At 45.0% G+C, this 144,179-nt stretch overlaps 1 protein-coding gene across 2 annotated transcripts; it reads right to left on the bottom strand.

Annotated features, from left to right (window-relative positions):
* Positions 1-55,635: 55,635 nt before the first annotated feature.
* On the bottom strand, positions 55,636-130,449 carry SH3BP5L (SH3 binding domain protein 5 like). Of its 2 annotated transcripts, none has more exons than XM_086924384.1 (7): positions 130,334-130,449; positions 127,710-128,400; positions 91,862-91,924; positions 86,475-86,603; positions 85,755-85,916; positions 73,155-73,328; positions 55,636-57,696 (listed from the first exon to the last, which is right to left on the bottom strand). In XM_086924384.1, the coding sequence occupies exons 2-7, from the start codon at positions 127,887-127,889 to the stop codon at positions 57,298-57,300; spliced, it is 1,107 nt and encodes a 368-aa protein (XP_086780510.1). In that variant the 5' UTR covers positions 127,890-128,400; positions 130,334-130,449; the 3' UTR covers positions 55,636-57,297. The 2 variants fall into 2 exon arrangements, with proteins under 2 accessions (XP_086780510.1, XP_086780511.1); XM_086924385.1 differs by lacking the exon at positions 130,334-130,449 and adding an exon at positions 129,991-130,131.
* Positions 130,450-144,179: the final 13,730 nt, after the last annotated feature.

Genomic DNA, 144,179 nt, shown 5'->3' with positions numbered 1-144,179 from the left:
GACAAAGACATTATTGAGCCAATAGAATCGTCACCTTGGGTTTCTCCGATTGTGATTTCGGTTAAATCCAACGGGGAATTGAGGCTATGTGTAGATCTTCGCAGTCTCAAAAATTCCATTTGGGTTGATGCGCATACTTTGTCAAACCTTCATGAGATGGTTACAACGTTGGGTGGTGCAGAAGTATTCTCGTGTACTTATTTAGTTAGGGCGTATCATCAAGTAGTTTTGGATGACGAATCTAAGAATTTCACAGCCTTTATCACGCCTGAAGGCTTTTTTAGAAACAAACGTATGCCTTTTGGGTTAGCGAGTGCCGCTTCAGTTTTTGAAAGGCTTATGAAAGAGACACTTGAGGGTTTAACAGGTGCAGTCGCTTTTCAGGATGATATACTTGTGTATGGGAAAAATGTTGAGGAGCATGATGAAAATTTTAAAAAAGTAATAGCGGCATTATCTGTTAAGGGGCTCACTTTACGTCTTGATAAATGCAAAATTAGAGAAAAAGAAGTAGAATACATAGGGCATACTATCAGTGGCGCTGGGATTAAACCCAAGCAGAAACATGTTGAAAGCATTATCAATGCACCCATACCGACTTCTAAGGAACAATTGGTTGCATTTTTAGGATAGAATTTTATGCAAAATCTATACCCAATTTTTCATCAAAGGTAGATCCTTTTAGATCTCTTTTTAAAAAAATGCAAAGTTTATATGGTCGTGCGAAATGACTGAAGCATTTCAAAATCTTAAAACCTTTATTGTGAATCCACCTTGTTTGAAACCTTTCGTTGTTGGGAAAAAATGTACTGTTATGGTTGATGCAAGCAACACAGGTCTAGGCGCTGTTCTCATGCAAAGTGATTGTGGAAAGGAATGGATAATTGCATATGCTTCGAGAGCATTACAGGATGCTGAGAAGCATTATTCATTTATCGAAAGGGAATTATTAGCATCTGTTTGGGGGGGCGGAACATTTCAAAAATGTTTTATGGGGAACGAAGTTCACAAAAAAAACGATCATAAACCCCTTATCTACATGATGGCACCGGATGGGGGACGAACAGTGTCTGCTCGTTTTGCTAGACTTACATCCAGACTACAATCTTTTCAGTATGAAATGGTGCACGTAAAAGGGAAGGTTAACATTCATGCAGATTGTATGTCCAGGTTGCATTCTTCCCTTGGAGATTCCATAGATGATGATGAATGTGAAGTTGCATTTACTTCTCAAGACGTTATGTTAATTTATGGGGAAAATTTTGATTTGAGCAAGGAATCTTGGTCAAGAGAAATGCAAAAAAGTGTAGAACTAACAAATGTTAAGAATTATATTTTGCAAGGCTGGCCAGAACAAAGGAAACTTTCAGATGATATGATGAGCTATGCTAAGGTGCAAGATGAATTAGCTGTTGAGAACGGTTTACTTATGAGGGGTGACAAATTTATTCCTTCCCATTCATTGAGGAATGCTATCATTAGCATTGCTCACGAAGGACATTTAGGGATTTCTTTTACCAGAAGGCGGATAAAGGATTTTTTTGGGTGACCTGGAGTTGATAGTTGTGTGGAACATTTTGTTCAGAGTTGCTCAAATTGTGCCAATAGTGATAAATCTGCTGTAGCTTTGCGGTCTGAACCTTGTCCTGTGGAATGTCCTCCTGCTCCATGGCGAAAATTAGGTCTTGATATCATTGGGCCATTCAGTGTTTTACCCGAGTAAGAAAGATTTTGAATTATCTTGATAGACTATTTTTCAAAATGGCCTGAAGTTAAAATGGTAAGGGACATCACATGCAAAAATGTAATAGAATTCTTGGATGAGGTATTTTGCAGAGAAGGAATTCCAGAAGAAGTGATAACTGATAATGGGCCACAATTTATCAGTAAGGAATTTGAGCGTTTTGTTACTAAGTGTGGCATTATACATAAGAAAATTGCTGTTTTCCACCCAGAGGCCAATGGGCAAGTTGAACGATTTAACAAAGTGATTAAGGAAGCTATTCAACTTTCTGTCAAGGGTAATTTGAATTGGCGTAATGCTCTCCAGTCTATATTGTTATCTTATAGAACATCACCTAATTCTGTCACTTTAGTCAGTCCATTTAAACTTTTAAGGGGTCGGAAGCCCAGTACTAGACTTACTCCATGGTGGTTGAAAAAAATCTCAATGATCATTGTGGTTTCTCCAAGGTAGATTATGATTTGGTTCGTAGTAGAGTAGGTGCATATAAGGGTGAGATGAAGAGAAAGATGGAGAAGAAGCAAGGGTCTGTAAGTAAGCAAGTAATTTCAATCGGTGATCTTGTTCGAATAAAAAAAAAAAGAAGTGGTTTTGAAAGGAGCTCCAATTTGATCACATCCTAAGAAAGTTATAGAAGATTTTAAACATGCAGTTAGAATTGAAGGGGGAAGCGTATGGAATTTGAATAGAGTTTCTATATTTAGAGGAAAGGAAGTTGTTGGATATGATGGTGACAGCGGGAAAAAAGTTTTTGGATCTGATGGTGGCGGCAATGTGTTTTTAGATGTTAAATTTGACAATGAGGAAAATCTTGCACCTACTGTTGCTCCTGTTCTTTAAAAAAAAAGTGCCAGAGTCCATCGCCTTCCTGTAAGGTACAAAGATTTTGTCATGAATTGAATTACAATAATAATGTACTATTCTGTAAGGAATAAAAGGTTTTGTCATGATTTGAATTATCAAAAAAAACGTTTCTTTTTCTATGAATATAGGTTGTATTTTTCAATTGTTATCATTCATTATATTTATATGTACTTTGTTTTTTTTTACAAAGGGGGAAGATATGTTACATTAGGGGCATGTTATTACGGGCATGTCATTACGCGGACACGAGATGACATGAGATAGTAAGTTATGGTCTCGTGTCTATCTCGTGTTTTTGTGTTATGTAATATTATGCACGGGTCCGGAGTGTGCATCTTTTGAGTTGATTGAGGTGGTTGGTGGATTGGAATGATGCTGGCATTAAGAGAATGACCGGGTTTGAAAGAAGACATGAAACATAATAAACCTGCAAGAAAACGCCATCCTGTTTCCTGGGATCTTTTCTTCACCGACCATGTTTGCTCTGTCTTCTGGCGCCCCCTGCCTCTTCCTCCAGAGACACCCCCTATGTTGGCTCTCTGATTCTGACCTAAAAAAGTCCTCAGTTAAGCCCCTAGATCTTCGTTGGTTCTATTCTGGGGATTAAATCTCACTTGATTTTGATTCGATGTAGAGGGTTGTGCACTAGCCTCTTCTTCCTCACTACTTGTGTTGTCACATGTCCAGTTGTTTGGAGTTCTTCTAGTTTGATGATGACCCCCCCTCTTTGATAGTTTGTTTGGTAAACGTTTTCTGTCCCCTGCTGATAATATTTATCTTCCACATAGGAGAAAGCCCACTCGTGAGAGAACCGATCCAAGTTGCGTTTCAGACCCTTGATTTTTTAGTTGACCATATAATTTATATAATCAGGAAGATTACTTTGGATCTGTGTTACCTGTTCCTTGGTGTCTGTGATGACTGTGCACCCCTTAAAAGCCTCTTCAAGGTCAACTATCTCTTTTTACAACTATTCGCTGAGTCTCTTCTCTGTTTTGATAATAAGCATCAGCCAGTCCAGGTTACACTTATTTGCAATGTAACTCCAGTCCACCTGGAACTGTTTATCCTCCAAAAATATTTTGGGCTCTATCCTTACTATCAAGCTTGCAGAGGCAGCACCTACATAGAGATAGTCGGACATTAACGTCCCATGCAGGATAACCCGGATCTTGCGTTTTTTTGTGTTCATCAATTTCTCCCACTCCTCTCTCGCTGATCTGGTGCTAGTTAAAGTGGCGTCTGGTAATAAAGAGGGGCCTGACAATATTAAAGCTATTTGCTCATCCGAAAAGGCTAGGCAATTCCTATCCATAATGGTCTCAATAGTATCACAAAAAACCTATAGGCAAAGGATGTTCAGGAGAACACTGCAAGACCACTAAAGGTTCACCACTGTTAGTAAAGTCTGTCTAAAATGTTTTTTAAAAGGTCTCATGGCTGAGCCGCCGTCCATATATCATCAACAAAAACGAGCATAAGAGGGAGTAATCAATCAGGTGGCCCTCCACTCATAGTATCACTATATCAACAATGACCTGATTGTTCTCGAATTCTTGATTTCAGAGAGTGCTATAGGCCAGGTAATAATATCTCTGCCTCACAAAAACTGGCATCCAAAGAGTAACAATAACAGCCGGACGACAGTTTCCAAATTTCAATGTTTGTCAATTTACCAACTTAGTACCCCCACTAATTGGTGTGTACAATATAAAGAAAGAAAAAATATGTGAAAGATCAGAAGGTACCTCACCTAAGCATCACCATGCGAGCTGCTGGTAGGTACTCATGAGTTTGCTCACGTTTTTATCATCATTGGTGACTTTCCTCGACCATGAACAGTAAAATATGTGTCAAATGTGAATCTAGAAAGTGAGGAAAACAGATAAAAAAGGGAGATGTGCACAGATGCACAAACAATGCTTATTTTGTGCTGTCCCTCTGAGACCCCATAGTGAAAAAAAAGGAATAAACTTGCTCCTCCAAGCTAAAATGAGTTGGGACGCACTGGCAAATAAGCCTACTTTATTGGATGCCGTGAACCCAACCAAGGTTATAAAGGAAACAAAATGTTGCTGACCACTTCGGTTATGGACAGGCAACATGTTTAATTGCCAAAATACCTTGTGGTAATATCATTAGGGCTCGGGCCGGTCCTCCCCTCACTGTAATTTCACTCTGAGCCTGGATTGATTGACAAACAGGGAAAGAAAACAATAACAATACCAAAACAGTGAGGAAACCTTAAAAATATCAAATTGTCACCATGCAACTTTTGCCCTGACGGTAACACATGATACTGAGCAGTCATGTTATAATTTTTTATTTATTTACCGGGTAGTTGCCATTATCGTTCATACTGGTAAACCACTGGAGGGGTATTCTCCAACAGTAAATCACACCCCTGCATTTGCAATGCAAGAAACCTGTGGGTATATGCATAATAGTAATTGTAAGCCACTATGCGTCTTAGCCTTGTGACATAATTCGCCTTGATTCTTATTCATAATCTGTACCCCTTTCGTGCCTCGCTGCTACGTTCATGAAAAAATGAGTGTGCCCATATAGCACTGCCATATCTAAAGTAATGTCCACCCACTTGGAGGTGATATCATCCACCCTCGGCGCCTTTTAACCGCATCTACACCCCGTTTCCGGTGATTAATTACACCCAAATAACAGGTTTTATACCCCGGCACACTAACGTGAGTCCGGCTTCGCTCCACTCATGCTCCCACACCGGTCGAGGTTTGCTTAATTCTGTGGCAGGACCGGAGGCTTCTGATTATGTTTTCTCATTTCTTTACTGCACAAACAGCAGCCAATGAAAGTAAAACTACAATGGTAAAAAACAACATTTCCCATGAGGCTTTGAACCACGCCTCCAAAACAGTAAACCAATCACAGTAGTAACAAGCATATAAAGTATAGAGACACTAATCTGGCCTCCTCTTTCTTTGCTGCTCCGCAGCCCAGATAAGTGCTCCTTACTTTATATGCTTGTATGACTTTAGATTATAAGACTTCGCCCCAGGCGCATGTTTTTCATGATCGGATCGTGCTATTTATATCACTGCTATTACGATGTACCGTTTATTGTGATGCTTATGTTGATGCTTCTGCCTGTTAGAGTTGCCGCGCTTTGGCGCCTCGTTTGTTAACGCCGCGGTCGGCGTCCCTTCCTTCCCGATCTCGGAGCGGTGCTGCTCTTGCCCGCTCCGTGTCCCAGTGTATTTAGGTGGAGCGCGTGTAGCGCCCGTAGGCTTTCCCTGTGCCCCTAATCGCTGCTCACGGCTGTGGCCGCTGTTGATCGCGTTCGCGATCCAGAGGGACTTAGCCCCCCCACCCCCCTCGGGGAAGGAGGCGCATGTAGGCGCCCGGCTGAGGCCCGGCGTGCGTCTTCAGGGTCTCGCGCACGCCTGTGTGCGCGTGCAGCCCCTAATTGGTGCCGAACGGACGCACTAGCCCCGGCTGAAAGGAGACTCCACGCAGTTTGGCCAGGAGCCGAGGGGCCGTTATTTGATCTTAAAAAAGCAGCATTTTCACCCCTTTGGCAATTGGAGGTCTGGTACTTTAACCCCTAGCTTCCCAGTGACAGAGGAAGTGGGGTAATTTTTGGCAACCCTTTTCTTCCTGATTTGGGTTGGTTTTCCTTCCATTAGTCCTGGAATTGGACTTTATACTTTGATATTTCTTGGTATTTCCGGCTCCTGCGCCTGGCACTTCCCCAGATCGACGCCCCGGACTGATCTGGCAATTCTGCTTCCCTTTGGGGATTTATAGTGGGATTAAGAGGTCCCTTGTGAATATGGCAGATACTGAGTACTGCGAAGAGGAGGGCACTGCGTGCGATTACCAGTGCAATGACGAATATTACGAGGAGGAGTCTATGGAGGATATAATTGACAAGAAGCTGGACGTTAAGCTTGGTAAGGCCCTCTCCTCAGCCCTGCTTCCATTAGCCAAAAAATTGGAACTGCTGGTCCCTGGTAAGCCACTCCCTCTTCCTGGCCAAGATCACTCACGTCCCCCTCCCCCTAAGAAGGTGGCTCTTGACCCGTCCTGGCCCCACGCCCAGTCCTATGATAAAAATTTATAACTCCAAGGAGTCTTCCGCTGGCTACAAGTCCTTTCCATCCCCCCCCCCCCCCCCCCCCCCCTCCTAAAGACACCACCACTGACACGGATACGGACACAGATTCCTCAGATGCTGCGCCCCGCAAGCGCTCTAAGAAACGCAAGCATGCCTCCCCTTCTGTCACTCCCTCACCTTTCTCCTTTGACCCAACGGACATTATACATCCTAGGTCCTCTGATTGGGTTCCCCCCCAGCTGTGGCGGAATACCTGGAGTCGCACCTCCGTAAAGGTTTTGCTAAAGAGGTGGGAGCTCGCCTTAAGTCCGAATGCCCCGTCCCGACTTGGCCCATAAGGTGGCCGTTACCCCAGACATCGACCCTTCTATGACTACTTTCCTCAAAAAATACAAGAAAGACCCCAAAAAAGGAATTGATCGCGTGCTCAGAGCGTGCCAGGATAAGGTCCTTGACCTTTCGGGGCCTTTGGCCAAGATACTGGAGCTGGCCCTCCAGGCTCAAGAGACGGGTGATGCCATCCACCCTGAAGTCCTTGCGGGTTGGGCGCAGCGGGCCCTTTGCATGTTGGGTAACGCCAACTGCGCTCTAGCTTCTGAGAGACGGAAGTCTGTCTTACTCCGGATTGATCCCCAATTGGTTGAATTGGCTTCGTCGGAGCCGGGTCCTTTGGCGGAAGGACAGTTGTTTGGGGACAACTTTGTAAAAGACATTGCTAAATTTGTCAATACCTTTGCATCCTTGGATAAGTCTCAAGCCTCCTTGAAGAGGGTGTTGCACCAGGTCTCTAATAGGGCCGGCCGTGGCAGAGGACGCTCGACCGGCCACTACTCGAATACCAGTCCTCAACAAGGTTACGCCCCTAGACGGGGCAGAGGGTATACACAGGAACCAGACCAGGCTGGCTTCTACCCGTCGAGATCCCGCGGCTTCAGAGGTCGCTATAATTGAGGGGTCAACAGAGGCTACAAAAATTTCAACAATCAGTCCTCCGGTAAGTCAAATGTGCCCCTTGGTCCCTTTAGGAGGCAGATTGCGTCATTTTGTAAGGAATTGGACGTGTCTCACTTCAGATGCTTGGTTACTGCAGACCGTCCAGGGCTATCGCATAGAGATGTTGGAATGTCCCCTTCAACCCTTCCCCCCTCAGCCTCTCCTTTTTTCCCATCTAGAACAGAGTTTTATCGACTCAGAACTGGAAGAATTGTTACAAAAGGGGCTATTGCTGTCGGACCCTTCATCCCCGAAGGATTCTGCAGCAACGTCTTCCTGGTACAGAAGAAGGGTGGCGGCCAACGCTTGGTTTTAAACTTAAGAGACTTCAATCCCTATGTCACTTATCGCCACTTCAAGATGGAGGGTATCCATCTTTTACGAGACCTCCTGTTGGAGAACGACTGGATGGTCCGCTTAGACCTAAAAGATGCCTATCTGACAGTCCCCATCTGCCCCTCTCATCAAAAATTCTTACAGTTTCCTTGGAGAGGGCGATGGTATTGTTACAGGGTGCTTCCCTTCGTCCTGTCTTCAGCCCCTTGGGTATTCACCAAGATTCTCAAACCTGTGGTCTCGCGTCTGCGAGAGATGGGAGTGCGCCTCATTGTGTACTTGGACGACATGCTCATCCTAGCCCAAGATCGGTCCCTTCTTCTCACTCACTTGGAGTGGACGATGTCCCTGCTACAAAATCTGGGGTTCGTCATCAACACCAAGAAATCGGTGATGATACCGAATCAGCAGATGGAATTCCTAGGTTTCCTGATAGACTCTGTTGCGGCTCAACTGCTCCTTCCCCTTCACACGATCAGGTCCATCAAAAGGGAAATAACATCCCCTTTGACCAAGGAGAAGATTTCCTTGCGTGTGTTAGCGAGGATTGTGGGCCTCCTGGCCTCGTCAATCCAAGCCATTTTCCCAGGTCCCTTACACTACAGGGCCCTTCAGAGACTGAAAATCTTTTATCTGCAGAGGAAATTTCCCTACGATCACCTAATTCCTCTTTCCCCAGAGGCCCGGGAGGAACTCCAGTGGTGGCTGGAACACATGTCGGCCTGGAATGGCCGAGCCATCTTCAGCGCAGCCCCGGATGTGGTAGTCAAATCGGACGCCAGTCAATGGGGCTGGGACGCTCGCTGTGGAGATTATACCACAGGAGGACGGTGGTCAGCAGACGAACTTACACTACACATAAACTGTCTAGAGTTGTTGGCAGGGTCCTTTGCCATCAGGTCTGTCTCACCGCTGAAGAGCAATTGTTGTATTCTCCTTCGAATGGACAATGTCTCAGCGGTGAGATACATCAACCGATTAGGGGGGACGAAGTCCCGAATGCTGGTCCACATTGCAAAGGAGTTTTGACATTTCTGCCTGGATCGCAAGATCTCTGTGGTGGCGGAATACCTTCCGGGGAAATTCAATCAGGTGGCGGATTGGAATTCCCGATTTCTCAGAGATTTCAGCGATTGGAGACTTCACCCATCACTGTTTTCTCAGATCATGACTATGCGAGGCCCCTGTCAAGTCGACCTGTTTGCCTCTCGCCTCAATGCCCATCTCCCCCAGTTTTACAGCTGGAGACCGGATCCGATGGCGATGGGAACGGACGCGTTCCTTCACCATCGGGGGCAACGGAGGAATTATGCCTTTCCCCCGTTTGCGCTGATCCGGAGAGTGGCGGCGTTGGTGCGCCGGCAGAGGGCGACAATAGTGTTGGTGACTCCGTTCTGGTCGGCTCAGTCGTGGTTTCCCACACTGTTGGAGTTGTCGTGGATCTTCCATACCGGCTCCCAGTCTTCCCGACGCTTCCGCAGGACCCAGTAGGAGCTTGTCATCCGTTGGTCCTGCAGAACCACTTGACCTTAATGGTGTGGACGCTCTCCGGAGACACGAATGCCTTGCAGGTCTTTCACGAGAAGCTTCCGGCTTTATGCAACAAGCGTGGGCTCCTTCCACCCGGAAACGATACTCTGCATCTTGGAAGAAGTGGGTGGGCTGGTGTCTTTCGAAACAGGTGGATCCCGTGGGATCAAATGTGACTGAGGTATTGAATTTTTTGTCTGAACGTGCAGCTTCAGGCCTGACTTACAGGTCGGTTAATAATTTTAGGTCTGCAATTTCTGCTGGTCACGACCACATCGAGGGTAAGCCTGTGGGGATGCACCCCTTGGTTTGCAAGTTGCTTAAAGGTGTGCATGTGGCCAATCCTCCTCGGCACAGGTATTCCACAATGTGGGATGTTACAAAGGTGCTTAATTTGTTGGAATCCTGGCCCAATAATGGTGATTTGTCTTTAAAACAGCTCTCTGCCAAGCTCACTATGCTATTGTGTCTCATTTCATGTCGCAGAGTTTCAGATGTTAGAGCTTTAGATTTAGCTGGTAGGATGTTTTCTCCTCAGGGTGTCTCCTTTGTTATCACACGACGAACTAAGACCATGTCACGCTCAGTGGAGTACCCCGCCTTTCCACATAACAGCAAGCTATGTGTGTTACAGTGTCTCAAATTGCACACAGGGTTGATCGTTTAGGTCAGTTGCTAATCAGTGTTCAAAAACCCTTCAAACCAGTCGCTGCGGCTACTTTAGCCAGATGGGTTAGATGGATCATGTCGGAGGCGGGCATTGATATATCTGCTTATGGTGCTCATTCAGCTAGAAGTGCGATGGCTTCAAAAGCCTATTTATTAGGCTCCCGCTTGGAGGATATCCTCAAAGCAGCGGATTGGTCTTCGGATTCAATGTTTAAAGTGTTTTATTATAAACCTATTCCTCATGTTTCTGATGCTGTGATTGATGAGCTTGATTGAAGAGCTTTGAACCAGCATAATCAGAAGCCTCCGGTCCTGCCATAGAATAAAAAAAATTCTAGCTATCGCGACAAGAGTTTTAGATTCTATTAAGGACACGGAGGCGAGGATTATCCCACCCGTTGGGACAGTTATAACTGTAAAGTTGTTTGAAATGATGTTGTTTAACAACTTTGTACCCACCCTATGAGAAATGTAGTTTGTGGGCTTCTTTTCTCAAACCTTCTTTTTCTGTTGCAGGAAATGACTCCAACAAAAGTTAATTGCCTTCTGTAGATTGTGCTGCTGTACCTTCCTGGTGGAAGATGATTCTTCATGGTTTTTAATCTTTTCTCCGTTGAGAATTCCTAAGGAACTGTTCTCTCCGTTGAGAGTTAAAGACTTTGTTCATTATGACAAGACTGTTCGCGCAAAGAAAGAGGAGGCCAGATTAGTGTCTCTATACTTTATATGCTTGTTACTACTGTGATTGGTTTACTGTTTTGGAGGCGTGGTTCAAAGCCTCATGGGAAATGTTGTTTTTTACCATTGTAGTTTTACTTTCATTGGCTGCTGTTTGTGCAGTAAAGAAATGAGAAAGCATAATCCTCGCCTCCGTTTCCTTAATAAAATCTAAAATTCTTGTCGCGATAGCTAGAAAATTTTGTACTACCGGCTTGCAGAAAGACCCATTAAGGCCCTGGACTGGACATGTTTGATGTCATATCCGGGTGGCGATTATCAGCGCCATCTTTAAATGGTATGACGGAACCTATTAGTTATGGATGGAAATTTTTGCCACACCAGGTTATTTCTGCATTAAAGTTCAAGTGTCAAAAAAAATTGAAGCATTTTACTGGAGATGTCTCAGAATGGATGACACATTGGGTTAAAAGAACGTTTTGAAACACACAAACCTTTGGGCATTTATCATTGATTGATACAATTGCAGGCATAGGAAAAACACAGTTAAATATTTATCTTCGATGAGTGAGCAAAGAGGATTTAAAATGGATTTGTAGCAGACTATTAGTAATAGACAAACGTCCCGCAAAGTATATCTGGCATAGTCCAGCAATCCCCTAGCTGTACACCCTCCTTACACCAGCCAAGTACCATTACACAATTGGTTGCCTTATTAGCAATGGCTGCAACTATTCAACCAAACCACCCCCAATATTACTGTATTTTAAATATAGGGGATGTATTTGAGTGGACTATTCTCACATATATATCACCACCGCCATCAATGAAATCGCAAAGTGTTGCTGTTTGGTGCAATAACCTAGTTCTGTCTTAATGAACTAGATATGCTTGACTCATTTTCTGGTCCACACTAAGCTACCTGCCCACTTTGTTCCACTCAATGTAATCATTCAGACCAACTTGGTCCTCCTGCTCCGAAAAAATAAATTGCGCATCTTTTCTAACCAAAGTGGCTTCAACATTGTATGTATCTCTGACTACTTTTTCTAGCACTGTCCACCTCATGTCCCTGTGGTTGTGTCTTTGTTCATGAAAATGTCGGACCAGGCGTGTGGTCAATTTCCCTGCCTTCAGTGTGCTAATATGCTCCTGAATTCTGACTTTGATTTTGCTTGTTGTTAAATCAATGTAATGCAGCCCGCAGGTTAGTCTGTATATCACATTGGTGGTGTTGCAATTGCTAATCTTATTTAGATACCATGGGGCACATTATGATGACGGGCGGACTTTGTCCGCCCGTCATCATAGTGGAAAACGGGACCGCCCGCCATAAGGGCGGGGGTCCCGCGGGGGGAATTAGGATGTGCCCGCCACAGTGGCGGGCACATACTATATGTTTAACAATGAATGAGGTGGAGTGCACACCTGCATTTGTCAGCATATTCCATTGAAGTCCATCACTTTCCAAGCATTAACAATTGCGTGCGAACTGGGTTACGCAATGCCCTCTTGCAACATAAACATATAAACAAGTGGGGAGCGTGAAAAACGCGCTCCACACCCAGACGCACTGCAGTTAGAGGATACTAGATCCAACTCATTGTGATCCATTTGTCCTTATTTTATATTCATCCAATTATTTTCAAAAGTTTGTCATCTTTTTCTTCTTTTCTTTAGATTTAATCCACATATTCAACATATTGCGTTTAAGGAAACTTGACGTATTAACTTGTGCCCATCCAGGCTTCTTCGTACATACGAATCCAACGCAAAAAGTAGTTCAAAGCAGTATATCTTTATTCATGACCCAATGCATTTCGGGCAATTCTTTTGCCCTTCGTCAGGGGTAACTGTGAATCAATGATTATAAACATTCCATTAATAATCTTTTGAACAAGCTTAATTTCGCATTTCACAAATCATGAATGTTGTACATTTCTTACACACACGTTTATGACCCCGCTGTCTGAATAATTTGGTAATCCTACCAAAATACCATATGTCTTTTGCTAAATCTGCCAGATGCCTTGACTTGGAACCACCCAGGTGATTGATGTAAGAAACTACATTGTCATACAAATCAGGACCACACTGTTTGCCAGCAAGTGTCTGAAACTCTTTAGACTATTCAGCCCAGCCATTAACTCTAGACAATTTACGTGAAGAGAGGTTTCTTGACCTAAACAATGTCTCCCGTCTCCAAGTTGTTCAAGTGAGCTCTCTAGCCTAGAGTCCTGGCATCTGTTTCTAAGGTAAACTCTGGCACATTCCCAAAAATTGCTCTGCCGTTCCAAGACTCCAGACCATTCAGCTACCACTCAAGGTCCGAACAAGCCTCTGGGGGATAAACTTATCGAGTCTGCATACCAAAGACCTCTGCGTAACCCAACCGTTTTTAACCTCTGGAGGGCCCTGTAATGTAGGGGACCTGATTAAATAAATAAACAAATAGAATCCACTCCTTGAGTCTTAGGTGTATCCTCCACAGTGGGGAACACCCTTCTTGTTTTTAGGTCCCCTCACACACCAACAGGCCCGTTGGTGTCATGCTTCATCATCGGGGTCATCGTACCCCTCTACGGGGTACGGCGTGCTGCGACCTACGGATACGTGGGAGCACTCGGTAGACTATGTGTGGTGTGGATGAGGGTTTTTTTTGTATGTGAGTGTTTAGTGGGGTTTAAGAAAATAGTGAAGGTTAAAAAGAACCTGGCCCGTGGGGTGACTAAAGAATATTTAATAAGCCCCCGGGCTGGTGCTATTAAAATAAAAGGGGGAAGGTTGCTACGCTGACAATGTGCGTTACCTCCTCTCTGTGTGCGTCGACATGTTTCGGTGCAAAAAACACCTTCTTCAGGACGGGGTACACAAATCCCCACCGTACTCACGTTTCTCTAATTCATACCAGAATTTCTAATAAAAGTGAGAAAAATTACAGTGCAGGTAAAAACAATGTACCTAGCAAAAAAACGTCTGTTGATCAACTGTTTTGGAGTTGAAGAAAATGCCTCATGAGCCAAGCGTCAGGATCTGGTGTGCTAACTAGCATGATTTCTGCAAGGAAATACCTCCCGATCGATCCCTTTGTGGCTCATCATCGTTAAAATGACCTGATTAAATAGCCTGAATTGAAGAGAATAATAGACCATTGGTCCTTTCTAAGTCTCTCTGAGTCACAGCCTCTTTTCCTAAGATATAACTCACCTATTTCCTTATTTTATCTTTTTCTGAGGTAAAAGGAGCTGGGCTTGTAGAGTAGCTACCTGAAAACCTAGAAACGCCAAGGATTGACTGGGTATCAAGACTGATTTCTCCACATTCACTATGAAACCTACACTCTCCAAGAGATCCTTTGTCATATCTAGCTGAACTAATAACACTTATTTGTTCTGGCTCACCAACAAAATGTCATTCAGATATACTACTAACCGAATTTCTCTCTCCCTCAAGAAGGCTACCACGGGTCTAAGAACCTTGGTAAAGCACTATGGTGTGGATGATGACCAAAAGGCAAGACAACAAAACTGATATGTTACTCCCCTCTACCTGAAACGGAGATACTTCTGGAAACTTTCTGCCATGAGAATCTTGAAATACGAACCCTTCAGATATAGTTTCACCAACCAGTCTCCCTCCTGAAGGATATCGTGAAGAAGATGGATTCCCTCCATCTTGAAATGGCGATAGACCAAAAACTTGTTGGTGTCTCACATTTATAACTGGGCACCATCCCTTGTCCTTTTTCTTACTAGAAAAATTGTGCTCATAAAACCATCTTGATCACCCACTACCTCTATTATTGCACGTTTTTGTAACATTTGGGCAAGCTATGCATAGACTAAAGGAATATGACACATTACAATACGCACTAATACCCCGCATGTCATTACACCACGGGTATTACTAAGCGTAGTCATTCACCACAACCTACCATTACAACGCATACTTTTACCACGAATATGCCTTTACCACGCATGCCATTACAACGCAATGGCATGTGTGGTAAAGGTATACACTTGGTAAAAGTATCTAAGGTAAGTTACACCTCCCTGCCCTACCCTAAACCCTAATTTAGTACCACTGCACGACCCCCCCCCCCAGTCCCAATCCCAATCCTTTCCCTACTCTAAAACACCACCCCTGCATGACCCCCCGACCCCACCCTTAACCTTACAACACTACCCCTATACGATCCTTCTGTGTCCAGGCATTTGCATAAATCTACATGTGTGGAGATTTCCTTACTTCCTCAGGGTGATATATGTTTCTATCAATCTAAAGAGCTGCTCTGAAAAATGATATCAAAATTTTGGAGCCACTATCCAAATATACATACATTGGGTCCAGGTCTAAATCGATCTTGTTTAGTAATTATGCAAACTTTTTTCGGGTGCATTCTGGGATAGAAATGTAATGGTTTCGTGTAGTGATACTATTAAATTTCACTAATTTAACACGCCCCAGGGTTCTGTACCATTACATTTATTTTGCAAATCAGTGAAGAAACTAAGCTGTGCTGCTGCACTAATTTCGATTGTTATGCATACAAATGAGAGGCTTGGAAGTAAAAATAAAAGGATTAAGGGGCGGAAATATTTTCATCCTACATAACACAGTACTTGAGTTTCACTGTTCTCAAATGAGAAACCAGAAGCACACAGTATCTTTAGCAAATACTGCCATCTAGCGTTCATTGTACGTATTTAACTTATTTACTTTCCTATTTCAAATTATTATTACTGTACTATATATGCATAATGATACATCATGTACTTAATGCGTTGTGCTTGAACCATGCTTGGTTTAGTCAGTCAGTCAGTCAAAAACTTTATTTCGATGTATACAATCACAAAAGTTAATACATTGTACATAGAGGTAAGAATTTATAAAAATATAGCCAAATTAAACATACAGGTGTGTTACATAAATTTCAATCACTCCTTCCTTTAAAAATACATACTTGTAGAATAAAAATTTAAAAAACAGCTAAAACAAACCAGCTAAGAGGTTCGACCCTGCAATAGTACCTCCTAGGGTAACCATTTTTCCTTATTTCGTAAACAATCAGATTAGGTTCATTAGAAAATCATACTAAAAGTGCATGGTACATAAGCAATCATCAGAAGTGAAACTATAGAGCATAAAACAGCTCCTCTTCTTTGAACGAATCACCCAAACCCAGCCCAAGAACTTAGCGACAGCAATCACAATATGGTCTTTAAAATCCTTAATGCCTCGCTACTTGACCTAGTCCCCAGGTTTAAACATACAGGTTTCAACCATCTAGGCCTGGGTTTTCTATAGGCAAAAAGAATATGTGCCAGTGATTCGTAAGGGTTAGGACAGAATAGACAATTGCTACCACGCGAGCTACACCAACTGCTGGTAAATACATTAGTTGGAGTGAACCCACCCTAAACTGATGATACAGTTTCCTGTCTTTAGGGGTAGTTATCAGATCCCAATACCCCTCATATTTCACTTTGTGCTTAAAATCGAGGAAGTCTCTAGACAAGGAGGGGTCCATTAGAGCAGCAAATCGCCTCATAGCTAGCATATTCCAACATGCTGCCTTAAATTCATTTTTTGACGGAAATACATTATCAGCTGGGGAAGCCCATAGACTAATCATCCCCATATCACAACGAGTGGCCTTTACTCGTTTTACCCCCATGATTTTGTTCATACCAACAGCCTCCCTAACTTCCATTAAGGCTTGGGCATAATGCGCGAGCTCCGGTGTAACCCATGGCCTTCTCCAGTAGGCCACAGGCCTATAATGTGCCACATCCTCAATCAAATAGCAGCCCAGATCTAAAAAATAAGGAGTGGATTGCGGGAGGCCAATCAATGACCTTAAGAATTTATTTTGTGCTGTTACCAATGAGTCTATGTTGGCGTGACCCCACAATTCAGCCCCATACAGTATCGAAGCGCTAATTTTTGAGGTATAAATTTTGAATGCCGAAGCAATGTGTTTAGTATGGGATAGTCTCTGCTGCTTTAGCAAGGCTCCTGAAAGTTGGGCATGCTTGACGGAGAGCAAGTCTATTTGAGGCTTCCAACCTAATTTATTACCAATGGTTACCCCTAAATAAGTAAAAACCTGGGTTTGTTCCAGAGTACGTTCCCTCATCTCGACTCTACCCTTGATATTCCTGTGTTTTTGCAGGACCATATATTTTGTTTTGTCAACATGACTACAAGATCATGGTCCTGACAGAACTCATCAAATCTTGAGAGGCCACGCTGAAGGCCCTTTCGTGTCTTGGAAATTATAAGGGTATCGTCTGCAAACCTAAGCAAAGGGATCTTAAACCCAGCTAAAGATGGTGCATCCATGGGATAATTGTGGAAATATTGCACTACCCCGTTAATATATAGTGAGAAGAGGGTTGGTGCTAAAACGCACCCCTGTCTAACACCCTTCTCTACAGGGAACTATTTGGTAATACTCCCCTGCGCATCCCATCTCACCTGCGCATAGTTGGCAACATGTAGCTTAACCAAAAATGCCAGAAGATCTCGTGGCATTCCCAGTGCCAAAAAGATTTGCCACATCTTGGTACGGGGGACAAGGTCAAAAGCTGACTTAAGGTCGACAAATGCTGCATAAATTGTACCTTCCCCTAGTACTACAACACGCCAGTATATCAGGATGAACCTGTACACCTGATCAATAGTGCTAGTACAAGCACGAAACCCCGCCTGAAGAGGAGACAGAATATTACATTTCTCAATCCAAGCCTGGATTCTGTTCAGTACCAACCTAGCCGCCACCTTTTGTATGCAGTCTATAAGGCTTATCGGCCTATAATTACCAGGTTGTAAACGGTCCCCTTTCTTATAAATGGTGAGTAATTCCGCTCCTGCCCAAGTACTGGGCACAGTTGCTCCACTTGCAATAGCATTCACAAGTAACTGAATATAATGTGCCCAGTTTGAAATATCATAAAGGAACAGGTCTGCGGGAATACAATCGGGCCAGTCGCCCTCCCTCTGGGCACTAAGAGTAAAGCATTTTTCTTGGTGAAGTGCAATGTAGAAGTGGCGATAGCATATCAAAGCAATCTTGCTCGTCCCCATTACATGCAAACTGAGCTTTGAAATGCAATACCCACTGATCTGGACCTACAAAGTTTGAAGGTACCTTACTGGGTGCCACACTCCCCCATTTCTCCAAGTGCCAGAAGGTAGTCATATTTCTCCCTGAGCAGGCTTTATGCAATTCTGACCAGTGTTGTTCATCCCAATCCCTTTTGGCACGATATTGGGCTGCCTTGCATTCAGCACTAGCCCTACGTATGTTGTCCCTGTTTTTTGACCTGATTGCCCTAGCTAGGGTTCTATAGGTCATACGACATGATGCAGCCTTAAACCCCGAATCAATCAGAGTTTTTTTAGCTTTAGAAGTAAAAAAAACCTTTAAGCTTATTAAATAATTCCTTGTGGACCTGTAAAACAACGGTGTTAAGATCCTCCCGTGAAGCACATGACTGAAGAATACCTAGGGCATTAACCATCATACCACTCATTGCTTCAAGCACTCCTCTATTTTAATCACATTTGCCCATTTGACTCGTCTGGTGTCATTTGTCAGTAGGGCCTCCACATAATCTTTCCCTAGATCCTTACCAATTTCATTAGGGGACCATGCGGGTTGAAGGGAGAGCACTAACGGATTGTGGTCACTCTCTATGCGTTCACAGACCGCTATATCAATTAAATTCCTTGTTAAGCAGGAGAAAATTAATGCAACTACTACTTAAACCAGAGCTATAGGTATGCAAACCCTGCTTATCTGAGGAGGATCTCCCATTAACAGCTCGGACTCCCTGTTCCAAACAGAGCACTTTTAACTGTAACGCTTCTCTTGTCCCTTTTTTAATTGGGGGAAGATCCAACGATGGAATAGACCACTGGACTTCCTCCTCTGCACTGAGGTTTACATCATAAAGGTCCAGGGGTTCAAACGTGCAATTAAAATCACCAGCTATTATCAAATTATTGTCACCTCTATGTTCTGTTAAAAACCTATCTAAAATATCAATGGTGGGAGAGGCTTTCCCACCTTGCAGACCCCTTGAGTAGACATTAATAAGAAGCAGGCCAGGTACGTTTGCCTGCTGTATCCTAATTATGAGGCTATCCCTAGAGTTAATATAAATCTCCTCCACCCAATAGTGGTTTGATTGTCTAACCCAGGTTGTACGCCCCCCTTGGTCTACCACACTGCCCACCTTCCGCAACCTTAGGAAGATTTAAGTAGCCCTGTCGAAATAAATGCTCCAATGCCCAGGTCTCTTGAAAAAATAATATATCGTGGCCCTCGATGATGGCGGACCACTCCACTGAAACAGTTTTTTGTTGGAGACCAGCTACATTCTATGAGGCTAATGTGCGACCTACATTAGCATCTTGATTACAGCTAGGACTCAGCAAGTTAGATGAACCACCTGTCTCTACTGGGCCACTTACACCTACGTTCAAATAATTACCAGTAGGTTGGATGCTACAATCCCCTGCCTTGCCCGCCAAGGATACAACGAGGGTACTGACACTGTTTTGACCATTATGTATTGGTGGGGATAGACCTCCTACGTTGTTAAAACCTAAATCCCAATCTCCCTCACCCAACTCATGGGGGGCAAAGTCTTATTAATACCCTTACATGAACCTAGTCAGTCAATATCCTCCAAGTTGGAGAAAAGCTCAAATCTATCGTGTGTGGGAACCGTGTAATCGTAGCGTCCTGGGGGTGGCGCTGCATTCCTATGGTCATCTCTTTGTTTTACATTGAGTGGAATATTCCGATAGAAGAAGACTAACTGCAAAATATTAATATTATCGCTGCTTAAGTGTCCCGCCCCAGCCCTGTCTAAAATTGTTCTGACTAAGCTCTGGGACCCAAAGCTCAGGACCACGCAGTCACCTCTAAAGGTTTTGGGAGTTTTCCCTACCCATGGAATTCTACGTATCATTTTGAATTCTGTAAATAAGTGGTTACCCAACCCAGTTCTGGCATTCAATAGATGATGGGCCTTGTTCTTAAGTGATGACCAGTGTTCGTCACCACTTGGAGAAAGTACTGGCACATTCGATAAAATAATAGTGTATGGTGTAGCTTCAGGTGGAAGATGGAGAGATTTATTAGGACTCACTACACCTGCTGGTAGCTGCCTAAAAACTTGACACTCTACTCGTTCACTATGTAGAACCGGCTTTTTGGAGACCCCTCCCCACTGGAGGGTCAAAACCAGCGGTGCAGGGGACACCTAGAATCGACGGGTACTCCTCCTTAATTGTGCATTACCAAAGAGACCAGGACAACTTAGCTGTGGAGGGAAGTAAGTTATTTTATCAGCCCGAGCCAAGGAGAGGGTCCCAGAATGGCACAAAGACAATTCTACGGAGACTGCTGCTTCACTCTGCAGCGCACACATAATTATAATAATAGCCACACCCTTTTACACAGTACAAGTTCCTCATCAGACAAGTTCCTCATCAGTCTCTGTGGCGCAATCGTGGCCATGGAACATCTGCCTCTGGTTGCGCAATGTACATCGGGTGGCGTGATCGTGGCCAGGGAGCATCTGCCTCTGGTCGTGCAATGTACATCGGCTCTGACTTCTGTGCCCAGATGGCTTGGTCACAGAGCATCTGTTTCCGATTGCACAATGCACACAGCCTCTGACTTCCTTGCCCAGATGGCCTGGTCACAGAGCACAGTCGTTGGTTGTGGGAGGCTGAATTACCAACAGTGGACAGGATGCGGCTGAGTCTCTGGCGCAACCGGGAGCGAGATACACAGACAGCTTCTCGGAATCGGTTCAACCACAAGGAGCGTGGAGGGTTAAGCAAGTTCCAACAGAGAAACAGAAGGCAATTCTTTACTAGGTACTGAGAGCATGGCAACACAAAATGGAGTCTTGGCGGTCATTTTAAGCACTGTTCAACAACTACGAGGGGTAACATTGGTTGTAGGTGCATGAATGCTCTATGAATTTACTGTGGGGGCCTTCACTTTAGTGAGGGTAGGGCGACCAACCACATCAGTGGGAATACTAAGTTCAGGCATACTTGGTAATCTGTATCCAACCGATCTGTTAGACACACCCTCACTCACAATAGGGGTTGTGGGAAGAACATATTGCTCAATCTTTGCTAATCTTAAATCTATGCTGGACAGTTTTATCAGCGGGTCGAGCATAGCCGTAATTTTCTCTTCCAGTTTAGCTAGGATGACATCCTCAGAATCATTAGGTACCTGACTTTCAGTAGCCCTAGTTCTTACAGTGGTAGAACCACCCTCGCTTCCTAAGATAGTTGCTTTTGTTTTTGCTATATTGCATACCTGGTGCATGGTTTTGGGCAGGCCACGTACCTTCCTTTTTTTATTTATACCCTCTCACCTGTGTGTTGTAAAGACTTTTGATGGCGAGTAAGTGTCTTTGTGGGGGTGTGGGTGAGAGAGAGGGGATACTAACTGCCACAGACAACTCGTTGGGTAGGGGCACGTGGGATGGGGAGTTTACCATGGGCATGCAGACGGTTACTATGACTGGCTCCGGGATGAGTAATGGTGTGGCTGGAAAAGCCTCAAGGGAGGCTCTACGTGGATCTAATGAGAGTCTCCTTTCTGTTAACTCAATTTTGTGTATTAGAACAGACTCTGCCCGTGTCAAAAAAGGACCCAGCGTGTCCGCCACCCCTGGCCCTCCCGCCCCGTTACGTTTAGCCTTACTCATAATACTGGTAACAGATACTCAAAGCACTTCAAATGAATAGTTTATAACAGAAATGCTGACCAGTATAACAGGAGTTCAATGAAAGGGGGTGGCCCAGCCCAGTCTCCTCCTGGCTCTGATGGGCTCAGACGGGCCCGCCCTTGGTCCTGGCTTCGTCCCGCACCGCGGTCGGAGAGGCAGCGCTTTAAGTGCGATAGACCATGCCTCCCCCCTCACTCGCGGCAGCTGAGTGCGGTCTGGTGCACCCTGGGGACTGGAGTCCTCGCCCCGGGTGAAGCGCTGGGCTATGGGGAGTGAATACAGCAAAGCGTCCCTGGTACTTAATGCAGCAAGGCGACCTCGATTCCCCGACCTCAGGCCTCTCACGCAGGGCTCAAAAGAGCAGGTATGACTCCCCTGCCATCTAGCGTTCATTGTACATATTTAATGAACACTTATTTACCTTCCTATTTCAAATTAATATTACTGTAATATATATGCATAATGATACATCATGTACTTACTGTACTTAATGCATTGTGCTTAAACCATGTTTGGTTTACACTTTCGCGTGGTTGAACTATGGTCTTAAGATAATCTGTGCTTCTGACTTCGTTGTTCAGGCTGTTTCCCATGTCAAACACATCCAGGAATCGAGAGCCCTGGTCTCTTGCAGGGCTTAGTCTATCACACATGGAGGACTGGGTGTCATCCCTTAACATTCTTGACTCTGTGGTCCTGGGTCTATCTAATGTCTTGAATTAAAAAAAGGGGGTTACCGCTCCTCTGGGGGTTCATGGGGCTATCATCTTCTGAAATTGAAAGATCCTCCCCCTTAAAGGCTGAACCTCTCTTCCGCTTCCTTAATGGCAGTTTTTAGGCCTTCCTCAAAATATTTCTTAACATGTCTTCACCTATCTCCAACTGAGGTAATTCCTTGATCTCAGACATGTTATTTTGTGACTACATTAACAAACTAATAATATCCACTAAAGTAATATTATCAAAATATGGAAAATATGGTCCATTAGGCATGCAAACATTAGACCCTTAGGATAGAACAGTCTCGCACTTTTTATTACAATAAGCTGAGAAGCATGGACAAGTAGCTGTTCGCAAGAGAAAAGAGAGGCTGGAAAAGGTTACAACAACCAGCACGTTGGTGTTTAAACAAGCATTGCTGTGCAATACTTATTGCCCAATAAAAGACAGTGGCCCAATTGAAAGTCCGCTTTCTATTTTTTTTTAAAGGAGTGCCCAATTATTGGAGGTGTCGTAATATTAGAGAACATCGAGAACAAGTCGGATCTGGGTTTGAGTCGAATCGGACATTTAATGTGCAATATTTAATGACAAATTGTGAATGTGTTTGTTTTGTTTCTCTCCCCCTAACATCTTTTCTTTATGTCTTTATTGAACTTGAGTAGGTCTTCCTTTTGATTAATTGTTCAATTAATGCTGTACATACATGTTTCATTCATGTTTTTTAATACAATTATGTGGTGATGTTTTTATAATTTACGCATAGAGTCCTCTTCAACTCTATTTTTGTGAAGTGTTTTGTCCATATGGTCCGGTATTGACAATTGTTTTAATAAAACATTTTATATATTTTCATACAAAGAATGCTGCCATGTTTATGATTTAACTTCTAGTTGCTTGTGTCCAAGACGAGTATTTGGGTTTCAGTAGCTATTGAACTAAGCCAAGGGAAAACACCGTCGTAATATTAGAGACAGCTCCAGTCACTGCCACGATCCGTGGATGGGACTTTCCCGTGCACGCTAGACGGCACCAGTCAATGCTGGGCCTGTGGTAGGAACTTGCCTGTGACCGCTACAAAGTGCTTTAAACCACAGCGCTAAGCGGCTAATCAGGCAGGCGACAGAATACGCGGCAGAGCAGTATTTTTGGTAGATGCAACCAAAATGCTGAGGTATGTGAAGCAGAAGCTGCGTGTAACACGACTCATGCTCTGGGGGGCATATTAACAAGGGCTTTATCTCTGCTTTTTTGGCTTTAAAAGCCAAAAAAGCAGAGATGAAACTAGCGCCCTATCAGCAACAGGGTGCTAACACGCAAATTCGCAGGCCAGCACCCTTTTACTCTACGGTTCCCCTTGCATCTCTAATGAGATGCAAAGGGGGCCTTCCAGAGTAAAATAATAGGAGAAATGTCGCTAAGTGACATTTCTCCTATTATCAAGGATATCGCTAACCCTGTTAGCGATAAAAAAAATATTGCTAACTGCGGTTAACGCTGCTTTTTTACATCTGGTATTTTTCTGACTTAGCCATGATATCCTACGTAAGGTGGATATCATGGCTACGTATGTCTATCCCTATCATCAAGCTATCGCCAAACCTTGTGGGATTATCGCTGTATTTCCAGCAATAAACTCACAATTGGCAGCTTGCGCTCTGAATTTTATCGCTTTGGAGATAAGCGTTGCTGAAAGCAGCTATCTCCGCGATAAAATTCAGAGTTGGCCGGCGATAATTATCCTAGCGCTAAGTACACTTAGCGATAATTATCGCCTGGCCTTGTTAATATGCCCATACATGCGGCTTCTACTTTTTCCCTCTCTTGGCCGAAACTCAAACACCAGCATACGCTGTGAGTCAGCCGAGAATGGGGGACAAAAATTTGGCAGTTAAATGCGTGAATTGAACGTCTCCGCGCAGCTCTTCAATTCAAGTGCTGATATCGAAAGCATACCTGTACAAAATAAATACATACCAAAAAATACTTATCAGATCCACTGGGTAAAAACACGACTAATTAACAAAGATGGGCTACCTTTCTGTTGTAAGATTTGTGGTTTGGAGACTAGACCCACTGGGTCCACTATTAAGCTGTCCCTCCTGGCCACAGAATATAAACATTTAAGTTTAAACTGCAGCGCCTTGGTCAAACACCATGCTGAGGTGTTTGATCTGATTCAAGATCATATCCCACATATTGTGTTTTTGACAGTGACCTGGGTGACCCAGGACTCCGTGGTGGAACCAGCTCTTGCACTTCCTCCAGGCTAACATCTGAAGAACTTTAACACAGTTAACAATAGAGATGGGGGCTTTTTATTTTATTTATTTATTTCAATTTATATAGCGCATTATCACCCGGGGTCTCTAAGCGCTTGTACCAGGCAAACAGACAACTCCATAGAACAGACAGCACCCCTACAACTTTCCCCAAGCTTCTTGAAACAGTATTGTTTTTAGCATCCGACGGAATGGCAGCAGCTTTGGTTCCTTACGGAGATCTGGTGGAAGTTTATTCCATGCTGCCGGGAGCAAAGTAGAGAAAGCTCGACCGCCCTGAGTTGACAGACGATAGCGAGGTTTAGTCAGAAGCGTAGCCTCTGAAGACCTCAGTGCTCTACCTGGAGTGTAATTCAATAATCTACTTTTAATGTAGTTCGGTGCATTGCCATAGATAGCCTTGTGGGAGATGCACAGGCCTTTGAACAATGCCGTCTGTCTAACAGGGAGCTAATGCAGCTGGCGCAGGAGCGGAGAAGCATGTGACTTGAAGGGATTTACAGAGAGACCTATGCTTGTAGTATGTCACCTGGTACCTTTCTAAACTGTGAAAGTGCCCTCTTTAAAACTGCATTGAATAGTAATTTTGCTTTATCTGGGGTGTTAATATATTGCCCTCCAGGTCCGTCCAAATCTTTTAGGAAAGCACTAAGCAACTTGACTGCTCGCTGACCAGTAAGTCAGCCAACTTTATTATTGTGGGTGATCTTAACCTCCATTTGGATGCTAGCCAAGATGGTGACATCGCCAATTTTTTAGATGATCTTGCTGCATGTCAGCTGACACAACAAGTTTCTGGTGCCACACATTCAGCTGGGAACCTGCTCACCCTGTTTTTCTAATTTTCATCTTTTGAAGGTTCTCAACCCTCTTCCTATGACATGGACAGTCCATTTTTTGATTACTATGTTCATTTGCTTAGAAGACCATAAACAGTCTCCCTGCCTGGACCCTATCCTTAAACACACATGGCACAACACCCAGCACCCCTCAGTTGGCCTCCAATGTTGCGGCAGCGAATAGTATCTTCCATGGCTGACTTAACTATGCTCTCGATACTTGTATCCCTGTCAGACCGAACTGTTAAAAAAAAAAAGCATGCCAGTCCCTCGTTTAATGAAACCTTGATTTCAGTTAGGAAGAACTGTTAGTTCCTTAAACGTTCTTGGAGGCACTCTTATGACCCTTAAAAAAAAGCAATACAGAGCAGCCATTAAGACAACCACAAATGTATTCGGAAATCCAGGGCTGAATATTTTGCAAACAAACCAAGAATAGCAGTAATCCTGCAAAAGTCATCTTCTCCCTTCTTAATTGTCTTATGAAACCTGCACTTGCTGTGGAGTCCAATGTAACATCTAATGACCGCTGCGATAAACTGGCAAAGTATTTTATTGGTAAGGTAGAAAACTTCTATTCCAAATTCGCCCTTGAGGCTATTGACTTCAGTCCAGAGGGTCATGTCAATAGTACCCCTCCTCAGCTCCACCTTCTACCTTTGCTGTCTCTTGAAGAGCTACGGATTCTATGTAACAAAGTCAAATCAGGCTCACCAGTTGAGCCACTTAAGCCACATGTGTTTCTTAAACTTGTCTTCTTCCACCGTGCATTGAGTTGATCAATATTTCCTTGGCATCGGCATCTGTACCGGCTTCATGGAAACCTGCCAAAGTTATCCCCCTTCTGAAAAAAATCTGCTTTGGAAGCCTCCAAAAAAGAATAATTTTGTCCTATTTCTTTATTGCTGTTTCTTGCCAAAGTTACAGAGACACATGTTAATACCATCTTAACTAAGTTTTTAGAGGAAAACCAAATCCTGGATATCTCCCACAACAGCTACAGACTACTATACAGCACAGAGTCAGCCCTCCTTGCAGGCACTGAGCATCTCTGCAGTGCTTAAGATGAAAACAGATCCTCTGTTTTGATCTTGCTTGACTTTAGTGCCGCATTCAACAGTGTCTCACCATAGCCTGCTCCAGCACCTACAGGAAATTGGTATAGGCGGGCTGCTTTAACCTGATTTGCCTGCTTCCTTTTGTTTTTTTCCAGGTTATTTCCCTCTGCATAGTTCTGTTGCAGGGATTCTGCTCATGCACAGAACTATGAGCAGGAAACCAGGACCTCAGTGTATTGTGGTGTACCAAAAACCCACCTCAGTGCCCAGGACCCCAATCCGACTAGCAACAGTGTCTCATTCGTTCTCCGTACTACAGCAAAGCTACCAATGATTAGATAACCCAGAACAAGCAACTTAGAAAGCTCTCAGGAATAGTGGGAATCAAGAACACTCTTTCGTTTTTATTCTCATAACTGTCCACAACGTGAGTAATCTGAGACACAGTATAGTTTAACATGTTTATTTCAACTATGTGCTCTAAGACGCAGTATCTTTGCCAACATGAGTAAAAAGATGCATAAAATCAATACAATAGTGTTGTTACAATTCCATAAAATACAAAGGGAGAAATCATATTATAATGATAGTGGAACCAGGTCTATAGTACCTTGTGTACAGCCCTCCCTTGGTTAGGAGCTATGTATTATAATAATAGAAGATCTCCAAGTTAAAACGGGGAACCCCATACCGTAAAGTCAGGTGAAGTGAATAACATCCCAGATCAGCACAGCTCTTTGCCAATGGAAAGGTTTTTTCCCAGTGCCTGTTTCTTGCAATATTAAAAGCACCCGAGTTTCAGAAATGAGCAGGTGTGTTAGTGTTGTGTCTAGAGCATGGGCCGATCAACCTGCATCAACAGCATACATTGTTATTTTAACCTTGAACACTTTGTGCAGACCTGAGGTCATAGTGTGAGTCTAGAGAGGTGAAAAACAGACTGTTCTCAAGTGAAGAAAAGCAAGCAGTTTATCTTTATAAAAACTGAGACATGTAGTGCTGTGTGTAAAAGCAGCGAAATGGTGTTTGAGCAACTAACTCACTTATGCTAACATAGCAATGTGTGCAGGCAGAACCGTATCCTCACTATACCCTCCCTTGATCGGGCCAATGCACGAAAAGAAACATAAGAAGAATGCAGAGTTCAAGTTCGTGGGAGACAGAAATAATTTCATTCTTGTCAAAAACGGGCCACGATGAAATGAAAAGGGCAAAAACGAAAAGAATGTCTTTAAAAAAGAAAAAATGAATGAGTGATGCAAGCATCACATGCTGGATCGTTGCCAATTTAATCCATCAGCGTGTATGCACAGTATGTCGCGACAGAATCCAAAAGGAAGTCATTGTTATTGTCAGCAATGAGTTCCGCTGTTCAATTTAGTAACGGAAATGAACATACATGTTCTTCAATTGCAGGAGCCTCTAGCACGATGAGAGGACAACTTGCGTTTACTTCAAGATAACTTCGTTCCAGGAAGTCATGCGCAGCTGTATATATGTCCCAATTCGCCAAAACTCAGTGCGCCACTGCACAGGCCATAGTCCCGAAACCAGAATAGGCCAACTCATGAGCCACTAAGGGACTTCTTAGATGATCAAAATCTGGAGCAGGAGACACCATATTTGAGAGACAGAGTTCCAATGCCCGTTCTAATTGGCAATCCAGGCGATGGAACTCGGGCTGAACGCAAGTAAAATATGAAAAGCGCAAGGATAATCCGTATGCCACGCTCCATGTGGCCAATGGCAGTACTCCATAGTGTTCAAGCATTCGATCACAAAGCAGGGTCAGCCGGGGTTGGCTGACTCTTGACACAGACAGTGCAGCCATTTCGGAGCAAGCAAATCAACAGCAGCAAACCGGCAACCAAGGCGAGAATTAGAAGGAAACCGCCAAAGATGCTGCAAAAAATAAAACAAAAAAATGCCGGTATCACACCAAATATAGTTTGGAATGAGGTCACAAGGCCGGAGCTAACAATTTCAAAAAAGTGGGCACGGCCTGTAGTGGTCGAGGCATTAAAGATAGTGTGGATCAAAGCGCCAAAATGAAGTGGGAGATCCATATTTAAAAGCATGTGTACAGCAATGTGAAGGACAAATGTTTCACGAGAGGAAGTGAGAGCGACTTCTTTTTGGGCCAATAAAGCCCTTGTTCTGTTTAACTTGTTGAACTCTACTTTCAGGGTCGGCATGGAAGACCAAATAGAGATATCAAGCCTCCATACGCCGGTTAGAAAAGCACATTTTTACAGCAGACTATACGCTACAGACTATGTACGGAATTCCAGCCAACATCCCGCAGCAAGCTTAATTATTTAAAAGTAAATAGCTACTGTTAGCTAATAGTGTGAATTTTGGTAAGATAGCTGGCACAGGAATTCCCTTCACAATGCTAGCTAAATTTGGAGTCTGAAAGTTACACACACCGTGCAATTGAACAATCTTGCATACGAGTGAATGATCAGGTGTGGAAGTGCACTCCTCCCCCTTTAAGTAAACCTCTCTGCCATCCCTCAGACATCCGTATGAGAAGGGCAGAGACCAAACTTCATGGAGAAAAGCGGTAGCAAGTGGTTCATATTTACCCAGGGCATAATGTTTCAAACAAGAACTAAACTTAAACAGCGGAAAAGGCAATGTTATTAAACCATGGATGAGCCACACAGCTGAATTAGATTTGGCCACAGAAAAAGGTAATGGTTCCATTTTTTCAATATGCAATAGAGAATATGACGCATCCTTCATGGACATGAATTGTTGTTTTTCTGTTAAATTAAAAGGCAAAAACACTGACGAAATATTCATGTAGTCCCAAGGCACTTTCCCAGATTTCAAAGTTTGTAAGGTCCATGCAAACTGTATTATGGACCGCAATTGATTTTGACTATGGAACAAAACAGAAAGATCATCTTGTACAATATCCACAACAGAGGAAACAATAATATCCAAGGTGTACATCCTGGAGGAGAGTGTTTTAATGCTATTATCAATGACAGCAAGCACTTTTTCCAAATTAACTTGGTCTATTGCTCTTAAAAGGGAAGCAGCCTCAACCTGCGACAGTTTCCAAACGTCATTGTAAATAGCATATATAAATCTTTCAGATCTTTTTTTTTTTGGTGTAAGACGTTTATTAAGTACTGTCAGGTGTACACAGTGTCACGCCAACAACCCTGAGGCCGGCCGCTATTCGTATACATTATCAGGTAATTACAATGCATCAAATATATCTATATACATGCAGACTCACAGTTGGAAATGAAACATCATGACAGTACGCTCATGTAGTAATCAAATCTATGCGTCTCACTTTTTGTAGTTTTTTGGTGTGTTAACCTTTAACCCGTGCGGTATCTGAACTGCATATGGGGTGTTTGTCCATCTATCAGTGTTGAGCCTATATCAAGCTTGGTACGCTCCACATAACACACTGCAGAGTTGCTTAGCTGAAGTGGAACAAGCCATGGTGTCTTGAAGTGGTAACAGTCTGGCCCAGCATACACCCAGTCTCCCACAAGCAGCCATATAGTGCCATCAAAGTCTCACGTTGATGGCTAGGGCGGTCCACATTAGGACAAAAGGGGGACATCAATACCAGCAACTGAGGCCACATCTATTCACCACCCTCCCTTGACCCGTGGACACAAGAACTTGCATTAGTACAACAGCAATGTAAAGTGTATACCGTTAATCACAGGGCTCTTCTGCGGATATCTCTAGCAGATAACACTGCAGTGGAGCCCAGATATCAGTAGGTCTGTAGGCGACATGCAAAAGCTCCGAGTAGGTATGCAATTGTTCCTGACAGTAAACCAAATCATTCACCCAATCCTTGAATTTGGGGGCTCTCCCTCTCCCCCATCTGCATGCCACTCTTCGCTTAGCCAACAACATAGCTAGTGCTACATATTTGCGATGGGCTGCCTGAAGCGGTTCCACATAACCCAGCAGTGCCAGTACCGGAGACGGTTCAACCAGTGTATGTATCATTTTGGAAATGGCTGTAAAAACCTGCATCCAATAGCGTTGAACTTGGTCACATCCCCATGCAAGGTGTAAGAAATCCGCCTCCGGGGCCCCACATCTGTCACAATTAGCAGTAGCTCTCAATTGGAATCTGTGCAGCCGTGCAGGTGTGTGATAAAGTCTGTGTATAAATTTGTAGTGAATGATCCTGTATCTACTACTAGATGATATGTGTTCTGTCTGCTGCAAACAGAAATTCCACTGTCTGTCTGTGAGGGTCGTGGCCAACAACTGGTCCCACTTCTCCCTGGCAGGTAAGTCTGTATATTCTATATTGGCACGGACCAATTTGTATAGCGTGGATACTAATTTGCTGGGATTGTCATTTAGGAGAATGTGTTGTAGCGGGGCAAGGGCAGGCGGTTCGTGTGGAAAGTCAGGTGTAATCGCATGCAGACCGTGCCGGAGCCTGATATAATAAAAGACATCTAATGGCGTGGGCTGGAGTCCATCGTAGAGCTGTTCCCTTGAGCGGAATGTGCCATTATGGTACAGATCCCCCCATTTACCAACATGTATTCTTTTTATCAGTTTCTGAAAGCCTGGTTCTTGTAAAAGCAGCATTTGTGGGTGATAAACCAACGGCAACAGTGGGGCATACAGCAACTTCAGGTCTAGTAGCAGTAACAGTGCTTAACACAGTGTTGGGAGTTTTATCTCTACCTTCCACAGCGGAGTAAAGTGCACACTCAATCGGAGTAGGATGTGCTAGCCAGTGTTCAGCCGCCAATTGGGGCATATATCTGGGCTGCCGTATCCAAAAATAAGCAAAATGGGCCTGGGCTGCGCGGTAATAAAGCTCAAAATCTGGGATTCCAAAGCCCCCCTGCGAGTAGGGTCGAATAAGCACTTCCCATTTGAGTCTCGGTGATTTCTCGCCCCACAATAGTCGTAGTAATTCAGTACGCAACAGTCGAAAAAAAAAACTCCCTGGGTGGAACGGTATGTTTAAAAAGAGATATAGTAATTGAGGGAGTATCACCATCTTAATAAGCGACGCCCTGCCAGCCATGGACAGCGGAAGGGTAATCCATCTGGAGATGTTATCACTTATCTTATCCATGACAGTGCCATAATTGGCACGAATCAGCGCCTCTCTGTCCTTCTCAATTCGTATCCCCAGGTATTTGAAATCTCCCTCACACCAGGCAAGCGGGTAGTCCAATGCAAACCTATGCGTTGAAGCTGTAAGTGGGAATATGGATGACTTGCTCCAGTTAACCTGGACACCGGAGAGGACCCCAAATCGCATAAACTCTCTAAGAATAGGATTCAAGTTCTCACAAGGGTGATGAACATAGAGCGTGATATCGTCGGCATACTTTGAGATTAGTATCTGTCTTTGAAAGCACCGTAATGCACTATCTCGGTGATGTTGGCGCAGTTTGGCTGCTAGGGGTTCGGTGGCTATGGCAAATAGTAGCGGGGAAAGGGGGCAGCCTTGCCTAGTCCCTCTGGAGATAGAAAATTCCGAGGACAGTTTGCCGTTAATGAGGACCCTGGCCACCGGGTCCGTATACAGTAATCTAATCCAGGATATGAAGATTAATGGAAACCCCATACGTCCAAGCACCCGGAAGACATAATCCCACTCCAATGAATCAAACGCCTTTGTGGCATCCAAAAAAATGGCCGCCATTGGCAAGTCTTCATGAACCGAATCATAGATTGAAAAAAAGGTGCAGAGGTTATGCGATGTTGCCCTACCCGGGACAAATCCAGCCTGATCCGGGAGTATCAAAGCAGGCAACAGGAGACTAATGCGCGTAGCTATCAGTTTGGCGAGAATTTTCACGTCACAATTCAATAGTGACAGGGGTCTATACGAATCACATCGGGTAGCAGGTTTCCCGGGCTTGAGAAGGGACGTTATTAGAGCGATCCTCATGGATGCGGGCAGGTGGCCTACCTCCAGAGCATCCTCATACACTTCGCGCAAAACCGGCGCCATGAAGTCTATATATGTCTTGTAGAATTCAATGGGAATGCCATCCAGTCCAGTGGCCTTCCCAGAGCTCATGTGCATGATAGCCTCCCGCACTTCGTCGAGTTCAAATGGGGCACTAAGAAAGGCACGCTGCGAATCACTCAGCCATCCCAACGACACATCCGCCAGGTAGTCATCTAGCGACAGTTCTCCCGACCGGGTTGAGGAGTACAAAGTACTATAATGCCCTACGAATTCATCTAATATGTGTGTGGTGTCCCTGAGGAGAACTCCCTCTGCCGTTTCTAATTCAAGAATGATAGTGGGCGAGCGCATAAATTTAATCGTCGCAGCTAAGGCCTTCCTAGGTCTTTCGCCCTCCCCATATCTCCTGGCCACCCAGTGTTTGTTCCTGAATTTCACCTCCCGTGTAGCTTCATCAGTGTATTCCGACAGTTTATCTCGTATTGCAGCCAGTGTGTCGCTCCCAGGTCTAACACGAAGAGTAGCCTCTGCCTCTCTAAGTTCTGACTCTAGAGTTTTTAATCTGTTCCGTATAGCCTTAAGTACCCCTGATCCTTTCAAGATGCAAAGTCCCCTGAGTGTGACTTTAAACGCATCCCAAATGGTTTCAACATCATTTACAGAGTCTTTATTGCGCAGAAAAAAATCCAGACATTCATTTCGAAGCTCCTCCTGAAATTCAGTGTCTAGCAGCATCGTGGGTTGCATACGCCATGCCGTGACAGGGGGACCCAATTCAGCACCTCGCAACGTGATGAGGACAGGGGAGTGGTCTGAATACGTTCTGGGGAGATGCGCTGAGTGTAGCAGGGATGTATAAAGCTGTGGCGTTAAGAGAATGTAATCCAATCTGGCCCATGACCTCGCCTGAGCAGTAAAGTGTGTACCTTCCCCCGTCGACCCATGCATGGCCCTTCATGCGTCTAAGAGGTTATTGTCTTCGATCCTTGCACAGAGAAACTCCCTCCCAGTAGTATAGTGGTGGGGGGCCGGATGCGATCTATCCAAAGCGGGATTTAGGGTAATGTTGAAATCTCCCCCCCAAATAAGGTGTTGTGGCCCTGTTTCTACAATTGCCGCCCATAGATCAGTGAAGTATTGCAGATCATCCACATTAGGCCTGTAGCAACAGGCTAGCGTTACAGCCATGCGTCCCATTCTACCCCACATTAAGCAAAATCTCCCCTGTGTGTCTGCCTTCGTGCCTGCCAAATGAAAGGGTGTGTTTCTCTTTACTAAAATAGCTGTACCCCCGTGCATATGACGAGTATGAGGAGAAGACTGCATGCGAGGCCCATTTCTTACCAAAGGAGTGCAACCCATGCGGCTTGAAATGTGTCTCCTGGAGTAAGGCAATATGTATTTTATGGAGGTCAAGGTAGCCCAGAATCTGCCTCCTTTTCCTAGGATCGCCCAGCCCTCTCACGTTCCACGTGAGTATATTCAAGTCAGTGTCCCCCATACATGCAGCTGGAAATATGAACTAGAGGCCGCGGCCCAGGTCTCGGCAATGCTGACACCAATAAGCAGCAGATTATGTTTGTGTTGCGGATATACCATTTCCCCCAGGGAGAACAAAGGATCAGACTCATGGAAAGCGTTGCCGCCCCCTTTAGCAAACTGCTGCAAAGTAGAGCTATCAAAGCGCACCACAGGCTCATTCACATACCCGGCGTAGTCCAAAACACCCATATCAAAGCGTAAACGTAGCTCGTCGATACCTATTGCACATGTAATAAACATAAACCAAACAATTCCCCAAAGTATGCATCCATCCCACCCATCCCAAAGAGCCCACAGCAGGTACATAGTGTGCACAAAAGCAACTGCAAAAAACACCCTCCATCCCTCCATTAGAGCTCCAAACAAATCCTCAAAAAGGGTCCATGTCCTGCTAACTGCATACATCCCATACCTTACAACTCCCCCCCACCCCCCACCCACTGAAGCATCCCTAACTTGCCAGCACCATGAGCCCTCCCCCTCCCAAAGTTCTACCCAAACATTCAAACATGAATAGAAATGGTACCAAGTCACGTGGGGTACACCCATTAGGGGACATCTGAGGTGCACTATCGACCACCCCCATTCCTCCCGCTCCGTGCAAGCACGCCCCTTATGTCTCTGTCCGGAAGGGAAGGGGAAGAGAGGGGTGGGTGCCTGGCATACGTTACCACCTGTAGTCCGTACCCGTCCGTGGTACCCTTTGGAATCGTTGAAGTTTCCATAGTGAGTAGTGACACCGAGTCTGGCCTCGAGGCAGGGACAGTGACGCAGAGGCACGTATAGATCCATTTAGTAAAGAGCAGTTGTCCATCTAGTCGGAGCTTGAGTCGTGCTGGTTCTCAGCGCCTGAAGCTGGTCTTCCTCGGTTCGGCAATGTTTTAATGTAATCCTCGACCTGTTGCGGGTTGACAAAAAAATGTTGTGTACCTTGGTGGGTCACGCGCAGTTTGGCCGGGTACAAAAGGGCATAGTCAATTTGCAGGTCTCTACGTTTCTTCTTTACCACCAGGAATTTCCGTCTTTGTTCCTGCACCACTGGGGTGAAGTCAGGATAAATAGAAAACGTCACTCCATCATGCGTGAGGTTCTGATTTGCCCGGGCCGCTCGCAAGGCCGCATCGCGATCTCTATAGCTGAGTAAGCGTGCTATGATGGGTCGTGGCGTGGCTCCAGGTTTGGGCCGAGGCCCAAGCGACCGATGAGCGCGTTCCACTATGAATTGGTTGGAGAAGGCCTCCGCTCCCACCGCTGCGATAAGTATCTTTTCAATGTAGAGCTCCATCTTTCCTGTGTTAGTCGTCTCCGGTATGCCCGTGACGCGAATGTTGTTCCGTCGGCTCCTCGCTTCCAATTCCTCATTTTTAGCGGCAATTACTCGCAGCACATTATCCATTCGCGACAGTCTCGATGTATGAGACGCTGTGGTGTCATCATTGTCCGATATTCGGCGCTCCACTTCTGTGAGACGCTCTTCGTGGATATCCATTTTCTCGACAATGCCATCCATTCTGGCCGAGAGTCTGTCTACTTTGTCCACGACAGTGGCAAAGCCCTGGCGCATCTCCTGCAGCATTGTAGCAATGTCCGGCGTCGCTTGGGCTTGCGTGGATAACTCCGCAGACGGGCTCCGAGGATGTCCGCCATCCACCGTGTTCCGCGTGATCTTCTTCTGCACTGCAGGTTCAAACTGTAGTTTGGGCTGCCTATTGTCAGGTTTCCCCATTGCGCCACACAGATGCCCTGTCCTATATGAGTGCCGGTCTCGATAGTCGCAGCCTTCACTGGATGACTTCTCCTCCTTCCAGACACCGCCACTTCCCAATAAGCCAGCCCTTGCTTTGCCACGAGCCAGTGAATAGGGACGCGATAAAGGTAAAAGCAGTATCAGGCAGGGGAGAAGGGTCACTGCTCCCGGGCAGGTGTGTAGAGAGTCCCTTCAGCATTGGCATCCATCCGGCCGGGGCCCTGTGGAAAGCAGAAGAGCCCCCACGCTCTCAATGTGGTCCCAGCGTTGCACGGGCAGGGGAATCCGCGGCCCAGGCCTTCGCCTAGCGGTGTTCTGTAGGCCGGGGTGAAGTGCCCACCCTGTTCAAAAATGCGTGCGATATTGTAGAGCCTCCAAGCAATGTAGTAGCGTCAGGGGCGGGTCCAAGCGCCTCCCATCCAGAAAGCCCGCGGCAGACCTCTACACCCTCCGCCACCGTCACAGGCAATCTCCTCACCGGAGTTAGGATCCTGGATAATGGGTCCGGGAGGCAGCGGGAAGAGCCGCAGTCCGCCTTCGCGGGTGCACCTAGGAGCGCCGCCCGTTATCGGCGCTCAGGCCTGTGCACCTCGTGTCGCGCCCCGGTGTTGAGTTTCTTCACGCGCCGCCACAGAGCTCCACAGCGGCAGGGCGTCTTCAGGGCGGAAACTTCAACCAGCTCTAACTTCGAAGTCTCACAACTCCGAAACGCCAAACTTTCACCAAGTGTTTAACAGCACACACTCGGCAATCGCAGGGGGTTTTCAGACGGGCCGGATCAGGTCAAACAGGATAACAGACGGATATCAGCGCCAGGCTGCTGGAGCCTCACGGGAGTGCGGCCATTCAGCTCGTGGGCCCTCTAGCGCCCCCCTATAAATCTTTCAGATCTTCCACTCACAGAACCCTTAACAAAATCAGTTTATTCAACATCGTCGTACAACAAAGATAAATGATGTTTAACAGATGGAAGGCTGGAATGTTTCAGCCAATTTTGACATAATTTCCCCACTTAATTGGTGGTAACTAAATGGGAATTTTCTAAACGGGGATCGGTTCTGTCCTGGGGAAGGCCAGGGGTTAAACCCAGAAAGCGATGTTGACAAGAATCAGAACTAGTTGGCCACAACAAAAAACCATCAGGATCCAGTGACAAAATGTTAAAAGAGGAGTTTGAAATTAACGATTGTAATTCATCAAGGGACATATCGGTATGATTGTCTCAATTAGGATAAGCATACCGGATATGAATTTTATGGGTATTCCTGTGTTTTGAAGTGGCCAAACCAAGACAAGTTGTTTGTGAGATTGCACTATTTAAAAACAACATGTGACCCGGAATAAGACATGCAGAGTGTAAAGCTTCAGTGCCCTGCACCTGCCAAGGTTTAGAACCCTAAACAGGTTTACGATTGATTGTATCTTTCCATAGCTCGTAGCCACCCACCACTAACTGATCCATAAAGGATTTGGAATACAACAATTTGGTGTGAGTAAATCTCACTTGGGAATTTGATTTGGAATTTAATTTAAAATAAAATGAGCTTGGGTTAGACCGATCAAATTCCGTGAAATATGTACATTTCTTCAAAAGGGTTTTGGAGCTGCCTTCTATGGGAGGAGGACAATGTTCCCATTGGGTGTAATTAACCACATTTCTAAATGTATTAGCCTTATGAAGAAAATGATGACTATAGTGTTGGGAACAGAACAAGACAGCGTAGTTTGTGGAGTCTAAATATAAATCCTCAGCATCAAAAGCAGCATAATATTTCAAATCAGAAAAGAGAGCTTTAATGGCTTAGGCATCCCAATCATCAGAACGTATGTTTTGTTTCACAACATCCCCCATTGGAACACTAAGTTCATTTGGAACATTAACCACCTCTGTGGGTCCATGAATTTGAAATTTTACAGCCTCCCATACTATCCCATATAGCACGGGCCTGGCTGTGATGTTGACAAAAGTCTGATCTCTTTTCATGATATGTGATGAGGAGTGTGGGGCCAAAGTTCCATCAGTCAATCTGATTTTTGATCGTTCAGTTATATAATGTCCGTTTACCAGACGAAAAAATACCATCACAAATCCAATCGACCGCAACCTGTTTTAATTAAGTTTGCAAACCTTAATTAAAACAGGTTGCGGTCTGGCGCTGTGTTGACTTCTTCGCCTCGTTTTTGCTAAAATTGAATGGTCATCCTCCAATTGATCTACAAACATTGGATCCTTTGTTGTAACATCTTGAAATTACTTCAGCCTAAAAGCACAAGTATCTCTGGTATAAAAGGATTAATCTTTTTGCCGTCAAATATCAAAACCACTGGAACTACTGGTGTCTTTTTGAACAGAGGGAAGACTTATTTGTACTTGAGTAAAAAGGGTCATCTACTGTATGTAGAATTTCATTGTCCTGATGATGGTCTTATGAAAAATCCTTAAAAGACCGAAACGTCGACTATTTAGTCCAACTCTGCACGTGATTCATTGTATCATCTTTGATTTTCTTCTGTTTTTAGTTGAAATCATCGTGTTATTTTGTATTAGCAGTCTGGACTTTTTGTTTAGATAGACCAAAGGTTGAAACAATTTATACCTTGAATATCTAACCAATATCTGTTTATGTACCCTATTTTATAAAAAATGTTTTCTTCTTTTTTGTAAATATCCTTTGTCTTGAAAGCAAATAATAATCTTCAGACAAAACAAAATCCTGGTCTTTGAATTTATTTACTGTGTTAGTGTGGTAACACTGTATGTACTGATCTTTTATGACTTTCTGCTCCAAGTTAATGATTCATTACAGCGACTGATTGACTGATTAACAACAGTTCTAGGAATCTTGATTTTCACAACAAGTCCTAATAATGCTGACAAATAGCAATTGAACAAAATCCCTTGCTGGCCTCTGCTGTAAGATATAGACAGTCGCTGAAACGCCAGCATGAGCCGAGGCCATGCCCTGGTGGGCGGGTGTTATCAAGAGTTTGTTGCGGTCCGCGTTTGGAATCAGCCTGTCACCAACGTCGTTAATTCTCACATAAGGAACTTTATCAGGACTATTTAGAAGGGAAACCCTTAGGGTAATTATCACCCTTCTCTGTAGCAGCAATAGCTGCCAAGATGTCATCATCAATCTTACTGTTGGACCTTATAACTGCTGCTACTACATATGTTGCTACTGCGGTCTTCGCTGCTTCATCATCATGACTGTTGCCAACAGCGTGTACTCCTACGCACTGGTGAACAAGAGTACGAATTACATTTACGAGAGGCAGACATTCTTTAAGTTCTGCAACTCGAACCCATAGCATTTTATGCTTAATTGTGCTACCTTTGGAATCACAATAGTCATTCTGAGTCCAAAAGAATACATTTCCTTTGAAGGACTGGACACAATAGTAAGAGTCACTCACAATTAAAGTATTCGCACGAGGGTCAGCAAACTCCAGTGCAAGCACTAGAGCACGTAGCTCTGCCAACTGGGTGGTACAGTCACCTAATGTCTGCGTGTGCTCAACATCGGACTTGAATTCTCCTTCCACCTTGGAACCAGCCACGATTGCGCAGGCCGCTGAATAAGAATGCTTAGATCCTATCGCCGGTTGCACCGAACCGTCAGTGTAAATGATGCAATGGTAATCCTTAATCGGGCGCATGGACAGAGGAGCAGGATGAACAAATTCATACTGTAAAAACTCCTGTGTTTGCAATGAGGAGTCAAAGATAAATGTGACATCTAGCGATGTCAGCGAGGTTGCCCATTGTATCCAACGAGGATGTAAAGCTTTAGAATTTGGTACACTGGCTTTCGTCACTGCTCAAGTGCAGGATAAGGTGTAACAACCAACATAAGCTTGCCTTGTGACAGTGCTGTCTCTTTTAGAATCGCCATCTGTACAGCTGTTAAGACTTTTTTGACAGAAGAAAATCGCATCTCAGCCGAGGTGTACAAGTGTGACTTGTAAACGTTAGGCACTGTGTCTCCTTCATTAAACGTCAAGTACGTGAAACCCACAGCTCCTGGCACAATTCTTATCACCAGATTAGTGTGGTTATCACGACTCAATAAGTACTTAGATTCAAGAAGATCAAGCTGCAAGGATTGCAGAATAGCTGAATGTTCAGGCAGCCAACATGACTTGGTAAAAGTTGGTTGTATCAAAGCATACAGTGGCTTGATACGCTAGGCATAATTGGGAATGTAAGTACGCCCGATATTCATCATTGAATGTGCGCTTCAACTAGTTCTGAGGAATATCTGTGATATTCACAAATCATCTATAACATTGTATATGAAGGTCTAAACTATTCCAGTGTGGAACTTTTTCAAATCATTTTGCTTCTTTGTCAGTACGATGGAGTCTGAAGTCTTGAACTTCGTCTTGACAGCATTTACTGAAATTGTGATCACTGACATTAAGTAAACAGCGTTGGTTTGTTCACTTTGAAAAATTGTGAGGTGGATATTTTTCCTAAGTATTACACCAGTTATTTTATGCTAATCATACTAGAAGATAGAGTGACTTTAAAATCCTCTAATTACACAAAACGGACATAAAATATGGTCTTAAGCTCATGCTAATAAATATAAAATACAACTTTCATTTGCCGCTTTTGAGCATTTCATCTGGCTCACTCTATACACATGTATACCTGCTGATTGATTCACAATAGACACATACAGAATATAACTGTCCTATACCAAAGAAATAATGCCGTTAAATTGAAGATGCCTGCTGGTAAAAGAAATGGAAAAATTGCAAAAGCACTCTTTTCTGAGGCCCTAAACCAAGGTCACTCCACTTCAGATGTAAATGTTGCTACTTCCTCGATGACAAATCACCCTAACTATACCACCTCATCGTCATCCGACTCAACTATGGAGCGTATACTACAGGAAACGTCTGCTACAGCTCGCCATCTGGAAGCATTGGAAATGCCCATATCAACTCGTACGACCGAAACTAAATCTATTCAAGCAGATATTGCTGGATTCCAGAGTTGTATGAATGGTCTAACAGCACGAAGAGTAATAATAGAGAATCAACTTGATGCTATTCCAGACCGAGATCAAGAACTTCTCTTTCTCAGAAGCAAAATAGTGGATTTAGAAGACAGAAGCCGTCGAGATAATGTCTGTTTCTTTGAATTTCTGGAAAAAATAGAAGGATCAAATGCCAAATCCTTTCTCAGAGAAATTCTTCCAAATATCACAGGCCTCACTTTCGAGCCATCATTGGTGATGCAGAGAGCCCATCGTACTGGACCACCCACACAGGGGAAAATATTCGATCATGTCCACTCATCGCCTGCTTCCTACGACATGAATAGGCACATCAATTGATCACTGCAGCTCGGAGTCACAGTTCATACATATTTGAAGGTCATGAGATTAGAATGGCTGCAGATTTCTCAAAAGAAACTAACGATCGTCGCAAAGCTTTCCTTTCTCTTAGACCCCGTCTTCGTCAACTTGACATCAAATATGGCCTTTTCGAGCCTGCACGTCTGTGGACCACCAAAGATGGAATTTTCAAGGAGTTTATTGATCCAGGAGACCTTTGTCATTTTCTAGACAATCTTTCTCCTCAAGTGTGCAGAGTTTATTCCAGAACCTGTCTCCCATCCTCTATCCTCGAAATCTACGATATCTTCTAGTGAAACCCGGCGTAATTCAGATCACTTCCAAAGTAGAGGATGAGACTTAGACCGACCTGTAAGTTCCTTGGGAGATCGAGTGCAGGCCCTTCAAGCAGTAGCCGCCCCTATGAAGGAAAGGGCCAGGGACTAATCTCGCTCTCCCTTAAAACCTTCTTCACTCGAAGAGGATGTATCTTGAACTATGGCCGATGGATTGATCTCTGGCATCTACAAGAGGACGGAAGTTCATCCACTAGAAACTTACCGAAGAAGATGCTCAGATGAGTATCAGATGAATACTTGAACTCTTGTCTTCTTCTCACATGTAATTTATTCTATCTTCCCTTCTTTTATTCGATCCTCTCTTCCAACAGTCCCCAATCTATACATATGTTAATATTCTTGACTTTAGAGTATACTTTCATAGCCTATTTGCTCAATCGAATATGACAAAGAATGTAGATTGACTGTAAATATGAATTTCCATTGATTTAGTATTAACTTGTTATTAATTTATTACAGACTATAGTACTACTATGCTTCTTTTTTCTTAGTACTTTTCTTCACATTTTGTCCTCCTCTCCTTTTATTTAACCAATACATATGATGGTAATTAATTATTTCAATATTTAATATTTAACTGACTTCATATTTAGTTACGATGATTTCTATTTATATTATACTAGAATATAGGATTAGTAATACCTCACTGTTTTAATTCAAAAAAACATTTACTATTCATTGCTATTGTTACCATTTTAAGTGAAGCTTGTATGATTTAAATCTTTGTATATTATGTCAATATATTTGTATAATCATAGTTTCCTTCATTTTCTTCAAAGCCTGTTTCCCTATGTTATTCCTCTTCATTAATTATAATATACGTATTAGGATAACTGACTATATATATAAATAACAGCCTTTTGTTATAGACTCATTATGAGACTCTCATGCATTTTACTATAAATTATAAGTACTTCTTAGTTCTATACTAATAATTCCCTTATAATATACTTTCCTCCTTCTTCCTTTGTCTGTTCAGTCTCTATTATTTTATTACATTATTTGTATGTGTATTATTTAATTGTCGGAATAGTTGACTATGATATTATGTAATCACATAGTGCTATTATTTAGATAGGATTATACTTAAATGTGAAACCAATTATTTTTGTTAATACTTAATATTTATCTTTAATTAGAACTATTACTATTATTATAATATGCGAAGTTTATTTAATAGCACTATGTATTTGACAGTTACATATTATGTCGACCTCTTTTCATTCATACTTCACATTGTTTCTCTCTTCCTTTTTCTTTTACTTCTTCAATCCTTTTATCACTACATTCTTAAGATGTTTTGTCTCTTCTTTCATCCTCCAATTCTAACTAAACACTCTATATTAACGTATAAATATTGTCATTATTATTGTACACATATATTTCTTATCATTGACTCTGTCGCTGGATGGGGCTCCTCTGGTATGAATAGCCCGAAAGCTTAGACCCGCAGTAAACAGTTCTGTCCCATTTGTGCTGTGCTATCCCTTATTTTTTCACTATATAACACATATCTGACTCTTCCATAACTCTTTAACCATTTTGAATTCTTACTCACCCTTCAATTCTTTCCTTACCCGGAATCTATTCTTCTCCTCTCTCAGGCTCTCTCAACTCTTTTCCATTGTATATCACCAATACTTGTTTATGCTTTATTTCTTTCCTTATTCTCCTCACCTTCACAACTTTAAACCTCTTACTCCTAATATCGGTATCTTTATACCGCCAACTCAAATAAAGTAATGAACACATTCTCTTTTTCTCGACCATTACACATAATTTCGTGGAATGTTAATGGCCTTACACACTTTATGAAACTCAAAAAAGTACTCTCTTATCTTAAAGGGAAAAACTGATATTGCTCTTTTACAAGAGACCCATTTAGATGCTATGGAATAATCTAAATTACAGCGTGACTGGGTGGGTCAAGTTATTAATTGCGGATTAACAACACAATCATCACAATCACACAACACAATCATCTTCTGACAAGAACCAACCACGGAAATGTGGGGTGACCATCCTTTTACACAGATCCCTACCAATAACAACTGTCAAAACTTGGATCGACGAAAAAGGCAGGGATTACCTTGCTAAACTTATAATTTTAGAAAGGACCTTCTATATTGGTTTAGGATATGCACCAACAGGTGCTAAACGCTTTTAGATAAAACTGGCCCCTTAGATAGATGTAATGTTGGTGACCGAGCCTAACTGAGTGATATAACATTGGACCATGGTTTAGTAGATCACTGGTGCCTTTGTCATCCATCAGATCAAAAGTATACCTTTCTCTCCTCTGCCCATGACAGACAATCTAGAATAGATTATTTTCTTATTCCCTATTCAGTGGTTGCAATCACCAATGAATCCAACATTCTAGAGCAGCTGTTTCTGATCACTCTCCAGTTCTTCTTGCTCTGGAAGTAGGTTTAACCTCTCCAGGTCAAAAACCATGGCGTATGAATATTCAAAAATACTGTTTGGCTCAAAGAAAAACTCAATTACTTTCTCACCTTTCTGAATATCTAATCAATAACAAATTCTCAGGTACCTCTTGTAGAACCATTTGGGCGGCTGCAAATGCAACTATTCACGGACAACTAATGAGAGATGCAGCTGTAGCCAATAAATCAACATCCTCATGTCGTACTGAACTTGACGCTCAAATTGTTTCTCCTACTCATCTATATAAAGTCTAGAGATAGCTAAAATGGCACTTAATAGTCGCTACACTTCAAAAGCAGAGTATGCTCTTCAAAGGTTAAAAGGTAGACACTATGATGAAGGGGAAAAATCAGGCTGATTGCTCACAGCGCAGCTGAAACAACAGGAAGCCTACATGGCTATATCTGCAATAAGAACAAATTCTGGTGAGATTCTCACCAAACCACAAGAAATAATAAATACTTTTGCATCCTTTTATAAGACACTTTACACTCCTGAGAACCCAGCAACTGTAGATCAAATAGCTGAACATCTCGCGTAAATTGATCTTCCATGTCTCACAGATGAGGGTAGCGATTTACTTGGTGGTGACATTACTAAGGATGAAGTAACTACAGCTATCTCCAAACTACCTTATCACAAATCCTCAGTGGAAGATGGATTCCCTGCGGAATATTATAAATGGTCGGGGACGAAATAATTAACACTCTGCATTCTACTTTTCATGAAGCTGTTCAGACATCTTCTCGTGGTCCTATTTCTAATAAAGCATTGGTTGCAGTCATCCCCAAGCCGTACAAGATCCGCTTATATGTGGTAGCTACCACCCCATATCCTTGATTAACAGTGACATTAAAATATTGGTAAGTATTTTAGAGTCACGATTACGTAAAGGTATTCTCTCTTTAATACACCATTCACAGGTTGGATTTGTCCCAAGTTGTTCCTCTAGAAACCATCTCCGATCATTAGCTCATACTTTATGCTCTGCGAAAAAATTGACGGACGAAATAATTGCTCTTTTCTTGGACGCAGAAAAAGCGTTTGACAGTATTGATTAGATTTATCTTTTTGCCACCATGAAACGCTTTGGCCTAGGGGATCAGTTTATCTCCATGGTTCATTTATTATATGATAACCCCATAGTACAGGTTAATTGTGGATGTTTTCTTTCTGATTCCTTTCCAATTCGAACAGTTTCCCGTCAAGATTGTCCACTATCCCCCCTTCTATTCTTATTAGAGATGGAACCTCTTGCAACACTCATACGTGACTCATCACAGATTTGGGGTAAACCTATAGCAGGAGGAGTATCAAAGATATATTTATATGCTGATGATATCCTTCTCACACTGAAACATCTCGCCCAACCCCTACCAACTTTACTTGATATCAATGAATTCGCAATAATTTCTGGTTATAAGGTGTATTGGGACAAACGTGAAGCTCTCCCACTCTCCTCTGGTACCACAAAAGCTTCAATTGATGGATACCCCTTTTGCTGGAAATCGTCCCAATTAAAATATTTAGGAATTTTGATTAACCTTGGACTTGAGGGAATGGTTTTGGATAATCCTTCACCCCTTATAGCACAAATGGAAACTGATTTTGCCAAATGGTCACTTTTGGGCTTCGCTATGGGGGAAGAGTTCAGGCAGTGAGAATGGTAACTCTACCCCGCTTTACTTATACCCTTGGAATGCTCTGGTTGTAATACCTTTGGACTTACCCTGCGGTTTAGATTCCTGTATACGGTCCTTTGTTTGGGGAACCATGCGTCCTCGTTTAGCAGCTGCTAAACTATTGGCAAGTCGTTTCCATGGTGGCTTAGGTTTACCATCACTGGAACCTTAATCCTTGGCCTTACATTGCTCACAATAGGCTTATTTACTTCCAGGTGTTACTGATCCTCCACAATTGGTTACAAAAGAACGCTTAATACTTAATTGCGATGAGGGTTTCAATTTCTTATACAGTATTCGTAAACCTCTAACCTCCCTTCCACATCCTGTGCTCTATGCTACATACCAAGCATGGCAAAGAGTACATGACCTTTTAAGAGTTGCCCACCATTTACACTCTAAAGTAAGGGTGGGCGGGCAGGTACGCTCCGTGCACGGAGTGTGCGTAGTGCCGGCTTCTATGCATTTTGCGTAGCAGGCGTAGAATTCGGCACTACGCACGCTCCGCAGACGGTGCGTAGCTGGCCGCCACCCGCCTCCCTCCCGCCCTCCCTAAATCCTTTAATTTAAACGCAGATGAAGAGAGGGAGCCCCGGAGACGCGGCGGGCAGCGGCAGGCAAGGTAAGTGCCTTTTAATTCTTACTAACGTTTAAATTAAAGTATTTAGGGAGGGCGGGAGGCCTGCGGTGCGTAGTGGGGCTACGCGGAGTGCGGAGGTGGGCGTAGTTTCTCGCCCACTTCACGTAGCTCCGCGAAGCCCCACTACGCCCAGGGTTACTCTAAAGCCCCACTATGGGTTAATGAAAGTACTCGTATTAATGGACAAGCGCTTCTTTGGACTACCTGGAGCTCGAAAGGGATCCAGACATTAGATCAGATTATAATAAATTATTATTAATCGATTCTTTGTACAGCGCATGGCTACCATTAGGCATCCCAGCGCTGGTTTGCAACCAGATCACATTCATATTTTATTGCAGTTTCTGGAAAAGCCACGTCTTTAGTTGTTTCCTAAAAGAGAGGTGGTGAGTTGTGGATCTAAGCTGTAGGGGGAGTGAGTTCCACAGGATGGAGGCATTGTATGAGAACCTGCGTCCCTCCGTTCTTACCCTTCGAATCTTCGGAACCTTGGCTAGGAACAGATTGGCAGATCTCAGGTTCTGTAGGGGACAGTGGAAGGAAAAAAGGATGGAATGAATTTTTGGGCCTGTCTGCCAGAGGGTCTTATGTGCGATGCAGAGCCATTTAAACATTATTCGTTCTGAGATGGGAAGCCAGTGCAGTGTCCTGAGTGCTGGCTTAGCTGGTTGTTTTCAGGGGATGTTATACAATAGTCTAGGTGCGCAGTTTAGTACCACTTGGAGTTTACTTATTACTTTTTTTGGGGTTCCAAGGTATAGTGTGTTGCAGTTGTTGAGCCGGGGGAGTATTAGTGCTTGAACCATCACTCTGCGTGCGGTTTCTGGGAGTAGTGGTAGTATTTTCCTTAGTTGCCTTAGGATGCCAAAGCATGTGGCTGCTACTTGTACCGCTTGGTGGTCTTATCTAGCCAAATTCCTCGGCTCTTTAGACTATCCTTAGGTTCGGGGGTTGGCCCCAGGCAGCCTGGCCATTTTAAGTCTAGGGGGCCACTTGCTATATTCCTCAGGATCATTAGTTCAGTCTTATCCCCGTTGAGCTTCTGGTAAGACTGGTCCATCCAGAGGGCCACCTTTGTCAGACAGGCCTCAAGGTCGATTGTGCTCCCATCGGGCTGGTTGAGGGCCACCACCAATTGGGTGTTGTCGGCGTATGTTACTATCTGGGCTCCATATGGGAGGACTAAGTCAGCTAGGGGTCTCAGGTACACGTTGAACAGGGTGGGGCTCAACAAGGACCCCTGTGGAACCCCACAGGTGAGGGGAATCTTCCTTGAGGTGATTGCCTTCAAATACTTGGAACGTTCTGCCCGTAAGAAAGGACTCGATCTAGGAGAATGCCTTGCCTGTCACACCCAACTATTTAAGTCTGTCTCGTAGAGTGCCATGATTTACCGTATCAAAATGGTGAACTGAAATCCTTTGATCTTCTTCATAAAGAATTAGACCTTCCTTTACATCAGACTTCACTACATCTACAGCTACAGCATTGCCTGAGGAGATGTCTTGGCCCTACCCCATGGACGTTAGAATAATTGGCGTTATTGAAGTATCTTCACATATGGGGTAAACATAAGGGGTAATGCCAGGGTTATATCATACTCTAACCATCTATACTCACAACCACTTCTTAAAGCTCTTTACAAGAAATGGCAAGAATGCTTACATATTTCTATAGACGAAAATGTATGGCCGGACATTTTGGAAGCCCTGGTCTACATGTCTGGTACTGGACACCATCAAAATTGCAACGAGTAGGATTATCACCACACGCTAAATGGTGGCGATGTTCTGGTGTTAATTGTGACCTCCTCCGGATACTCTGCTAGTGTCCCTCTATACAACATTTCTGGACACCAGTAGGAGATACATTAAAGGAAACTATTCCTCTTACTTCCTCCACTAGCTTATTGCTTGATCTTGGGAGTTCATATGACATTATGCGTCCTCAGCGCCAACACTAACATACTGCGTGTGTATTTTAAGATTGTGGCGATCACCTAGTCCTCCATTTACAGAGGACTAGATGACTGCGATGATCCAGACAGCATCACTAATATATAAATTACAAGACCAAGAAGAAATATTTCAAAAAGTATGGACTCTTTTTCTCCGAGATCCTTAAATATTTCCCTCTTATTGACTTGCCTGTTCTTTCCCTCTATTCTCTTTTCTCCACAGGTCCCATTCCTACCATCTTTTTCCGGGTAAGGAGGTCTCGCTCCTGTTTTTTCTTTTTCATGTCATTATCTATCCATTCTTCCATTTTCTCATCCACTTAAATGCTTATTTTCTCAAAACACCCATTTACTTAACCATTTATTTACGCACTTGTCCATTTATCTACTTTTTTTCTTAATAAATTTATTTATTTAGTACCTTTCATGATCTCCCATTACCCATATATATTTATATCGTACTTCATATTACAGACACAATATATTTTAATAGTTCTAAATTATATTTAAGCGTCCTATAACTTACTCTAACTTTAATCCATGATTATAACTAGCCAAAGTTAGATTCTTAAGCATATAATGTCCAATATTCTACTTTTCTTTTATTAACACTACGGGCCCGATGTAGGTAATCCAAGATTACCAATTCTTAAATACCGAATCATACCAATTCGGTATTTAAGAACAGGCAAATGGGATGTAGGTATTTTTACTGAAAAAATAGTCGAATCGGTAATTACCAATTCAGTAATTGCCATTCATTCCTATGGGCCAATTACCGAATCGGTATTTACCGATTCGGTAAAAGGGGGAAATATTGAAGGGTGGCAGGTTGTCACTTTGACACCCTGTTGCACCGCTCAATTGTGTATGGGTGCACATGTTGCATACATACATGCCCTAAAGGCATGTATGTCTGCAACATGGCACTGATAGAAAAGCAAAAAAAAATGTTTTTTCCAAGGTTTTCATTATTTACCACCAACTTGTAGTTGGTGGTAAATAACGAATCCTAACAAGGGAAAAGCACTTATTTGAGTGCTCTCTACATAGCAAAATCGGTAATTTAGCGATTCGGTATATTAAAGAATCGGTAATTTACCGATTCCTTAAAATACTGATTCTGTAAATTACCGAATCAGTAAAATGCCCACCTACATCTCATTTTCCAAATACCGGTCGGTAACGGCCGAAATTGCCAAATTTCGGGCGTTACCGAACGGTATTTGCCTACCTACATCTGGCCCTTTGTCATCTTATTTCTCCTACTTCCTTACCTTTTCTACATACAAGTTTTTTCTTCCTCATATTACACTGAATATGATGCCACTAGACTATAATGGGTCCATTATGCTGTACTATACTTTTTCAAAAAATAATTACGGCACAAAAAAAATCCTCTATGCATTTCACTTCTTCAGACGCTATAATAAAAAAACAGTGATAGCCTTTACTGTTCAAAGCAATATGTGTGTAATTACTGAAACACACCATATATGCCCCACAAGGAGTTGATACAAAAAATAAAAATAAATTAAGATTCCTTACAAAACATGTTTCCACTTTTTTGTGGATCACTCCTCCGACTAATATTGTTACCTAAAGCAGCCCTGTAAAAATGATGGTCCCTGGCTGTGTTTTCATTGTAGTTCTGATTCAAAGGTAACTAGCATGTGACTCAATTAGAAGTTTTCCTCAACTTTGTTTCAATTGTCTAGTCCGCCATGGCCTGTTGAAATATTTCGTAAGGTTCTTTCACAAAAACATTGAATGTCAAATCGGTCTTTGAAGCCTTTGGTTGGAACGAGTCACAATGCCAAATTCAAAATACTTCACACTGAAGTAATAGTTCTGATCTGTTTCCTCCCTTCGAATCCCTTTGTAATTGTTTCACACTAAATCTTTTTTTTTGTCTTTTGGCTTCTCCTGTACACACATGAGTGTATTTAAAAATGCTTGCAAAAACAAGTTCATCATTTTACTAATATTTATAAATACTGGAAAATTACTGTGATGGAACTGGACTTTGCAAATATTTATAGAAACACTTATGAATTGAGCCTGGGTAGGTATTTAGCTTTAATTTCAAAAGTCTTAAGGATCATGAAGGCATGGCAGATGCTCCTAGACTTTTAAAGCCAATAATGTTTTCATAAGCATTCCGTTATAAGCAGATCAAATGTAGATGTTTTAGTCAGTGATCAAAGTGCATAAAGACAAGTATGGAAACTGTGATGCGGAGTACAATGAAGGTGGGTTCAATGAGTGTGTGTGGTCAGAGATGTGGCTAATAAGAACAAAATAATCTTAAATGAAAAATAAACACAACTTACATTTATCTGTGGGAAAAGCATTTTTCTGGTAGGAAATTCTGCAATTAAAACAACCACTTCAGATGTCTGTGGGTATAACTGGACAGTCACTGATTTGAAACCTGGTAGGTGCACTGGTAAAACAGCAATGTGTATTTACAGTGGTAATAGGTCTAAGCCAGTGGCAGAAAGCACTTGTAATATGGAAGTTATTTAATTTAAAGAAATGTATTACACACAGTATGAATAGGCTGTTGCAAAAATGCTGTTTATATGTTTACAGTGCTTTCAAAAATTATGTTTTTAGTAATACGCAGACTGTACCTTGTGCAAGTCTTTTTACAGGCTTCCATGAAAAGGACAAATTCCATATTCTATCAGTTAAAGACTATACTCTCGACACAGCCTCCAGGTTTGCCGATTAACTAATGCACACATTTACATTTCTTTCAGGAGCAGGGACCTTGGAGAGGCTTGCTTCTTCTTTAGCTACCTCTCCTTTTTCTCACTTCACAGCAGGGGAAGCCCTTCTCTCCTTTCAGGGAGAGGATATGGTGTTAGGGCCAGAGCTGCTGGTTGTGGAGCTGGGGAAACAGGTTTGAGTCTCGGCGTTGACTCAATATTCTGTGATTTGGGGCAAAATATTTATCTCCCTCTACCTAAAACATAACTGAAGGGAAACAAAAAAAAACAAGAATATGACCATGTGTAATGCAACTGGTGCTCATGTAAAGAAATTCCATACCTGTGTGTCGAGTCTCCCGCTATAAACAACTGCAACAAAAAAAACGTTTAGGTATGGTTGTTCTTTTAATAAAAAGCATGGGAAATTAATAAAGCCTGGAAACTTCATTCCCCCGGCCCACTTCTACCTCTAGTTTTCGTAGTGGAATTCATTCCCCAACTCTACGAGGGTCAAGGACCTCCTCTTCTGGGTGAAGTGCCAATACCGGAAGTCTCCGACCTTTGGCGCTATGGAGTATCTGCCCTATGTTGATGCAGGACCAGCTACATTAAACTGAGACTGTAGCAGAGGTGTGCTTAAAAGGACTTAAATCAGAAATCATCTCTATTCAAAGTTTATAGCTTTATGATTCGCTAGAATTCCTGTTCCTGATTCAGTCATGACAAACAATTGTGCTCTGTGAGGTTGCTGCCTCCAGTTAATGGCCCCACCCACAGCCCAACCCGAAAAGTGTCTCTTCGTTGGTGTCAAAAAGAAAATTAGTGTCATTAAACTTTTTTTTTTTAAAGAGTATTTTCTGTGTATAAATAGATGAAGGCCAATATCACGTTCACAGATGGTACTCTGAAAGAGCAGCAAAACAGTCCAAAAAACCATCTGCCACTGTGCATCTTATGGGGGCTGTATACCTCCTTCGCGGCCTTAAAGCAACAGTGCAGTTTTTGTTTGTATACTCGTGAAACAATCACTGGAAAAGCCAATAGGTTTAGTCTTTTGGTGGGGGTGGGGAGGCATGATAACATGACTGGAGCAGCTGTATCTCATAAGAAGAGCACATCCATGCCTGACGAGTGCACATGCAACAGAACGCATGGTGTGCCTATAAAATGAGGCAGGCCCCATTTTTATTTTATTAACTGATCAGAGATAGATCAGTAGATCATAAAAAAATAAACTACAAGTAGTGTAAAATTGTGTTTTTCAAGGCAGAGGAGCCTTGAAAAACACATGAATAAATAAATAAATCAATAATAAAATATAATTTGCTTTTAAAAACGGAGCAGGTGACCAGGAATAGCGGTGGAGGAAGCAACGGTAAGTGTGGAGGGAAACTGGAGCACAAGAAGGAAAACAACACGGATTACGGGGGGTAGAGGGGTGGTACATAAGAAAGAAAGCAACAGTGTGTGGGTGACCTTCGTGTAGGAAGCACACGAGAGCTTGCAAAATGGGGGAAGACAGCAGCACGGAGCATAGGGGCAGATATTTAGGGGAGGGAAGAATACAATAGAGAGCTGGAAAACCACATGCACTATCATGCAGCGCTTAAGCAAAAAGAACAAGCATTTGCAATGCAATAGGTCTCGCAGCATTTAAGTTTGAGTTACTGGCATTGTAAATGACAATGCTTTGCATAATTTTTGTTTTTTGGTGTCCGTGTGTGCATGGCAGTGGTGGTGTCTGTGTGTGCATGGCAGTGGTGGTGTCTGTGTGTGCATGGCAGTGGTGGTGTCCGTGTGTGTATGGGAGGGGTGGTGTCTGTGTGTGTATGGGAGGGGTGGTGTCTGTGTGTACATGGCAACGGTGGTGTCCGTGTGTGTGTATGGCAATGGTGGTGTCCGTGCATGCATGGCAGTGGTGGTTTCCCTGTGTGTATGGCAGTGGTGGTTTCCCTGTGTGTATGGCAGTGGTGGTGTCCGTGTGTGCATGGCAGTGATGGTGTCCGTGTGTGTATGGCAGTGGTGCTACGTATATAAGTGGGCTTGGCCTGTGGCCATAGATTAGACTAAGGGTGTGTGAGTGTTTTGTTTGAGGGGGCAAGTGTGCGTTTCTGTGAGTAGAAAGTGAAGTACGCAGTGCTGTGAATAGGCATGAACATTCGTTCATTTGAAAATACATTTTAAGCCTTGCAGGCATGATTCATCAGCCATGAGCTAAATAAGGCAATCAGTAATGAAGTGCCTTTTCAGCCATTTTATCAAATTGGCAAAATCGGATATTTGAGATCAATAACTTTAATTGAACTCCGATGGCCCATTTTTGATGGATTTGGTGGTTTCTCTGTGAAAGTGAGCACCACTACCATGAAACTGTGTGTGTGTGTGTGTGTGTGTGTGTGCGCGTGCATGTGTGTGCACACGCATGTGTGTGTGCCCATGTGTGTGTGTGTGTGTGGGGGTCTGTGTGTACATGTGCGTATGTGTGCGTGAGAATGGGTGCACACAAAAGTACTGGTAAAAAGATCACTTTATTGTTAATGGGCTATGAAGGGGGGCAGCGTGGTGCCGTGGGGTATTGTGGCTTGATGAATAAGCTTGTGCCGCACAGACGTTTGCGAAGGACACACTCATGTGCACTCCTACAAGGTGCTCAAAGAAAAATAAATAGTTTGCTGATGTGAGCCATGGAAGGATACAAGTCATCAACTGAATATGAAGATAAAAAAGCCATGCTGCAGGGGCGGGACAAACCCAATAGTGATGAAAGCCAACAAAACAAAAAAACAAGCCATTGTAATAGACATTGGTGAGACCTATTTGCATTGCCAAAGCTTGTTTAATATATGTCAAAAGCGAGGGCTACTGCATGTTTCTGCCCTAGGATTCTACTTACTAAATAGTGCATTCTGGGACTTGTAGTCTCAATGTGGTTCAATACACAATAGCACCTGAAAAAACAATTAATTGCAAAAGGAAAGGGCGAAGACTATAAATGCTGAGGCACTGAGTCACAGAAAACAAAGCAGCAGCGACTCTTCAGATGTGGGTACGGGGCACAATGAGGTACGGGTTGTTCTGTAGATCTAAAACAATATGGACTCCCAATCAGAACAGTAAAGTGACACCGTTTCCTTTAGAAATGTGCAGAGTATGATTTTCATTAAAAGTGAAAATATTTACACCAGAAAGTGCAGCCGCAATCAAACATGTCGGAAGGTTTAAAGCTATGTCGGCACACGGAAACGACAGGACACGTAAACAAGAAAAACAGAAGACGGAAAGAATCCACGGACGGAATACACGGAGGACAGAGAAATCAGCAGCAGCATCCTAAATGCCCCCGGAAGTCCGCCGCGGCCGCCCCGGAAGTCAGGCACGGTCGCCTGTGACGGGGGCGGGGCCACGTCCAGACCGGAAGAGGAGGCAGGCGGAGTCGATGCGTCTCGCGGCCCGGGGCTCCTGTGAGCGTTGTGGAGACCCGGGGCCGCGCTAGCAGGAGGTTGGGCGCCGCGTGCTGAGAGAAGAGTCCCCGACATTGCCCAGGTAAGTTTCAAAAGGCTGGGGGGACTTGGTGCACTTGTGTGTGTGTGTGTGCGCGCGTGTATGCTCGTGTGTGTATGCGACGGTGACGGCGGAGGAGTGGGAGGGGGGCCTCGGTGCACTTGTGTGTGTGTGTGTGCGCGTGTGTGTATGTGTCAGTGGGGGTGTCTCTGTATGTATGTATGTGCGTGCATGGGCGCTTGTGTGTGTGTATGCGCATGCGTGTGTGGTGCTTGCGCTTCCCAGGAGACAGCGCCTGGCCACAGCGCGCGTTCCCGTTTCAAATCCACTCCAAGGATGCGCGCGGCCGAAACTGTCTCCTGGGAAGCACACTCGCTAACAAAAGATCTCTAGCGGAGACACAGCGCTGACGCGCTGTTTTCGCTACGAGACCTAAAAAAGTAGTTCCCTAAAAATGAGCAGTGGAAGGATATGTTAGTCAAGCTAGACGATATAAATCGCCAATGCACCAGGGAAGGGTCAAACTCAAGACGGATAGCCATCAAATAATAAGGAAACAAATGGAGTGACAATAGGGCCAACCAATGGTAAGCAAGGGTCGGCTGTAAATCTGCTGTAAGTTGTTGATAAGCCCTCAATAGGCCTTTTCAAACCAGACAGCATGTGTTGTCAGAGACTCGCCCTCAAGTTTCCTTTCATTGTTTTGATCTTTTAATAGGAGCAAAAACAAAAATGTGCAGCAATGCTGTTAAGTGTCTTTCAAAGCTCATTTTGATTCTCCATTTTTTAATATAAACCCTTTATCGCATACTTTCCTCAGCTACAAAAGTGTACCCACATGTGGGCAGAGATATTCAGCCTATGGATATTACTGAAGATATCCTGATGGACACATTTATATCTATTTCCATCCTATTTCCATTATCCGTCATGGCAATATCCTATTATTCTAATGTTATGTATCTGGTGAGGATCCTTTGCAAGAGAAACTCAGACTGTGACAAATATTATGATTCTGCAGCAGTGGTATTGAGGTAACAGGGAATACGTAGAATCCTTGCTGCACGAGTTCTTCTCTCCTGCTCCCAATTTTGTTTTGCTTTTATAAATTCTGAAATAAAAAGCAGGTTAGAAAAAGAATCGGATATAGGAAAAATATGCTATGCAGAAACCACAAGGTCAGAACAAAATTTATTCCAGATCTGGGTCAGTAGGGCATAATGTCAGATAACCACCAGGTCCTTTGCTGCCTCAACCCAAGGATGGTTTCATTACAGCCAGGACCAGACTGTAAAGCCATTCAGAAGAACTCCCAGGTCTCCCATAGACTTGCGACAGGGAGCACAGACCACGTAAACCAGATATCGACAGATAGGCCCCAGTTTGCCTATCTTTATTAGTCAGTTTCCTTTATTGTTGGAGTTGAAGTATGGATTGAAGTACGGATTTGTAAAGGATGAGAAATCATGTCAACTGGTTGCTGAAGTCCAAAAGTTACATTCAGATTCCTCACCAACAAACAACAGGCTATGTGTATGACTTCATCTGGGCATTTGGGAAGGCACAGGAGAGGATTTGATGCATGACATGTGTATATAAAAAAATATAAAATAAATAATAGCTAAATCTCTAAATAACACCTACAGAAAAAAAGAGATAAAACTGTCAAAGTTGAGCAGTAGGGGAGTTTTGTTTGTACCGTGCAGAAAAAGATCCCCCATTTAGCATTGCTGGGGGTCTGAGGGAGTAAATAGGGGCACACAGGAGTTGAGTCACGGCAGGGAAAAGTGCCCCAATGTAACATCCTTATAGAAGGGATTTGCCCTTGAAAGTGCACAGGGCAGCATGATTCCACCCCTCTGTTAGTGACCTACAAGTTGGGTTACAGTTGATAACACCATGATAGAAACAATATTGGTCTTTGTGATGACATATGGGAAGCACCAGAGTAATGCAGGCCTTCGGCGGTTAGGGAATCCAGCCAGAAGGTCCAACATGGTGCTCACGGCAGCGTTAAGATTCGAGAACACTTGTTTGATACTGAGAAATAATGTGCACAAAGGTTCACAGAGAAAGGAGCCAAAAGAGCGAGAGGGAATAAGGAAGAGAAAGGAGGGGTGAAAAGGAGACAAATATAGGAGGCGGGGACAGGCAGGGCAAAATCATTGGTGTTGGGAGCTGTGTGAAGGGACAGAAGAAGCAATTAAGAAAGGATGGCTGTTAGGATCTAAAGGAGATAAGGGGTGACTGGTAGGTAAGAAGTGTTGAAACAGAAAGGCAGAAGAACAGGGGGTATAAGGAGGAGAGTGGATTACAAGCATTCCTCCCCCACCCCCTAGAGTTCCCCTGGGATCAGGATGTCAATCCACTGCTCAGGCTGTCAGTATCTTTGTGCTTTCTGTAGTGTTGTCTTTCCCACATTGTCTGTGGTGTCTTTCTCTTCTTGCTCGCAGATGTTAAGCACAACCGCAGTCACTTCACATTTCTGGACACCCCTTCGGTCTCCAGTCTTTGTGCATGACCCGTCACCCCTGCAGAACCAGCCTCTGCTTTAGTCTTTCACCAGTCGAGGAGGTCCTCAGAGAATCGCTGCTGTTTAGCGAGATTGACTGACTGATCACTGTAACAATAAGTCTCAAGCTCACACTGCCATGGCCTGTCTCTTAGGTCTTGAACTATGTACTGCCACCACCACAAAAGCTCACATTACAATGGCAGACCCATAAAAATGTGTCAGTACTGTGGGGTCCCTCTCACAGGCTCCCATTTACCACCTTACAGGCTTGCACGGCTCTGGAGCTCCTCTACGGAGTCTCCTGTCACAGACCGTGCCCACCTCACAGGCTAACACTGCGGTGATGTTTAAAATGATTCTGTCCATGGTGGCTCTGATAGCCTGAAAGCTGAGAATCCGTCTCCTCACTGTTCAGACTGGTTGCATCTGACATCCCCGCCAGATGCTCCACGGAGTCGAACTTCTGGAGGTCTGAGGCAATAGTGAGCAGGCTCAGCACAGAGGAAGTGTCTGAGCAGGGACATTCGGCCCCCAGCTGACCAGCCTCTGTGGGGTAGATGGCCTCAGCCCCCACTGGAGAGGCCCGCCGCGAGATGAGTCGCTGCAGGCGCCGAGCGTGGATCTGCTCGCTAATCTGCTCCAGGTTCCGAAGTGCTACAGAGTACTTGGTCTTAGCCTGCAAGACCTTCTGCTCCAGCTCGGTCACCCTTGCCTTGTGCTCCTACAAGATGGGGAAAGAAAAAGATGTTTTATGAGTACAAGACTGTGTGAGATCTGGGGATGAAAATCTGTAACCACGAAGAAGCTTCCAGGCTCAAATAATACTCAACAAAACAATACAATAGAGACAATAATGCATCAATATGATTTAACATAGCATCAAGTCAGTAGGTTCTGGCAGACTGCCTTATAACTTTCTTTATTTAACTTCATTTCGGCTCATAGCCATAAAAACACATATTGTAAAACTGCTAAAACATTCTAAATAATAATATAAATCTAAAAAATAACCAACTATCATTCATGCTGGACAGTAATTTTTTTTAAAATAAACTAAAATCAAACAATTCCATTGAGAAGTCATAGTAATATTACATTAGCAGTAATGGCAGATTGTAAAACAGATCACACAGCCTGCCCTAGAGATGGAACGGTAGCCCACTTAAGTCTACACCTTCACATAGGTAAGAGAAACCAGGAGACTGCAAAGACTATTGGACGAGCTGTATTGAATCTTAACATTCTGAAGGCAGAATTGTGGTCCCTAACCCCCAGATTACAGCAAAGCTGAACAATCCAAGCCCTCCTATAGAAATAGTACTGGGGCAAAAAAACTAAACATGCCTACAGTTTCCTTGGTGCCAACATAAAAGGGACATCTCATCTCCTGCTCAATAAGGGAGCGCGGCCATCTCACTGTAAAAGGGTGAAGAGACCGGGTCCAAAACCAAAATTTGATGTATAATGTTCTAGCAGCCAGAGGCTCAATGTCCTCCATATACTCTTCCAAAAAATGGGAAACTTTGAAATCCAAGAAGGCTGCAGTAAGGGGGTCCACATTCCCTAACCGGTGAAACACTTCATCTTTATCTCTCCAATAGATTGCTTTTAACATGGACTTAACCATTCTACCAACAGTTTTAGGATGCACTCAAAACAGCCCTATATCCCACTGCAATGAGCCACTGTGGGGGCATGAAGCAGAACCTCCTCAAGGCTCATGCTTACCTGCCATGTATCTACCCCTCTCATTCCTCCTAGCGACTCCTGCACAGTTTTCATTTCTGTCAGTATACCCCACAAGAGGCCGACAGATATAATCCTAACACCTCTTTGTATAGTTCACACGCATCGATTCTGCTCAGTGTGCATGTCCCATGCTCTTACTCACCATAGACCTAGACATCTAAAGGACCGACGGGTATTGCTTACTATTCTTAATGCCTCTTCGTGTATATCAGACTCCTTTCAATGCCTTCATGTGCATCTTCCATCCTCTACTCACCACAGACCTAGACATCGAAAGAACCTTCCAATGTCTCCATGTCCATCTTTTATCCTCTACTCGCTGTGGAGCTCTCGGCATATTGCACCCTGGATGTTCACAGCTTCTCATGCTAAAAGACTGCCATCCTGCAGAGCAGGACTACTAGACAAACCACATCGTTTGGGCTGTTCTTCCATTGAGATAGTGAGTGGGTGACAAATCCATAACATATCGATAACCACCATTCTAATCAAAAGCTGCATTTTACATGCATCTGAAAAGCTGTTGAGGGATGTTTGCTAGCAAAGGTTTTAGCTTGCTGGCAACAGCTAACTTACTTGTGCTACGACAAAAAAAAAATCGGAATCCCTATAATAATATCAACATGAATACAGCATTTATTGCCTTCACTTTGACCAAGTAGAGATGATCAGCATCATGGCTCTGAAAGTTCGGGTCTACGAGCTTCTGCTTCATTGACTGAGGACAACCACAGCAATGACAAGCTTGACTACAAGGGTTGCAAACTTGTTGAAGGACTACTCAGATGGTAGACAACACTCACAGAACCTCTACATACTAACTCGTCAAGACAGGACCTCTTGCTAGTCTCCAACCTCAACACTGAGGCTCTGACGGCAACGACCAGCCTTGCCCTCTGCACTCTTCTCACAGATTATTCTGAACGTCATTCCTGAGGAAGCACGCAGGAAGAGAAGCAACCTCCAAGAATGATTAAACAACTGATTTGGATTCTTTGAAAATACTGGAGGCTCCATCACATCTCGAGAAACAATGTACCTGACTAGCATTTTCACCTCATCCAGTGGCATCGCTACCTGCAAACCCGTCTCTGATATCTCAGATCCATACCTATATAACTAAGAGAATCAAGTAATCCTGTATGTCGTCCCCCACCCCCCCCCCCCCCCCAATCCCCTTCTCGAAAGCCCAGTTCATGCTCATGTACAGCTGATAAAGGACTAACAGAACAAGGATTTAAATACCATTGCATCGTGGATGCTTGGGGTACAGAATGTATAAGCACTTTCTCATGCCTCCGAAACGTTTTTATGCGAGAGTGAAGCTCTAGATGATATGCTGGGTCATAGGATTCGCTCACCTTGGGTTAGTCTTTGGACACATTAGGCTTGAGAATCAGCTGCTCAAATTGTCCACTAAAGGTTTCCATACAAATCTAAATTTAACCTTCTTGTTCTTTATGTCATAGGTAAACATTTATATGGCCATTATAGTTCATGTACAGCTCAGCCAGTCATTAATCGTTGGGGGAAGGTGTCTTCTTCCATCATAACGTGATCAACTCTTTTTGCATCTACTGGCATGTAAAACACTACCACCCAATCATGCGTTAATATGGCAGTAAGGGGTCCTGGGTGTAGTCCTAGGATAAGAACCCAAGGCGTGGATGGAATTTATGTGGTTTAAAACAGCTTTCCAGAAAATATGCCACTTTGGGAAAGTTTATAATACATGCATCTCATCTCCTGGCATGCTACAGCACCTTGAGCATTTGCAGTCAGTAGTGGGGTACTGGAGTTTGTATTTCACTTAGGAATCTAAAACTGTATATCCGCAGCGTATCACATTTCCCTATTCTGGGCACTTCGCAGGGGTTTCAGTACAGTTTTCCAGAATGTATGGCACATTTTTTGCATGATGTGGACATAAAGGTCCCATTTGACTGGGAGATTATGTTTCAATGCTGTGTATGTCTTCATGATTAGTCCCTTGGTTGAACCCTAGGAAGTGAAAGGTTTTTGAAAGGGGGTAGGTCCTGCACTACTCATTCTCTATTAGTCGAGTGCAGTGGCCAATTGTGTAATTGAAGATATTGCACCCTATCAGTTTCCTTTAAACAGTATTCCCATTTGCAGGACTTGAAAGACTCTATAACCCCCGAGTGGAACATATCTCCCAGCATCCTGAAGTTTCCCTCCTTAACTTTGCAAAGGGATCTCTCCTCAGGCCAAGAAAACAAGTTACTTACCTGTAACTTTGGTTCCCCAGTATTGGTAACTTTCATAGATTCCCATGCTTTGTATCATTCCCCGTCGTCGGAATGGGAGCCTCGGTAAATAGAAAATACCATAGGAGTAAGCACAAAGTGAAAAAATAGGCCTAGGCCTCATCTCATTTTGTAGCTTATCCACCTCTTTTTGTAAAAGAGACCAAACTTTTGCAGTAGCCAATCAGAGCAGCCTCACCCCATAGAACCTTCCTGAGAGAAGCTCAGAGCCTCAGATTTTCGTAGCCGTTGTGAACAGCTATCCCACAAGACAATAAGACTGAGCTTTCCCAGGGGAGGCGGGTGGGCGCATGGGAATCTATGAAAGTTACCAATACTGGGGAACCAAAGTTACAGGTAAGTAACTTGTTTTCTTGCCCCAGTATTGGAACTTTCATAGATTCCCATGCTTTGTATCAGAGTAACCAGCAGTAAATAGAAAAAGCATATTTTGTAATTTGTGTACCTGAAAATGTCACACATATTTCTGATAAGAAAACTAGATGCACATTAGAATCATAAAGCATGACAATAACCAGTAATACAAAATATGCAAACAGGAAGGCGGGATAGAAAGGAAAGCTCACCGACTTATTGGTAAAGGTTCCTCAAAACCGCCTGGCCCACTGCCGCATCCTCTTTCACAGAAGAATCCAAGCAGTAGTGGCGAGTGAAGGTGTGGACACTGCTCCACGTCGCTGCTCTACAAATGTCCTTGATTGGGACACCTGCGAATAGAGCCGTCGATGAAGCCATTGATCTTGTAGAGTGAGCACGAACTGCTCGCTGCAGTGGTTTTCCAGCTGCCTGGAGGCAAAAATGTATAGCACTGGAAATCCAGCGGGAAATACAAGCTTTAGAATCTGGACACCCCTTGCGAGGAGCACTGAATGAAACAAAAAGCTGTGAAGATTTTCTGAACTGTTTTGTCCGCTCCAGGTAGAATTTCAGGCATCTGTGAATGTCCAAAGAGTGCAAAGTTCTTTCCGTGGGTGTGGAAGGTTGTGGAAAGAACGGTTTTAAGACCACTGGCTCATTTAGGTGGAATTCTGAGGGCACCTTCGGGATAAATTTAGGATTTGTTCTTAGGATGAGAACATTATTCTTGAATTGTAAAAAAGGTTCCTCAATTGTGAAAGCCTGGAGTTCACTTACTCTTCTAGCCGATGTCAGGGCCAAGAGAAGAGACAGTTTCCACGAGAGAAACTTAAGGTCAGTCTTATGAATAGGCTCAAAAGGGGCTTTCATGAGACATGACCAGACTAAATTCAAATGCCAGGCTGGTGGTGGAGGCCGGACTGGAGGAAAGACCCTGAATAAACCCTTCAGGAATTGTTTGATAATCCTTGCTGACCACAGGGAAGGACCTGAAGATGAACGTCTGAATCTAGAAATGGCCGCTAGATGTACCTTTACAGAAGACGGAGCCAATCCAGATTTTGCCAGAGAAAGGATGTAAGGCAAGAGTTGGTGCGGTGCAGAAGTATATGGATGTAAACCTTCCTTCCGACACCAAACACAGAATCTCTTCCACTTAGCCCGATAGGTTTTGTTGGTACTAGGCGCACGGGCCTGGGCCAAAATGTCCCTACATTCCCCTGAGAGATTTAAACCTTGGAACTCTCGGAACTCAGGAGCCACGCTGTCAATCGCAGAGACTTCAAGTCCGGATGTAGAACCTGTCCGTGAGCCATTGTCAACAGTGTTGGAACAGGATGCAGGAGAACTGGCTGGCCCTGGGAGAGGAGGAGAAGTTCTGAGTACCAAAACTGTCTGGGCCATGATGGAGCGATCAGAATCATCCTGCACGGTTCCACCTTGAGCTTGCTGATCAACCTCGGGATCAGCGGAATGGGAGGAAAGGCGTAAACAAAGGCGCCGGACCAAGCAATCAAAAGCGCATTCCCCAAGGATTCCCGATGGTGAACCCTGCTTGCGAAGGACTGGCATTTGGCGTTCTGGGAAGTTGCAAACAGGTCGATGGATGGTGTCCCCCATCGTGCAAAGAGCTCCTCCAGAACGGTCTGGTCCAGTTCCCACTCGCGTGAGACAGTCCTTTGGCGACTCAAAGCGTCCGCCCTGACATTGAGTGTCCCCGCTAGATGTTCCGCTGAAAGGGTGATATGGTTCTGGATTACCCAATTCCAAAGTGTCTGGGCTTCCCTCGAGAGGGTGGAGGATCTCATTCCGCCTTGCTTGTTTATGTAGTGCATGGCTGTGGTGTTGTCTGTACGAACCAGCACTGCACGGTCGCGGATCCTCGGAAGAAAAGCTTGTAGAGCCAGACGGACAGCGAGAAGTTCCAGGAGGTTGATGTGGAACTTGACTTGGACTGGACTCCAATGGCCACTGACCTTCAGCTCCTGGAGGACCGCTCCCCATCCCTCCATGGAAGCATCTGTTGTCAAAACTATGGGAGATGGTGGAAGTTGGAACGATAAACCCCTGGAAAGATTGTCTTTCAGCAACCACCAGCCGCTTGCCTTTCTCATTTCCGGGGTAACGACAATCCTGTCGTCGAAGGAGCCTGTGACCTGACGCCATTGCTTGTCCAACTGTTCTTGCAGTGGACGCATTCTGAGCCTGCAGTGTGGAACCAATGGTATGCAGGATGAAATCGATCCGAGAAGCGATTTGTACTTGCGAACTGTCAGTGACTTTCGAGTTTGAAGAAGGCGGGCTGAACAAATCAGCTTGCTTTGGCGTTCCTCCGATGGAAAGGCTAGGCAACACTCTGTGTCCAGGATGGCCCCTAGGAACCTCGCTGTCCTGGAGGGGCATAGAACTGATTTTTCTTTGTTGAGCCGAAGACCTAATTGCTCGAACAGTTCTCTGCAGGACGTGACTGCCCTGGACGCCTCCTGGGCAGACGGAGCCTTCAGCAGCCAATCGTCCAGATATGGAAAGACCTGTATAGCCCGTCTTCTGAGAAAGGCTGCTACTGGAGCAGGAATCTTTGTAAAGATCCGCGGAGCGGACCGGAGACCAAACGGCAGTACTTTGAATTGAAAGTGGCTCTTGCCCACTGTAAATCGAAGATATTGCCTGTGAGCTGGATGAATAGGAACGTGGAAGTAAGCGTCTTCCAAATCTAGGGTCGCCATGTAGTCCCCTGGATTGAGAAGGCGGAGGATGTCCTGAAGAGTGACCATCCTGAAGGACAACTTGACGAGATAAGTGTTGAGCTGCCGTAGATCTAAAATTGGACGCCACTTGTCCTTTGTCTTCCGAACCAGGAAGAACCTGGAATAGAACCCTTTCCCCTTCTGAGAAAGGGGTACAGGCTCTACCGCCCCCTTGGTGAAGAGTTGGTGGGCTTCGAGATGAAGGAGTTTGAGATGTTTGGGAGGAAAGGCGTCTGGCGCTCTTGTTGGAGGAAGGTATTGAAACTCCAACGTGTGTCCTTCTTTGACGATCTGTAAGACCCACTGATCCGATGTAATGACCATCCAGTTGTTGAGGCAAGGGGCAATCCTGCCCCCCACTGGTGTTAATGAGGGAACAGTAACAGTGGAAAGAGCCACCTGGCCGTTATTGTTTCCTGGTGTTGTCTCTCCTTTGCTGCTCTTGTCGTCCTCTGGGCTGTTGGCGAGAGAAAGAACCCCTCTGAGTGTACTGAGGTTTATATGTCTGGCTAGATTGTGAGCCGGAAGAGTAGCGATTCTGATTGCCTCCTCTATAAGTGGAGAATCCTCTACCCCTTGCTCCCCTGAAGGGTACCTTGCGATATTGCAATGTTCCTAAGGACTTGGCTGTATCGGTGTCCTTCTTTATGCCCTGTAGGGCGTCATCAACGTGTTTGCCAAACAGCATTTCTCCGTCGTATGGCAGATCCAAGATTTTATTCTGCACTTCCTGTCTGAACCATGTGGCCCTTAACCATCCTTGGCGTCGCAGAACAGCCGAACCGGCTAGCGCTCGAAATGCTGTGGTTGCTATATCCATAGCACAATCAATGACCTCCGAAGAGGCCCGCTCCCCCTCCAGCAAAATCTTCTTCACTTCTTCTTTAGAGGAATCCTGCAATTCCTCCATAAATGGAGCAAGGTCGCACCACATCTGGCGATCGTAACGTCCCAGAATTGCTAAAGCATTAGCTACCCTAACAAGAAGACTGGCCATTGCTGAGAATCTTTTACCCACATTGTCCAGGCGCCTGCCCTCCTTATCTGGTGGTGTAGTCAGCGGTGTGGATGGATTTTTAGAATTGCTCTGGGCGGCCTGAGAAATGACCAAGTCCGGTTTTGGTTGACCAAGCAGACTTGCCGGACTGCCATCTGGTGCTTTGTACTTTTTCTCTAGTCTTGGTAGCACCGGGAGGACTGTGGCCGGGTTATGCATAGCCTTCAGGCCCTCAGACCAGACATGCTCAATGATTGGTATGGAATGTACCGATTTCCTGAATGGTTCCTTAAAATCATATAAGAAACATTCGGACTGAACCGTGGTCACTGGGAGACCAAATCTTTTGGAAGCCCGTTCCATCAGGTTGTGAAAACGTCCAACGTCCGCTGGAGGTGAGGTAGCGTTATCTGGATCAGCGACGTCTGGATCCCGTGGGTCATTTGGATTCCAATCCACTTGTTGATCTTGGTCAGGATCCACTTGTTGGTCCGCATCAGAAGAGGCAGTATCATCATCTGTATCATGCACCTGCACCACTTCTTGTGGGCGCTCTTCAGGCGCAGTGGTACACTCTTTTGGAGGCAAAGAGTGTTCTGCCATAGGCTGTAACGATTGAGTCGGAGGACGCACTCGTTGAGTTTCTTGGGGAGTAGGGAAACGCTTCCGGTAGTCCTGCAACATAAGTTGTAGATCCGTAATCAAACTGGATGGCATCGCCACCATCCCTTCTTGCACCTGACGTGAAGGCTTCTGCAAAGGCATTTGCCTGGTAGTAGTGTCCTCTTCCCCATAGTAATGATCAGGAACATAGTGTTGGTGTTCCATCTCTCCTTCCTCAGATTTAACATCCTGAACCTTAACTTGTAGGTCAGATGGGCTATACGCTTGTCCAAACTCACTAAAAGTCTCTTCATCAGAGTCGTCATCCAACAGAAGATTAGGTGGAAGTTTTTGAACCTGTCGCGGAGACGTCATCTCTGGTGTTATCTGCTTCCTTCTGCGCGAAAAAACAGGTTTTTCAGATGATTCCGTCGTTGACGACATCGTAGACGAGGTCGTCGTCGTCGACAGTAAGTCTTTAAGGGACTGCGTCGACGACGGAAGCGCCGACGAAGATACTGCTCTCGTCGTCGAGGATTGCGTCATCGACGTGCAGAAACTCATCGTAGACGATGGAAGGAGCGTCGACGGGATCGTCAACGAACTCGGCGTCAGCAGCATGGAAACAGGAGTCGTCGACACGGTCGTCGTCATCGCCGTCGAAGCCATCTTTGCTGTCATCGTCGTCGACGTGGAGATGGTGATCTTCGTCGACGACGAACAGGTATCAGGTGCCTTGAATACCGTCGACGGTGCAGGCGCGTCGACACAGCCGTCGTCGACAACTTTCACAGAGATATCCTTTTTTAGAGCCGTCGTCGACGTACCTGTGTTTTTCACCGTCGACAACCGCTGTTTCTTGTCTGAAATGACCTCCTCTACTGAAGTCGAAGGCTTCTTGACCCCTCTATCCTTCTCAGAGGGAGGTGAAGAGATAGTTGTAACCTTTTTCATCTTTTTTGAGGGTTGCGACTCCTCAGGCTTACCCTGCCTCTCCTTTTCACCGTGGTGAGGAGATTTTAGGTAAGCAGGCCTGTCAGACCTATCAGAGGTCCCTGGTAAGGCCTTGTGAAGGGACTCGCCTGAAGTAGAAGGGGGGACCTACCCCTCTTCTGAGACTTCTTAGATGACACCATCGACGAGGAGCCCTCACTGTCTGAAGACACAATGTCCTTACGGTCCTTCATCTTCTGAAGCCATGTGAAGAGACGTCCTTCCCTGTCCCTCAAGGTCTTCGCTGAGAAGGTCCTGTAAATCTGGCAGCTTGTAGGTTTATGGTCCGGATACAGGCAGTATATACAGTCCATATGTTTGTCTTCGACAAACAACCTCTTCTTGGAGCAAGTAGCACAGGCTCTAAAAAGGGCTTTTTTCTCCTTGTCAGACATGACTGAAAGAAATCCAAGTTGTTGAAAAAAGTAGTTTAGAAATTGAAGAAACTGAGTAGAGCTCAATGGAGACTCCCTTGCACAACGTGCGGTAGAAAATCTGAGGCTCTGAGCTTCTCTCAGGAAGGTTCTATGGGGTGAGGCTGCTCTGATTGGCTACTGCAAAAGTTTGGTCTCTTTTACAAAAAGAGGTGGATAAGCTACAAAATGAGATGAGGACTAGGCCTATTTTGTCACTTTGTGCTTACTACTATGGTATTTTCTATTTACCGAGGCTCCCATTCCGACGACGGGGAATGATACAAAGCATGGGAATCTATGAAAGTTCCAATACTGGGGCAAGAATAATTCTCGAGTTGAATTAGATCTGGGTAAATAGAACAGGTAAGCAGCAATTTGCCAGTCATTTAACACCTAAATCCACATTTCCATAAGTGGGTGTATAATCTCAGAGATGAACGTTACCAAAGGAGGGCTCCTTTTTCGGAACCAGAGAAGGTTCCACATCTGACTCCCTTTTAATGCATATTCCCTGTGTTTCTCAAGGTTCACTCAGTGACCACATTACCGAAGTAGGGAAAGACGTGGATGGCCTCCCGTCACAAAAGCGCAGCCACCACTGCTAGACACTTCATAAACACCCTTGGGACTGTGGTGACACTGAAAGGAAGTAGCTTGAATTGTCCGCTTGACACAAAGCAAAGGTACAGTCACTGAGCAGGGTGGATAGGTATGTAGAAATAGGAGTTCTTGAGATAGAGCCCCATCATAAAATCACCCTGTGGAGGGAGGCGACGTTCTGTATAATTTGTCATGTGAAAATGATCTGATAAGATGTAACATTTGAGAGGCCTGAGGTCGAGGAGAACTTGGAGCCATCCTTTTTGTGAATGAGAAAGTAGAGAGAGTAAACACCTCTCCCTTCATACTGTGGGGGGCACCCTCTCTATGGTGTACTTCTTTAAGAAATACAGAGAGGTATTCTTTATTGAGAGCGTATGGACTGGGTGGGATGCTGAAATGGAGTATGTGTAGTTTGAGGCAATAGCCATGTTGGCCCACTGCAGGAATCCCCTTCCCTGATAAGATTTCTTCTCAAAGAGAGAGGCAAACAGGTATCCTACCCCCAAAAGGAGAGATGTTTGAGAAAATACCCCTTTTCTGTAAAGTCACCACCATTTTAGCTGATTTCTACTGATGGGTTTTAGGTTCTGGGCACTGGGGCACTGCCCTCTAAAGCCCAGTGTATGTGATCTAACCCCTAAAACATGTCGCATTGCCTAACTCCAGATAGGCACATTTAATTCCCATGTAATGCCATAGTATACAGTGTAGAAACTGCACCCATAGCATGGAAAGTTAAATGTCACTTGTTGCCAGAAGCACTTATTATGCCATCTATTAGCGTGACAAGAAAAAAACGGATTGCTGCTGTTTAAGCCTACAGTCCGACCTGCCAAACTAACCCTTTTGACATGGAAAAGACACTCCTATTAAATACTAATAAGTCACCGCATAGGGTGCCTAGTATTTAAAAATAGGATAGGCAGATATTGGATGATGGCATGCCACTGCAATTAGGATAAGGCCCAAAAGCTATTTTCACCATGGAAGGTTCTGGCTATCTCATGAGGAAAACTAGAGTGCAGCTTAATGTATTAATTTTGCTATCTCAGGCTTGGGACAAGCTAAAGATATGGTTCAACTTCTATTTTTAAGATTTATTTAAAAAAATGAATGGTGAAGTTACATTTTTACAATTTAGGAAAAGTACATTTTATGAAGTTTAATTTTTCCTGCCAGAGTTAATCTGCCATCAGACTTCCCTGCCAGGGATTGACCTTAATTAGATTTGAAAACTGCTCCCAGAGCTTTGTATTGTATATGGATTTGTTAAGCGCGATTGCTGCCCAAGGGCGTCCAAGCGCTGAGTAAGTAGACAGAGATGGGCGGTAAGAAGAGATTAGAACTCGGTGGGTTTGGCAAACAGTAGGGTTTTCAGCTGTTTGCGGAATGAGAGCAGGTTCGAGTTGGACCGGAGTTGTAGAGGAAGTGCATTCCACAACTTCGAGGTGTTCAGGGAGAACATCCTGCCTCCGGCCCTAGCTCTCCTTACTCTGGGTACCACCGTCAGGAAAGCCTCCGTGGAGCGAAGGTTTCTGTTTGGGTGATACGGAATGACTAGCTTGTCATTGATTGCTGGGCCTGTCTTCCAGAAGGCCCGATGGGCGATACAGAGCGCCTTAAATGCCACTCTCTGCCTTACTGGTAACCAATGTAAACTTTTTAGTCCGGGTCTAGCTGACTGGGTGCGTGGGATCTGTAGCAGGGTGCGGGCTGCACAGTTCTGTACCACCTGCAACTTCCGAAGAGTCATCTCAGGGGCCCCCACATATAGGGCGTTGTTCGAATCTAGACGGGACTGGATCAGGCCTTGCACTGCCACCTGTTTGGCTTCTAATGGTAAAAGCGGGAGAACTTTCCTCCGTGTTCTGAGTAAGCCAAAACATGTGGCGGACAACTTGGTGGCCTGGGTGGAGAAAGAGAGACTTTTGTCCAGCCAAACTCCTAGGCTCTTAACACTTTCCTTAGGGGTGGGAGGGGGACCCAGACATGGGGGCCATAAGGACGTGAAAGGCACTGGTGAGGTTGGTCCCAGGAACATGAGCTCAGTTTTATCTCCGTTTAGTTTGAGGGAGGAGGTAGTCATCCACTCCTTGACGTCCTCTAAACATCTCAGCAGGCCTTCCGGAGTTTGCCTGTTGCTTTCTTGTGCCAGCGAAACCACTAGCTGGGTATCGTCGGCAAACGATATGATTTTGATACCGTGGGGTTCGACGACCCCAGCCAGTGGTTTCATGTATACGTTGAACAACGCAGGGCTCAAGGAGGAGCCCTGCGGCACTCCACAACTTAGTGGTTTGCTGGCTGACACTGTTTCCCCGTCAAAGATCTGAAAAGATCTATTGGTCAGGAAGGAGTCGAACCACCTCAATGCCTAGCCTGATACACCGATGTTATATAGACGGTTCAGCAAGGTGGCATAGCTGATCATATCGAAGGCTGCACTTAAATCAAGGAGGATCACTGCCACTGATCCTCCATGATCCAGTATCCTTCGTGACTCTTCGGTAACCGCTAACAAGGCGGTTTCAGTACTGTGCTTCGGTCTGAAGCCTGTCTGGGACGTATCCAGTAGTGAGTTGTTCTCAAGGAACTGGACTAGCTGGGCGTTAATGTACTTCTCCAGGACCTTGCTTGCCCAGGGGAGAAGTGAGATGGGGCGGTAACTGGAGTGATCGTCTGGGTCCAGGTTGGGTTTTTTTTAGTAACGCCCGCACCATGGCTTGCTTCCAAGCGGTGGGTACTGTACAGGAGGAGATGGAAGAATTTAGTAGCTCCAAGATTACAGGCAAGATAGCTTGGCTTGCTTGTATCAGAATTTCCGGTGGGGCTGGATCACGCGGGGAGCCCGATTTGACTTGGCGTGCCACTTTGCCAAGGGTGTCAAGGTCTAGTGGGGGAAAGTGCTCAAGGCTTGGCTGGTCTGAGGGAGGAGGGTGACTCGAGAAAGGAAGGTCGGTTACATCAGGAATTGTGGCTGCTATTGGGAAGGTGGAATTGTGGCTGCTATTGGGAAGGTGGAGTAGATTTTAGAGACTTTATTGTGGAAGAATTCCGCAAGCTCATTACATTGTTCCTGAGTTTTAGTCAAAGGAGGAGCTGTGTTCACTTTAGTACATTGTTTTACTATGTGAAAGATTTCCTTGGGCTTGGATTTGGCTTCCATAATTTTGTCCGAAAAGTAGGTGGCCTGGGCCGCCCTGACCCCTTCTCTGTAGGCCTTGATAGCCTCTTTGTATTGTGCCTTTTTTTCCGGTAGGAAGTCTAGACGCCACGCTCTCTCTCGTTGCCTACAGAGGCGTTTTTATCTCTTAGAGAATCTGAGAACCAGGGTGCTGATTTATGCAGTCTCTTTGAGGTGGACCTACGAAAAGGGAGAATCGTGTCCAGAGAGCTCGTGATCCGGTGGCCCGGTGATGGGATGGTCATAGGGACTGCTTGTGTCTGAAAAGGAGAAAAGGGATCTCTTGTGCAACTCTAGTGGGGGTGGTGTACTGCAGAGGAAGAAGACTGGCAGATCTGTCCTTCTGCTTCTTCAGTGGTGGCTCCAGGGAAGGAGGCTTGGAGGAAGGTTCACTCTCACAGGCCAGTCTCCTCGTTCGAGGAAGAGATTCCAGAGTTAGCGATTAAGGCAGTTTCACATAGATCTTACTTATAAAGGATGCATAAACAGGTACTTCTGTTCATGCCGTCAAGCTCCTGCCACAACTTCCTTGGATCTAAACATCGACTGGGGCATCAAGCCCAGATTCAACTTCAGTTTCAGCATCGAGCAAAGTTTTGGTGACATCAGGTTCTTAGGCACAGGCACATATGGAGCCTTCATTGCGTATTTCGGGTGCTTGAAGTGACTTGAGCTCAACCTTAGAGGCTTGCCAGGCTCTGAAGTATTTTCCCACGGATGACTGCAACCCAAAGCTAGTGGAAGCACTTGGCTTAGCATCTGTTTGCATCCCTGCTCAGGGCTTGAGAGCGGGCTTCTGTGGGAGCAGTGCTCATTCTTGGCATTGGACTTCCTTGGAGGCCCTGGCCTGGTGGCATACTTACCACCATAGGCATGGTCTTGGAGCAAAGGACACTGGTCTTTGGCTTGACGGTACCAATGCGCTCCATGACACGGTCTCCGGATTGGATGATGACTGCGTAGCCAGACCAGAAAGACCAGTGACTTCCTGTTCATTGGCACTTAAGATGTCCAAGGTCTTGACAGAACTCTGTTAGTACATCATGTGGTGTATCCAGCGCCTTTCCCTTCAGCAGTGCAGTGTCTTTTTGGAACGGAGGCGAGGCACAAACTCTGATAGGTCTTAATGTGGCCATGGCACAGGTTGCAGATTTCGTGGTAGTCTGACCACGTGTATTTCAAATTGCAGAGAGAGAAATTGTGAAAAGGTATCTTTCTATCATCCACACAACATTCTCAGGTGAGGAAGGACTGGAAGTAGCAGCCGGCTCACAGGGGTTTGTGGGCCTCGACAATTGTTTTAGCTTCTACATTTGCCACAAAGACATACTTCAGTAATACAAGGGTATAATTAACAGACTTGTTGACCCTGCCATAGAATGTAATGTAATACACAGTCACTGTCTTCATCTGCAAGTTATGGCGCTAAAGTGGTTGAACAGACTTAGGATCTGGGCATTACTTAGGCTGATGTGAACTGAAATGAGCAGGTGCCCGATGATAAAAGTCACATTATTGACACTATTGTCACACGTAAGGCTCTGGTTAGGTCATGCAAATGTATATGTATGATGGTTAATTGGTGTGAGTACAAAAAAACTGTTGAGAAAAAAAAAAAAGACTTATTTAACTGCATAATTTTCCAGACTTCAGTAGAATATTTTATGACAAATTGCCATACTTCAGAACGCAGGAAGATTTTTTAACGTAACAAATCTTGTGCTGTGTCCCCTCCGGGTTCTGTTGAAAGATAGTGTATGGCCAGTAGAAATCAGCTTCCTGCATTCTTGTGCCGTCACCACCCTACAGGACCTCCATGCCTGACTCCACCTCATAATGCACGCCTCATTCAGAGTGCGGTCCCTCAGTGTATGTCTTGTTATTCCTGATACCAACCCTCATCCAAGTTTATGAATCACTAGGTGTTCTGGTGTGCATGTCTTTCCCTTCTTGAGTTCCTTCTCAATACTATCACTCATCCAGTTGTCTCAAAGCATAAAACCCCTGGACTGCAAGCTTCCTGTACATCCCGCGTTCCACCCCCTCCCTGTCCCTCTCAAGAATCTCTAATCAAGGTGCCTTGAGGCTCTTGGTCTACCCCTCGCCCAGACTCCACCTGGTACTGCTTGTGTATCATCCACACATCTCGGGCACTCCACTTGCCTTTCAAGTGCTCCTTTGGCTTATACACAATGTTTTCTCATCCGAAACCCACAGGTCAATTTATGGCTCTCTAGCTCACCTCCAGAATTTGGTTGAATTGGGACTTTAGTTCAAAATACGGCTTGCTCTTGACGATCAGGCGCTTGAGCGACTTCTGCAGAGTCTGTACTTTTGCCTCTGCCTGCTGGCAGAGGCGGGTGACGTTCTGATGCTCCCGCTCACTGCGCAGCCGCTCTTCCTCGGCCTCATTCACCTGTCAGGGGATCAAGAACGAATGGTGTCAGGGATTTATGTCAGAAAACTCAGATTCACACACTGCATCTCTTCTCTTATACCAACTAATCACCCTTCTTCCACATGCTGAGGGTGGGACAAAGCCTGTAATCTCTGATGCAAGATCTGAAAAACAAAGGTCATTTATTTCGGTTTTATTTTTAATGGATAGTCCCCAAAACTTCCTCACTGACAATACAGAATTCTTTTCAGAACCTGAATGAACACTCCAGGGCACACTCCCTTGCCACTTTGGGGCTTAGAGCTTGGTAGGCAGGATACTTGGGGAAAGAGTACCCTATCCACGAAACGTCTAGTTTGCTCGCTCCATATAGAGTCGGGCGACTCAGAGACAACGTGGTAGGGACATTTAATTCTTATTTTCCCACAAACAATCCCCTGCTTTGGGAGTTTGTTTTTGAGGGGGGAAAAATACTTAGCTGAACGGCTGCAGTAAACATAGTGCTCACTCATCAAACTGCAGACCCTTTAGAGAAACTGCTGTGGCTACTCCGAAAGCAGATGCCTAGCTGAGATCTCAAAATATGACAGCCTGTCTTCAGCAAGGACAGTAGAGTAAATCCCTAAGCTCTCCTGGAGAACTGTTCTTGTAGCATTCAATGTCAAACATTGCTGGGTCACTGGAAAAGGGGGGAGAGAGGAGTATGAGGAGCAGAGTAAATCTACTAAGTTTCAGTTAGCTCCAGGAGCCAGGTACTGCTCAGTAAACACTGGAAATCTTAGGTGCATTTCAACATTGATCTCAATCATCAAAGAAGTTTACCAAAAGTGACAGCTGCATACACTTCCTCCAATCCTCCAGACACCTACGCTCAGATGGACTCTCACTGGCAGACATACATCCCATGCCCAAAATTTGGAGGCCACGCCTTCAAATGCATCTCCTCCAAAGCAGAAAAGGACTCCCATAGCACAACAGAGCATCTTCATCCCTAGAGTTCTGCAAGAAATTAAAGACCTGGCTTTTCTAATAATCTACAGGGAGACCACTGTATACCCACTTGAGAAGCACCTGGATACCCTCATAGGTGATTAGAGCGCTACACAAATCTGCATAACATACCATGGATGGATAGAATGCTTCAATTAATCTCAGCCACTGGTAATTACTCTAGCTGCATCCCTGCCCATCATTATGTTGAACGCCATACCACCTAAGTTTGTACCCAGCTAAATGACAAACAGTCTTGATCATGTTCCAATGGAAACAGTCCAGCCCAAAGTGCCAGCACAAGTCCTCCCTGAGCACAAGAAACGTAGGGCCAGTTTTGCCCTGAATCAGGGCTCATCGGCCAGGTTTAGTTTGGTTCCAGTGACACAGTGTGCACAAGAAGCACATCTGTGACTAGGTTGCTTGTGTTCCGGTTTGGAGGTAATAGCTAGTTTTTAAATCTCTATTCAGTGTGTTAAAAAGCCAAGGAAGGACATCTATTGATTTGACCAGGACACAAGGGCCCTAAAAGCTATAGACATTTTCTCTGTGGTCAAGGAACTCCACTATAGTTCTTTCATCCAGTCCCCCTAATTCTTTTCTACAGCTTGTACACTGACAGCCAATTCCCTGTGGTGTACACAACAAACTCTGTATGCTCCTAGCCCAAGGATACACTGAAACCCGCTCCATTTTATCAAGTACCCCTAAAGGTGACCTAGATTCCCTAGTTTTGACCAGAGGTTCTTCACTTACACTATATATGAATGAGTTTCTTCCTCTGACACGAGTTGAATATTCTATTGTGCTCCAAGCACTTTGCAGCACATGATCACAAAGAATTTTCTATTCTTCCACTATTTGGTACACCGCATATTCCCTGCCCTGTAACAAGTCTCAGTGGATAGGATTATTGCTATTTTGCATCTGCCAGGCTACTGGCACAGGCTTTAATCTGAATGTTTTTGGGCATGACTGGGTGCTGCCGCCGATGGATTTTAGGCTACACAAAAACCATTACAAGATCTCAGTAAAAACACTGTCTCAGGTCCTTTACCGTAGACCCCTGAAGCTGAAAACCCATGCCTACCTCTTAAAGAGACTTGGGTAGTTCCCTTACACTGAGGCTTCCTGATTGCAATGTTTTCTACTGTGAGCAGAAGCTTGGCACAAAAGGGACACAACAATATAGATTCCAATGCCACTTTCTTGCTTATTCCACTGTCCTCGATCTCTTGATGCAACTGCTTTTCTTGTCCATACTACAGACAGCGTTTTAAGCTCAGAGCTTACCATTGCTGTAGCCCAAACAATCACTGCTTTGGTTCATAAGAGTAAGACACAGCACCTCAAACTTTGCCTACCTCACATCTGACACCTGCTCACATTGTGATTGGTCGTTGTGCCGCCCTCAACACTGGAACAAAAATTAGCTAAACACTCTAGAGAGACTTCACTGCTTCCTATGAAGTGACAATACCTGCACTGATTGTCTAACTGCTAGAAGTCATAAATGTAATAGCCAGTAAACAAAGGAAGGCGGATATAATGTTTTTTTAACTCTAGACAGCAAGATGTTAAAGGATAAACTAAATAGACCTAGTAAACAAAGGACAATAAAAATAGGTAGACAGATGTACATTTTGAACAACTGTAAGATACATGCATGAGTAAACTGTTAACACTGAGGGTTAAAAAGATAAATGTGACAGCAAAACATTCCACACTTTGCAAACACTTTGATAATCATTTCATAAACACGCTGTGCACTCCCGTTATGTTTTGCGAAGAACAGGTCAGGTTGTTTCCTGCAAAATTACAAAATGAAGACATAATACACTTTTATAATATGGTCGATCTCACTTCCACTCCCTCAACCACCAGCAAGAGTGAGGGCTGGTTGTAGCCCGACAAAGAAGAAATGATGGCAGATTTCAGCCTTGTTAAATCTGGTTCAATGATGACCCAAGTAAAATGTCTTCACATTCGGTTACCCATTTTGTCATCTCTCTTTTCAATATAGTAAATGTTTCCTCTTCTCAGTTTCATCATGTCTAAATGCAAACCAGAGGTAACTGCACCCTACTGTGAAAAAACAAATAAATACATTTACGTGGATCTTTAGCTGAAACCTATTGGCCCATTATAATGCTATCAGTCAATTACAAATTGACCAATCACATTATGGATAAACAACTAACCTAACACTTAAAATATTAAAAAGTTGGCAACTTGACTTCCCCCTAGTCTCGGCACTAAGATAGCCTTGGCATTTGCCATGGATCAACTTAAACTGAATTGGATCTGTGGACCCGGCTGCCTTTATACTTTCAGCAGTATTTGAAAAAGTAAACCATTCCATCCTACTGTCTCAGCTAGATGAAGTATGGCTCTTGGGTGTAGTTCATACAAAGGTTCTGTTTTCAAGCAAAGAGGAAAACCATCAGTAGTCTTACCTCTACCTACAGGTCTCTACCAGAACGGATCTTCTCCTTCAGCATTGCTGTTTAGCACGTACATGCGCTCACTACCCCAGGTGATTAGATCCCATGGATGCATGGCAATGTCATATTTGGACGACATACAATTGTATGTTTTGAACATCTAGATCTCACATTAACATCCAACTTGATAAACCTCTTACTGGGATGGTTCCCAGGCTTGGAAGTCGTAGAAATGTTCTAAAGTTAAAACGCAAGCAAAACAGAAATTGTCTAGTTTGGCAACAACTTGACTCATTGGCAAGATTTTATTTAGCAATTCTCCCTATGAGATATCCCTCCCATGGATGAATAAGTTTAATCATTGGGGTTAAGACTTGACAAGAGTCTCCCCCTTACATCACACAGATTTGGGTGCTTAAGACAAATTCCTCCAGATCAGGGATGCCTGAAGCAAGATCACTCAAGTTAGAGGATTCAGATTCCTGGGAGAATCAACCTATTTTTTTTTTTCACACACCATTTTGCTGTTTACCCTCCACCTGGTCTTCCTGCTTTCCTTCCTTCTCAACCTCTGACTGTCTGCAGAGATGGGAACCGTGACAAGTAATATCTGGTGGAGGCTGGGCCTCTTTGAAGCCCAGTTGAAGTTGTTTCTCCTTCCTAGACCTAACTTCACTGCTGGGGTTTGACTCGTGTTGAAGTTGAAGGACCCCAGTGCTGCAATCATTTCAATGCTGATCGAGTTGAAGCGGTTTCTATCTGCTTCAGGAGGATTTCTAGCATGGCCAGTGTGGGGTTCTGCAGATTCTTTTGAGCGTATACCTCCTCCAGAATCGGAGACTTCTGGGTCTTCAGAAGAGGAATGATTCCTATCAGTGCTAATACAGCATGGTGGGCACACCATCACTCATTGGGGATCAAGACAACATCAGACTTCTATCCCGAGCAAGACAGAAAAGCAGAAGAGAGAAATGAGGAGGAGAAAGATGTGACAAAATTGTGACAAAGGGAGCCCTGGAAGAATAAGATAAAGAGGCAAGAAGTGGAGGGTGGTGCTCGGTTGGTGGAGGAAAGAGGAACAAGGGAGACTCCACTTCATCCACATCAAATACCCAGAATGCAATCTATGTATAACCCTTCAAGCCCCCTTTTGCCGGTTCTTCAAACTCCTCTTCAAAAGCCCTTAGCAGCAAAGACCCATTGCCGTAGCATAGTGTAATGTGCCCAGCAGTATTTCCCTCGAGAGTCAAAATGTATTTTTGTACCACACGATTTCACACAACAAGGGCTCCAAACACAACAACGAAAATGTACTCTGACATCGGTCTGTGTGCAATATGGGTTTGAAAGGCATGTTTTAATCAATGCACAACAAAAACCGAAAGAACACACAGGAAAAAACACGAGCCGCAATGCTAAACCCAAAACTAGATGGCAGGAACTTGGAGAGCAAGTGTCTCTACAACATAGAAGAATTAAACTATTAACAGTTAAGAAAGAATGCCCAAAAGTGTAACGATCATGTAAGGATCAATTATTTCAACAAGAAAGGGAAGTGGCAGCAATGGGAGATCCTAACGAGAGTACCTGAATACCTTGGTTTTTGTATCTGCCTTCGATTAAACAGTTTGCTTCTTGAGTCAAGTCATGGTACTATGCTGTGGAGCCCAACCATCCTTTTCTGTGATACACTGACCCAGTGCTGTTTTGCCCCTCATCCAAGCAGATATTTTTGTAAGGATATATTTTTGTGAGAACCGCGTGAAGCTGCTTTCCTTGACACTCTGTGAAGAACGTCTCGGTTAGTTTAGGCTGCAACTTCCCTGATGGTCAATGAAGCGTCCCTTCTTACTGCTGTTCCATGGGAATGCAGGGGTTATCCCACATTGTGCCTAAAAGCCGTGGCATGTCCTTATAGTAAAATCGCTGATGGTATGCCTACAAAGCAGAGATACCTGCTGACGCACTGGCAGCATGCTAGGGCCATGATTGTGGCACAATCCGATCAGCCGGAGCCACATAACCTGCTGGAGGTCAACATACGTTATGGAGGTGGAGGCTGAAGAGACAGATGAGTCAACAGAGGCAGGATCACTTACAGGTTCTACAGATGGGGTAACAGAATCCATAGGGGGGGTGAACTCCTAGCTTCCCAGAAAAGAGCTTGAGGCAAGAAAATCTGTTGATGAAAGAGTACATAAACTTCTCACAATTCAGTAAAATCTTAGTGAGGATTTTGAGGGATGGGCATCTGTGCAAATACGGGGGAGTTCTGGAAGTGGGAGGAAGGAGAGTGGAGACAAAAATCACTCAAGAGATGGGGCTGGAATCCACAAGTATGTGAACTTGCCCTCAGATCTGCAAGAGTAAGGGTATTAGGCCATTCTGAATTCTCCACTCCCTGAAAGTGTAGACTGGTTGCTGGTATGATAAACCATACATCTCCAGAGTTACAGTGCAGGAGGTCTGGATCATAGCTTGTCATGATCTGTCAAATACAAGTGCCACTTTCTACAAGAGAATCGATTAATACTTGGAGAGATGGTGCCCTTCTGGTACTACAGCTTTCACCAAGACCAGATTTCTGTATGTGTGGACAGGGCGATGCACTCGTCAAATACATGAGTGACTGTAACAATAACCATGAAGACTTAACATATTATCCAAAGTGGCTGGGAGATCTAGTGAAAAGAAGTTGGTAGCACGTTAGTAAAAAGCTCACCACTGAAGGAGGTCTTCAGAATTCCACAAGATGATTCCAGGTTCGAGAGGTAAATGAGAGACGTCCAGAGATAGCCTGCGATGGAGCACGGCCCAGTGCTGGATTCTGTAACTTGGCTGGACAGTGTAAGCACGCTGAACTAAATTAAGTGAAGTCAGTCATTTGTTACGTTGCTTTCCAGATGTACAGTTTTGCAATGTTTATGATGTTTTATGAGTGCACCAAAGTGTCACCTTGCTCGGAGATGATGATAGACTGCGTGGCTAAGTAGGAATCCTATAGCTGGTCATAGAGATCACCTTAGGGATGAAGGTGTTTGAGAGAGAGGCTGATCCAGCAGCATCAGCTCCTTCGCTGATGCGAAGACAGCGTGTGTAATCCATTTCAAACTGGGGGGTAGGTACCCCCGGGAGCTTCCGGGGATCCCACAGAAGGTGTCAGGCTCTGGCCAAAAGCCGCATTTTGCGGATAGCAGTGCTTTTTTATTTTCAGTGGAAAAAAATGAGCAGCAGTAAACCGCACTGTAATGGGCCATCACAAACATCTTTTGTCATTTATTTCCTGGCTGGGAGAAGGTGTCAAAAGGAAAGGGACTCCAAATATTCTTTAAATCCCCCACCCCCATTTCTCATAGCCACACTGTGGATACTTATACACATTAGTAAGGCCTGCCTTACCAGAATAGTAAGTTTGGCAATCATTTATTTGCTGGCATTATTAAAACGGTAACAGAACTTAACTGCAATGTCTAAATAATTCTAGACATACTTAAATATTGCAATTTTAATAGAATTGTGAAAAATTTAAAGGGGGGACTGATGATTCTTTTTCTACTGTGGGGTGGGCACAGTATTAAACAGTTTGAAGCCCACTGCTCTAGAGAATAGTACAGGAATGGAGAAGATAAGCGGAAGTGCCAGGACACGAAACAAAGACCCTTAAAGTAACAGGATACAAAAGAGAACCCAGAAGCCGATCCCCACTGTAGCGTCGCAGACCATGATTATCCCCCCTTGCTAGCCCCAGGCACCCCCCTTAATTCGAGAGGCTACCATAGGTAGGATCACTGTTCACATTGCCTGGGAGCCTTTTTATGTAATGAACATTAAAAAATAGTTCCCCAACTCAGAGAAAAGCCTACCCTGTTTCGAGAAGAATTTCAAAGTGTGTTTGAAGCAAGGAGACCTAACAGAGCAGATGTCAATTAATTGTTGAGCCGGGTAGTGCCAATGAAGTAAGATTGATTGGTTGAGAAGTCAGATTGGCTGAGACTAAGTCCAGGGAACATAGTGAGCCTCAATTCCCTGAACACAACAAAAGAAGCAGCGCGAGAGGGAGGGTCTTGTCCCGCCATAGATCAGAAAGGTCCATATGTTGATTGTATCATAGACAAAAAAAACTACCACTTGCCTTGTCAATATTGGCACAAGATTTTCTTCCCTTAAAATGTCTGAATTCCATTCTCAGACTCAGACTCGTCTAAAGAAGCAGTTGGTATTTCAACTACAGTTTTTTCCCAGAAGGTAAGGAGGTGACACATATCATTTGACTCACAGGATTCCTTGTGAGTGCCGACTGTTCTCTAAAGACGCAATGTAATCATCATGAGGGCAGCAAGAGAGTACTTTCCTATTCCATATCTTAGGGGAGAGTAGATGTAGCCCATTAGATGTATGGGCGATTGTATGGAGCAGATTTTGTTTGAGCAATTCCCACATGTTCGAGGTGAGTTGCACCTGAGGTCTTTGTTCGGAAGTTTAAACATTTTTTTGTACGCAGGATATCTGTCACTACATCATTATACATAACAGGGTGTTCCCACACTGGCCTGATAAAGACCCAAATTAAAGACTAAAGTACATGCATTGTGAATGGATCAAAATGTAGACTGATTTTGTATTTTCTCCTGCAACATAATACCCATTTGGGCAAGGGAGTAAAGTGGATCAACCTAACAAGCCCAATTAGAGAGACTTGTTTGATTGGGCAGAACTACAAAGAATTGCATATTTGTTTTTACTGTATACTTACCCACATTCCTCGATGCACTTCATGAGCACCCTACAGAGAAAATGTGTGCAATGATATTTCCTTCAGTCATGTCACAACAATATATACCCCTTATATACAAACAGAGTGGTTAACCGCATCGCTGCTGCGTCGATTTTTGCGCTGTGCTGCATTATTTAAATTACCGCGATACATGACGAGCTCAGCTCGTCATCAGCACACGCCACCCGTGGGTGATGACGAGCTGAGCTCGTCATCAGCATCGAAGGGGTTAAGACATATAGGTTTTCTATTTTTTCCCTATGAGTAAATAGAGTTCCATATGGAGATTGTTCAACCGCTGACCAAAGAGCAGTGATTGTTCTTAGGGGACATCCAGCAGAACCACAAGTCCCACAACAGTTGTCCAGCTTTGAAAATCACATATTTGATGCCGATCAGTGAGGGAGGAGACCCCGGGATTTTTTCAGTTACCCCAAGACATGTAACCAAGTTCTGCACACTGACCTTACAGATGCACCAATATCAAGTTGTGAATTCATTTATTTTGCGGATGACCGTATTGCTGAATGTGCTGTAAGCATTGTAAATCAGACTGTTGAGAACCTCCACTTACCCATTGTGAGATATGCTCAAGTTGCGGAACTTGTTGCCCTTACCGGAGCTTGTATCCTTGCTGAGAAAAAGATTGCACCTATTAAGAGACTCAAAGTATGCCTTTAGAGTTCTGCACAACTTAGGACTTCTCTGGATGCAGAGGGGTTTTCTAACTCTTGCCCTTAGCCTGATTGCAACTGTTTCCAGAGAGTGAGGCAGTGTGTTTTGAATATATGGGAAGAGCCATACATCAGCAGAGCACAATGGACATGGTGGACAATGTGTCTAGTAGTGGCAAAAAGAAATATTGCACAGCTACGGGGAGCCAGACAGGCCCCAGACGTAGAGGCATGGAAACACGATATGGATTGGTGCATAATGGCAGAATGGATGGTCTACGAAAGTCATGGTTGCACCCCGAAACAGGAGAAAATTTGGAATGGATGAATGACTAGAGAGGCCAGATATGTGGGATTTTGACCAAGAATCAAACAACGAGTGAAGGATGAAAGCGGGTGGGGGGCTGGTGAAAGGTGCTCGAAAATAATGTGAAATTTTGCAGTACTGTGTTTTATTTAAAATGTCAATAAAAAGATATATATATAAAAAAAACTGCTTCCATGCACAAAATTTGCTGGACGTCCTACAGCTCGTGGTGCATGGACGCACCAACATTTCTGGTTGTATCATGGAGCTCTGTGTGAGAAGGGACAGAAGGATTTAAGCCACAGACACCCACTGGTATGCCCTTTCTTTCCTTATATTAATGAGAGCAATTGCTATTCGTGTCATCTGCCAATCACTTAATATAGGTAAGCGACTGAAAGCCATTCCCTCAGCACAACTCCTTATGGCCCCTTCATCCATCTCCAAATGGACTTTATACAGATGCCAAAAAGGACCACCTATCCCTATGGGCTTGTGATTATGTGTTCGGAGTGGAAGCATACCATGTACAAAGGTGGATGGCTTAGGTGTAGCTAAATGCTTACTCGCAGATTCTATCCCATGTTGCAGTATTGTGGGTTTCCGCTCAAGCAGCTGAGGATTGCACACAAGCAGCTGAGGATTGCACTTCACTTCACACATTGCACAGGAGATATGCAAAGCTTTAGGTACAAATCACCACTGTCATTGTACCAATCATCCAAAATTAGAAGGAAAGTTAGAAAGAGAGAATAGTTCTGAAACCCAAACAAAGTGGTCAGACAACTGCCTTTATCTTTCTAGTAAACCTGGGCCATTCCAACCAAAGAATCAAACTGAACCCCTACAAAATAGTTATGGGGCACTTTATGACGTTGCCTTCAACCCCACCTGTCACCGCAGCTAAGTTAGACCTGCAACTAAACGATGATGTGGTTGTTCTCCAGTGTGCAGAAAACTTATTCACTGTGTCTACAGTTTCTATTCTCAGGTTCTCCCTCAGCCGACTACCCTTCTGAGGTCTCCCACACCCTTCAGTCAGGTGATTGAGTGTACATGAAGGTGCCCTGCACTACATCTGAAGACAACCATACCTTGTGCTGCTCATCACCAACAGTTGTGAAGTGTTGCGGATTGCCAATGTTGGTCCACTCCTGCCAGTGCAAGCGTGCTGCACCCCCAGGGATGCCTGCCCACCAGTGTCCATCTCTGGACATGCACTGAGCCGTAGGCCAGGACCCCCTGCCTGAACTGCTTCTGCCTCCTTTCCCGCGACTAGATTGCCCAAATGCAGCCAGCTCCACTAGCTCCTCTGCAGCCATGCATTGCTGCGTCCATCATCGTTACTACCTTTATCCGTGGTGATGGACTGCCTTGCAGATACTGGATCCTCCTGTGGGTGTCGCCTGCTGCATTTACCGCTGGCCCAGCCTCCAGCGGGATATCAAGGCTGCAGAACAGGGACTTGTCAGAAAGACTAACTGGATTGTGCTGTTCTTGAATAGAACAGTCATTCATGGTCTCAGAACAACTCTTACATGCTGATGCTAGAGAACTTTTGATAACGTTAATCTTTCTTCCTGCTGGAGTTGCAATCATTTATCCAGCGATGTCTTGGGAGGTGTGCTTTTGACTGGGATGTCTCATCAAAAACAAAGTGTGCCTTGACCTGTTCTATCGCAGGCACTGTCTGCCCGTACGTATGACTAGAGTAATTTTACAATCTCAGCAGTTACTACTTGGCTGACACCATACATCTTGCCTATTCAGGGCATGAATAGTTTTCGAAATACCGACAGACAAATGGAATATTGAGAGCCGTGTAACCAGAGAATCTTTGTTGGCCTAAGTGAGTGCAATATTATGGCAGAGACTATACAGCTTCGCTACCGGCATGTTGGTTTATAAATCTCATTATCCAAAGGAAAATGCCCTTTAATCTACCTTAAGAAAGGATATCCTCTATTGCACGGATAATGTGTCAGGGTCTGTTATGCGGGATATGTAGCTGCTGCCATCAGACACTCTACAGAACAGCCCCTTCAATAACAACAACAACAGAGGCACCAAGAGACGTCTGAAACAAACATTTCCACCCCCATCCGCCCACAACTATGATGAACAAGTCATCAGAGAAACTAAGCACAATGTTAAAATAGTATAACAAATTACCAAAACCACAGCCAAGCCATCTCGTTAGGCCGGATAACTTATCGGCTACACAACCAGAGAACCGTGCTATTGAAAAAGGACATTGCACACTATTTGGGGGAAGAGGGAGAAAAATGTGGTACTCCTATCCCAAACACTTCTCTTCGCTTTTACTCCGTATCAAGAGTTGTATTAAGACACTGCATAGATTAAAAGTGGTTTTACAGGAGTGCTATCTGGTCTTGAAAACCAGCATTGTATGGAAAACGGGGAACGAAGAATTTTGAATTAGCGATAGCTGCAATCTTTGTTTTGACCATCTGCGTTTTGATTAAACTGAGCCTGCTTGATATTGTTGAAGTCAATTTTGAAGAAATGTAATGATGAAGAATTTAACACCTGTTTCACAACTCTTCATAGAATAGAAATCTGTAATTATTAGCAAGTCACAAATTCAAATCTCAGAGACAGTTGTCAGTCCTACCAAGATGGCCACATGGAGTACAATTAAACTCACCCTATGCACTACGATTACAAACAACAGAAGTGTGATGAGAATCCATAAAAAAGTGAGTTATATTAGGTATTATCTTACTGTACGTTTTTCTCATCTCTCAAGTAAGCATAAAAAAGATCCTTTGTTTCCATCAGCCACCTTGTACTCGCACTAATGTGCACAGAGTACCAAGTATCACAAAGAAACAGGCACCTGCTAGCAGAAGGTCTGGCATATACAAAAAGAAAATGCAAAAGGACCTCCAAAAACTAGACAAGTGTAGCCAAGAGCTAAAAAGCCCTGAAAGTAATAAATAAAACAAAATGAAATTAACTATTATATTACACAACACACAGAAGGGAAGGCAACAGAGTCCAGTACCACACACTGGAACAAACACAATGCAAGCAACAACAAAAACATCACTCCCTGGAGTAAGCAGAATGTGATATGAAATCTTTGCCAGGTTTACCACATTTTTCTGGAATACAAATGTATATCTGCAGCTATCAAGAAGCCCAGAAGCATTCTGGAGAAAACACAGTAGGGCATGAAGAGGTTACCCGATGACATGAAAGCCTGGATTGCACATTCTTTTCACTCCTCACCTTGCTTGTGGCATGGTTCAGCATCTCCTGCCAAGTTGGGTCCAGCCGGTTTTTGTCAGCCATCAATCCCTGCTCAGCCACAAACACCATCTCCCGGGCGGCATTGTGCATGCTGACTGCTCGTTCGTATCGGAGTGCAGCCTTCTGAGTCTCCAGCTGTGCCTAACAAGGAGGAAGAAGAAAAGAAAAACACTATCATAAAAAGAGGAAAGCAAACAACAGGAATGCGAGAAACAATTAGAAAAAAAGGGACTCGCCACGAAATAGAAAAATATGGCAACTGTCCCAGAAAGTAAAAAGATAAGAGAGCACCCCTATGACAGGTTGAAACAGAGATAAGAGTAACTAAATGACAGATGGAGAAGAGACAAAAAGTGACAGAGGCAAAAGTGGAATGAGGAGATAAAGATGACCTAGTGTGATGAATGGGCTATTGTATGGGAAGTACAAATGAAAAGTTGGCAAGTATTTGTCAAGTGCCTGAAGATGAACATTACAGAACCACAGATGGTGCAGGAAAGAGGGGACATACAGAGACTGCCGGCACAAGAGTGTAGGAATGGAAAGAAAGACTGCGGTTACTGCCAAAGTACTAGTCAACCAGGGTAGCCAGGTATGCAGATACACAGTGAATGTTGTAAGGATGCCAGGAGATTAGGATGAGGCTGAGGAATGTACAGTGACAATGTGCAGTGATTGTTGTCATTGTGTGCCATTTACCTCCTTGGCCTGCCGGCGGGCCTCATAGTATGGTCGTGCCTTCTCAATGCAGTTACCTAGTTGAGATCCCTGAGCGTTCAGCTTTCTGGCTGACTCCGTGAGGATTTTACGGTACGTTGTCCGGGCTTCCTGCAGTAGGTGGTAAAGAGACTATTATTTCATTGTTACCTACATGCTAGGAGGAAATACAACATAGTTCTGTACCATCTACTCACACCTCGAGCAGGAACAAAATGGAGAATTTATTATCTAGGCAGACTACTAAATTATCCGCACACCCACACGGCTGCACCATGCTGTACACAAAGTTGTTTGCCCTTATAAAATAATGGGGAGAGAGGGTGAATAGAGAGTAGGTCTTTAAAAAATGCCTAATGGTCCTTGGCAGCTACCACCAAGGTAAGGGAGCTTCAGGACTGGCAAAAAATATGAAGACAATATAATATATATATATATATATATTAATATATATATATATATTAATATATATATATTAATATATATATATATATATATATATATATATATATATATATATATATATATATATATATATATATATATTCTGGAAGAAAAGCGAAAGGGCGCTTGCGGTGGAAAGGGAGGGCAAAGCTGGAAACCCCTCTACGGAAGTAGGTGGATGGAAACGGAGGGATATATTGGGAATATCCACTCGGTGGGACATTTGGGACACAGGTGCAATCCTTTCATTTAGGGAACTTCAGTGCCAGTACAAGTTAACAGATATCCAACATTTGTGATATATACAATTACACCATGCACTAGAGACAAAGTGGCAAAGTACAGGAGTGGTAGAGGAACTGCGGCTGCAATCCAGGCTGATGGCAGCCTCCTGGAGCACGCACGCAGTATGTCAGATATACGGAACTCTTCTAGTATATAGATGGGGAAAGAGACTTGGGCATTCTGGAAGAAGGGGGATGGGAGGAGGCATGTCGATACCAATGAGAGGTGGCCAGCAGTGCTGAGTTACTTCCGCCTGGTGCAGATCAAGATACACACCAAGCACATTTTACCAGGACGAGGATGTTCCAAATGGGGAAAAGTGACACCGACAAAGATCTGTGGGCAAACAGGAATATGGCTTCACACGTTGTGGGAATTGTCCTAGATTACATTAATTTTGAACACAAGTAAAGAGATCAATCTTGTGGGTGGCATTGGATTCACACTGGTCACTCTAGGCCCATTGTTCCGATATAAATATGAATAGTTGTATGGGGCAAAAGAGACCGTGTACGCCACTCAGGGTTGCCAGAACATAGCAGGAAAGATTTGGATGCCCTGGAAAGATTACAGAGGAATGGTTTGAAATTGCTGGTGAGAGGAACTTGGCCATGTCCCCTTGGCAAGTGGTTCCCAGGGGGGTGTCTGGGGTAGGAGGGGTCCCACAGGTTTATTAGACTTTACTTGGTAGTATCATACTTTTCACACCCCGCCTATATTACTTAATATTATTAGTGAATGTTGGATTGAAATGCTGTATCCTTGAAATGATGGATCAGTGTCGAACTTTACATTTTCATGCACTGTTCTGTATTATGAAAAATTCCATAAACAGATTAAAATTAAAAAATAAATATTTAACTAAACATGCTCACAATAAATAATTTCAACCGTCTCTCTTAAAATGATCACCCAGTTATGGGCGAACTCGACTAAGCAAACTGGAGCTCAAGGGAGAGAATGGTAGCAATTTCAAGCATGCCATGGTGGACAGCACAGACGCACACGCAGTCTATCCATGAGCACACAGACCACAATTATACGCACCAGAGATACTAAATGCAAGTCAAATGAAAAAATAAAAAATAAAATCTTTCAATGATTGAGTGTACAACAGGTTACAGCTTCGCCCTACTATCTGAAATGCAGGACAAGAAATAGGAATATATTTGAAATCAATCTCAACACCCATTGCCCCCCCCCCCCCCCCCCACCTTTAAAGTCACCAGGACGTGCCCATTCTCTAGTTTGCTGATACTGACAACCGGCACTACAGTTTGATCCTTCCCTTTCAACAATAAGCCAAGCAGATGGCTCCTGGCATCCAGTCTCGGGAAAATGCAAAGAGCTTGGACTGCTGCAGTGCCCCAACTCAGGGGGTGTAGACTAGTTTAAACCACAGTAAAGGGCAGGCCAAGGGTGTGTGGGCATCTTCAAAGACCAAGACCAGAAAATAGGAACAGTTCTAAACTCACAGCTCAAGAGTGTGAACTACAGGAGAGACTCAGCCCAGGAGTAGGAACAGGGAGTCTGGACTGCAAAAAAGGGTTCGCTCAGGGAGAATGGACTGGAATAAAGTCCCAGTCATGCGCAGCAGCGGTTATGTGGACTGTTGCTAAGCCCCAGCTCAGAGCGTGAGAACTACCATATAGTTGAAGCTCAGAAGTATGTACTGCAAGAGAGACCAAGCTCAGAAGGAGGCTCAGGGAGTGTGAAGCACTAGCAAGGTGCTTCCGAGGAAAAGGGCGAACACTGTGGTTGGGTCATTGTGCCCAAACTCAAAAGCAGACTCTGCTCATGTAACCACTAACCGCGTACTAAACTTGTATTGTGGAAATAACATGCATTACACAAACATTTATTAGTAAGAACGAAGCTGGCCTATGTCTTATTAACCAGTAACTCAAGGGTGATTCTAAAACGGCCGCTAACCGAAAATCTTTAGTGCGTATCTACGTAGTAGGGCGTATCTTTCGCTTGGAGGGAACTTTCTGCGCTTGCGCAGTAGCTAACAAAATGGCCCTTTGAAACGCACATGCTTGCCACCTGCTTGCCGAAAAACTAAGCCCAGCTATTCTACTAATGCTAATGCGGGGAGATTAATAATAAGTAAATGGGATTAGAGTAGAGATAGGTGGAATACAGTGAAACCATTTATTTTAACATTTGTCTTTTTGACTTTCAATAGTGATTATTATGGGCCTAGAAACACGAACCACAGTCTATTCTCTCTCGTTCTATCCCAAATGCGTACTGCAACCAAGCTAGAAGACGCAATGTCAACTTGAACCTCGTCCAAGGGTACCAGTGGATACTTTCATGAGAACCGGAAAGACAGTCCACTGAAATGGATGGAAACTACAGGGTTTTTCCCCAATAGGTGACAATTACATTGTGAATACGAGTGGGAATAAAGACTGATGAATAAAACTTAAGGGGTGGGATTTAAAACAAAGAACTGAAAGAAAATAATGGGAAATAAGCATGGTGTGATGATCACCTCCCCTTGCCTGTCCAATCAGAGTTAGTAATTTCATAAGTTTGAAACATTAATGGGTGGTACTAGCATACAGAAAGGTATAATTGAGGTAGCATTAGTTAGCTAGCTAGAGACCGGGATGCTGTCCGTGAGCACGGAGCAGTCCCAGAACGAGATGCAGAAGAAGAATCAAATTGCTGAACCAATTATCTTAAGCAACTTAATTTAGAAGAAGATCGCAGAAGAATCTCGAGGACGAAGAGAGTGTCAGAGAGGGGGTGCTACGCAAGCGTCGGTGATAAAGAGGTCATCTGTCCTGTCCTGAATCCTGTCCTAATTCCTGTCCTGAAGTCTTTGTTTGCCATACCTTTCCTGGAGGACCCTTACCAATTCCTAGGCCTGAGAGTTGGTTTTCACACCATTCTGGGTAAATATAAATAAATCTGTGTATGCGCTTATCTGCTTTTCTCTCCATCCTCTCCCTTTCATGCAGTGTCATTGCAAAGTATAAATGAATGCATTTTGATTATTTGAATCTTCCTTCTTGTGAGAGACAGAGTTTGTTCTGTATTGTGTTAGTGGTTCACATGAATTTAATCTGAGATAAAATTTAAAATACATCCCAACTGTCATCATTTCCAATTTGTAAGTATACTGAAATGTTATGACACTTCATTTATCAACTAGTTCAACTAATGGTCCATTGACCAGAAGAAATAACTTTAAGATCAGTGAAAGATTAGTTAGGGACTAGAAATAACTAATCTAGAGAATTACAAAAACAGGACCCCAGCAGTTATTGCTAGTGTGTTGTGAATGAATTTATGGGCCCAGGCTAGTATTTGGTGTTAGATTATCCATTGATGGTAACCCGCTGGATCAAGCCCAACAAAGCTTGTATGACCCTGTATTGCATCCCCAGGAAAGGCTCACTAGATGGTTGCATGGGCTCACAACTCACACACTGTGAAGTGTCGAGTCATAGTCAGCAGGTCCAAGGTACAATCAAATACTGGGGCAGGTGCAAACAGTGTGGAGTGTTGGTATGGCGCAGATCAGGAGCAAGCCAAGTGGGCATTGGGAACCGCAAAGACCCAGGGAAGAAGCATGGCGTGTGATATGCTATTAAGTCCCACCTAGGACAAGGACCATAGAGCACAGTGCACAACGGTTCCCCATCTCAGGAACAAGTCGATGTAATTCAGAGATCGGATGAATTGCAGCTCAGTAACGGAGCCAGTGGAGGGGATGTAGTGTCAGCAAATCCCAACTTACGAGGAAGCCTACAGAGCATGGAGGGGCTACTACCTCCTAGTTTAGCCAAGTCCAGTGGCCTACGGATTCCCATGCTTAGGAGCCCTTACCCCCAAGTTTGCATGCTGCTTCCCATAAAATTGCAAAACTGGACTACAGGATAAGAACTTCAAAATGCAAACAAAATGGCACCGGCAATGAATGAGGGTAACAATTTGAGGCCTAGGGCCAGGCCAAAGGAGGGCTGTGCCACAGGTCCACAAGCGTGTCATGAAATCTCGCGACAGCAGACCAGTCTCATGACGTTTGCCGTCTATAAAGGTCAGTTGAGCCTTTAATCACATCTAACTCATCCTGAACACAAATACAAGATATTGATACCACGAGGTTTACATTCACTCTGTATCTTTCAGGATGTACAGTCCCCTGATGAAGGGTCCAATGACCTGAAATGCATAGGGGTGATTGACTCAATATGTTGAGTATCCGAGTTTTCAAGAATTTGAGATAATTCTCATAGATGCATGAATTTGATTTATCAATATGATGTCATGAAAACGCAATAAAAAACAACTTATTGACTTAAAGAAATCAGGAATATTTGTGGACTTTGTTCAAAACCAAGAAAGATTACCACATTGGAGTGCAACAGGGGGACACCAAGTAACGTTTAACTTACGTGCATTTACAGAGTATTGACTTGACTCCCTCAGGCAAGAGGGGATACCGATGTGCACCCAAGAAATTTTAAAAGATTTACCACAGATTTAATACTTATCTAAAACAGTGTGCCTCACTATTCCCTGTTCATTTTGAAGGCATAGATCTTACCACAACAGAAAAACGTGTCACCCAGTGCTAAAGAAATGGATGAATGTATGACTGCTGAAAAAGTGTTTAAACTCACGTCCAGCTGCAGCTCCAACTTGTTGATCTCCTCGCTAGCCTGGTTCAGCTGCTCCAACTCTTCCTGTGGGAGGAAAGGTTAACAAATTACATTGTTAAGTGGGGTCATGGATACCCTTTGAAAGTCCTAGATGCAGTTTCCAAACTACTTTATTTCGGTCACAAAGACCATAAAAGCACATCAAAATACACAAAATATATACAATTTCTCCATATATATTGCACAAAGAGAACATGATTCCACATTGCATTGTAGGCAAATCACTTCCAGGGGCCCCCATAATCCAAGGTATGATGAAACTGAATTATCTAGGGGCCAAATCCTAGTGCAATTCTGCAATGCTTTACAATAGTCTCTAAAAGCATCAATCTTCAAACTTCATTTCAGTGCAAATGTTTGTAATAAATAGTTCAAACCGCTAAAATGGCTGAAGATGAGATTGGAAAGGGTAGACTATTACCTTGTTAAAATGTCGCTAAGTTAAAATAGTCCTCTGCACGTACCACATAGAATTAAGAAAACGGGAAACGGCAAAAACAATTGGTGAGTGGGACTCTTATTTTAGTACTCTATATGCTTCGGCACAATGCACAAAGTCCAGGTTCTTGCAAAGTTAAGTGAGCCAACGCCGGCGAGATAACGCATATGCAGGACAAAAGAAAAGAACGTGTAGCTCAGTTTCTTCCATGTCGTTGCAGGTGGGGCATTCACTAGAACGAGTCTTGGACCATTTGGTTGTGTTGGCATGGAGAGGCAAGGTCCCTAATCTGAGCTGCATGTATAATTTCCTAGCCAAGGTTGGTTGGATATCATCCAGAAAAATCCCAGTTTATATTCATCCTTTATCAATAAAAATTCTGTGGTTAGTCGGCCACAATGTGGATTTTCCTGGATGGCAGAGAGCCTATGAGATTTATAGGCTGTTACCAATTCCAACCTTGGGTTTAGGAGACAAGACTCCCGTGGTGATCTCCATAGGTCCGCTTTCCCCAGCTGAGTACAGCGATCCCTAACATGCTTATTTTGGTAGAGCCAGGGATGCTCAAGAGCTCTTTGAGCTCGGAACGATAATTGGGCAGTTCTGGGGTCACCCGGAGACGGCGCCAAAAAGTCAGAGGTCTGAGAGCCAGCTATTCGTTGGTGGGCCTAATACCCAGGTCCAGTCGCAATGGAGTGAGAGGTGTGTTGGGTGGAAGAACTAGTAGCTTTCTCATGAAATTATTCACCACTTTGTTCAGACTAGTGCTAGGGCGATGCCCCCACAGTTCTGCCCATACATTGTGGCACCCCCACTTGAGTTTTGTAAATTTCAACTATTGGCCCCACTGGTTTAAATGATGAGGATCTGTACTGTTTCATAAGCCCTCCCAGTGTCTGTGCTAGCTTAAGGCTGGCCTTAGCCATCTGCGGACCCCACTCTAGATGCTCAGTCAGAGTGCCGCCTAGATAGTCGAACACCGTCACTCTGTCAAGGGGGAAGGCATTCAAATGTGGATTTGGGCGAGATGTGTCAACAGGATTAAACACCATATACTTGGTTTTGGAAGAGTTTATCTCCAGCCCCCGGGCCTTACAGAACGTATCTAAGCACTCTAGAGTGCGCTGGATTCCCATTGGTGTCTGTGAAAGTAGGAGGGTGTCAAACATCAGCGCTGGGACCTTGCCCGATGCTAGCCTGGGTGCATCATTATCCTGAACTTTTCTGAGTTGCTCAATGACACCATTAACAAATAGGCAGAACAGGGTAGGTGCTAGCACACAACCCTTGTGTACCCCCTTGTTAACAGGAAAAGGGGGAGTAAGTTTGCCATGTTTCCCAAATCTCACTTGCGCGAAGTTTTCTTCATGGAGCCTCACCAGAATGTTAAGGAGGTAAGATGGAATCCCCAAGTCTCCGAGTACCTCCCAATGTTTCTCTCTGGGTACTAGATCGAAGGCAGACTTCAGGTCTACGAATATTAAGTAGAGGCTCCCACCCTCTATTACCACAGTTTTCCAGAAAAGAAGTTGGAGTCTGAATATCTGGTCGATGGTTGAGATGTTTTTCCTGAATCCGGATTGATAGGGGATCAATATCTCCTCTTCTTCCATCCATGCCTGGAGGCTATCAAGGAGAACCGCACGAAGAGTTTTTGGGATACATCGATCAAACTAAATCGGCCTATTGTTGGTAATACGGGACAATTTCTGCCCCACACCAAGTATCGGGGGGGTCATGGCATTCACAAATTGGCTTGAATAGGGTCCACAAATATGGACCCCAGATTGTTGGTTCCTCTCCAAAAAAGTCTCCTGGTAATTTATCTAGGCCTGGAGCTTTGTTGCTTTGGAGCAGGATTATGGAATTCGTCACTTCAGATAAGGTAATTTCCCTCCCCACCCCCTACCCTCTGGCATGACTCGGGTGTTACTTTGAAATACAAGGGCTTCAATTTCATTTTCGTAACTGGAGTAGAGGGAAAGAAAGTGTTTATCCCACACTTCAGAGGCAATATTTGGCTCAATTGCTGACTTCTCTTGGGTGTCTCCCATGCTCATAATGGCCCAAAAGGACTTCATGTCCTTATTCGATAGTGCAATTTCGAGATTGTCCCATCTGTCCAGTTTCCACATTTTCCTCTCCTGGCAAGTGATCTCTTTGTACATAGCCCAGGTTAGTTTAATGCGTGGCCTGTCCTTTGCCTTCACAGCATCCAATAGGCTTGGCTTTGCGGCATTTGGTATTAAACCAGGTACATTTGGGCTGAGTATTTGGCCTGTTTCGTACTGTTGGGAAGAATATGTCTTCCAGTTTTGATGCTAGCTCTTGATGAATTGTGGCAACTTTCCCAGCATCCAACATCAGACCCTCTGCAGATGTTACCTCCCACATTTTCATCATAGATGGAATTATTAGTTGGTAGGCTGACTGTTTCTCCCACCTGGCTTTCATTCTATTATTTGTTAAACTTATCATACTATTCACGGGTGTGGAAGTGCATGTGGAGTTGGAGAGACCCAAATTCGGTGACTTCAGAACCCAAATCAGGGCATTATGGTTGCTATCCTGCCTCGTAGTAATGTGGAAATCACTGACTTTTAGCCATAATCGGGTTTCCACCAGAATGTAGTGTAATCCAACAGAGAAGCTTGGCCTACTCTGTTGAGCGTTGTCTGCCCTGGTGTATCCGGTCTTGTTCGGCCATTGCACGCTCTTAACAAATGTACAAGAGTGAGTGAGTTAAATAGCAATGCCAGAGGGGTCCATGCTTTGATAGATTGAATTTGTGGGTCTGGGATTAGCCATTGTGGTCTTCACCAGGGGAGGTATTGCTCGAATCAGTAAGGAGTTCGAATTGGCAATTAAAATCACCCCCCAACGATAGTAGGAAGAAAAAGGCCCAGTTGATCTTCGGTAGCAGATTCTTGGCCAGTGGGAACGGGTCGAGAGTAAACCTTAATAAGGGCAATTTTTATCATGGGAAGGGAAGGGGAGCAAGACACACTGTATGTTGGAGCATACATATTTTCTTTGTATGCCTTGATTGTACAAAGACCACGAGTAGGCGCTTGATTCATGAATGGATCCTAAAAGAGGTGACCCATACTTCACTACGGACGTACGATCTTATTTCTAGCCATCGAGCACTAAATGAAAATTACAGTTTTAGGTAAAGAGAAAAATAGGTGAAAACAAGACCATTCACAGCTGAGAGTCCTGTAGAACGCAGGTCACCAGAACTTTTAACTCCATACTTCCCTTCTAACTCCATACTGTACCACTGAGCTACCACTTGTCAGTGATGTTTCCCTGCCCCCACACCTCTTAAGTGGGAATGAAGAAAAGAAGTTAACAAGAAATCCACACACTTTAAAGGTCTCTGAAGTGTAAGTACCTGAAAAACCGTATGTCCAAACGTTTGCTTTATTGGCTATGGATGAGTACAGATATTTTCTTACAAGTTATTTTAATGCACACACCCCACCAGCAAGTATGATATCCTGCCTAGCTCAGCACATCTACTCAGACCGGCCTCTGGGCTGGACTCTCAATCATGCGGAAACACATCAGAGATTCTCTTGCTCACTGGGGTGGTGACATGCACAGACAACATGCGTACCTTGCGTGACCTCTCTGGTAAAAGGCCCATTACCTCCTCACCTGCAAAGCAGCAGATGAAGAGAGACTCAATCTATCCTGCCCATAAGGTACAGCGTCCATTCTGTAAGGCTCGTACCGGCCTTTTCCCCCTCTTTTTGCAAGACAATGTTTGTTGCCATTATGTTCTTAGCCCAACCACGATCGTGCACCCTTAAGTGCCTGACCCTAAGATGGCGGCTCAGAGGAGAGATAGGCTCCATTACACCAAGGTGCCCCCAGGACATCGGTACCGCTGACTCTGCCTTTGTGTGCCATCAATGCTGCGGCAGTCCTGGAGAAATGTGTCATGGGAGTGCTTTTGTGTGTGCGTCTGTGTGTATGAGGGGGTGTGTGCGGACGCACGTGTGTGTGTGCGCATGTGCGTCTATGAAAGATTATGTTCACATTTGTGCGTGCTTGTGCATGTCTGTGCGTGTGATGGTGTGGACATGTATTTGGGTGTTTTGTATTAGAGCATGTGATCCTATGTGTGCTTGTGTTTGTGCGCACAGATGTTTCTGTTTGTGTGCTTATGTCTGTGCGTATGATGGTGTGTGCATTTGAGTGTTTTTGTATTAGACAATGGGATTGTATGTATGCTTGTGAATGTTTCTGTATGTGCGCCCTCTTTTCGCTTATGAGTGTGTGCGCACATTTGTTGTGTGCTTGTGCATGTCTGTGCGTGTGATGGTGTGTGTGTGTGTGCGTGCATGTATTTGTGTGTACGTCCTTAGGTATTTTTGTTCTGGAGCATGTGATTGTATGTGTGCCTGTGTTCTTGATAGTTTCTGTATGTGCGGGTCTGCGTGTATATGAGAGTGAGCGTATTTGTGTGTGCTTGTGCATGTGTGTGCTTGTGTTTGCGTGTGCATGTATTTGGGTGTTTTTGCATGGGATTTTATGTGGGTTTGTGTTCTTGGATGTTTCTGGCTTTGTGCTTGTCTGTGTGCGTTAGTGCGCATTTGAGAATGTGTGCTCACATTGGTGTGTGCTTGTGCATGTCTGTGCGTGTGATGGTGTGTGCACGTTGGTTTTGTTATTTTATGGCAGCCGTTGTCCTGGATATTGACTTTAACTGCCTGATGCCTAACCTTAGGATGGCCACCAGATTACCAGTTTACAGTACAGTCCCATGCCTGACCCCAAGATGGCTTCCATAGTGGTCCCCTACACGCTGTTTTACTTCCCTGGGTCAACAATTGGACATTGACCAGACCTTGAACCTATTCCCTAACTTGCCTACACATCAGGACTTGGACCCTGCGGAACTTACCCCAGTCTATGGAGAACTAGCGATTTGGCTGATGCCCGGTAGAGCTACCTTCTAGCTAAAGAGGAGATGGGTTGTGGACTCCCCCTCCCTGACATCACCTACCCAGCCGGACCTTGGGCAGATTTCCCCCTCGTCTCTACATCCTGTCTTCCTCCTACCCCTTTACCCTATCCCCTTTCCCTTCCTGCTCCATTCACATTGTCCTCTATGTTCTATAAATGCTTTTCTTGATACTTATGCAATTTTTTAACTGATGAAATTTGCAACATTATTGTCCCTCATGTCAAGCGGTCTGATTCCATCGGGTCTAGCCAGCGCTATATAATAACTCATTAATTACATCTGTTCCCTTTTAGTACTCCTTCTCCCTTTGACTACCTTCCTAGCTCCTATCCACTCTCCCCTGAATCTCTCACCTTGCCTGCTAGTCTGCCTAGCCCCCTGTCCTTTGTGCCCTTTGACTAAGACCTCCTTCTCCCCTTGTTGGGGAAAGATCCAATATTTATACTCTGGAGTCTCAGCGAACCCGCTGAGAGAGTCCACTGCACCAAGGGAGCCACTCACAGCTGAGGTATGGTTTGGCACCCCTTGCCAAAGCACTCCCTCTCCCCTTTTTGGGAAAGAATCCAGTGTCTCAGAGACCCCTCTGAGAGAGTCCACTGCGTAAAGTGAGCCTCCCGCAACAGAGATAGGGAAGTGATATCAATTCCCCTGGGATCACAGCTTACTGGACTTTGAACGTTGCTTTGACTCGTCTACCGGTTGGTGTCCCCGTCGCCCTTCCCCTCCTCTTTCCATGCGATGTCCTTCACCCTACCCTCCTCTCTCCCGCCTTCATTAACTGTCTACTTCCCCAGCTCCTTCGCCCCTCCCCTGAATCTTTCCCCTTGCCTGCTTTTCCCCTTACGTATTTGTGCTTATTGTTTATCTTGACCTTACAAGTAACTATGTTGCCATACTCTAATAACTGTGTAACCTTTGTAACAAAGTAACCTGTAACTATGATCTGCTGCTCAAGTAAAGCGCTCTGATACCTCCAGGTCTAGCCAGCGCTATATAAGACCATTAAAATAAAAAAATAAAAATAAAAAAAAAAAAGAATGATTAACACAGAATGTACTTTCTTGATCATTTTATTTAGCACAGACAAGACTCAGAAAGTCACAATGTTCTCTATAAGAATAATCCCGCACATGCTTTGTAGAAAATTCTGAGATGCAAAATAAAGAAAACATTAGAACGGTCAAAGAAATAATGATAAAAGATAGTAATAGTTGTGAGATATATGCTTTAGCAAATATTACAAAAGGAAAGCAAAAAGGAGTCAAATATAAGAACACAAAACAGCAAGGCCAAGTATCAAAATATTTGGCAATTAGAACATTTTCATCCACAGTATTTATTTCAGATATAGCAGCGGGCTACCATTATTACAGCTGCCAGTATTGTCAAAGGGGCAGGTATTTCAACTAATTTTACAACAAGACAGGAATTGCCTGGTTATCGTCAGCTAGAGATTGTGTTCACTTCAAAGAAGGTGTTGACCACCATGTGTGACAAAGTCAATGCACTGTTTTTAATATATGCCAGTCAACCCTAAGGAAGGCTTCTTACTCCCAGAAGGACAGGTACATTATAATAAAGGCTTGGACATGTAAGTGCAAGCTTATATTCCCCCATAGTGACCTTTACCATTAAAGGACACTATAAACAATAGACGGTCCATAGGATTACATGGGCCAGCACCAGGGTAAACCAGAGGTTGGGAGCTCTATTATGGTAGAATAAATAGGTCATGTTTGGTATCAAACAACATGCCTCCTCTCCCCGGACATGAATCTCATCTGAGGAGGATGTGGCATGCATCCAGGTGGCTACCTTAGAGGTTGACAACCCGGTTACCCCAGCCTTTACTGTGCTCTGGCTGCCAGCCCATGCTTGCTGCTGCCAAGACAGGATCCCAACCCCCTGCCAAGAGGTATGAACTCTCCCAGAAGTCAAAAACAAAGTGCTGGACTGGAAGGAGGTCACATCTCACTCTCCAACAGGATGGCTAGTGAAGTGGAACATCAAGGCAGTGAGCTTCAATGGCTGCACCGCCTGTGATATGCAATGAGGCTGCCTCCCAAAGAAGGAAACAGCCCCCCGCCACCCACAGGCACATTTGCACCTGGGTAGCAGGCAAAAATAGGTATTCGAGGTGTACACAACAAGAAGGCTAGCCACACCTCTAGGGTGGGCTACCTGGTCTTTACAGATTAGGAAGAATTTGGCAGAATAGTGGGTTTTGGGTAGAAAAGGTGACCTACACCCCAGATGCGGTCACTTCAGGGGCAAATTAGCGGTCACTTCAGGGGCAAATTAGCAGCTAGGGCTAGTAGCCCATTGGTCCCCACAACCCTAACGTCCCTAAATCTAGGATTTAAGGGCTACCCCAGATACTAGAATCTCGGTTCTTCTCCGACTTGCAACAAGGACAAAAAAAAGAGACTTGTGTCTGGACAACAGGAGCTGCACAAACCAAAGGCGAAATACTTTGCACCTGTGATAACCTTCTTGGAACTGCACGACCGAGGCTCGCCCTGGACCAAAGACCCCCCAGACAGAGGGATCCCTTTGAGAGCCAAAAGGCATCACCAGACTTCCGTGGACTAGTGGCACTAGTCCCCTGCAACCACAGGTAAAAACTATGTAACAAACAAAGAATTGCTGACGACTGGGCCCTTCGAGCGATCGCCTAGGAGTAAATGGTCCAGTGCATTGTGGGAAACGTAGTCCAGAACCCCACAAAGTTTCAGGCAGCTACTGTGTTCCTCAGGTCATCAGGATGTTGAAATTACTTTTTTAATGTGATTACCGCTGCAAAGGCTCGTAGGTCGCCAGTTCGGTAACCACCCCCCTTTACTCAACGCTGCACCTCCAGGGAACGCCACAAAACCGTCATCCAACGTCAGCATTGGCTTCACTGGTGTCTTTTTGCACCCAGTTTCCCACCAGTACCTTATAAGAAGTAAAACCAGCTCTCCTGCGGCTCCTGCTTCAGCACCAAGGTCAGCCAGGACAACTCTGCACATGGGCTTCTCGAGCCAGGTAAAATCAAACTGACTGTTGTGGCTTGGCTCTGGAACCGGCGTCAACTTACGCTTCATGGGTTTCACACAACTAGGCCCGCAAGTGAACGATTGTCACTAGTGCTTTTTACCATTGACCACAATGATAACGTTTTGCACTAATTTAATATTGCTTCTAAAATCCATAACTCTGGTTATTCAAATCATTTTGTTGTTTAAATGTATATAAAAATCGGATTTTTATAAATTGGTGTTCGATTTCTTTCAAGTTGTGTCAATTACTTATCGTCTGTGTTGGTACTCTGAAATGCTTAATGCGTGTTTCTCTAATACTGTCAGACTGCTCTGTGCCAGTCTACCAGGACTGAGCTAAGGATTTATTATTGTAAATCCAAAGACCATCTAGGGAGGCTGCGAAGACTCTATCTCCTGTTCCCCCGCAGGTCCCAGCGGTTGGAAGTACAGCAGGCCCAAGTTCGGCGACAAGCGTGGGGTCTACTTCAGGTAAGCGGCCATTGCCGATTGCGGGGGGGGACTCTGCACCTTCTCGAAAGGAGAAGATTGCCCAGCACGTCCCACTAGAAGTCAAGGAATTGATTTGGGCGGACAAATATGTAAACATGTTTTCATTGCTTACCGACCATTACGAGATCGAGCATGTAAAGAGTCAAAAGGAGCTCATGCATCCGAGTGTTTGGCGCGCTAAAATGGCCGCCTTTAAGGTTGATGAGACCATTGGTACTTGGGGCAGAGCGTGGGGAATTTTTACTTCCATCATGGGGGAGCGCAGACCTGAGTTACTGACCGAGTTACCCATTTATCAGTCACGTATTATGGAGTATTCTGTGGCATATGGGGGCAATCAGTGGTTCTGCTATGATAATCTGTTTAGAAAAGCTAAGGAACACAACCCGTTGTTGTCCTGGGACTGTTACGACTCTGTGTCTTGGCAAAAAATGGAGAGTACAGGGATGTTGAAGGTGCCATTAGTAGGGAGTAACGGGGGGGGAATCCTCCCGCCAAAACTCTGGGACACCCTTCGGACGGGTACAGGTAACGAGTCCCACACGAAGCCGAGTGGCAACGCAGGTAAAAGGGGGATCTGTTGGAATTTTAACAGGGGCAAATGTACCAGGCCCCAGGGGTCATGCAAATTCAGACATGAGTGTGGGGGATGCGGGCAGCCATCCCATCCTGAGTCCATGTGCAGAGCCAAAACGGGTGATAACGGTGGTAAGGGAGGCGCCAAACAGGTCTAATATAGTCCGAGGGGCGCCTTTACCGACCCCGATTGATACCATGGCAATGATTCCTTGGCTCAGCGAATACCCAGATTATGCTTCCGCTGGGGTGTTGCGGAACGGGTTTTCATATGGTTTCCGCATCCCAGTGGGGGATTTTCAGGGGGTACCGGACTGTAAGAATCAAATGTCGGTCTTACAGCACACGGCGGTGGTGCAGGTAAAGATTAGGAAAGAGGTGACTCGAGGTCGTGTCGCCGGTCCATTCGATTTGCCACCAGTTGCTAATTTTGTGTGTTCTCCTCTAGGGGTGGTTCCCAAGAAGGACCCGGGTGAGTTTCGGCTGATACACAATTTGTCAGCCCCACATGGTCTTTCCGTGAATGACGCGATAGACCCGGAAGTATGTTCGGTGCGGTACGCATCTTTCGATGAGGCCGTTGCCATGTTGAATCGCCTGGGGCCCGGGACGCTGATGGCCAAACCGGACATCGAGTCAGCGTTCCGGTTGCTCCCGGTACACCCAGACGATCAGCGTCTCCTTGGTTTTCAGTTTCAGGGTCGCTATTACATGGATAAATGTATGCCTATGGGATGTTCGATTTCATGTGCCTATTTCGAGAAATTCAGTTGTTTTCTGCAGTGGGTATTCACGAGGAAGACAGGTTTTCGACATGTTATGCACTATCTCGATGACTTTCTGTTTCTGGGGGCAGCCGGGGATTCTGAGTGTGGACAGGCCTTACATGAATTTTGTGTCCTAATGAATCAATTTGGTGTGCCATTGGCGCCAGGTAAGACGGTGGGTCCCTCGACCTTAATCGAGTTTCTGGGGATCGAACTCGACTCAGTGGAAGGTTGTTTTCGTTTACCTAAAGAAAAGGTGTTAAAATTCAGGTTATCCCTTGAGACATGTATTCGTGCAACGAAAGTGAACTTACATCAATTGCAACAGGTGGTAGGTCAGTTGAATTTTGCCCTAAGAGTAATGCCGATGGCACGCCCCTTTTCCCGCTCGATTGCACAGTCCATGGTCGGCTTGAAGGAAGGACATCATCGTACGAGACTCTCGGCAGAGGTTCGCCAGGACATGCGCATTTGGATTGCGTTCCTGGCGGATTTCAATGGTCGAATTGTCTGGAATAAACCAGCAGTGTCTTCCGAGGAGTTGGGACTATGGACAGACTCGGCGGGGAGTGTGGGTTTTGGCGCCATATTGGGTACACAATGGTCGGCTCAAAAATGGCCGTCATGGTGGCATGAGTGCGGGTTGACGAGTAACATTGCTTTTCTCGAACTGTTCCCTATTCTGGTGGCCTTGAAAACATGGCCAGAAGGGTTTAGGGGTCACTCTGTGGTTTTCTGGTCTGATAACATGACCGTGGTTGAGTGTATCAATAGTCAGGCAGCACGTTGCAAATTGAGTCTAAGACTACTCAAGGAAATTGTGTTGTTGTGCATGCAACTAAATGTACTGTTTAGGGCGCGGCATGTGCCGGGGGTGATGAACCAAGCGGCTGATGCGCTCTCTCGTTTCCGTATGCAGGCCTTCTGGGGTTTTCTGCCCACAGCGGACCCGGTGGCGGCACCCTTTCCCGAAGCTCTCTGGTCTCTCGGTGCCCCGAACTACAAGACCTCGTGGGAGAGAGTTTAGCACCCAGGACGAGGAAGGCATATGAAGGGGCGTTCCGTTCCTATTGGGCCTTTTTGGGTACTGCCGGGAGGGAGCTTTGGGGTCTGGAAGAGTCTGTAGTAAGATTCCTGCTCTCTTTACGTCACGCAGGCAAGTCAGTAGCTACGGCCCAGAGGCATCGGGCCGCCATTTCCTTCATGGCAAGGGCTCATGGGATCCAGGACCCGACAGCGTCTTTCGTTGTGCAGAAAGCGCTACGGGGGTGGCAACGCCTTGAGGGTCGCAAAGTAGACGATAGGCACCCGATAGGTTTCGATAGGTTGACCCTGTTATTATCCGTGCTACCGGTAACATGTTCATCCCAGTACGAAGCAGTGTTGTTCCGAGCCGCATTTGCATTAGCATTCCATGGGGCTATGCGGGTAAGCGAATTAGTGGCAAAGAACAAGCAGGATACGATGGGGGGACTGTGCCGGGAACACATTCAGGTCAGAGAGGAGACGATGACGGTCTCGTTTGTAAAGTCCAAATCCGATCAGGATGCAATCGGGGACTGTGTAATCATCCAGAGGATCCCCGGGTCTGCCATGTGCCCTGTTGGGTGCGTAGAAGCATATTTAGCGCAGAGGGTGGCAGCATGGGGGGGGGACCTTGTTAAGACACGCTGACGCCACCCCACTGACGAGGTTTCAGTTTCAGCGGGTGCTTGCGATGTCGATTTCTGCCGCGGGCTTGAACCCCGGCGACTTTGGGACCCATTCCTTTCGGATAGGGGCTGCTACGGAGGCTACAGCCAGGGGTCTGAATGTTGATCAAATAAAACGTGTGGGGCGTTGGTCCTCGAACTGTTATAAGAGGTATGTACGGTTGCACATGTTGTGAAGCTGTAACGATGTACTCACGCTTCTTGTTTTTGTTTGGTTTTCAGTGGCGCAAGCCTGCGAGGCGGGGCGGACTGTCCAGTCGACCCGACACCGGGGGGCCAGCGGTCAGACATTACCGGCTGTGAAAAAGGAGGTGTGGGTCGTGGGCCACTCATACGTGAGGCGTGCCGCAGACGTATTCAAAGCAGGTGACATGACTCACGTGGCTGGGGAATACGGGTACAGGGTGTCCTTCTACGGAAAGGGCGGGCTCTGTATTGACCAGTTTCAAGCATTTTTCGAGGTTTTGTTAGGGCGGACAAGGTCACCGCCGTCTGTAGTCATAGTACATCTTGGGGGCAATGATTTGGTGACCACTGGTAGACGACTTCTTCTTGAGGCGATGCTTTCCACGGTAAGTTGGTTAGCGAGAAGAGTTCCAGGGTGCACAATTGCTTGGTCCCATATGATCCCACGGAAAGTGTGGCGGGGGGCTATTTCTGTTTCTGCACTGAATCATTCAGTAAGGAAAATTAATAATAAAATGAGTAGATTGTTTCGTTCAAGTACACTGCATTCTGTTTCGCATGGTTGTATTAAAGGGGACAGTATGTATTTGGGGGACGGTGTTCATTTGTCCCGGGTGGGGAATGAATTACTCATAGGAGACTTCATAGCATGGTTAAGGAGTTTACAGCATGACCTTTAGGTAGGAGTGTTTTGTGGGGGGTCCGGATAGCCGGTCAACTATCCGGCCTGTGGCGGTAAGGTCATGATCGGTGAGCAGTAATTGGAAGATCCCTATGAGGGGGCGTCACCCATTACGGATGGGAGCGCGCGGGGGAGGTGGCCAATTGGCCCCTCAATGGGGAGGCGGTCCTGTCAAAGGAGAGGCCGCTGGAAGGAAAGGAAAGGTGGTCAAGACCCCTTCCTGGATAGGAGGGGCTACGGCCCCTCCTGGGGAATTTCCCGGGGCCAGGACATCTGCGACGGCAGATGGGTAAGTTGTGTGGGGTGCGGGAGGGGGTTTACGCTACCTTTTAGACACCTCACACGAGTCCTCGAACGACCGTTAAATGGCGTCGAGTTTATTTGGGCCCCCGTCAAGTACAAAGGGAAATTGGTAAATGCACTTGAGGTACGCCTCTGTGCGGTCGCCCCTCTCACAAGTGAGGGGGGTATTTCTGGTTTAGGGATCTGACACCGGTTACGACCTTGCCGTTGGCCCTTAACGTTAGGATGTACAATTTCAAGTCAAATGTTTTGTAGGATGTTAGTTCGGCTAGGAGAACCTTTGCATTAGAGATCTGTTAAGGTTAGCCAACATCGTAATGTGGAAATGAAATTGTACATTATATGAAACTGTTATTTTAATGTTTTCTTTTGTTTCATATTTTAATAAATACGGCCGGGAAGGGTGACTCCCTTCCCGCCTTCCAAAAGTTCAAGAACTGTTTCCGGTTTCCCAATTCTTGGGGATTGTGTTGAGAGGGGGTGGCGGGAATCTCGGCCATATGGAAAGGGGCGACCAATCGGTCCCCCCGAACGTATGGTCGAGTACCACGATCCCCCCGGGAAGCCATCTTGGGCGGGAGGCGAGTCTCGGCTGGTATGCCCGAAGCGGCGTAGCCGGGGCGCGCCTTTTTCCCGCCCTAGAGTGGGCTGGCCTAGACACCAACACGGCCGGCCACGCCCTTGGAGGCAGGCGGGGGCAGGTTCACGCCCACCCCGAAGACGGATAAAAGGAGCGGAAGCCAACAAAGCATCCTCTTGTTCCTGTGCTCTGAAGCTGCACCTCCCCGCTGCACGTGAGCTCGAGACGGAACGAAGAGCAATTTTGACCCACCCACCAGCCCCTGAGGACAGCGATTCGTTGTAAATACAGTTGATATAGTATCTTTGGTTTTCTCTGCTTTCTTACAGGTTGTGATGGTTGTCGTGAAAGTTCTTAGCGATGCAATAAAGATTGATTATTTTCAGTATGTTTTGCTAATAAAGTAATTTTGAACAAGGATCGATCAGTATTTACGCTTGGTAATAAATGCTGTTTTGCTTTAGAGATCTTAGTAACTTAGGTAGAACTGTCGTATTTATTTTGGTCGGGCGGTAAGGTCATGATCGGTGAGCAGTAATTGGAAGATCCCTATGAGGGGGCGTCACCCATTACGGATGGGAGCGCGCGGGGGAGGTGGCCAATTGGCCCCTCAATGGGGAGGCGGTCCTGTCTAAGGAGAGGCCGCCGGAAGGAAAGGAAAGGTGGTCAAGGCCCCTTCCTGGATAGGAGGGGCTACGGCCCCTCCTGGGGAATTTCCCGGGGCCAGGACATCTGCGACGGCAGATGGGTAAGTTGTGTGGGGTGCGGGAGGGGGTTTACGCTACCTTTTAGACACCTCACACGAGTCCTCGAACGACCGTTAAATGGCGTCGAGTTTATTTGGGCCCCCGTCAAGTACAAAGGGAAATTGGTAAATGCACTTGAGGTACGCCTCTGTGCGGTCGCCCCTCTCACAAGTGAGGGTGGTATTTCTGGTTTAGGGATCTGACACCGGTTACGACCTTGCCGTTGGCCCTTAACGTTAGGATGTACAATTTCAAGTCAAATGTTTTGTAGGATGTTAGTTCGGCTAGGAGAACCTTTGTATTAGAGATCTGTTATGGTTAGCCAACATCGTAATGTGGAAATGAAATTGTACATTATATGAAACTGTTATTTTAATGTTTTCTTTTGTTTCATATTTTAATAAATACGGCCGGGAAGGGTGACTCCCTTCCCGCCTTCCAAAAGTTCAAGAACTGTTTCCGGTTTCCCAATTCTTGGGGATTGTGTTGAGAGGGGGTGGCGGGTATCTCGGCCATATAATTCTGTGTAATTCCATCACAGTATTATCCTTCAAAGAACAACTGACCTTAGATTTCAGCAAAATGGCTGCAGATCGGTGGTTTTACACCGTGAGATAGTTAGAATTACATATTCTTTACTTTCTCAACAAAGAAGCTGGAGCACTTCCCATACTGTTGCTTGGGGATGATAGTGATGAGTTTTACACTCTCCAGAAACCAGATGTGGTCACTACAGGAAATAGATGTTTCTGGCGAATCTTTACTTGCTCCATCTCCTCCATTTTATGGGTAGATTTGATTTTCAAGACAAGTGAATATTTGCTTCTTTCTCTGAGACGTTGCCTGAGGTTCTCTGTTTTGGGGTGTTGATGCCAAAACTATTCAAATAATCTCAGACGTTTCTTGCTGCCATTCAACTCTTTACTAACTGTGCTGGTTATTTGTTGCTCTCTTGATCTTAATGTGCTGACATGTTAGGTTACTGACTTCATGTTCCAAGGGGTTAGACTACGGATGATAAAAGGTTTCTAGGGCGAACCTGACAGTATCAATGCTTCTTGTATTTAAAACCCACTTGGTGGTCTTTGAAACTAGCAATAGGTCATAACTTTCAATTAGTGGCAAGAGGTGAGAATGGTTGGGCCAGTCTAGACAAACAGTAATGATAATTCTCCCAACTAGAGTAGGCCTACGATTGAGCGGTGTGTGTAGGAGATGTAGAGCGAGGTTGCCGTCTGCCAATTATGAGCATTGCGGGGATGATGATGCAACCTGGTATCGGTTGAAGTCATCAATAAAAAGACTGCTCCATTAAATGATCGGCAAACATTTTGTCGCTGGGTAGGTGGTGGGAAACAAATAATGTAAAGGGGCCATTCTGTGGATTATGCCACGTTACGTCTCAAAACTCCAGCTGACATCAAACAAAGCAACAATCCAGAACGCCTTTTGTTGCTGATTGCTAGAGATGCATGACTGAAAAAAGAGAACTGTTTTCCTCTCCGCTGGATGGCCCATTTAAAAGGAGCAAAGCTTTGATTTCTAGCAAGATGTGCAGGTTTCATTACGTAAGCAGGAGTGATGAAGCTGCAGTGGCCTTTATTTCTTTTTGCCGGTCTCAATTTGAAAAAAATCCCCATCTTGGAGTTGTAAATTAAAAAACAAAAATAATAAATTTAAAAAATGTGCAAAAGTGCTGTGTTGAAAAAGAGTGGCCCAGCAAGAAACTGCTGGTGCAATGCCCTTCAAAGAAGAAGGGGAGCATCAGTGGAATTGGCGAGCGGGCAGCGAAGCAACAGAGGAGCTTTTTTGGGTGATTTTTAAATTATTTTTTAAATAAAAAATCAACTATAGATAAAGTCACGCGAGATTGAGACACGTGAAGGAATGGTCAAGTTTGGCATAAGGAGAGCACAGTGGTCAGGATGTGAGGTGAAGCAGAACATGGGGAAGAAAACAAGTAAACACATGCATGACCATGGAGTGCTGAAAAACACAGTTCCCTAATGTGAAGCCGTGGAATGATGCAAGTCATCCAATCAAAAGAAGGGTAAAGGAGCTATTCTTCGGGGAAAGCACAAACACAAGAGGAAGGAAAGCAATTGAATAAGAAGCAAGAAAACGAGATTCAAAAGAAAGCCAACCCATGTTAAACAATGTCTGACCCAAAGCCCACCTTAAGTTTTGGTATTAGGCACATTAGGTTTGGACAATAAATACCTAAAAGCCATCTGCAGGGCCACGCAAGTTGGCCGGCGGAACGCGTCTCTGGGGAGATCCTCGCAGCCCCAGCATAATCCTTCACTATCCTGCCATATCTTCTTCCCCACAGCGCCAAACTAAGGCTGTGGTTGGAGCTGCACCCCGTGCTGGTGAAATCCAGCAATACCGTGGCCGGAGAGGCGAGTAACAGCGACGTGACTGTAGAGGCCTACGGCAGATATGGGGGCCTTGGTGGGGGTTTGCCTGAACTCGGCAGCCTGGCCGGACCTGTGGGATGGCTCTCCTATCGCTTCGTCCTCCCTCTAAGTGGCATGCGCTCTTGGCTGGCGAGAGAGCTGAGTGGACAGGGGAGGCACAGAATGGACACAGAGACTCTTGCAGCAGGCCTGAGGCTAGCCTGGTAAGCACACTGCAGCCTGATACGCAGGGAGCCTCGAGTGCCTCCCTGGCGGGGAGCCTGAGGTGTGGTGGGGTGCTTGCTGCACCCCAATCTTCGATGGGCATGGGGAAGCATATGGCCTATGCTTGGGGGTGCATCTTGTGGACTGAGCAGCTGGGGGGCCCCTGGAGTTGGGTGGCAACCTTGTGGTTGTTCGGGTGCTTGTCCAGTTCTGCCCTTGGTCGGGCACCTGTGGGTGGCTCACATGAAGAGCTGCTGTTTGCCAGGTGAGGGATTCCAAACCACTGGCTGTGCCTTGGGGAGCCCGGCTCTGCTGCCTTATGGGTGGATGTCTTAGAGGCCCTGGGTGCACTAGATCCTACGTGTGCCCCCACTCGCTTTGGTTGAGGCGGTGTTGCAGCTCCTATGACAGTGACGGAGTGTGGGGGCTGCTGTCGTGCCTGCATAGCTCCTGCTGTGTATGGGTCGTGCAGGGACAGTGCTGGGTGTCCAGGAGAGTACTGGCCCATTCAGTTGTGTAGGGTACCCTGTGGGAGACCCTGGTGGAGCACATATGGGGAGAAAAACAGGTGGTTCTCTCTCAGGTGACCATCATGGAACAATATACCTCCACAACCAGGAGCCTGGCCAGTGCAGTGCTGAGGAGACCTCCGGTGCGGAGTTACATGCAGCCCTACATGGGCTCAAGTGGCTCTCGAGGGGAAAATAGAGAGTGTTGCTAGATGTTAATCCCCACCATGCTGACCTACGGAAAGTGTCAGACAAGGTTCGAGGAGCGGATGGCTGCAGTCCAAAGTGGCCACACTGAAAAAGCAAATGGTGGTGGTCACCTCTAAATCCGGGATTCTTGAGGCGCAGGCCGAGGACACTGAGGGTAGGTTCTGCCGCATTAATGGTCGTCTTATTGGGTTTCCGAAGCGGGCTGAGGGTAGCGCCACGGAGGAGTACGTAGAGCGCTGGATTTGGAATGTGCGCAAAACTGCCGGACTGTCTCCATGTTCGCAACCAAAAGTGCACACTGGGTACTGGCAGCTCTCACTAGGCCGGGGGCTCTGCCGCAAGCCATTATAGTACAGATCCTAAACTACAGGGAACAGAATTGTATACTTCGGGCTACCCAGGAAACAGGCACTGCCCAGTTCAAGAATCATCAGAAATACATCTATCCAGGCTATAACAAGAAGGTCCAGGGCTCCAGGAAGGACTTCGTGTAGGTGAGACCAAGTTGCACGCAATGGGTATCCGCTACATACTCCTGCATCCCGCTCGACTGCGGGTACTCTCGGGAGGCAAGTCCCAGTTTTTTGACACCCCATAGGATGTGTGGCGCTGACTCGAAATATGGGACAAGGTACCCAGGGATGGGGCAGGACATGGACGGATGGTCACTGGGAGTGCACTGGGGGCCCATAGCCCCAACTGGAGGTGGTGCGAGTCTCCAGGGATGGATGTTCCTTTGCAGACTAATGAGGGCCCCTACAGGACTGAGATCCAGAGGGATGGTACTATTGCTTTGGTGCCCCTGGGTTCTGTGTCTGCTGCTGGGGAATCAACGGAGGCCTCGGAGCCAGCAATGGCGTTGGGAGGGATACTGGTTGATCTTTTCCCCTTTTGATGAGCCTCAAAATATTATTGGGTGCCTTTTGCTTTTTTTCCTGTCTCTCCCCTTCGTTTTTTGGGTGAGGAAGGGCATATAGACTGAGTTCACCATGTGATTTCTGGATTCATATTGTTGTTTGCGCTGCTCTAGAGAAGGTCAGCATAGTTTGATGGGCTGTTCTTCTTATGATTGATTTGATATGACATTGCATTATTTGCAGGGTGGAGGTGGCTGCCTCCACATTTGTGGTAGGATACAGTTTTGGGTTCAGAGTTTAGGCTATGGGTCCTGGCAGTGAGGAAACAAATGGATATGGAGTTTGTTGTTCTACTGTATGTCTGGGAGGGGAGGAGTTTACAAGGGGGTTATTTGGATCTTGCAGTTAATGGATGGTTAAGTTTTCACTGCAGTACACTACAACTTTTATCTAGTTGCTTCTTATTCTCCAGACTGCTACATGACAGAAGAGGTGGGATGCGGGTCGGGTCCCCGAGGGGCGAACATTCACAGCACTATGGCTGACTATACAAATATCGTAACATTGAATGTGCGAGGCCTGAAGGAATACACCAAGAGATACAGGGTCCACTCTTCAGGAGACCCACCTTATGGGGGGAGAAGCTCAAAAGCAGGATAGGAAGTGGAGGGGACAGTTGCTTTCAGCCACACACTCCACTTATGCGTGAGGGGTAGCCATCTAGATCGCACCTGGGGTCCAATTAGGCACACTTTTAGTGAGGCGGATATAGAGGGTTGGTACTTCCTGCTGCAGGGTACACTGGATGGGAGGCTTATTACACTCCTCAAGACTTATGCACCCAAAATCGATGAGAAGCACTTCTTCAACTGCATTCAGGATTTGTTGGAAGACAGTATGGGAGATCCAGAGATATGGGTGGGAGACTATAACCTTATGTTGGATGGGAACGAGGACTAGTATCCCCCAAACATGGAACTAAACCTCTCATGACCAAGTCACTTGCCATGGTCATGCATAACCTAGAGTGGTCTCATAGTTAGCGAATATTACACCCAGTGAGTCATTGTTGGAAAACGAGGCAGCATCTGTGAGGCCTGCACAAATAACAGGACACATTTGTCCTTCGCTGGGAAACAAACACCCTAGGGCAGAGCCTGACTCTGAGGGTAGCGCTGCAGAGCAGTCTGAGGCTTACTCAAGGGAGGTGGTGTGGGCTAGTAATCGCCATTTGCAGGTGCGCAAAAATAACACTCAATAATTGATTGTCCAGTCTGTACTTTGCTTTATAAAAGTAAGAGTACATTTATTAAACACACACTCAATACTTTGCACCAATTTACAAATATACATAAGCTGTTGGAATTACTTTGTAACTTTACCTAACATCTCCAACCATCCCGCAGGGGGTGGGGTCTAGTACCACAACACCCATGTATGCACATTATCTTGCCCCCAATGCAATTAGTTGACAATAATCTGGAGCGAGGGCCCTGCGCACTGGCACCATCCCAGTGGCGTCCCCCCCATTACCCCAACCAGCATTAAACAGAATACACCTGCCTTGGTGACACATGACCCTGGCTGAGCATCTCCTACTGACCATACAGTATGCACCTCTACATCTTAAGGGCTAACAGTCTGGGGTCTTCACCTAAGCGCAGCAGCAAGAATACATGTTTACAAACACTTTAGAATGACCATACTCATAAAATTTGGATACCATTAGCAATGCATTGCAATTACAGCCTCTAAAGGCATCACAGATGATCACAGGATTAAGTAAATGCAGTCAGGCACCCTAGCAGGAGTGTCTAGCCACTTACATCCACTTTGCTTATGACATCACCTTACAAACTGTGAAATTCAGTCCCTCTAAAAGAAATAACCATTAGTAAATGCATTTCAATGTCATTACACCATTTCACCTCCAGTGGCTGCCCTTCGAGACATCTCCAACTCAGCCCTTCAATCTTTGATGCACTTCTCAACGAAACCCCAGCTGTAGAACAAAAGTTCCAGCCAAGGAGGTGATGCAATCTTCGCCGAGCGTTGATGGGTTATTCTTTTTAAAGCCTCAAGAAACTTAGGGTGGGACTTTGCTTTGTGCTGGGGGCGAGACTGCGCTTCTCCAGCAGCTCCCCCCAGCACCTATTCACACACAAGGGTGACCCCTCTCCTCTGGGGGCCACCAAAACGCCAAAAACGATCCATTCCCCATGCCTTGCAAGGCATTATGGGGCTTTCAAGCTCCTGCTGCTAAATACTAGATGAGCGGCTCTCCTGCTGTGCTGGGGAGAGCCGTGCTGGCGCTTCACTGTTGTCTGGAGCCTCGGTGGGGGGGCCTGTTCCCCCCCAGACCCCCAGGGCAGTTTGGACGGCTCGGGGAGCCCACCCCCGGCTGCTTAGGACCTTTTGTCGGAGCCCGGTCCCATCCAGGCCCCTGGCTCCTCCTCCTTGTGGTTTCGGTGCCCCGGTCCCACCCGGGACCACCGCAGGCCTTCCTCGAGGGAGGGCAGCACATGGAGCCCACCCCCAGCTCTCCCCGCGCGGCCAGCACTCTTCTGTGCTGCCACGGGAGCTGGCCGAGGGCCTGCCCGCTCCGGCAGGTGGACTCGGCGGTCCCGATGGGACCTCGGGGAGAGTGCGGTAGCACTCCCCCAGCCTTCTCCTCTTCGTCGGGGCCGGGGGATGGAGTCCCGGGCCCATGGATATCTTCGGGGGGCGCGACGGTGCTCCCCCTCCTCCGCCACCTCAGGGCCTGGAGATGGGGTCTCGGGCCCCTCCTCCTCGACATGGGGTTACTCGACAGCGCAGCCCATCGCCATTTTCGTCAGGGGCCAGGGTGGGCTCCTGGTACCCCGTGGGCATTGTCACGGGGAGCGCGACAACGCTCCCGGCCTCCATCTTCGGTGGTGGCATCTTCACGGGGAGCGCAACCTGACCGAGGAGCGCAACCTTACCCACCCCAGGGGCATCTCTGAGACTGGCGGCTGACGTGCTTCGTCGATCTTCTTAGGGGTCAAAGGTCGCCTACCTTCCGTGGGCCATATCTCAGCCCTTGGGGGTCCGATCTGCCCCACATTTGCGTCTTCTCGCTCCTGGTGGCGCCCCCCCAGCCACTGGGAGCACTCTCCTTCGTCCTCGGGGTCTCCAAGAGGGTGCATTCTTCACTTGTTCCCTGCGCCTCTCTTCTCCCTGTGCAGAGGCCTCTTCTTCTGCACACCAGTCCTGGGCTTCTTCTTCTGTTACGGACCTGAGGAGCAGTCAGGGGTGTCCTCCTTCCAACTGCCCATTGCGCCAGGCTCCAGCACCTTTCGCCTTCGCAGACCACACCCGAGAGAGCTTCTCTTCCTGTGCAAGTACTTTTAAAAGTTGAGTAGGGGGCTGGCAGGAAGTCTCTGTGTGTCCTATCAAACAGCAACATATCACTTCCCTCCCCCTGTTCCCTCATTCTTGTCCAGCCTCTGGGTTGTTCAAAATGGAGCCGTCCAGTATCTCTGGCCACATGGCCTCTGAAACCAAACTCCTTCCCCCCCTCACTGCCTTCCCTCCTTGGTGCAGGTCATTAATCTAACCTGCCAGGGCCAGACCCCAGCCAGGGACTCAGAGAAATATGACATTTCTGGACGACCCAAAAGCAGTACAAATATGACTTTGGACTCTGCAGAATACTTATTTTTACCTACACTACAATGGACTTAAGTGCGTGCCTGGAATCTGTAGTCCTTGTGGAAGTTACTCTAGCCATGGGTTCCACCTTCCCATAAGGGAATACTGAAGTGAAAAACACAGTAAAACACACTGACTTTCCCTGGCATGTTCCCTTCCAGTGTATAAAGCCTATTCCTGTCACAACCCAATTCTGCAAAAGTCCTGCCACACCATTCCCTCTGTAGCTGCTCCTGGACTGCGCACGCTAGGAATCTCCCCTGCGCCGCTGCACACGCATGCACACATGTCTGCATGTAACCACTGCGGTGCCCCATACTCCAGCTGCTGCGCAGTGGCCTTGTCAAGCCAGGCGAACACCAGTAAAATCTCTATGCCGTCTCCTTCATTATGAGTTCACTGTGGATGAGTCCCAGATTATGAGGCTCCCCCACAGTAAAAGCTCAACAATTAGGTGCTCAAAAAGCGAAAAATCCGGGCGGCCCATAGTGTCAGAACCACCTTCTAACAGTCATGAGTACCCATGTCACTCATCTACACACAACACTTCTAGTCGGTTGGACCGCCTCCTGATAGCTGGGGTGGATTCCTGGAGATTGCACAGGGTGTTTCACCGAGGAGAGATCTTTCTGATCATGCCCGGTCCTGTGGCACTTGCAGTGGGGAGGAGACACCATATATCTTGAGCCTAAAAGGTGCATGCCTATCGACCTCCTGATGAACAGGCGCTGGCAACCTCTCTCACTGACTTTCCATCGGTTAAATCGGGGGATGGCCACCTTCAGGTTGCTACACTGGGAGCCTCTCAAAGCAGTTATCAGGGTGGCCTGAATAGGCAGCACTTATGGGGTCCGGAACTGGAGGTTGAACAGGTGGGGCAGTAGAGTAGTTTAACAGAGCTTCATGGGTTTGATCCGACTGCACCAGAGGCGCGGGCAGAGGAACTCCGGCTCCATAGGGAGGTGCTACGCATATGGGACACCTTGAATAAATGAAAATACCAACAGCGCCTACCCATGGATGGGGACAAATCTGCCAGGATGCTCGCTTGGATCCGGAGACAAGAACAAGAGATACTCCCTGTTCTCCATGTCCGTACACCTGGCAGTGCCGTGGTGACCAACCATCAGGCCATCTTAGATGTTTTTGAAGGCCATTTCCAGCAGGTGTATCAAGCTGGTGTGATCAGCCCTGAGTGGAGGATGAAGGACTTCCTGGGCACAGTGGGGTTGCCCACTCTTGTGCCAGGCCTCGTGCAGGAGCTGGAGTGGGGGAATCACAGTGGAAAAATTAGGCAAGGCCATTAAAGCCCTGCACTTAACAGATCTAAGACCCCTGGAGGGAATGGATTCCCCATCGAATTCTTTTGGGCATATTCCACAGTACTCAATGACAGACTACTTGAGGTATTTCAGGAGGCGAGGAGGAATAGTGTTCTTCCGGCCATCATGAGGGAGGGAATTGTAAATGTTATGCCAAAACCAGATGGGGACACTGCAGACCCTCATTTCAAAGACCCCTTACCATGCTGAATCCAGTGTTAAGATTCTGAGCAAGCTGCTCGCGACCAGACTGGTAGGGGTAATTCAAGGGTTAGTGCATGAGGATCAATGCTGCTTTATGCTGGCACATTCAATTTATGCAGGTTCACACACATGCTCCACAAGACCCTTAATGATAATCAAAACTGACCTTGGGTTCCATAGATCTAAAAAAAAAAAAAGCCTTTGATACAGTTGAGTGGGGTTACCTTCTGGTGGAACAGGCTGGTATTGGCTTTGTGCCTATGTTCTGCAGCTGGGTGCAACTTCTGTACACTGGCTGTATGGTTTTTGTCAGAGTTGGGAGTGACCTCTCTGAGCCATGGGCGGTTGGGAAGGAGACTAGACAGTCCTGTCACCCCTGCTCTTTGCTTTTGCAACTGAACCATTGGCCTTGCGGGTACTCAGGAGTTGGCGCAGTGGGGGACTCGAGTAGAGCATGGGGATAGGCAGAGCGGCAGTGGCAAAGATGGTCTTCCGGCCTCACTTTCTCTATCTAGTCCAAAGCGTGTTGTTGCCGCTTAGGCCGGAATTCTTCTGTAAATTAGAAAGCTTTCTTATCTCACTGGTGTGGGTGGGGATACGCAGCAGAGTGGTGCTGTCAGTCCTTAAACATGATTTGGAGGATGGGGGGGGGGGCAGGTCCTACCAGACTTATGGACTTATTACGCTGCCACACTGCAACATGCGGTGAAATGTTTGAACAACTCCCACAACTGGGAGAAGAAATAGTACGCAGATATGTTAGGGGGTGGTGGGAATACTCTGGCAAGGTTACTATTGAGAGGGGGCGCTCTGAATGCCCAGTCCCTTACTTGTTGAGACAGGCAGGAATGGGGTGTGAAGCTGTGGTCACGAAGGTGCTACGCAGTGCCCTCTTTGATAAAGAGCACAGTCTGTGTGACCTGGCTAAATTTTGTCTGGGATACGTCCATGAAGCAACGGAGATTGGGAGGATGCGCAGTGGCGTTGACACCTATAGCTGGGGAAGGTTTTCCTCACATTTCAGGAGACATTTAGGGTAGGCCCGGTCTTTTTTTCCACAATGCCAAACTGGAGAATACAGCGAAAGAGATGTGGGCTAGGTTCCCGGCAACACCTCGACCCTCTCGGGTGCTAGGTGGGCTGCTCCAGTAGGGGGGACGGGCAGCACCTCATTACCCTGTTCAATGGTGCTGTATGGGCAGACATGAAGAGCACAGGGTGAGAGGGGCTTGGGCCAGGAAACTGGGGGAGCCTTTAACAGATGCAGACTAGTCCCACGCATGCTAGCTGGTTGGGTGGGTGTCCTGTAACCACAGGTTTAAATTATTGCATTTTAATTTCCTGCACTACACTTAAGTGACCCCTAGGCAGTTGAACAGAGTAGACCTGTGGAGAGGTGCTAGCTGCGCGCGATGTGTGGATCTGGGAGCCTCTTTTTTACATCTAGCCCCGCAACGGGATTCAGAGCTTCTGGAGGGCTGTGGTATCAGCCATAGTGCAAGCGACTGCTATGAAGGTCCCCCCCGTCACCCAGATGGCAAGCTCCGCTACAAGCTTGCACTGCTATTAGCACAATCATTAAAAAATGCAATAGGTCTCGTCTTTTATTAAGTTAAAGCCATCTGCTTTGCTATACAATACCATTAGCAAAGCAAATGGCTTTAACTTAATCAAAGGTGAGACCTATTGCATTTTCAATGCTAGTTAAAACATTGCAGTGACATTTCCAGAATGTGTGGCACAGTCCAAACACCAGTTTTTTTCAGACTCTGCACACAATTGTCTGTCAGACAGGATACCTGCAATTTAGAATTTTGGAATCCATTGAATAAGGTAGTGACAAGAAGGTTTGTAATGGGACGAGAAATTCATTTTGAAATCACTAGAACCCCAACAGACATTTACGGTAAGCCTATAATTTGTCAAAAGGGGGGCTGACCTTTTTTGTATGGTTGTGGCTGACATGCACTTGCGCCTCTTTGTGTTATATTACAAGGTACCCCAATTCACTCACAGGTGTCTTTTTTGTTTATTTATTTTTTATTGGTTCACAACATAATACATCTCAAAAACCTTATACAACAAAATCAAAGAAAGAGGGAATACCTACATTCATTCATACAAAGCATAACAAAAATGAAGACCCAGATGTCATTCATATACATAACAACATGCACGATATAGGACTACATAACACTGAATGGCAATTTCAATCTTCGTAATAATCTGAGAATGCCCCCCAGATTTTCTGTCCAATTTTTTTTCCTTTTTCTGGACCCGGTAACTAAGAACAGACCCCACTCCAACTTATATAATTTGTACATTCGTGCTCGCCATTGCTGAAATAAAGGTGGATTTTCCTGAAGCCATTCTGAGGCAATACAAATCCGTGCAACAGTCATAGTGAAGAAGATAAAATAACGAAAACGATATAGTTCATCAGCACAATTGTCTTTTGGGGTGTTCCCCAGCATCAACATTGAGGGAGTGATCACCACTCAAATTTTAAGAACCAGAGACATAAATTTTTCAATATCATATAGGAACCCTCTTAATCTAGGGCAGGAAAAAAAATATGTAAGCTATCTGCATGATCTGCTTTACACCGAAAACATTTTCCATCAAAGCTGGCTCCCCATTTAGACATACCGTGTGGTGTGTAGTATAAGTCAAACAACGATTTAAAAAATTGCGCCTTTAATGTTAGCGGACATTAAGACTTCTTTATAAAGTAGAATCAAATCTTCCACATCAAGCTCAGTATCCGCTAACTTATCAGCCCATTTTGCCCTTATTCTCTCCAAGTCATCCGGTTTCTCCTCCACAAGCAGTCTATACATTGTACCAATCTTCACCCGGCGATCTATAGCCTCAACAGCCTGATGCTTTTGTAAACCACAGGTGTCAATGTGTTTACAGATTATGCAAGAAAGAGTGGACTACAATGAGAAGGGCCATGTGCAGAGGTTGCCCCACCTCCTGCTTTGTGGGCATCAGGGTTCTGGTGTCCATTACATAAAAAGGTTGCTTCGACTGCCATGCCGCACTATGGCAGTCCAGTAAAGGTTGTATGTATGGATATTATATTCCCATCACTGGATGGCAATGAGTCACACAACAAACTCATTTCACCCCTTGCACGCGATGTTTTACATATGATAATATGGGATATGCAGGACTAACTATGTAACTGTTCCGCTAATGAGGATACTTAATTGGTTTTGTCAGGAGGTACTGAAACCAGTAGTGCTGCTGAAGCATGACTGAGTGCGAACTCTAACGGGACAGCCCGAGACAGCACCTGCAGCCCACTGCAAAAGGGGCCGAAACCTTTCTCTTGCGTTCCGAAGTAAGCTGCCATATTGAAATATACCAGGCCCACCCAGGCACAAGCGGGAGCCTGTGCACCCGACGCAGTCGTGAGCCATCCCCTCGCAAGAGCCGCCACCAGGAGAGAACCAGTGACCTCGTAATAGGCAAGCGAAACACATGCCGCTGGTCTGCTACGCCTAATCCCTGGGATAAGAGGCCTGTGTTGCCGTGGAGGGACCCGTGCGTACCACGTGGCAAGAGGCTGCAGCTCCAACGCCTTCTGTTGGGAGATCATACCCGCTATGCTGCTGTGGCCCCTGAACCGCGCGGCTCCAAACTCGGCCTAATTTGCTCACATGGCCATGAGGGTAACGTGCGCTGTAATCACTAGGCCCCCCATAGTACTTTTTTTTTATTTATATCGTGCGGGGGCACACCTGAACATTGACCCATCCATAAGCGTCCTGGCCACGCCACTGAGCAGCTGATAAGGATACCTCTAACACCTGTATAAAAGGGGGGCTGCAAACTGGCCTGTGTGTTTACAGTGTGAGAAACCAGCAGCTTGATAATACCGACCGTACCTCGGTCCGCTAGGTTTGCCCACAATTGTAGCATCGCTCCCAGGCGGGGGGCGGGCTAAGGTGCCGCACCCTTGCCTAACCCCGCTGGCTCTCTTGCGGCGCCGGTAGCATGGTCCCTGTAATGGCTGCCAGCGAGTGCACAGGACCGGGGCCAGGAAGCTGCGACAGTGTGCGCCATGGAAACCCACTGAGACTCTGTATCATCGTAATGCATTTCAAAATTCATTAAATGTTTGAACCCCATGTATACAACTATTTAAAACACACATGCACGCAAGAATCTAAACAAGAGCGGTACCGCAACAGCAACCGCGTGTTTATTTCCGCATCGCGCTTTCACTCGCGCTTTCACTTTAAGTGAAAGCGCAAAGCGAAAGTAAACACAGATGCGAAAGTAAACACGCGGCTGACTTTGCCAAAGCCGAATGAGAAGAAAAAAGTGCTTACGGACTAAGGAAGGCGAGAGGGTCACGCCGCCAGTAAACGATCCAATCCCGGTGGGCGGACCTAAAAGGAAACAAGGCGTCAACAAGAAGAGACTAAGAAGCCTCCTTTACAATGAGAAGCCAGTGTTTTGCATTTAAGATGACGTTACCCAATTAAAAAGATGGGCGGGCTTCAACTCCACCTCTGAGAGCTTCGGAATCTGTATTGATTCCAAGAAGCTCTCGAATGCAGAGAGAAGCGCATGCGCGCTGCTATCGCCAGCCGAGACCTAAAAAAGGAGAATAGCCATTGGGTGGATGGGATACAGGCTGCAGCAATTAAACTCAAGGCTTAGGGACCTAGGCAAAGGGATGCAGCAGAGGAGGCTCATATGCGCTTCGCACCTATTGATGAGAAAGCAGAGTATGGGATCATCCTGGGGGCTGGTTCTTCACATCTCTAATGAGGACGGTGACACCAGCTCGGGGAAGGGCACAAACACTGAGGTATGAGATGCTCCTTAAGATTTTGATGCCTTGTACACCCAAGTGTGATAATCGGTGCCCTTTTGTTCTCTCCAAGTGATTGGGTATGGTCTTGGACGTTGTATGCCTCTTATGCCCTGTATATCATTGCACTGCCCTGTTGAGTATCATGTGATCTGGACCCGGGAGAGCACTATTCCCATTGGCACATACTCTGTATTTTGCACTGCTTGTTTTTTGTTATGTTTTAGGAGAAGCTCAATAAAACTTTTTTTGTTTTGGTTTTTAAAATCAGTCAGTAGCGAGAAAGTGTGACTCCTGATGTATTTTCAGGCGAGCGTGCTTGCGGTCTTCTGTTGAACAACAATTTATTGTGATCCATGTTCTCTTTCCTTATTGCAAAACGCACACTGCCACACACCCATCAACATCCAAGATTTATTCCATATGGTACACGATCGTCCATAAAGATGAGGCAAGTTGCTCAGCCTTCAGCCAAAACCATAATTCACAAGCACAGTACATGAGATGTGTGTGTGGGGAAGGTCACAGCAAGGAGATTTGAAGGGATAAGGGTATCAGGAACACATAGTGAGCAAAGCTCTAAATGACAGGGCTGCTTTTCTGTATGAAGATGGGTGGATTCCCTCGGGTGACCAGGATTAAACATCTTAACACTCACCTGTCCCAAAATATAGTGTTGTGTTTCCTACTGCTGAGAAGGTTACACTAAATGTTTTTTTAAATGTAATGGATTTGTACTTAGAACAAGTAGTGACAGGTTTTCAATCAACCTTGATGCCCAACTTGTTTGCATGGCAAAATAATATTCACTGAAAGCTTGCAAATGAAGAGCCTTCATTAAAAGCCTGCATATTATATTATGAAATATTTCCTTTCCTTCCTGGGAGCTAATATTTGGACAGAAAAGCAATTGTACAATTACAGAGCTCCTAAAAAGGCAATAGAAATACCAAGAATTTGACTACTCAGAGAACTTTTAGGAGTACAGAACACCGTACAGAGCTCAGCTAGGTACTTGGTAAATTGATTTTGGGCAACAACTACTACTTCATGACAATTCCTACTCTATGGCCATATCATGCCCATTTCTACTTCAGGCGCAAAAACCATGCCTGTTGGCCACAGGCTTATTCCACGTATATGTTGTGCTGGTACAACTTCCAACAAACACACAGTTAGCAGCATTTCATTACACAAAACAAAGATTTAGAATGTGCAAAGGGCTGCCTCTGTCTAAATTATGTGTATGATTTTTTTTCAAAACAAAAAGGTTGCCAAGTATACAAAAATCTCAACAGTGGGTTTTGCAGAAAAAATGTATTCAGCAAAAACCCACCTTCAATTGTTCATATGCAAGTGAAGTTTGCACAATTTAGTAATGTGGCTCGAACTGCAGGACATAATCGCATAATTAACAGGTCAGCCTTCTCAGGGTGTTTCAATTTTCAAAACAGAAATGTAAACTATGGACAATTAAAAGTTAAATTATTAACACAGCTTCAATACACAAATCCTCAACTATATATAGGATCAAATAGCCTCTGCTACACATCACAAAGATATTGAAAATCACGGAGTAATCTCTGTATTTGTGCATGGGACTCAAAGGTGTAGTCCTCCGTTGCACACAATAAAATAAATATTACTAATAAATGAACATCGACAGATAAGCGCAGACTCAGGCTATTTATTGATTAACCTTCATGGAGGGAGGGGGTTTATTAGGTCTCGCCTAGGGACGCAGCACATGCGCTGCCCGCTTGAGATCTATTGTCGTCTGCTTTGCATTGTCACAAGTCAAAAACGCGCACTTTTGATTGGAAGGGAGGCATGCCTGTTCCCTGCCTGTCTCCTGTCTGCCATGCCTGCCCGGACAGGAGATGTGCATGCGCACTGCGTCTCTTGAGCGCTTAATCCGATGTTATCCTACTTGATTACTTTCTAAATGTTTTATTTCTTTATCATCGTTTCCTGTCGCTGTTTTAGTAGTTTTTTTTATTGATCATTCCTCTCTTCCTCTTTTGTTTCACTTTGATTTGGTTGAGACTTGACTTCCTAATTTTCCTTGTTTTTTTACTTGTTTTATTTCCTACCGAGAGCGGGGTCACCACGCTCGGTTTGGCAGCCTTCCTGTGTATGTATAGCAGACCTGTTCCACAAGAGGCCAGCCAACAGTAAGGCTAGTGCTCAGGAGGTCAGCACAACAGCAGCACATTGAGTACAGGCGAGGGGGGGCCTCAGTAGGGTGAGGGGGCAATGTTACCACTGTGCACTAGGGGTGGGGCTAGTGTCATAGGCTCTCAGGAGGCTCACAGTGAGTACAGGCAAGGGGGGGCTAGTTTCACAAGTGCTCAGGACATCGACAGAGCAGCAGTACAATGGATGAAGATGGGGGTACTCACGAGAGGGGGGGGTTGTGGATGTTACAACCAGGCAGAGGGGGCGCGGATATAGTTTTAATGGGGCAAAAAAACCAAATAAATCAATAAATAGATCGTCAAACTGGCAGAGTGATCTTGGACAAGAACTCTTCGGGATCTGGGTTTCCCTTTCCACCCTCCACAGAGATCTGCGGGAGCTTGTTTCACTCTTACAGAGGTGTGCAGGTGTCATTTACACAGTACACACAGTTTACCCAGGCCTCTTTAACCCTCGCGCACATGTATGTGCCCTTCTGTTATATTAAAATGTCCCCCTCATCCCCTGTCCTTCACTATAACAGAGGGGTGGAATGTGTATTATCCCTATGACTTTCTTTCTCCCGCAGTTTTACTCCAGATGAGCTTTGCTTGTCAACCCTCTTCGTCTCTGCGAGCCACTCTCTCACAGAGGCCCCTGTGAGCACATGTCTCTCTTGCAGAGCGCTAACTTTGTGTCTTTCCTCAATGTCTGTCCTCTAACACAGCTCCCAAACACTAACACTCTCCCAATAACAGTTCTGCCTCCATGCTGAGAAGTGCCAGGACTCTCCTAAAAGTATTTCCTCTGTGGTGAGAAATGCAAGTACTCTCCCTCTCCAATTAAAAAAGTGCGGGTATTCAGTACCTCTGGACACCTGCCCATTTAAATCACTACTTGTATTGCATCCCCTTCTATTGCTGCACCTGCACATTGGCCCTGAACCTTGATACTTGTCCAGCACCCTACTTTCAGCTCCTGCACTCTCTTGTACCGCTCTGTGTCTCATACAGAGCATTCCTTTCAAGCTTCCCCTGCTTGTGCCCTCTTTCTGCATCTGCAGCGCTCCATCTGTCTGTCCACTCCTGTTTACCCTGCATCCTGATCCCTCTGCCTCTCCACCCCCATCTCTTTGCTCCTACGGGTCCAACTATTGGCCCGGCACACTCTTTGCTGAAGTATCGTGTGCCACTAATTTCTTTCTTTGCATCTGCAATCCTAAATGACCGTCTGAGCTCTGCTCCCCCTTCCAACCCGTGTACCCATCTCTCCCTACACATATCTCTTTCAAGTATCGGTCTCCCTCCAGCCTTCCTTCTCTGTTCCTTTGCTCCTGCCTCACAGTTCAAGGCCCCTCCAGCTGCTCCCTACTGCCTCTCAGTGGACTCCTCTCGCTATGTACGCCTTAGCGCTCCATATTTATTGATTGCAGTTTTATATAGCGCAACTTTTTGCCTGTGGGGAGTAGAGCGCTTTACATAAGAAGCAGATTTTTATGTTTTTAACAGCATGTTGCACTTACAGGCCAATGGGGTGTGTCGATCCCTCGGACAGTCCTCTGTGGTGTCTCACTTCTGGAAGACCTCTAGGGTGTCTCAATCACTTTGACAGAGCTGCGTTTTTCAGAGTCTGTGCCAGTTCTAGGTTAATTGTTTTTGTAGCGCGTTTGCAAGACACTGGACGCTTTGAAGGCCTACAGCCTAACCAAGCAATGTTTTGTGAAAGGTTGTGCTCCTTAAACGTGGCCCACTTTTTTTGGGCTGCCTGGGCCTATATTTGGTCTCAATCTGACACCGCCTACAGCTGAACAAGAAGGGCTAGGTTTGGATATGGAGGACGGGTCCCACCTAGTAGTGCCTTGTAGGGGATGTATAGTGCTTTCCTCACCCTCAAGTGCTCGTGCAACAGCTTCTCAGTTTATGGTGATGCTATTGGGATGCGTGGCCTGAGGAGCGAGTTTTGTGTTGTGTGGGAGGTTGGGTGTCTCACACCTTTAGTGGCTTATACCACCAGTTCTGCATGAAGTGTGAGGAAGGACCACAGTTGTCTACAGACCAGGACATATTGTATCCAGTGAGAGAGCCATTCTGCTTTAGAAACAGTCAGGGATTTGTGGCTTCTCGTTATTCCAGATCGTTCCTGGTTACCCTGCACACACACTGTGATACTGGGAACTCTGTTGGTCATATTATCCAAGTACCCTGGGAGTGTGACAGGCACGTGCTCCACGGCCTTCATGTACATGGGTGCGTGGCACTGCGAAAGTGAGGACTCTAAATACCAACCCAGTGTTTTTATACTTACTAATGAGCATGCGCACACTAAGAGCCACAAAGTGAGCAAACTATGTAAACCAGCGGATGTCATCTCAATCGGGGTCTTAGCCTGAGGCTGGAACAATGCTACGAGTATCTCCTTTCATTCTAAACAAAATATGGAGGTCCTCGAACTACACTTGGACCAGTTCCTGGTGACCAGTCTTGTCTCTTAGTATCACCACCTTCAGGTTCTGGCCAGAGTTGAGGTCCAGCGTTGGTGTCCACTTGGACTCTGGAGTCCAGAGATCAGATGAACCTTTCAGGCACTTCTCTTATGCTGTTGCCAAATGATATGATCTCAGAATGACATAAGGTATTTCACCTAAATTTTAGCTTATTCTATACTTTCCGGTTGATGGTATGGTAAGGTAAGGTATGCTATTCTGGTGGGATGTTGTCTTCGTGCACCCCACCTAGGCTAAGGGAAACATCTTTGGGTCCCAACTCTCTCCAAATCCAACAAGCGTTTGCATTGCAATAGGTCTCACGTTTGTGAGAGTTTGAGCTATTGGCATTGTAAACAACAATACCTTTTACTTATGTTTTGAAAACCTGCAAGTGGTGCATAAACACTGAACGAGAAGCAAGGCTGGCAGTAAAAGAGGATCGGTGACTGCCAGACTTGCTTGTGATAAACAATGACTATATAGTCAATGCAGGTGTTTATGCACCGCTTGCAGGTTTTCAAAACACATTAATAAAAGGCATTGTCATTTACAATGCCAATAGCTCAAACTCTCGCAAATGCGAGACCTATTGCATTGCAAATGCTTGCTAATTTTCTTATAGAAAGCTTCAATAAATTGAAGCTAATGTGACCAGGGCAATAAGGCACAATTAATCAGAAGTGATTACTGCTCAGGGAACTTTCTGAGAAATTACTGACAAATGTACATTAAAACATCACCTCCGATTTTGTTCTTAAGCTTTGCAAATCCACACATAGCCAACTTTGAAAGGTATAAGATTAAACCTTGTTAGATCTGAAACTGAATATTTAGTATGTTATCAGATAGTTGTCCTGATAGTTTGAGCACCTCGAGAAAACAGCGTAGGAGAAGACGAATGAAGTGCTCTGCAGTTGTGAGCCACATTACTACTGGTCAGAGGAATAGGACAGGAAAACAGAAGCCGTTAAGCTGTGTCTATATAGAGATAAGCCAGGTGCATAAAGTTTTTTTTTTTTTTATTGGGTATATGAAAATGCAAGCCGTCATAACAAAATGATCAGAAGTCAAAAAACATGAAGAAGGTAACAAGATGGGTCCTGCCTGGTTCTACCAGTCACTGGTTTCATCAAGATGCTCTGAGATGTAATGTTTCATTGTTAATAGACAAAGAGGTCACTTCATACAGATCAGTCTATCTCATTGAGGCTATCAGTGAAATATAACACCAAACATCTGCAGCTGCCACCAACTGTCTATTAACACTCTAATGGAGCTTAACTATCACTCCATCTTGGAAATGTGAGAGCCCTGGAAACATAATAAACACAACTCTGCCACGATCCAATGCAGCCATGCATAGATGATGAATTTCCTAGCTGTACTCAGTTTCCCAGCAGCTTTATATTGCTGCCCTGAGATTCTGTTCTGGATTTAATTTAACAGAACAAGTGTCTGTCCAACTATTAAAAAGAGAGAACCAAGCACATTTCAGAACACACTTGGGTAGGCTACATATTATTCCTTTTGGCAACTCTTGGTGCCATCTTCCCCATTCGGCTTGTTTGTGGATCTGCTGATAACAGTAGACAATTCATGAACGCTCTGGTTTGACGAATATCTACTCCACGTGAACCCAAATGTTCACTGCAAAGTCCTAACCTTCTACCCACATGTATGTCACAATAAGGTGGACCAAATCTTATCCTACGTAATATTGTCTGCCAAAATATTGGCAATGGAATATACATTTACTATTAACTCCACAGTGGCGATATTGTGGGAGTCAATATTATGGTCACCATACATTGTTTTTTTGGAGACAATTTTGTGGTAGAAAACCTTCTCAATCCACTTGGCCCTCATATAAAAAATGTATTCCTATTCCAATCATGAACAGTAGATTAGTTACCAAAAGCAAAACAACACATAGGAGTGCCAGCGGATTAGCAATATCAAAGGTTTTACATTACAAAACTGGTCAGTTAGGATGTTTTAGCATACTATGTTCAATATCCTTCTTTTCCACTATTAGCTTTCTGTCTTTTATTTCATCCTTCCTCTCTTCCATTATGTGCAATTTCTTCTTCGTTATATTATATTGTACATATAATTTCCCTAGACCATTGTGGGTCTATTATGCTGTACTATACTTTTATAAATGTATCTGCCTTTAGTTTCTGAATAAATAATTACGACACACAAAAATAATTACGACACACAAAAAAAATTGATCAGACACCAAACATGTAAAGAACAGTCTGTCTACTCCTGCTTTCTAGCCACAGTGGCTCAGAAATAAATTATGAACGATGAGAAATTCACCTACTGCAGACAGCGAATGAGAGAAGGTATAAATTATTCCAAAAACAGATGCCAAGCAGAGGTTAAATCTTGAGCTTTCTCATCCCTCACCTGTATCCGGGGGTCTAGCTCTTCCTGCTCCTCTGCCAGCTCCTCCGCTTCTGTCTTTACCTTCATGTCTTTCGGGCTGAAGGCCCCACTAGAGGGGGACTTGTCTTCATTCCCCTCCGCTCCTGGGGTGGGCAGGCGAAGCTGCCCGGGAGGGGTCTCACGGCCATCTCTAGACTCCATGAGCTGGAGATTCTCCTGCTCAGTCTCAATGAAGCAAATGGTCACAAATGGAAAGCTCAACTTTCATTTAGGAAGAGATTCATGAGTGCTGTTGAGGGTCAGGATTAGTCAAGCAGAAGAAAGGGAGAAATACTGCCAGTTTAGCTTCAGCTGCCACTAGAGAAGTGCACAACAATGGGGTCTGGGAGAATTTCAACATCTATGAAGGACCAATAAAAGGAATGTCTTCAAGCCTACTGTCCTGACCTCTATCCATGTGGATGAAGGGACCTCCGAGGGGGTGGAGATACTGAGGACTCAGGCAAGGGGATCCATCAGAATCCTCCCTCCACCCCCTCAGCTCAGTGACTGACCGAACCCCCGCGGCTTGGGCAGAGTCTTCTTCTGCGCTCATGGGAGGAACAAAACCACTCCCAGGCACCACTGAAGAGTGAGAAAAGCGAGAACAAATCAAAATGTGGGTCCACAAAGGACACAGCTGTCTACATTTCGAGGGGCACCAGTCGTTTATCTGCAATAGAAGGAACAAAAGAGAGAGTAAGACAGTAAAGCAACCAGCCTCAGTAGACATCAGTTCACTACACATCTTTTACAATATGTTCTGGCAAAGCCAATAGGTGTCACAGACCCGCTGGCTTTGCTAATGCTGTTCAGCATCAACAAGATAAAATAAAAAGCATGATGATGTGTAAGCGCCTGATGATGCAGCAGCCCAATGCTATGACGTAAAAAAAAGTGTGCATGCGCCACCATGCACGTACATGCTTATAGCATGACGCCTGTGTATTTTTGGAGTTGTGAACTAAAAAAAAGTTCAATGTGTACAAATGCATGCTTTCAAAAGGCAATATGCAGCTTCCAGTCCAACCAAGAAAAAAAGGAAACACTGGAGAAGGGCAGGTGAGCCACAGTTAAAAGCAGGAGGATGGAGAGAAAACCAAATTCCGCTGAGATGCAAAATTAAGGGGAGTGGGGGGTTACATGGAGATATATACATTAGCGAAACATGGAGAACGCATCCAGGGTTCTGAGGGGAAAAGCAGCACAAAGGGGAGAAAGAAAGCAAAACATGCACTCCCATGTAGCGCTGAAGGCAAAAGAAAAATGTAGTCCCCTTAAAGTAAACAGTCAGAAGACACAAATAATTCAATGAAAAGGATGGCAAAGAATCTATACTGCATGACAGGGACAAAAACAAGAAAAGGAAGAAAACCACTGAATAAGATGTAAGCAAATGAGATGGACAAGAAATCCAACCAGTAGATAGCTATGGGCTGAATTAAAAACCATTGTAAAGCTTGGCATTTTTCATTAAAGTTCTTTGACAACATGCCGGTAAAAGATGTCTGGAGGCAAGACTTAAAAAGAACACCCTGAGACTAGGTCATACCTTCTCTGCTTCCATCAACCGCTGGAGAAAACCTGTCCTACAACCCTCAACATCAAAAATTGACCCTTTTCCTCAACGCTGCTATGACAGAGACATCTGTTAATCCTGCCTAGTCTCCAACACTATACATACACTTACATTAAAAGAGTGTCACTGAACCCCAAGAGTCATTTGGAGTTACCTCAAAACCGTTGAGCTCTCTTTATTATCTGACCCTAAATGTTTCCTCTATGATCCAGATAGTGAATATCACCCAGATCTCCAGCATCCCTACCAGTCTGCCCTCCACGGTACCCTCTAGCCTACTCACTACCAGTGCCTGGTCGTATCCTTACACCCCCTTTGCTCTGCAACCCTACACGTGCCTTGATGCGAGTCCCCTCCAGCCTCAGCCCCCCTAGTCAGTAAATCACCCCTACCCAGGTCCGGAGACCACAAAGCCCCACAAACAACGAGCCAGTGCCTTTTACCCACAGTAAATTTGATGACACAGAACGAGAGAGACTTTGATTCGAAAGTTATTATATATGTGTCTGCCAGCGATATTTTTAGGAAGGAGAAAATAGTAAACAAATGTGCGTTAGCTAAAAAGCAGGAGTCTCCCTCCTCCATAGCAAACAGTTAAAATCCTGACCCTTGCCAATACATAGGCCCCTCAGTCGCACAAACCCACAATCCCGGTCTTTTTAGGACAGCTCTCGGTATAATCACCTCTAGGTCACTCCCTGTGGGTCACATTCCAGTGTATGCACCTGCGAGCTACACCACTCTCGAGAATGCGGAGCCACCGCCCTGCCATGCACCAGCAGCGCGGCTCCACCTGCTCCCTCTTTCGCCATCCATAGTCAGTGCACCTCTGCCACTCCTGCCCCATCCTGCGCCCTATGGATTGCTCCATGCCCTATCCCTGGGGGGTAAGGACTAGAGCCTCAAATCACCTCCCCTAGGAATGCGCACGTCACAGACATGTCATAAAGAAGAAATGTAACATTTTCTGCCCTTAGTGACGTAACAGGCAAATACCTTGTGTATGACCAAGGAAAGCCCATATTACCTGCTAATCTTTGGCCTTTAATCTTCTCCAGCACCGCGGGGGCCGGAAGCGAAAACACACCCGGACCACCCCCTGTACCTGCCTGTCAAACGGGCAGCGTGGGGGTGGGGTGTGCGTGGTTGCGTCACACGTAGGGAGGTACCACGCAAATGGAGCGCCCGGAGAAGTCTTAAAAAGACTAGAGTGCTAACAGATGAAGGTAGTGGGGCCGTGCTGTTGGCCACAACAGCTTAGAAGCTTCGTCGCCATTTCGGGAGGAGAGATTTGAGCGGTAGCTTTAAACATGATACATAAGACCATTCGAAGATGGCCACCACACCGCAAAAAGGAACGCCTCAAAGCCATTTCACAGAAGGACGCCGACTATGAATCAACCGGTGCAAGAGGTCTCCTGTGCATTTTGACGCTTCCTTTCAGGACTACGATGGCTTAAATAAAAAAAAACAGCTCTGGAGTCCAGACACTGGCTTGTAATCAAAAGTCTCCTCCTGAGCACTGATTGGTCGACAGCAGATGAGGGCTACTGTGAGGTATGCGTCTGTCAGAGAGTGGGGCGGGGCTTTAGGGAGAAACAGCAGTACTTTATTTATTTATGCATTTTTATATAGCGCGGACTTTACCCGAACGTGACAGAGCGCTTCACAATAGGAACACTTTCATTACAAGACTGAAGGCTACCATTATGCAATAACCTTTTATTGCTGCCCCACGTGCAGCCCTTTTAAAGAGCATGTATTAAATCATGAATAAAACATTCCATTAAGAACTTTAACATATAATGTCATGGCAACTAGGCATCATCCTCTTTTATTGGCTGCTCCTCTACATTTGAGTATAGCCCTTTTTGACTCTAACCAGGCCCCCCTGGTCGTCTGTGGATGGTTTTCAAGGGGGGCGCGAATGCGTCTGCAATTACATGTAAATGATGGAACTACGTCCTTATTCATTTGGCTGTCTTCATTTACACGTAGCCCTTAAAATGTGGATTAAAAAGATTGGGGGCAGTGATTCAGAGTGCCGTGAAGGGAGGTCACGAAGTTGGCTAAAAAGAAAAGTACTAAATAGTCTGAGTATTTTGTTTTATTGCTGTCAGCTAACTGCATATAAAATAATGAGCAAACAGATTGATTGAAAAATAAAATTACGTTAAACTAACCCTTGGTAAATGTACTCTTTTATGTTATGAAACTTCAGTTGGCAAATATCATCACTGCAGATGTCTGTGAGTCTGAAACCTGAGCAACACATGATTGAACCCTAGTTGACACATTGGTGAATAGTGACCTTTGTACTGATAGTGCTGCGAGATCCCAGCCTGTGACAGAAAGCACTGTGAATTTGTAAGTTATTATTTTAACCTTGCATTACACACAGTCTATCATAGGCAGCTGCAAAATGATGCAGTGTTTTAAATAAAAACACGTTCCTACAAAATATAGTTTTTTAGTAAAAAGTAATCAGACTGTACCTAATGCAAGCATTTTTATAAGTATCTCCATTTTTCCTGAGCTCAGCTGATAACACCCCTGCATTACCCCCCAAAAAATCTTTATCACTATGAAGCATTAAGCAGGGCCATTGGAATTATTGGCATGAGAGGACCAAATTATGCAACAGAGTTTATTTAATTATGCAAGAAGAAAAGGTAAGGTATCCAGCGTAATCTGGCACATTTTGTGGTTAGCTTTACTTCTTTTTTTTGTAATTTTTAGTCATGGTAACACACTCAGTTGAAATATGATACATCATTAGTACCAGTTTAATACCCAAATACATCAATAAGCAACTGCAAGGTGACCAATCAACCTTTATGAAGGGCCTTTTACTGCTCCAGAACACGTCGCCATCCACGTTTTAAGTAACTTTTCATCTGTTTGTACCAGAATCATATTTTATGTGAAAATCTGCTGAATATGCTGCAGATGATGGATTATGTAGCAAATGTGATAAATCCATAACTATGCGGAAAACTCTGCTACCTCAGAAACTCATAATTCCAGTGGCCCTGGCTTTAAGTAACTCAATCAATTAATGGCTGGTAAGAGCATGTAGTGTAATGGCCATATTGTCAGACAATGAATCTGGGGAACCAGGTTCGAGTCTTGGCGGGAAGCTAAAGCATCCTGTGATTCTCCCTGCACCTGAAAAAAATAACATGTCCTTTTGTAGTGCAACTGGCACTCTGATACCTTCAGGCCAAGTTCATGCTATATAAAAAGGCAAAACAAACAAGCATTAGGAATGCATTAGGGCTCGGGTTTGTTTGAGTTAGAGATAATGGCATTGTAAATGGCAATGTGTTTTAGGCATGTGTTTTGGAGTGGAAGCATGTGGTATGTGTTGGAGATATGTGTGTTGGATTGGAATGTTATCAATGGTGGCATGCTGCACTTTAACGCATTATCTTTAAAAGGTAAAGTGCAGCATAATGCAATAGGTACAATATTAATTGGTGGATGCGTTATCAATTGGTGTGTGCATTGATTACCTTCCTTTACTTTGTGCTTCCTTGGTGAACGTGTGGGACTGCGAGCTGCCGAGGCTCTTCCTGCTGCTGCTCGTGCTTCTTCCTGCTGCTGCTCGTGCTTCGTGTGGGGCGTGGTCTGCCTTGCTGCATCTTTCGGGACATTTGTGTTTGGAGGCAAGCACCCAACGCTTGTGGTGGTGTTTGTTTGTGGCCAACTACTTCTGCAGGGCTGCGAGCAGGGCGGGCGCAGGACTACAAGTCCCAGGAGCGCCCGCCTGTCCTTATTGCTGACACCTGGGACGCTCTCCCTGCAGGCTCCTCCCCACCGCTATTCCGGTTAAAAACATCGTGTACCCGGACATCCAGTGGATTACCTTCCTTTACTTTGTGCTTCCTTGGTGAACGTGTGGGACTGCGAGCTGCCGAGGCTCTTCCTGCTGCTGCTCGTGCTTCTTCCTGCTGCTGCTCGTGCTTCGTGTGGGACGTGGTCTGCCTTGCTGCATCTTTCGGGACATTTGTGTTTGGAGGCAAGCACCCAACGCTTGTGGTGGTGTTTGTTTGTGGCCAACTACTTCTGCAGGGCTGCGAGCAGGGCGGGCGCAGGACTACAAGTCCCAGGAGCGCCCGCCTGTCCCTATTGCTGACACCTGGGACGCTCTCCCTGCAGGCTCCTCCCCTCTTACATTGACTCCATTTATTCTATAGTATAGTCCCGCTGCGCGGGAGCGACCGGGAGAAGCCCGGGACAAGGGCGGGACCGTCTGCGGCCGTCAGAGGCCGAAGTAGGCTGGGCTGGGCCCCGTCTCTTTGAATTTTGTTATAATTATTTTTGTTTACTTCTCCCTATTTACTTCTCCAGGTCTCATACGGTGTATGTGTCCTGATAGTTTATTATTGTGTCATTGCTCTTTGAAAATTCTATAGTATCTAGCCTACACATGACGGCAAAAAAACTCCGGTCTGGGCGCGTTTTAGTGGGGAGATCGGTTTCTAAAACTAAATCGAACCCTTTACGTAATAAAATCACTTCCTCAATGCAATTGAAAGGCCAATGTCAGCTTTTTAATTTATGGGAGAAAGGGAAGGACAAGGCTTCAGAGACCCATCCCCTCACGGAAGCTTTAGAGGAAAATGTGCCTGAGCTAGTTAACATCACTAACAAGGATATCTCTATCCTGGTTACGGTTCCTGTCCAGCTTCAGCTTGCATCTCCCTCTCCCGATACAGTGGGGGGTTTCCCTTTGGTGTCTACGGATTCGCAACGGAAAATGGAGCTTCCTCATGAGGCCTTGGGGTGTAATGTTAGTAATTCTGACAATGCCATCTTCCCCCAATCTTCTCATTTGGTAGCACCTAAATCTATAGAGAATCCTATTACTTCTTCAGTTTTGCCTACTAATTCTGTTATTCCGGAGGGTGATTTTACATTACCAGATATTGACCTGATAGCTCATAAAGGTTTGTTGAGACTCCCCCAGGATAATGTGAGGGTTAACTCTAACATTGCTGAAGCTATTGCAAATTCTAGTCCCTGTCCTCTTAGTAGTACCCCTTCAAACAAATTAGATTTTTCTCTAGCTCAGTTAAATTTTACTTCTTGTTCTGGCCCCAATCTGAACAATTTGCCTGTGAGCCCTCCAAGTACTAACGATAAGCTAATCTCCAATTCCTTGTCTTCTTTGGAATCTTTATTATCTTCCATTCTGAGTTTACTAGAAAAATTTGTTGGAGGTTCGGATTGCATCCTTGATACTGTAACTCAAATCTTAAGAGTACTCTTACATAATAAGAGTGGGTCAGTTCTTGAATGCCTTCCATTGCCCGTTAATTCCTTGGAGATTCTTAATAAGAATTCACCGGATGAAATAGTAACATTAGACCCAGTTCAAACGCTGTCATATCCTGAAGGTCAGAAAATAAATATTCCAGTAGTCATATTAGTGGACCCTAAGGTTGACAAGGTGGTTTCAGCTGGAGCTAATTGCATAGTTACTCACAACGATGAGATAGATGTGTTACCTGTTTCCCTTGTCATTCAAAATCTGGAAACTCCCTCTCTTTTCCCTATATTCTCGCTACAGGCAAAAAAAGAGGATGAGGCCCTTATAGCTTCTCCAGGTAATGATGAAAAGATAGTTTCGTCAAAACAAAAAAAGAATAGAATAAAAAAGAGAAAACCCATCCGAAGATTTTCTAAAAAAAGACAGAGGAAACTCCTGTTTGAAAAAAATTTGGAACCGATACTAGAAAATTCCGCTCGGACGGAGCAGTCCTTTGCTTCACAGGAAGATATAATTGTTTCTCCTAAAGTGGATTTAGTTACCCTAGGTTCTGGTCTTATAAGTTCCTCTAACCTTTCTCACCCTAATGTTCTATCATTCCCTGCTAATCCTCTCCCTCCCACTCTTAATCCCTTGGCTAGACCTTTTCAAGACTCATCCACAATTGCACCTATTCCCTCGGTGCCAACTAGGGATAAAATAAATGTAGATACTTTTTTTCTAGATTTTTCTCCCTTATTTGATACTGATCTAATTTTAAATAGATCAGCCTTGCTCATTTGTTTTCAAGAGATTGAAAGCTTAAAATTAATTCAAACTTTAAGGGCGGCGTTCGATCTAGTCCCACGTAATCTACTGTGGGAAACATTAAGCTTAGTAGGGATGCCACCCACCCTGATAGCACAAATAAAAGAACTCCATAGAGGCAATTTCGCCAGAGTACGATGGGGCCCTAAAGGCGAATTAACTCCAAAAATCCCAATTGAACGTGGTGTGCGCCAGGGGTGTGTACTGGCCCCCACTTTGTTCTCGCTTTTCGTGAATGACATCCCTACACACTTGGAGGGATGTAAAAATGACTCTCCTAAGTTGAATGGCGAAAAAGTTACTTCCCTATTGTTTGCGGACGATACTATTTTGATCTCCCAGACAAAAAAAGGTCTCCAAGCTCTTTTAAATTCCTTTAATGATTATTGCATCAAGAAAGGATTGGAGATAAATGGGAAAAAGACGAAATGTATGGTCTTAAATCCAACTAAAACTGATAAGGGTTGCCTAACTTTGAATGGACTAAAATTGGAATCAGTTCCACACTTTGGATATTTAGGCGTAACTTTGGACTCCAATTTTACTTGGAAAGCCCAATTGGAAAAATGCAAGATGATGTTTAACCAGAACGTAAAACCCATCCTTAGGGAGCAGGGCCAAAGTACAAGCAAGGCCGTGTCTCCGGCAGTTGAACTTTTTAAATTTAAGGTCCAACCTGCAGTGCTATACGGCTCGGAAATTTGGGGCCCAGGGTCTAAAGATACCTTTAGGGTCTTGGACAATAACTTCTTGCGAAGTTTGGTCAGAGTCCCTAGAAGTACTCCGCTGGTCCCACTCCAGCTCGACCTAAATTTTCGTAGAACGGACCACCATATCATTCTACGTCCTTTACTGTTATGGATTAGGTTGTGGCGTGTACCTGAGCTGAAAGTATATAAGGATGGGTTAATAGAAATTATGGAGCTTGACATCTTTAAGGTGATACCCTGGTTTAAACATATTAAATTCTGGCTTACCCTACTAGGTCTGTCGCATTACTGGGAACATCCTGATTCACTTTCGTCCCAATCAAAAACCATGGTAAAAAAGTGCTTTTGGTCGTACATTATGGAAATGATCAAAAACGCTTCTTCTAATGGGTCACTCGTAACAAGGTTTCTCACCTTTAAAGATGATCCATTCTTCGAGACCTTCCTTGATGAAATAGAACCACCCTTAGCAAAGACCCTATTCATGAAATTCAGATACGGAAATCTCCAGATTGGTTCAACACTAGTCCGTTGGTCTGGTGGTGTAAACTCGGAGAATTATGTAGAAGATGAACTGTGTACCATATGTGGATGTAACCAAAAAGAAAACGAATCACATATCCTCTTCTTCTGCCCAGCATATGTCCAGGCTAGAAAAAGATGGATTAAACCTATATGTTTAACATTAGGTGTAAGATCGTGTTCCCAGGCTTTAAGGATTCTTTTGTCTAATACCAGTCAACCTATTGTATTTAGCGTAAGCAGATTTTTGCACAGTATCTTTTTCTTAAGAAGAAAGATGGGCTATAAACTGTAAAATGTGGTTATGTCAAAAGTGCTGCTTAGTACTAATTGAGGGTTAATTAATGAAATTCTATTCCTGTTGCCCATAAGTGTTCTCACCAAGTATTACGTATGTTTTAAATACCTTGACTTAACTGCATGTAATCTTAAAATCGACATGAAAATTGAATGTATTTATATAGCACGTTGTGCATCTTTTAAATGTAATGTTTTATTGTATTGATGTATTTGTTCTTTTATGGTATTCATGCCGAAATAAAGATTGAAAGAAAGAAAGAAATTCAAACTTCGGACCTGGATGTGGTATTTCTTCTTAATTCTACAGTAGGGAGAACTGCAAGGGTGAAATTTCAGTCTAAAGTGGTGTTAAATCATATTTTACAGTGGGCTGAGGAACTAGAAATCAGAGGGATTGATGTTACTCCATATTTCGTAGAAAAACAAAGTGAAAGTTTACCCACTAATTTGTCATCTACCTCTAATATTAATTTGAAGCCTTCAGATTGGTCTTCAGTTAGATCTGAGGACTTAAAAATATGTGTTTCTAAAAATGAAAGGCAAGTTCTTTATAAAAATCCCCCCCTTCCTAAACAAACTTTGAGGGATGATAATTCAAAATGGAGTTGGTTACCGGGAGTTCTCTCTAGTAAATCTTCTTCCGGCTCTAAACCGCATTCAAATTTTTAACAGAGATTTGAAGTTTATTTCATGGAATACTGCGGGTTTTAAAGATCATAAGGAAAAACTTTGTTTCCTACGTTCCCTAGAAGCGGACATAATTTGTATACAAGAAACATGGATGGAAGGTAAATTAATACTAGAAAAAGAGTACTTTGTTTTAGAAGGTAGTGCAATCCATTCTAGGAGAGGTCATGCGAAGGGTGAAATAGCATGCTTATTATCTAATAGAATTAATTGGAACTATTCTCACTATCTTGACCCGGATAAATTGTTTCAGGCAATAACTTTAAAAAACGTATTTAAGGATTGCCCCAATAGATTGCTTGTTTTGATAAATACTTATATTCCGCCAAACTGCTGTTTCAATGATGGTTTAAAAATACTTTTCTCCTTCATAACTAAAATTATGGACACTGCCCCCTCCCCTTATATATTATTATTCGGGGACCTGAACTGTAACATATCTAATTGTGGGCTTGATTTGTTTAGAAATAAACCTAAGGAAGAATCTCTTATTATACCTCAGGCCTTGTTTCCATTTAATATTAAATCCAATAAAAGAGGTAAATTAGTTCTGGAAGGTCTTTATAAAGTGGATTGTCTAATAGTAAACGGGAGACTCCCTTCTGACATCCCGGCAGCTTTTACTCACAATTCAAAAAATGGAAATTCTATTATTGATTATGTAATTGCAGATTGTTCCTTTTTTTCTTTTTTGAAAGATCTTTCGGTTATAGATACTAATCTCAGTGACCATAATGCGTTGTCGCTTACAGTTTTCCTCAGCCCACCTATGGCGGATTCCTGGAACATCGACACGGACATGGTGAACTTTGGCGCCAGTTCGGGGAAATGTTTTTGGAATCCCCGCTCTTTTGAGTGCTTGCTGTCCCTTTTAACTTCTACTGTGGAGAATTTATTCCGCTGGGATGGGAGGGTACTATCAGGATTTGCAGATTTTTTAGAATTAGTAACTTCAATAGCCAAGAAGAGCCCCTTCGTTAAAAAATCCTTAGTAGTCCCCCAATCGCTTCGGTTATTAAACATAGAAATAAACAAAGTAATAAGGGGGCAATATTTATCATTTAGTCAGGAAGCCCACCAGAAATTAGCATTACTAAAAAGAAGGAGAGCAAGGCTTAAGGCCCGTTTAAAAAGAAATAAGGAGGATTCCGTATGGACTCAACTCAGGGAAGCCTCATATAACGGCCAAGCTAAGACATTTTGGTCATTAATTGGTAAAGGCTGCGGTACTAGAGTCAGTCCTACACCAATTGCCATCGATGAGCAGATCTGGGTTCAGTATATTGAGAATTTGTACAGTAATAATAACCTACTACTAAATAATGATGTAACTTACGCTGACTCTTGTGTGTACGATTCCCCATCTGAAAAGGAAATTGAATTTGCTATTAAGAGCATGCGCTCCTCTGGTGCGATGGGTCCCGACGAGGTTCCCATCTCTGTGCTAAAACAACAGAGTGAGCTTTGGAGCAAAATTCTTTTTCCTGTGTTTAAATCTTGCTTTGCTAGTGGAATAGTCCCTCCATCCTGCAAAGGGAGTATCCTTGTTCCTTTATATAAAAAAGGGGCAAGAGACCTTCCTCAAAATTATCGTCAAATAGCTTTGCTTGACGCCATCGGCAAGGTTTTTGCAAAATGTATTCTCACCTTAATCAATGATTGGGTTACTGAGTTTAAAATTTTGCATTTTGAACAAACTGGTTTCAGGCAAAAGCATAGAACGTTAGATAACTTGACTGCACTTCAGGTTATTACGGAAAAATATGTGAAAGTCCGTGGAGGGCATGTCTATGGTGCATTTATCGATTTCTCCACAGCATTCGATAAAGTGGATAGAACATTGCTGTGGAGAAAGCTATTTGATTTAGGGATGCCCCCCTTCCTTATTAAATTAATCCGTGCCCTCTATTCAGACACCTGGTGTAGAGTGCTGCTTGGCGGTGAAAGAGGTTTATCTAGAATAATACCCACATCCAATGGGTTAAAGCAAGGTTGCCTATTGGCTCCGTTACTTTTTTCGCTTTATACAGTCGATTTACCTCTGGCTCTCTCAGCATGTTCAGGTATTGCCCCGACTCTGGGGGGCGCTCCGATTGTATGCCTCATGTATGCTGATGATATTTTGATTCTCAATCTCACTCCCAAGGGCCTGAATAATCGCCTGCAGGCTCTATATGAATATGCTGGAAACCACTATTTGTTGATAAATACTGCAAAAAGCAAAGTGATGTGCATGTCCGGAAGGAAGAAACCTACATTTTCTAACTTTCCATGGGCAGTAGGGGGTCAAAAATTGGAAACCGTGAAATCTTATGCCTTCCGTGGTAAAATTGTTGTGAGTAATTTAAGTGAGAAAGCTCATATGGCCAACAATTCCCGGAAAGCCATTTCACAGGGAAAGAGTTTGGTATCCTTGTATAAGGCTACAGGTAGAAGGCATTTTTCTATATTACTGGATGTATTTAGAGCAAAAGTTCCTGCCTCCCTACTCTACGGAATAGAGTTAATCGATTTAAAAAATTGGAGCTTTTTAAATTCCTCGGAAGGAAAATTTTTACGTAGTCTATTATCCGTCAGCTCAGCTAATTCAACTGCTGCCCTAAGACAGGAACTCGGCTTACGTAGTAGCTGGGTCCAAGGCCTTGCAGGAATCGTACGCTGGGTTGTTAGCCTTGCAAGGAGTGAGCCCAATACCCTAAGACATCTTATAAAAAATGAGTTGTTGGGAAACTTTAATGACTATTCATTGATCGTAAAAAATTTCAGATATGCTGTGGGTCAATTACAACTGGATAAAGATGTTTTATTTTCCTTATCATCTTATCAATTAAAAACCCTTTTGAAGTCCTCCACGTGGGAATTAGGGTTCAGATTGGATAGAGATGTCCGGATGTTGAAAAAAGGTTGCACTCCTGTTATTGATTCCTGCTTATTGAGGAAAGCTCAACCATATACTCAATGGAACATTCCTCATGGCGTTAGACGCCTATTGTTTTTGGTAAGACAGGATTTGCTCCCGTTGAAATCTCTTTATTCCAGATGGTATGGCCATTCAGCGGTCTGTGATTTCTGTCAGATGCACGAGCAAGATTTGTCTCATGTCATTTTCGTTTGTCCAGCCCTGATGTCTCTCAGGCGAAGATGGTTAAGACCAATCTGCCTTCAACTGAATATTTTGTCTGCCACTGCTTTCAGTGCGGCTATGATTAACCCTCCAAATGAAATGTTTTGTTTTAAACTGTACAAATTTTACAAATGTTTTTTGGATCTGTATTAAGTTGGTAATTTTTAGATTGTTGTGTACTTTGATGCTATGTTCCTGTTTGACATTTTACGTTTAATGTTTCCGCTGTACATATATTTTATGTCTTTTATGTGGACCTCGTAATGAGTTCCGATATCATAATAAACTAAACTTGAAACTTGTGTGTGCATTGATGGGTGGTGGATGTGTGTGCCTGTAGGAATTGTGCAGTGATGGCTGTTGGTGTGTGTGTGTGTTTGGTGGAAGCGTGTAGTGGTGGCTTGAGGTGTGTATGACTGGTGGTAGCATGCAGTAAGAGCTGTTACTGAGTGTGGCTGTCAAGCGTACAGAGCTGGATGGTAATGCGTGTGGTTGGTGAAAGCGTGTGCTGACAGCTGTTGATGATTGTGCCAATTGAAAGAGTGGCTGGTGCACTGTCAGCTGTTGGTTTGTGTGTGTTTGGTGAAAGTTGCACTGACATTGTTTGTTGTGTGCGTGGGTTTTTAGCGGCACTGATGCATGGTCGTGTTTGTTTTTGGTAAAAGCGTACATTGATGGTTGTTGTTGTTTGTGCCTGGTGAAAGCATTTATTGACGGCTGGGGGTGTGTTGTTGTGTGTTGTTTTGTGTATAGTGGTGAGTGTGTGGTGGTGAGTCTGTGGTGGTGAGTCTGTGGGGGTGAGTGTGTGGTGGTGAGTGTGTTGTGGTGAGTGGTGATGAGTGTGTGGTGTTGAGAGAGTGAGGTGTGAGTGGTTTGTGTGTGTTATTTGTGTGTGGTGTGTGTGTGTATGGTGTGTGTGCGTGGTGTATGTGTGTGTGGTGTTTTCTGCACACTCACACACTGCCCCTACACATTCACACACTGCTCACCCGCACACTCCCAATGTCACCCTGCATAGCCATACACTGTTTATCCTGCACACTCATTCTGCACACTCACACAATGTGCACCCTGCACCCTTACACACCGTCTCTGCAGTCACTCTGCACTCACTGTCACTTTACACTCACTCTGCACTCACTGTCACTCTACACTCACTCTGCACTCACTGTCACTCTCGCACTCACTCTGCACTCACTGTCACTCTTGCACTCACTCTGCATTCACTGTCACTCTTGCACTCACTGTCGTTCTCGCACTCTGCACTCACTGTCACTCTGCACTCTCACTGTCACTCTTGCACTCACTCTGCACTCACTGTCACTCTCGCACTCACACTGCAATCACTGTCAGTCTCGTACTCACTCTGCACTCACTATCCTCTTGCACTCACTCTGCACTCACTGTCACTCTCGCACTCACTCTGCTCTCACTGTCACTCTCGCACTCACTCTGCACTCACAGTAACTCTCGCACTCACTCTGTACTCACTACACACTGTTCACCCTGCACACTCACACTGTTTACCCTGCACACTCACACACTGCAGTCACTGTGATCAGTGCCTATGTGTGTGCGCAGTGCCGCTGTGTGTGAGCAGCCTGTGTGTGTATGTAGTGCCTGTGTGTGTGAACAGTGCCTGTGTGTGTGAACGGTGTCTGTGTGTGTGAACAGTGTCTGTGTGTGTGAGCAGTGTCTGTGTGTGTGAGCAGTGTCTGTGTGTGTGAGCAGTGTCTGTGTGTGTGAGCAGTGCCGGTGTCTGTGCGCAGTGCTGGTGTGTGTATGTAGTGCCTGTGTTTGTGAACAGTGCCAATGTGTGCGCGCAGTGCCGGTGTCTGTGAGCCGCCTGTGTGTGTATGTAGTGCCTGTGTGTGTGAACAGTGCCTGTGTGTGAACAGTGCCTGTGTGTGTGAGAAGTGCCTGTATGTGTGAAAAGTGCCTGTGTGTGTGAGCAGTGTATGTGTTTGTGAGCAGTGTCTGTGTGTGTGAACAGTGCCTGTGTGTGAACAGTGCCTGTTTGTGGACAGTGCCTGTGTGTGAACAGTGCCTGTGTGTGATCAGTGCGCCTGTGTGTGTGCGCAGTGCCGGTGTGTGTATGTAGTGCCTGTGTGTGTGAACAGTGCCTATGTGTGCGTGCAGTGCCGGTGTCTGTGTGTGTGAACAGTGTCTGTGTGTGTGAGCAGTGTCTGTGTGCGAGCAGTGTCTGTGTGTGAACAGTGCCTGTGTGTGAGAAGTGCCTGTGTGTGTGAGAAGTGCCTGTGTGTGTGAGAAGTGCCTGTGTGTGTGAGCAGTGTCCATGTGTGTCAACAGTGTCTGTGTGTGTGAGCAGTGCCTGTGTATCCCTGCACCTAAAATCAACTTACTTGTCATGAGGCCCAAGGTTAGACACCCAAGCACAACTGTTGCAACCCGGCTGCTCGGACCCTCCATGCAGAAACACATTCCTGCTCTTGGAGGTTTGGTTTTATTGCTGAACAAGACATGAGTCCCTTTGATGAGATGAGGAGAATGCGGCAAAATGTAGGACTGTTCGTAAGCCTGTGAAAAGAAATCCGTTTCGTACCTGGACGTTACTGTCTCCAATACAAACGCACTTACATACTTTGTGGGGTAATGAAGACTGTGTGTCTCATTGTCGGCGCACGACCAAGCCAGCTCTTCAAAGGCCAACACTTACACATGAAAGGATGCAGACGAACGCGCGCCCACCAAACTCACTGCAGACTGGTGAACGTGCCCGAACATCTGGGTTCAATTACCGCGGCACCCTGACAGCTCGTAATTGACAATTTATTGCACTCCCTGCGCATAACCGCACAGAATATGCAGGAAGTGCACAAACTGAAATTCATATTGCCTATTGCGTGAAGGCTACTAGAAACACAGCACTGCGAGGACCAATTACCATGCAGATGCCAAAATAAACTACGGAAAAATCTCGCGCAGTGAGGAATTTTTACTTCACTATTCTGAGCCCCGTAACAAGACGGCTCGGAGCTCCGCCCCACTTCTGACGAAGTGGTGACACAGGCCGAGCCCTAAATAATAGAACGGTTCAGGTAAGTGTTGCTGTTTGGTTTCACTCTTCCAATTTCTGGTTGGGTTCTTTGATTTAATGTCCCCATTTAAAACAAAGTTTCCTGAAGAAAAGAAAAGCCTTTAAAATGGTAATATATTTATTAGACATGTTACCAGAACAAGAGCAGGGCTTGTGGGTTTAAATGCCAGAATCAGCACTGAAAGCTCACCTTAGGATTAGCTTTCCGACGCGCAGGGCTGTGGGAACATGAGTCCGCATCGTGACATGCCATCCATTTCTTTTCAGAGCAACGGAAACCGGCCTGTCCTCAGTCCCACTTAATGTTAAAGCCCTTACGAGTAATGAACATGTGTATACTCATGAGACATTTTCTTACCAATGTCAGTGATTCTTTGACCACAAGTCCTG

This window comes from Lissotriton vulgaris, chromosome 5 (assembly GCF_964263255.1).
Source record: "Lissotriton vulgaris chromosome 5, aLisVul1.2, whole genome shotgun sequence".
In the NCBI taxonomy this organism is placed as follows: domain Eukaryota; kingdom Metazoa; phylum Chordata; class Amphibia; order Caudata; family Salamandridae; genus Lissotriton; species Lissotriton vulgaris.
This window is presented reverse-complemented; position numbering and strand designations above follow the sequence as displayed.

What these genes read in the sequence shown, in the direction of transcription:
- SH3BP5L (XM_086924384.1), bottom strand. Translation starts at nt 127,889, where the DNA reads ATGGAGTCTAGAGATGGCCGTGAGACCCCTCCCGGGCAGCTTCGCCTG. An exon ending in AGCTAGACCCCCGGATACAG is followed by an intron (nt 91,925 to 127,709) that starts GTGAGGGATGAG and finishes TTCCTCCCACAG; the next exon opens with GAAGAGTTGGAGCAGCTGAA. An exon ending in AGTTGGAGCTGCAGCTGGAC is followed by an intron (nt 86,604 to 91,861) that starts GTGAGTTTAAAC and finishes CACCTACTGCAG; the next exon opens with GAAGCCCGGACAACGTACCG.